Here is a 144,179-nt window from a genome sequence, read left to right on the forward strand (position 1 = left end):
TACTAACTGAGACAATTATCATCACCCAGGTGGCTCCGAAGATTTTCACCATAGTTTTTGTCCCACTGGGATTTCAGATCGAGATACTTTCTACATCTTTGATGTCATAGAATCCTTAAGGTTGGAAGGGACCTTCGAAGATCATCTCGTCCAACACTCCTCCTACACATACAGGGTCACTTAGAGCATGTTACACAGGATTGCATCCAAGCAGGTTTTGAAGATCTCCAGAGAAGGAGACTCCATAACCTCTCTTCTGGAGTGGTTGCTCTGTCACCTAAACTATTAAGAATCTTTTCCTTAAGCTTCTGTGGAACTTTTGGTGCTTTAGTTTGTGGCCATTTCCTCTAGCCATTTCCTCTAGGTGTCCACCACTGGAAAGAGGCTGGCCCCATCCTCCTCACTCTCTCTCTAGAGATATTTATATATGCTGACAAGATCCCCTCTCAGCCTTCTCTTCTTCAGGCTTAACAGGCCCAGCTCTTGCAGCCTTTCCTCATAGAACAGATGTTCCAGGCCCCTGATCATCCTTATAGCCCTGCGCTGGACTCTCTCCAGCAGCTCCACATCCCTCTTGTACTGTGGAGCCCAGAACTGGACACAATACTCCAGATGTGGCCTCACCATGGCTGAGGAGAGGGGGAGGATCACCTCCCTCCACCTGCTGGAGACACTCTTCTTAACGCACCCCAGAACCCCATTGGATTTCTTGGCCACAAGGGCACACTGTCAGCTCATGGTCAACTTGTCATCCACCCAGGTCCTTCTCTGCAGAGCTGCTCTCCAGAAGTTCAGTCCCCAGCCTGTACTGGTGTCTGGGATAATTCCTCCCAAGGTGCAGGACCTTGCACTTGGCCTTGTTGAATTTCATGAGGTTTCTCGCTGCCCCATTGCTCAGCCTCTCCAGGTCCCATTGGATGGCACCACAGCCCTCTGGGGTACCAGCTACACCTCCCAGTTTCATATCATCAGCAAACTTGCTGAGGCACCACTCTGCCTTCATTCAGGTCACTGATGAATAAACTGAACAGGACTGGACCGAGGACTGACCCCTGCGGGACACCACTAACTACATGCCTCTAACTAGACTCTGCACTGCTGATCACCACCCTCTGAGCTCTGCCATGCAGCCAGTTCTTAATCCATGTCACTGGCCACTCATCTAACCCATACTTCCGAGCTTGCCCAGACGACACTGTGAGGGGCGGTGCCAAAAGCCTTGCTGAAGTTGAGGTATATGACATCCACCGCTCTCCCCTTATCTACACAGCCGGTCATTCCATCATAGAAGGCTATCAGGTTAGTCAAGCATGATTTGCCCTTGGTGAATCCATACCGACTACCCCTGAGAACCTTCTTATCCTCCACATGTTTGGAGACAACCAGGATGAGCTGTTTCATCACTTTTCCAGGGATGAAGGCAAGGCTGACTGGCCCATAGTTGCCTGGGTCCTCCTTCTTGCCATTTTTGGTGTGACATTGGCTTTTTTTTTTTTTTTTTTTGATTTTAAAAAGCAGTTCTCATGACCCTTCTATATTTAAGTCCATTTAAGGCTCTTCAGTACAGCTGAAGTAATTAACTAGTAAAGAATTAAAAGTAATTGAAAAGTAGTGAATAAAATAAAACCTTTTTATCCTATGTTTTTAGCTTAGTTTACAACATAGCTCTTTCAAGATATATTTACTAGTTATCGCAATCAAATCTAGCATGTTACCTTCTGTTTAATCATGGTTTGATAAACCAGCTGGCCATTAAAATGAAGTGATATAATGCTGAAGTCTGCCCCAAAACTGTTTATGCCAGAAACTCCAGGCTGCATTTCCTTTACTGACCAGTTATTGCCTACTTAAGATTTGTGTTTTTATCCTTGGAGCCTCTGCTATCATCCTGCATCTGTATTCAAGGCCTCTGCCTTTGCTCTCAGGAGCCCTACTATAAGTGTCTAATGTGCAGATAGGACTATAAGCTCACACAGGGCTTCCCACATGCCAAGAAATACCAGAGAGGCCTTCAAGTAACACTAGAACTTAGTCAGACCTTCCTGGAAAGTGTATAATTTGCAATACATGTACCAATCATCAACACAGCAAGTTTGCCATATCCAGGGAGGTCATGGAAGTAGCTTGCATAGAATTATAATGGTTGGAAGAGACCCTCGAGATCAAGTCCAACCACAAACCTATCACCACCATGCCTGTTCAACACCGTGTCCCTAAATGCTTCATCTACATGTTTCTTGAACACTACTGGGGTTGGTGACCCTGCCACTCCCTGAGCAGCTTGTTCCAATACTTCATCAGTCTTTCCATGTAGAAGTTTTTCCTAACATCTAACCTGAACTTCCTCTGGCACAACTTCAGGCCATTTTCTCTTGTCCTGTCGGTAGTTATTTTGAAGATAAAACTGGCCCCTGACTCACTACAACCTCCTTTCAGGTACGGAGCGATGAGGTCTCCCCTGGGCCACCTCTTCTCCAGACTAAATAACCCCAGCTCCCTCAGATGCTCCTCGTAAGGTTTGTGCTCCAGCCCCTTCACCAGCTTCCTTGTGCTTCTTTGGACACCCATATACAGGCAGTTCAGACACATACCATGCAGTTAATTTGCATGTATGGAGCTGCCACATGCTCAGGATTGCTATATATCCCAAAACCTCAGGCTTATGGCCAAAGCCATCACAAAAGGGACATATCTGGGGAACATGACATATTTTAAGTCCAGGCATGTGTGCTGTGGATCTGAGACAGCCTCATGAATATCAAAAGCTTAGATTCAGAACACATATGATAAATTTATAAAACCAAATTCTGCTACTACTAGGACAGGTCTATGTCCAGAAAACAAATGCAGTATTGTGCAATGGAAGCAAAATACTATTTTGGAAGAAGGAAACTAGTACTAGCAATGCACTCTGTCAAGTTGCATGCCCAATGGCTGCTAGGTTCTTAGCAGTCCTGCCAGAAATTGATGTTGGTGAAGTCAAAACTGACAGAGAAGGGTTCTACCATCTATGCAACACTTCAGCAAAAGAAAAAATAATTTAAAGGAGTGGTGAACATTAGAATAAAAGCTAGTCTAAGAGATAATTTTGAACTAAACATCAGTTCTCTGAGGTCTTACTAAAAGCCATTAAATGACCAAGCGGAGGTGTTTCTAACATTTATTTCAAGATTATTTTTTACAACACTATTGAAAAGAAATGTATTTTACCACTTGAGTATCATTATCATCCTGGTAATATGCTGGTTAACTTACTTTCACACTTGCTTGCTTAATTTACTTTCACATTCTCTTGGCTGCATTTTGGCAGCTGCTGCTCCTGGAAATCCACCCTATAATTAGGCCTTGTCTCCTGCTGCTAATTAGAGACTAACATTTCACAAGGACAAAAATATTCATTTCCTGCTACTGAGTGATCTCTCAAATATCTTTTTCTACTATTCCTAACACAACCATCTATAACTTCAACTCTTCCTTCCCATTATCCCAATAAATCACGAAGAATTATTGTACATTATACAGAAATAGTCAAGTTATTAAAAGTGCAAGAACAGTTAAATCTCGATATTGATTCAAAGACTTAAAAAGGCCAGTGCTTAAAACAGGGTACTTAAAACAAAAAAGCCTATAGGTAACTTCAGAAGCTTCTAAAGTCATTTATTTTTAAATGTATAGAGAAGGAAAAAAATAGCTATATCTTTTCTATTTGTAGGTTCATCTAGATGAATATTCTCTCTAACTCTTCCAGACACAAACATGCAGAGAGAGAAGGCATTGGTGTAACTACAGAACACTCTTGATTGCTTATATACCTGGCTGTATGTTTAGGGACTTTAACATCCCATACTTAAATCTCCTTATCTGTCTTCTACAGGTATCTAGAATTATTTTTTCCAAGTGTTTATTTTAAATAACAAAAATATAAATCTGAAGCAATAAAATTCACAATAATGCAGGGCCTTTCTTCCTCACTTTATATGCCACCATCTGTGAACAGTTAAGAGTTGATATGCTTGCACCATACATGCAGTCTAAAGTGCCGATTAGAAATTTCTGGCTTAAAAGTTTTTCCATTAAAAATGTTCCTTTATCAATACAGAAAATTGAAATGGTTTTGTCCATTGATATTATTCAAGGCAGACACATACTTTCTTCTTGCCCTATTTCAGAGCTAACATAAGATGAAAGAATTTATTAACAATAATTACAAAAAAGCACACAGGTTCCTTAGGATGGGTCTAAGCTCTAAACACCTACAAATACACCAAATATGTTGAAGTGTAGTGGTAGAATCAATGGTCCTTAGGATTACCCAAGAAAGAGCAAAGCATTTAACCAACCATACTATTAAGCAGATGTTCCTGTGAGGTAACTCATTAAGAACAAAATAGAAATTAAGCTATTTGAGGATAAGAAAGAAAGGAAAAGAATTTTTAAATCTAAGAATACCACAGAAATCAGTGTTTGGAAACATCCCACAAAAGTTATGTTCTTTCATAAGCAATTGTTCTCTCCATTTTCTAGTTGAAGAAAGATGCTGCTTCTGCTCCAAGAGGTATTTCTCAATTCTGATCCAGTGCCAACTAACGGCTGACCATTCAACTACAGATGGCAATGACAGAAAAGTTCAAGTTATTTAAGCACCAAGAGGAAAGTCTCTTGCTATGCATGTCTCTTCCTTCCTGAAATAAACATGCACTCTCAGGCATAAACATTTTAAGAACAAAACTCCCCTCCTACCTTTTTCCATAACTCTGTCAAGTAGCCGCTAACAAAATTTTCATCCATCTTTGGATGTGATCAATCTTCAGTCAACCAAGAAGCTGCAGTATTCCATGTAAAGCAAAAAAAAAAAAAAAAAAAAAAAAAGTCCCTTTTCTTCATGGGTGCTCATGTTTCCTTGAAGTCTAAAGAAATATTTATGTTATTTATGAATAACTTAGACACTTTCAAACAAAAATTGAGTAATCCATCCAGCTACCACTGTCATATTTGTACTTTTGACTTCAAAGAGGATCTTTTTATTTTCACAAGTACAAAGTTAAAAAGCACATATCAATGAAGACAACTATTTTTACTTCCTAATAACACTGACATTGAATACTCTCCTTAAAGACACCTTTGTTTTGAAAAGACTTGAAACAAAGCCATTTTGAATAAAGCCTGGGTTTATTTTAGAAAAATCTTGAGTTTCCCAGCGTGTTCTAATGTAAAGGCAACATTTTTGCTGAAAAAGCTGCAGCCAAAAATTCATCAATTACACATTTATGAACTGCCTCGTATTGGGAAAAGAGAGGTATACACAGCTTCCGAAAAGACACAAGTGGCCTTCTCTCTATATCTTTGTAGAAGTGAAAGAAATGCAGCTCATCAGAAAGTGGTAAGCTTAGCTATCAATGCTGAAATTCAATATACATGGGTTTATATTTGCCTACCCAGCTTTATATGGCAGTCCTTCACATTACGTAAAGCCTTAAAAGTTCAAAGCCCAGTCCCTTCTGATACCAGTTATTCAGCATTCATTTTTAGAAAACAGGTTTTCTGTGACTAATCCTCAGGAACAGCAGCAGATGGTTTCACAGTCAATTGCTAAATATGCAAGCCTTGCAGCAATAAAAAGATTAGGTTCCCTAACAGGTTCTGGAGAACACTACCTTATAAGACGATCTTAAGTCATCAAATGACAGAACACTCCCGCTTTATCCTTTCCAGTTTAGTAGTATCACAACTAGTTAAACTACAGTCTTAACACCACAGAATAGAAGCAGACTTCCATTCTATGTTCATATTGAGAGGTTCCCTGTTGAATCACAGTCACAGGAATAGAAGCAAGGTACAGAACACTTAAAAACATTTTTGTTAGTTTTGATCAGGGTTACAATTAAGTACAGGTACCTGCTTAAGGAAACAATGTCAACCTCTTCCTCATCAAAATTCAAGTCTCTGCTCCAAGAGAGAGGAAAAAGTGTAGTTGAGGTTCCAATCCAACACTTAACTACTAAATTTCGTGCAGTTGGAAGCAATTTAAGCTTGTCCTTAACAGTTGTGGTTCTTTCAAGCAGGGTCAGGAAAGCGCTGATCCATAATTAGCCTTTTGCAAGTACAAGGTACTCTTTCACCAAATGGCCTGTTTTTTTTTTTTTTTTTTTGAAAAAGCGGAAGTATGAGCTGGGCAAGGCTTTGTAGAGTGATATTAACAGATTCTGCCCCTGCCTCCACCCCCCACCAAAGGAAGTATAGATGAAATAGAGTTCTATACAGGAGCCTTTAATAACTTTTATTTACAGGCTTAAATTATATAAACAGAGAAAAATTTGCAAATTATAAACATAAGCCAGATAAGCACATAGAGTAACACTACAAACATCCCAGTGCGGAAAGAAAACAGTGCTAACAGTAATATAAACAATCACCAAGCATCCCAACTTGCCTTTACCCTCCGATTTTACTATCCTACAATGACTGCAATCAACAGGATTCTAGGGAGGAAACAATTTACCATACTGATAAGATCACTTTTTAACATAGAGACCATTATTTCAGCTATGTCTGCATTAGGTTATTCATCTTGCTTTATAGGCAAGACTTGGCTACTTTGTACAGTACTTTTTAGTAGAGGTCTCAACACTTACAGAAATTCTTACTAACTACTCTTGTGAGGCAGGCACACTTTACAAATGCAGAAGTAACTTGTCCAGCATCTCACAGCTCTTTAGTAGCAGAGCCAGGAACTAAATCAAACTTTCACACTGGACAGTGGTCAAGTTATACTACTGAATTCAAAAAACTTCATCTTTTAAAAAATATTTATTACAATATAGCATTTGGTAATGAAACAAGAATATGATACATCTCATTTTTTCAAGTACCATTCTCCCCCACTCCTACTCCCCCACTCTTATAATTGGAAAAAGAAAAAAGGGCTAATGGTAAAAACTTTAATATGAACTGCAGAACCATATATGCAAGTGACTGAACAGAAGCATTATTTTTCATAAAGAACATTTGTGCTATTTCTCCAGTGTCAACTTACAGCAGGTACTATGACCATGCAAGTTGTATATTATTTTAAGGTGGTATTAGCAGTTCTCCAGTTTTTCAGTGGAGTGCCAATAACTCCAAGTCAATCCCATTAATTACTAAACCTTCCTGACCTTGTATGGTGATTATCTAAAAATCACTTCCCTTCTAAAGGCTCTTAAAACATTTTTGAAGTTGCAAATTCAGCACTCACATCCACTAAATGAGAGTCTTGATTAAGACAAACACAGTTTATTTCAGGCTTTAATATATTTTCCTTATCAAGTTTTATAACAAAGTGACTAACTCCTGTATTGGGACTCACAGAAGACAGCTGAGACTTTGTAAAAGCTGTTGGCAAAGTACATTTAAGATCTGAAAAAAAATAGACAAACCAGTTTCTCATGTATGCCCCATGACTCACCACTAATATATTGGCATCTAATTGTTTAGAAGCTCCACTGTTACCAGAGTTAAGTTCTGGTTCATCACAGTGGTCTGCCCAGGGGAAAACTGACTGTACTTCAGATCTTCGTAAGCTGTTGCTTGCTGCACTATGTGTCACTTGTTTGTTCTGTCCTGCTTCAACAGCTAGCTGACACAGAAATTCAAAGAAATCCCTTGCACGTTCTCTCACCTAAAGAGAAAAGTCAGAAGATTGCATTGTGAGGACTGTAAGATTTTTAGCTTTCAGGAAAAACAGCTACTTCAGTTAACATAAATATTTATCTGAAACAAGTCTCAAATAAACGGTAAACTACTTGATGGTGTGAACATAAGGTAACTTTTCTGCCTTTGAAATTCAGGGGTAAGAGTAACTGCCATTATCCTTCAGCAGATGGAAGAAAGCTTGATGGGAAATCAATTTCAGAATTAATGTTCTAGCACTAAAGAGTTTCCCCACTTGGCAGCTCATGCAGTCAAGCCAAGGGGTTCTTTTATCCTGGAAAATAACTTCCTTTGATTAGAATAAGCTTAAATTAAATAAGCAAGACCTGCATTTGCACCTATTAAGTAGCCTGGAAACTAGGACACACTAAATACCATACTTCATTCAGTGTTTCTCCTCCAGAAGGTGTAAATGAAGGACACTGTTCTCCAGCAGCCTTTGCCATGGCCTTAAGGTCATCCAAAGGCCTTCCTTCTGCAACACCATACTTCTGTAAGAGGCAAGTTAGAGATACAGTTCAGCCAGCCACATCAAATCTTCAGTTCTACTTTCAATGCAACCATCTTAAGAGATTTGTTTTCTTGGAACTTATTCATCATGTTCAGACTTAACTAACTTTCATATTTTATCCCACCACTGAGGGAAAGAGGAGAAAAGGTCTCTATATCTGTTATTTAGGTTAAAAATAGATATGTGTACGATAGGTAGAAAAATATATCATGAATAGCATCTTATTTAAAAGGGTAACATTCAAAAGTTACCTCAAGCCTCATCTTTGACTGGAGATTATTTTCCTATATCTGACACTCAACATAAAAATATTACAACTACACTGCAAGCATCTTTGTATTCCAGCATTCAAGATGATAAACTCCATTTACTTTTCACCTGTCCGTAGCAAGACTAAAGGGATTTTTCCCCCCGAAAGTAATACTTCTATCTACAGACCTCTGGAAAAAAAATACAAAACAAACAAAAAAACACCAAAAAGCCCCACAACCTCCAGAGACTGTCCACTTAAGAGTTGTTTTAAAAGGAAGAAAAAAACCTGCAAGTACTCCATCTATTAAAAATAAACAATAGCCTCTTCTTTTGTCAGAGATTGGGGCAGGGGAAATAATACTGATGTGGACAGTGTTACAAGTGTATGTGTCAGCGACAGCTTTAAAGAATGATAATGGTGTCCAGAAATAGGCAATTAACTATTTTCACTGATACACTTTTTTCCTGAGATATAAACCTTGCATGTGAGAGGTTCTAACTGAAATAGTAACAAACAATATACACAAACTATGCATCTGGAACACTCTTGAAAAAACAGAAATCACATTATAAAAGATAAATTTTATGGTCAATAATGTATTTTAGAAGATAGTTACACTTGGAGGTGTATTACCATTCTTTTAACCTTTTAAGATCTTTCCAAGATCTGTTTGTCACTGCTAAAATTTAAGAAGCCAGATTGTCTATTACTAGAAAATTTTCTACTAGTCTTTGTGCTAATGGAAAGGTATGAATAGCTTAAAAAGTCCAGATCAATTTGTGCCATGAAGACAAGCAAAGATAGGCAGAAAGAACATGTCTTTCATTTTATGTGTTTAGAAAAATAACCTTTTCATTTATTTAATATTTACCTCTACACATAAACCTTGTCTTACATGTATCCTTAGAGCATCACTGTTATACCACCATTACTAAATATAGCCTTTGCTTCAGCAATCCATACTTGAGCAAAAGTAATTCTATTACCTTATTTAAAGAGTTCAAACAATTAAAAGACATTGCTACTACAATGACACTACTAAACCAACTTTTTACTAACTCAGGAATCTATCATCTCTAACTCACACTCTCAAGTTGATCATATTAAAAACAAATTCTTATAGCACTTACTCTCTCACGAAGTCTTGCATCATGCTTGATTTCCAAGTCTTGGCAAAACCTATTTTTTCCTATAATTATGGCAGCAGTCTAAAAAGTGAATATTATACAGTTACAAACTGTTTTCCCATAGGATATCTATACCATCTTAGAACACCACAGCAATCATCAAGTTAGCCTTTATCACTTCCTTTGCTTTAAAATTTCCTTACTCATAGAGGTCATCTTGAATTCTACCTAAGACCAACTTTAGTTTTAAATCCAACAAAATTGCTTTTAGCTCTCTTCACCATAATATTTGCAGCAATAGTAAATAAATGTAAAACAAACCAATGCTTACATCCAGTCACTTCAAGAAGCACTTGCCTGCTTTGCTCGAAGGAGGTCACTTGAAAAGACATGGGTAAATTCCACATTACTGAGAAACACACCAGCAGCATCTGCTTGTCTGAAACCAGTATGAGAGAGGGGCTCATCCACTCCTTGACCTGTAAAATAGAGATTCATCAACATTAAGATATCTAAATTTTAAATGATCTACCAGCTGAGCAAGCATGATAATAGAAAAAAATCTGCTCAGCACAAAAAAAAAAATTCCTTCTCCAGCAGACACGTAATAGTGAAAATGACTGTTCCTCGGGCCTTCACTGATTTTAATCATACGAATGGAGTGGAAAAAAAAAAAAAAAAAAAAAAAGATATGTGAGCTAGAAAGTCAGAAAGATTGATGCACATGAGAAAGTTACTCATAATGCAGAGGCCTTCATTTCCTACATGTGAGCAATCATTTTAAGTCACTTAAGCTTTTTAGAATAGTCTCTGGTAGGCTAAAGGAGTCTCACAGTTTTGTAAGGGGGAAAAAGAAAAATCCACACACAAAGAAGCCTGTCTACTATTAAAAAAGAACAGAAAATTGAGATGTTGCTGATACTAAAATGTACCCAGGAAGAAACACGCACAGCAAGAGTCAAGCTCTTAAGAAATTTGAAATGTCTGTTCCTTCCCTCTGCATAATATTGACAATGCCTTAAAAAGAAGGAGACAAGAAACTTCCCTTTGTCATGCTGTTTCACAACAATTTTATAGTTGATATAAAGGGTCTGTTACAGTCTCTACTTCTTACAACACCCATGCAATTGGATATCAAGTATCTATAGCAAATCTAGTTGCAAAGTAGCCCTTCAAAACATAGTCTTCAGATGGAGTAACTAGAATTAACTCACCACAAAGCTCTAAGGCAATTCTGAGAGAAGCTGCTATATGGCAATCCAACTTTAATGGCATAAAGGCTTGGTCCTGTCACTCAGAGGATCTAAAAGAACTTAGAATCATGGTAGAGTGACAAAATAACAAATTTCTAACAAATTTCTTTGTCTACACTCATTGTATATTTTACATTTGGAGGAAGCCAAATAACATATACTTCCCATCACATCCAAGCAACAAAAATAATTTTCACAAAGAAAAATACAAAATGATTTATAATCTTAAAGTACCATGAGATATGATAACAGAAGTCTAGGTTAAGAGGAAGCCTACTATGCATCATCTGACAAACAAAAGCAGCACTACTTAAGAGGAAGCCTACTATGCATCATCTGACAAACAAAAGTAGCACTACTAGTACTTTTAAGATCATGAAGCTTTATTCGCTTTATTAGGAACACAAAGGCCGCATTGCAAAAACAGTAATTTGAAATGTCAAAACAGAGGTAGGATAATCTAGAAGCATAACTTTCTCACAGTCTGTAGCACTGCAGATGATTTAGAGCACAATCTCATTAGGTTCCTCAGTCTTCCTACAGCAGACACCAAACAGCTCAGATATTTTTAATTCTAGGTGTACTAAGTCAGCAATCACTACATAAAAGGCTGTTTTAAAGCCTTTGTCTAAAGACAGTTTACATAGAATGAGGAAGATTACTTCAAGCATTTTAAACAATCCTCACTTTTTATACTTCCTTGCTCTACTTCAGTTTTCTGCAAGGAAGAGATTACCTTTTCACAGAAACAACCTCCTTTACAGTATAATCACCGATCAACCCCCTGTAGCTTCCTGCCAACTCTGGTCACTGTATACGTACCTGGCTTGATTTTTGCCAGAGCTGCACCACTCCTCATCTGAATCCCAGAAGCCCTTTTTGGCTTCATACAAACCACTAAGACTTAACGCAGTGCTGTGTGTTATTCCAGCATCCTTAATAAGGGATGCTTCCACTGTTTTATTTGTTTACAAACAGTTCTTTTCTCCCTTTTTGGGAAAAGGAAGTATTCTAATATTCCTGACATTACCATAAGTACACAGCTATTTCTAGTTATTTTAAGAAAATTGGTTTATTAGAATCACTGTAATTCATTACAGTTATGAAGATAAGGTACTGGCTTGCAAATAATGACTCTTAAGGTATATTAAGTATTATTATTGATTATAATGTATGTCATCTGTTCATTATGGGAGTTCTCACCTTGCAGGGAAGCATCATTTTACCCTTCTAACACGCTAGTAGCATGACTGATACTAACCTTGCAGTATCTTGTCTTTGTTGTATCTTGTTTCTCCACTGAAAGAGATTACAGACAAAAACAAAACTTCACTCAACATTTTTAGTCCAAGTTCAAAAATGATTATTAGAGTAGATACAAACAAGAGATGGTAGAGTTGAAATATAAAAAATGGGCACATCACAGCCTCTTTTCAAAAAAAGGTATTTGAAGACAAGAAAAGTATTTTCAAGTGTCAAACCCAATCACACTTCCAATATTTACTAAAATAAACAAGTCCAAAACAAAAGGAAGCAACTGCTTAAATAATGAGGCAAAATTATCATTAGATCACTAATCTATATTGAAGGGGGACATAAAAAGGAGGAACTGTAGTCGTCTATGTTTTAAAAAAAGCCATACATGATGTACAAGATACAGCAGCAGACAGATTACAAATCTTGAACTAACAAAGTTTAAGATAACAAAACTATGAACTACTAGAAGAAACACAACTTTCTTTGGGAAGTAAAATACTCCATTTTGAAAACAAGAGTACTTCAGGAAAAGAGCAACTAAAACATTTTGCGGATATATCTAACGAGGAAAAATTTAACAACTAAATTTGACAAGAATAAAGTTAAGAATACAGATGTCACTGAGACTGTTGCATGAATCACAAGTCAGCTCCCTGAGTTTCTGCCATATAAAGACCAAACTTGTAACTTTCTTTTTAAAGGGAGAGCTATCAACACTGCAGGACAGAAGCCCCCAAGATGAGTACCAAATAGAAAATTGATCAGAACAAAAACCCCACCATTTTCCAAAACACACAGAAAGAAGTTTTTCAACCCTCTCCTGAACAGCATGCAGACAGCTCCTCAGGCTCTGCCCACGTCTTGAACAACTCCTTCCATGTTCCAGAGGAAAATACAGCAGACTGGATAGAATCTTTCCTATTGGGTGGAGGGAGAAACATGCACATTTCCTGAATAGCACTAGTATTGGCTAGCATACCCAGGCAGAGTCTAAGTTATCACATTTGATTGAACTCCCACCCATTTTCTATCAGATGAATTTTGGAACTTTCTTAAGTGCCTGTGGAAGTCTCATTTGAAGATTTAAAATGTAACAAATTTTCAGCCTTCTATGTTTTCTAGCTGAGCTAGAAGGCTGCAAATAGAACAGCAAGTCACCAAAGTCAAATCTTTAAGGAAAGCCAAAGTTGCTCTTAATAATAATAATAATAATAATAAAGGAATATAGAAATTGCTGTTTCAGTAGTACTAACCAAGTATTAAACTGCATTATACTAAAGGAAATATAGCTTTCATTAAAAAGGCAGTCAGTCAGTTGTTATCAATTGCAGCAAGATGAAATTGGGATTGTACATACATGGAGAAATAAACAGAGAGAACTAGTCAAGAAGACTGATGATCTTTGTCAATATCCACTGTAGCTTTAAAGAAAACAACAACAACAACAAAAGAAAAACAAAAACTAACCATATAGATTTTAAAGTCAAGGATATTGTTACTTTTAACATTTCACAGAAGAGACTAACCTTTCTAAGCAAAGGGTAGTCAGAGGGAAGGCAGAGATTACCATTCACCCAAACGTAGTGCTTTTGGCAGAGGAAAGGTCTTATGATCAATTACTTAACAGTTCATAAATAGCTCCTTCTAATTTTAGTACAACATAGTATTTCAATATTAATCTGTACTGCTATATCTAGACTTATCTTGATAGTGAACTAAAATACTCTAGAACAAAAAATCAATAACTTAATAAGGTCTATTACCAAAGGCAGCTAAAAAGGCCTTCTAGGTCCAATATTTCCATGATCAAATTGAAGACAGGCAAAAATTATCATTAAAGCATACAGTGCTGGTTTTAGACTTTAAGAGTCAAAAAAATATTTCAGCTATTGATAACTGTAAAAATAACATGGCATCTTCACTTATCACATTTTGCTTTTGGAAGAACCGTATGTCCTTAGATCATAACTAAAGAGGTGAGCATTCCAAAGTCTTAAATGGTTGAGAAGGAAGATCACCAACACAGACAAGTGTCTTTTAATTGTTGGCCATGTTTTTGACTCAGCTAGATTAGTTATTTAGATGAGAATATGCCAGAGGAGATAATATAGCATATGGAAAGCACTGCTAAGGCTACAGTGTTAAAGATTTACAGCGTAAAGGTTGCAGTGCAGGGATAAGATCACCCTTCCTCATGCATTCAGGTTTTTTTCCACTTTAAGAGTGGAGAAAAGCCTCTAAGAAAATATTCCCACGCAACTCTGGCCACTGCACACAAATCCCACTACCAGAGATAGGGCCCGCCCGACACCCATGCAGAGCGGCCAGCGCGCCTAGGCTGTTAGGTGCCCATGGCTCAGTCCACGCAGAGCAGCGCCCGAGCAGCTAACAGCAGCCGGCACGCCGGGGAGCTCTGCGCGCGACGCCGCCCTAGCGACTACCCCGCACCGCGGCCGGCCACAACCGCCGTTGACGTCACCGCCCCTGTCCCTCCCGATATGGCGAGGGGAGGGGCAACAGCTCCTCGCTGGTGCTGTAGAACGGCCTCCGCGGGGAAGAGGGACCCGAAGAAAGCGGCGCAAGGCGCCGCAGTACTCACTGCCGCACGACGGTCAATCCGAAGCACGCCATGGCGCAGCACCACCCCCCTCGAAAAGGCACACGCGCGCGAATAAGGTCCTGGCGCGCCCGCCGGCTCCTTGTGCCGGCACTGCGACGCCCCGCCCCCCGCTCCCGCTTGCCTATTGGCCTCTCTGTGCCAGGTGATGTCATCGCCTCTGCCTGTCCCAAGGGGCCCTGGCAGCTGCGCTTGAGCCAGGCTGTCTGGGGTGCTGCTTCTGCGCCTTTGGGGATGTTGGTCCTGTGTTGCTTCTCTGACGCTGCGCAGTCGGTCCAGCAATCCCCTTAAGAAGGGAGTTGGAGAGAATAACGATGTACTTACTAGCCCTACTAACGACCCTACTTACTAGCTCATCGATTTGCGCTAATTTAGTGCGTCTGGGTGAGTATAGCTTGACACCTACCTGAATGTAAAAGAGGCTTGTTAGAGGGCATCATCACCTCGACACAGACTCACTATCCCTCTTCCCCCATCCTGTGGCCGACACGCGGCATGAAAAAGAATCGGGTACAGCAACAAGTTACTAGGTGTGCTGGATAAAGGCACTCCGGTGGAATGAATCCTTGAGACATCTGTTAAGTATTCTGTCTTCTATAAGGGATTTCACAAAAGTTTCATTAGTATACATGAAAAAATGGTTATTAATATTTGTGGAAATCTAATTTCCAGAGTAAAAGTGATTTGATTCACAAAGAAAGCTCTATTTAATGCCAAATGCTTGCTTCAGCTATGAAAATACTTTCTGTAGGACTCTCCTTCATATCAAAACCTCCCTTCATCCATTCCAAAAGTTCATCACGATGAGAAGCAGATGCTCAAATGTACTTGTCTGCTTTCCTAAATGGTGTTTTTTCTCCCATTAAATATGTTTGAGTGCATGGATTCATCACCTTCATATTTGGCAGAAAGTGTGGGACAGATGCAGCTTGAAAATGTGCTTTGCAGAAGTATGTATGCTGTGCAGCTCTAAGTGACTGCATCTAGTGTGGCGTGTGCATTGCACCGATTAACCGCACCCCTCCCCCCAAAAAATGTATTTAGAATATTTACTTTTTAAAATGAAGATTTTTCTTCGTATTCTTGGGAAATAATAAAGAAGAATAGGGGTGCGACAAAAACAAAAAGAACTGAGAAAATATTATTCTGTTACTTTGTCCATTTTGCTGGCAGTGTCAAAAAACAGTGTGATCATTACCATCATTGACTATTAGAAATCACTATTAGCAAAATGATTAAACAGTTTTAATTTTTTTCCTCAGAAAGCTCATCTAGATAAGGTTTTATCGATTTTGGACAATCTGATTAACTAATCAAAATATTATTTGTTCAGATAGCTGAGCATATTTCCTTTCAGATTTCACAACAGGATGGAATAAATACCATCCAAAAATCAGTCAGTTGTGAAATTCTGGGTTGCCCAGAGATCTGTCCTAACTTGTTTTCACAGCTGAAAATTATGAATCAAAATTAAAAGATAATCAGCAGTTTAAAACACATGATAAAGTTTAAATACAGTAGTGGGTCTGTTCAATTCCCTTTTTATCATCCTTTGACAGTGTGGTACAACATTGTATTTCTATAGTGCTTCCCTTCTACAGCTTTCAGAAGTAACATTTTCAAATGTAGGAATTAATGACGCAACTAGCTTTTAAATGATCTAGTGCCAAATGACTCAGCTCTAATCTTTCTGTTGTATCACCATTAAAAACAACTGCATTTTGCTATGATGATAAGCCCCTAGCTGTTTTTTAGGCATGTTTTAAAAATATATGAAACAAATGTGAGTTAAGAATGTTAGCATTTATAATCTTATCAGTGCATCTTTTGTTATAAAGTGCTCTGCCATAGCAACAAATCTTCAGGCAAAGAAGTTTTAAGAGACTTTGACATCACGCAATTCATTTTTGTGAGTGAGAGCTTGAAAGGCCTGCCATTTCTGATTTGTAGCCTTTTCTTTGACTACCAGATTATGTTTTCTCTGTTTGCTCCTGTCTTCTCCTTCATTGTGGTGGTATGGGTAACTTTTTTCCTGATTGTTTCACCCTTCTTACTTTTCATTTCTTCTTCTTCATAATTTCACGGATCTGTCAGTCCATATTGATGAACCTATTTTTTAATTAACTCACTAAGACAAATGTTTATAGAGTATAGCTGCTAACACAAGACAAGCTCATTTAAGGATGAATAGTTTGAAGAAGTCATCCTACAGAAAAGTCTTTTGTGGAGCTGAAAATGGAAAAATTTCAAATGGCAAAATTTTATTCAAAGGAAGTTTTGAAACCTGAATAATTTCAACTAACCAGTAAAGTCATCACTGTATGTGGATTGCATATCATTAATGTCCGACAGTATTAGGAATCCAGGGAAAGTCCACATCGAGCAACAGTTAACAGTTTATATTTAGAAATATAAAATAGAAGCCATAAGATGGGCAGTGTTCTCTGCAGATGACTTGTTATTTCAGCATTTCATTCCTTCCAGGTCTTAGAAACATATCAACCCAGGATGATTTTTTTTCTTCCCTTCCTCCCCACCCTGAACTTTTCCCTACATAATATGCTTCTTGAGAATATAGTTATGTCAACTTTACATTCACTGCTTTCAGGGAAAAAGTGTTTAATTATTTTTAAGTCTTCTTTCAGACCAACATACTAGTTACAAACAGGAAGCAGAGCCAGTCTCATGTGACTGTTCATAAAAATCTCGTTCTGCAGAAACAGCAGAGACCTTTCTGTTCAAACCCCAAATTGTAAAACTTCAAATCATGGGTGTATTCACTGGTTGCTGAAGACAGTCAGATAAGCTTCAAGATAAGTGGGGAGAGAGAGAGGGAGAGAGAGAGAGAGAGAGAGAGAGAGAGAGAGAGAGAGGAGAGAGAGAGAGAGAGAGAGGGGGGGGGGGGGGAGAGGGTGGGGGGGGGAGAGAGAGAGGGGGGGGGAGGGGGGGGGGGGGGAGAGAGAGAGCGAGAGAGAGAGAATGGCTGCAATTGTAAAGTTACATTACTGCCATCTAGCGGTCCACCTGAAGCAGACAGTCTCGGGTTCCATAATCTCATTAAGTAATTTCCCTCTCAAGTTTTGTATTTCATTTAATTACATATGGAATTTCTTGCTCTGGTGTTGCTATCTATCAAACATAATCACATCCAGATTTTATGCATTTCTGCTGAAATTTTATGTGATGTTAGGTCCAGTTTTAATCCCTTAATTTGAGAAAGTAAATAATATTGCCAGGACGCTGCAGAAAGAAGCAAAGCAAATCTAAACATATTGAAAAATATGTTCATGGGAAGGCAAAGAGGTTGAAAAGGGGTAACCTGGAGAAGTTTAAGTGAAAATTCATCCCTTTAAGGATGTTTAGTAACAAACCTAGCTCATAATCCTCCAGCACATTAGGTCTCACTCATATGTTCAAGTTTTGAAAAATTTTAACCATCAGATAAGCCCATCTATTGCTCTCAAGGAATGCTGGTAAGTTCCTTGTTACATGACCAGTGTTTTTGCACTTAAAAGCAGCACTGAGTAACCTGAGTAACTGCAGCTCCCAGTGTGGCCAGCCTGCTTCTTGCCTTCACAGCTCTGCCTTAATTCTTCTTGTACTTTCTAAATGCTACATTTTGCAATAGTGCAAACAGCATCCCCACTTCCTCAAGGAAAAACTATTAGTAATACAGAGGCATCACAAAATCACTTCCACAAGAGAAGAAAGTTTTAATGAAAAATTCTGTCCTCTTCTTTCACTTGTTTTCCCTCTTTACTTCACATAGACTCTTATCCCACTAGAACAGATTGCAGCAGGACTCAGAACAGGTCCTAATACCTGTCACATCACATATAGAGTTCTTGCCCAGGCATAAATATCTCAACTTTCTTCACTTGAATGTGTAAAATTATTAAGTCTTGATTTAACATATTTGCCATCTAGCCTTCCCCGTCCAACTCCTTTTCTCACAGAAGAAAATCACAGTGCATCTAAAGCCACACTACCCTTTGGAATGAATTTGTCCCTGTTAGCTAATAGATACCAGTAATAGGATTCTCCAATTTTTCAAATTTCAAGGTACCCAGATTTCCTTCATTTGGCAGGACCAGCAGTAATGTCAGCTGCCATGCACTCTCATTCTTTCTGGTGTACAAACATTGTGGTACCTGTGCTCTTGTAGCTGCACATAGCTGAAATGCAAGTCACTTTTGAGATCCCTTTTAATATATCACTATAATATAAGAAAAATAGGAGGGTTTTTTTTTTACTGTTTTGGAGAGGTACAAAGCAAATATAGAACAGCCTGCTTTCTCCAAAGATCTGAAAGGATCCCTGGAGAGTCTTCTAAAATAAACTTACCCTTAACTGGGAAGAATGATTCAGTGTGCTGTGGAGTGCAAAGAACTGGAACATAGTCTGTTTCTTAAGTGCCAGCTGGCTGGCTTCAATTTGCAAAGCAATGCAGTTTAGAGAATAATTATTATTCTCTAAAATATGAATGCAATACTTAATGTAATGCTTGCAAGCAACTGTAGAATGGTGCAAAACTGTATCAACAATGCAGTTAACAGCATGAGCAAGACTGTATTCACCATATTCTTTCTTGGCTTGACTTTCTTCTCTGCGAAATATAGTATTAAAATGTACCTTTTTTGGTCTTATTATCTAGATTGCCATTAAGTAGTCCAGGTGCCTTTCATGTCTCCCACTCTTCCCCATGGGGCTCTGTAGTTACAATATGTTTGGGTATGCTTGTAATTTATGCAGTATAGAGATGTTCTGTACATCTTTTTATAGACAGAATATGAATGAAAGACGGTCTATGACTGCATATAGCTGGGTTTGGAGACCTAGACTCTACTGTATGTTGATTATAAGAGGATAAAACATCACTGTAATGCTGAAGGGTTAATACCATATTGAGAAAGAGGGACTCCACATCTTTAATCCTTCACAGAACTTAGCAGCTAGATCCTATTTTTTCTTGCTGAAAAAAGGGAAATGGCTTTCCAAAATAGTTTGTTCACTTTCATCTTTACAAGATATTCTGCTTTTACATCAGCTTTGCATTTATTGATGTAAATGGTAATATACAGTGCAAGGCAAGACTGAGTTGGGCTTTGTGGGAAAATCTTGGAATTCCTGCTGTCTTCAGAGACAGAGCATCTCATTCTGCTTGTACGGATTGCCTTAGATTTGCAGGGCTTTTTTGTTTCTTTAGAGCAGCAGAGAATGAAGACATAGTTTATGGAAAAGTTAAAAAAAACTCATCGCAATAGAAACATCTGAAAAGACTCCTGAAACAAGTATTCAGGATGTACTCTTTGAAACACAAAGGAAAACTCCTTGCTTTGAAAGATGAGATTAGGCAAAGCAAGTCAAAGTTGAAGTTGGTCAACTTACAGTAAGCATCCACAAACATGAAGCATGATCAAAGTAGAAGAGGAAGGTCATGTGCTAAGGTAGGTACAGTGCATGAAGGCTCATTTCATCCAAGTGACTTCACCACAAACCCTCTTCTTCCACTTACATTTAGTCCAAAGTTTATAAAAAAATCAAACAGAATTTGCAATATGCTGGTTCTTTTTTAGTATAATATAATTTTATATAACTGTGGGAAGATTTAAATAAAATTTAAATAAATTATAGAAGTGCTTACTCTATATAAGACTTTTTCCATAATTTCTATTTAATTTCCATGAAATATTTTAATTCAGCAACTTTCCTTTTTTGGGACTTTGGTCTTTTAAAATATACTTTATCATTTAAAGGTCACCGTTAGAAATTTAATTTACATTTCATTTAAATGTCAGAATTTGCCTATTCAGTAGGTCTTTCAAAAGAAAACTTGTTCTACAACTGTAACATCCAATGTATACATTTCATATGCCTGCTAACATCATCTATCTATGTAAGAGGATTTATAAGACATCTTTTGTATGATCTTTACATTGAATGAATGAAAACAACCCAGGCAAATTTAGGTCAAGGTGAGTTTATTGTCCATACAGCATACCCGCCAAAACACTTCTCTTAAAACCATCTTTAAACTAGTCAAACAACAGGTTATTAATAAAAATGACAACACTGAACAGAAAATACCTTTTATAAGCTAACCAAGCCTGTTTTCAGACTGTTTCAGAGTCTTATCCATTAAAAGTAATCTCACATACTTCCTAAATACTTCTGTTTACACTGATCATATCTACTACTTCCTAGTATCTCCTGATCTTATAAACATCCACACCTCATAAAGAGCACACTGTGAGAGAATAACAATGACCTGATATGGCATCACACTCGTTAAAGCAAAAAAACAAAACAAAACAAAAAAAGTTTGAAAACAGAAACTGTGCAACCAAGAGTGATTTCTGAGGTACAGGAGAACATGGTAAGAATCATAGTGGAAAAAATCCAGTGACCAGATGGTTTGCTAAGTTCTTATGTCCAATTATTGAAGCATAAATCAGCATTGAAACATTAAAATAGGATTAAAAATATTTCTCTTCTGAAATCATGTTGGGCATATAAATAAATGAGGTTCTCCTACTCTACAACAATGAGAAGGAGGGAGAGGAAGATCATCAAAGTACCAGAAACAGGAAGTAGAGAGAGAAATGCTTTTAGCATAAATTGTGCCACTCACCTGGCACATGCAAAAGCATAGAAATGTATTTTTCTCATTCATCTGCAAGAAATTTTATAATTTAATTTTATAATTTCTGTAATTTTGGGGAAAAAAACACATTCCATTTGCATTAATGATGTTATTTTTTAAAATGCCCCAAAAGGGTGTTATATTGGAATACCATATTTTTGTTCTGAATGCTGCTGCAGAGCTGTAGAAGTTACAGGTTTTACAGTACTTTAAATACAGTATGCTTCTAGTTTTAGTAGATCATTAGCATTTTTAAATGTCATTGCAACTGCAACACTGGTAACACTTGCTATGCCTACCATACATAGGATTACAGATGGCACTGAGACTTCCAATGCATTTTTCACATTCATTCCTCACTCCTGTAATCACAACTAGAAGAGCAGACATCTACTCCATGCTTAAAAGTGCTTCCAGTGAAATCTGTGAAACTTCAATGGACAAGGATTCCTTTGTAAGGATGAAACTAGAGCAGAAATCTTCCTGAGGAAACCTCCATGGAGAACTAAAATAATGAAGGAAGTTCATCACGTGGTATTTTTCTCCCCCAGTCCAAATTAACACAAGCGTGGCAAAATGGTACCTGTGCCAGTTCCCTGATGTCTTTTGAAAGAGGTTAAGAACTGAAAGCATAGATCACTGTGATTATTAAAGTTTCCGTAACACTTTTCATTGTATCATTAAAAGCAGGCTGTCCTTGTCATAGTTCAGCAGAGCTGACTGTATAGAATGCTTAGCCTGACAAACTTTAGCTCCTAGGCGTAGATGGTTCAGAATTACATGTTAATGACAGATCTTAAGCAGACACCAATATAAATGTCTCCACCTATATCCAAACATACTTACATACTCCTTGTAATTCCAGTGCAGCAGTTTAGTACTGTTGAGACACTGTCCGCAGTACTCCAAGCCTGAATAGAGTGATGCCCTTTAAAGGCATACTGTACTGACTTACACTTTCTGTGTAGATCAACACAAAAATCTACAATATTTTAAGTGAGTAAGCACAGAATTTAGTCCATAGTCTGTGGACTTCTCAGTCCCTACAAAATGACAATGTAAAATTTCTTGTATACAGAGACTGTCAATGAATTACCTGATCTGTCAGAAAATGCTACCCCCTATATTTATTGTATGTGGTAGACACGTTTCTACAAGGTAACTATTGTCCATCCAATAGAGATGCAATTTCTACATTTTCCATCTTCTCAATGCAAATGGTCAAGGTGAAAAATCATCACTTTGTGAAAAAACACTGCAATTTGCTCCATTCTATCAGTATTTTGGAGATCTGCAGTTTCTCAAACTCTCATGCCTTGGCAGAAGTGCCCACAATCACTGAAGCAGTTTGTGGAAAAAGCATTTCAGCTTTCAAGTTTCTTTGGGAGCATTTAATATTAACCTAGTGTGATATTGTCCTTGTTTCATAGAGAGCATTAAAGCATGTAAAAGCCCCCCGTCTCTGGGGGACAGGAAGAGGTCTGGTACCTAGCCACTGAGACAGGACTGCCAGATCTGATCTTCTACTCCGTACTGGGGATTGTAGGACTATGCCAATTATTTCTAAAGGCCTGAGACTAAGACTGTTTATGCTCACTGCACGTAATCCTGAAGATTTCTCTGGCTGCTTTCAGGCCTATGTAGCAATTGCAGAACAGGTAATGCTATAGGGAGGAACAAGGGTTGCCACATCCCTTGCAGCACTGATAGGGAAGAAGGGGCAGTCCTATCTCCACCACCATGAATTGCTCAGTGCTGACATCTGTGCTGATTAACTGAGGAGCCTATGCTATGACGCATGCGTGACTGCTACTGTTACCTTCTCTTCTGGAGTAAATGGAAATACCAGAAGAGTGTCCAACCCCTTCTTGGAAGGCCAGCTTCAGGGCAGCCAGATAATGCCAGCAGGCTACAGTTAACCTTTTGGGATCATTTAGCAAGCATTACAAGCATGACCCTAGGTAGTAAAGCCACCATTCCCATTGCCTAGCAAGCTCAGTAGTCATTTGCTAGCTGGAGGCAGCATTTTGCAACCAGGGTAGGAACACATAATCGTGTACAGGAGAGGCAGTGAAGATTCACACTGCAAGTGCTTTCAGCATTTCTCTTGGACGGGTCCTTAATGTATTTTTTTTCCACTATGAAAAGGATACCTAAGACCAAAAGGGAGCCAATGCTCCTGCTTTCTACACTTTTTCCTCAACACAACCGGAGTGACCATGCTCTGTTCACCAAACCACAGGCTCCAAGTTGCCTTTTGCATTGACCGTTCCATTGAGGCTCCCAGCAGGAAAAAAAAAAAACTGTTATGTTGTGAGGTATTGTGAAAATGGGAACCATTTTGTTTTGTCCAGTAAACCTGAGGTAAATATACTGTCTTTGTAGGATGTGATCAGGAAGAAAAAAAACAAAAAGGAATAAAATAAAAAAAAATATGAACAAGCTATTTAAAAAAAAAAACTGTACAGGGCATTTCCAGTAAATCAAAGTACTCATCATATCTCCACTTAACCATCTACTTCAGGATTTGAAATTTAAGCAGTAAAATAATATATTATAAAAATGTTTATAAAATAGCAGCACACTCAGTGAAACAATACAGCTAAGTACTGTTAATGTGAATAAGAATGAAACAAATCATAGCTTATTAGCAGCGCAAAAAAAAACCCACAAAAAAAGCAACAAAACCTTGGACTCTTGATCCACGTTCTACCCTCATCTAGCCAAATATGTCTGAGTTCATTCATAAAATATTCTTCAAAGAAGTAGCATGTTCTTTCTGGATTTTTGTCTTAAAAAACACAAACACGAACATTTCAACCAACAGCTTCACACTGTATAGTTGCAAACTGTTAAAACAATTGTGCAAAAAAAAAAAAAAAAAGTTCCGACTCCTTTGCCATCTAAACTCCTCTTCCTTACAGAGGGAGCAGAAAAATAAATTCAAGTACACTGAATACACCTTTGAAATAAAATTCTATGTCACACTCCTTGATGTTTACCATTTATGTCTTTTGCACCAGCAATTTTCTTTCATTGTCTGGAGATAAGCATGCAGGTATTAAGCACCTTCTGTGACACTGAACAAATCATCAGACTTTTATCTGGAATGTCATGACAGGAATGTCATCTGAAGCAGGTACTGCTATTTCCAGCAACACCACAACTAACAAAGTACACCAGATATTGGAAAACATTGACTTATAAAAAGCTATATGTTCTGCTTTTGTGATTTTGCTTTTTTTTCCCTCTTTTTTTTCTCTCTCTCTTTTTTTTTTTGCTTGCCAAAATTGTCATAAACCATCTCATTTAATCCCTTAGGAACAATTTTCAAAGTGCTTTTCAAATGAAATGGTTTATAATAATGCTTACTGTGGCCCAATAAAGTTAATGAAATGCTGAAAAGTGTGTGTGTGTGGCAGATAGCAAGAGGAGGGATCAAAACAAATCTCATCTTAAACACAGAGAGGATATGTTAAAGAGGAAGATGGATAGAGCATCATTTAACTGTCTTATGACAAGCTAAGGAGCTGCCAAAAGTTAACACTGATGTGGGAATTGGTGCTGTAAAATGAATATAATGCTTTTTCACAGATGATCTACTACATCTTGCAATCCAAAGGTCAGAGGTGCTCTGACTGGTGGACTGGTCAGAATTAATCCACGCATTTCCCCATTCAACACAAACGTTCGTTACTTTGGCTTAGCCCACAGTCGGGTAAGTGGGATTGCCTTTATGCCAAAGACGCTGCTGTATTTAGAATGAATCAATTCTGGAGGAAAAGTAGAAAAAGTCAAGAGGGGAGAGAGGAATAAAAAAAAGAAAAAAAACACCTGCTCTTCTAGCTGGCAAGATAAAGCATCTTCTTTCTTAGGTAGCAGCTACCACAGACAGCAAGAGTAAACAAAACTAACACACAGAGATCAAACAAACCCTCCTGACTAGTAACAGAGGTGACAGATCAGCAAATCTCTTCTGCATTCAAAATGGTTTTGATTCCTGGGATCCTTTCCCGTTTCGCCCTAAACCCTTATTCTATTGCTTTGCAATCTAGTCAAGCCGTAAAATTGCACACAAAATTCCTTTCTTAATTTTGTAAAAGGGGTGTATGCACTAGGTCATAATACACAAATGAGTATACTCTAGTTTGTTCCCACAAATGCAGGCTTACATTTGTCTAGCTACTTTGTATGCTTTTGTAAGCATTTAATATCGCTGATACATAATCAAATAACAATTACGAAATATATTGTGGGATTCCCTTCTGTAGAACATCATAGACACCAAATACATTTTTTCATTATTCAGTTCTTTTTTCTTTATCTAAACAGCTTTAAATATGCTCTATGTGGGAGCAGATTAAAAAAAACATCGCTCTAAATAGCAAAAATAAAAGGGCTGGGGGAGCAAGCATGACTTTTCTGTGCCGATGTCCTCACAGGTTGATATCTCTCACATCTGTGGGAGTGCTGGCCTGGTCCATTTCATCCACCATCTTAGAAGAATTGCTTTGCTGTTGCTGCTGCCGAACTTGCCTAAGGTTGCTTACTAGCACCGACTCAATCTGTTCTTGACAAGCTTTAAGGCAGTCCTATAGAACAGAAAACAAATTAATGTTAGTGGATTTTTTTTTCTTACTGACCTAGTAAAAGTTGGAGTAATGGAAATCTCTCTTCTGGAGTGATTCCAAAGAACGGAAGACACTCTTAAGACACATCTACTGTGCCAGAAAATGATCTAGCATTCTCAAAAGTAATCACTATTTACAAATTCCTTTGGGTTGAAAAATGCAAATTCCACATTTATTATAACCTCCAAATTTTAGTATTTTACCTCGCCTTGCTCCTTTGTGTTGTATTTCTGTGCAGAGACTCAGTGGAATCCTCAGCACCCTTGTGTACAATGCAGAACATCATATAGTAATTTTTGCCTTCTCTTAAGCAGTGTTAAGTGTTTTGGATTTGTCTTTGCTATATAAAAAAAAAAGCTGTATTTTTCTCCTAAAGTAATCAACAAGTGCTATACCAAGGTAACAGATTCAGGGACACTTCAGTTTTACTAACACGCAAATTCACCACATTCAGGTGAAGGAAGAGGTTTGAGCTCACCTAGAAAGTGTTTTATAACTATGTTACCAGTCCTGTGTTTGGCTGTTGAAGACAAGGGCAAAAGAAGGGGCTGCTTAACTGTGAAAGCACATGCAATAACAAAAGGTCCACCAAAAAACCAAACCAAACCAAAAAACTTTCCTTTGAAGAGTCTTTTCTGAAGAAACAAAAAAAGAGACATTTCTGTACTGAGTCCACAAATAAAAAACCTGTACGCAGTCTCTGGAAAAGGCAATCAAACATTTACATATTGTCAATCACACTGCTCTATAACTGCAAAAGGAGACAGAAGAAGGTGGAAAGGTACAGTTTAAACTCCCACACCTTAACTCTGAGCAGTTAAAACAGCCGCAGATAAAGAATTAGAAATAATTTATACAAGATACTATAGCAAAGACAACTAACAGAAAACAATGTAAGTCAGAAATATACCACCAGACCTTGGAGACTACTACATTTCAGATTATTCCTTAAAGGACTTTTAGAAAGACAAGCACAAAGTATAGCAACACAAATTTGGAAGCCCTATGTGTTGAATGACCTGTAACAATTATGAAGTTTAAGTACACAAGCAAATGGGACTGATTTTCTACACTTAAGCCATGTGTGGTAACAAAGAACAAGATCTTAAAATATTACAGGATGTTCCATATTCTTGGACATACACTGGAAGACCAAATAATATGGTTAATAAAAAGAGAAAGGTGAGGAAAGACTAATAAGTATCTGGTTATAGGAGAAATTTGAAAATAAAATGCAGGCCATGACATTATAAACACAACACTAATTCTGTGTGCTGGGATTGTGAGTGAATCAAAACAACACTATGTATGTAGGCAGGTGGTTATAATTTTTTTTTTCCAAAAGCAGTCCTGAGAAGTCCATCTAAAATACTGAAAAAGAAATGAATACTGTGAACTCACTGAGGTCTATGTAAGAGCTCATTAACAACGGGGTGCTCTTCCAAAGACTTCAAGCAGCACATAAATGCAGTTTTTGGTTGTACATTTTACAACATAATGTTTTAACAACAGTACCTGGTAGAAAAAAATTGAGCTGATATCACTGTTCCCAAATCCAGGCAGAGAAGCTGCAGAATAGCTGTGTAAATAGTAACTCTAGGATGTCCACCAGCAGTGAACAGTACATGGGAACTGTACTGGGAGTACAACTCAGGGAAGCTGGAATTTGACTGGCAACACCCAGCTTCTCTGTGCAATGCCAGGCTATTTTGAAATATGTATGCATGTAGGTTTAATCTGCCATCCTGGCTAGGCAAGGGAAACATGTCAAATGCAGACTATCTGTTCCTCTGATGAAAGCTGTATCCTTGATGCATACATTTTTTTTGGTGTATCATGAACACATTTTTCTTGGCTACTAGTCAGCATCTACTAGCTGTAAAGCCATATCCTCTTTGTAGAGAATCGTTCAGCTAAACCTAATAAAGATCACACCCTTTCTCTTCAGATATCTGCCAAAAAGGAACGGGGAATGATTTTTCACACTGACCCAGGGAAAATGGGTTGAATGAGATGCTGCAGTGGAGACAAAAATATTCATGGCAATATAGATGACACCAGCCAAAATCAACAGTGCTCAACTAGAGATGCCATCTAAGTCATCTGAGTATCTGCGCTACCTGTGTGCCAATAAATATAGAATTTTTTTCCTTAAAAGAACACTACAATGCATTGAAGTAATGGCCATTCCTTCAGAATGGTGTAGTGTCAATATTGCTTTATAAAAATGATTTTAAGTGTGTGTCACAGGGATCAACTTCCTCATTCTTCTTTATGGTCTGGTAGTTTAAATGATTAAAGTAGCTCAGGTACTTTCCATTCCATAGTTTTACTTTTACTTCAGCATGTGCAGAAATAAGAATGCAATTAACTTTTTTTTTTTTTTCCTCTGAAACTTTTTCACCCCTTGGTAATTTTACTAGCACAATCAGAAAGGAAAGGAAATATTTTTCTTTGTCTGATGAGGAGTAGTCTCATGGCTGTGGATGGAAATATAGATAGTGAAAATGACTGGAAAGAGAAATAAGCAGCACTATGACAGGACCAAGTTATTCAAGTAAACAGTAATTGAGGAATCAATTTTCATGCATGATGACAGCCCTGAAAAAAACACAAGCAGAAGGAAAGATGATGCATTTCATACACAATTCACCCTTTGGAGTAGAAATAAGCAGGCTTACTCCAGCAATCCTCACAATGTTTGTTTGTTTGTTTGCTTTTTTAAGGATGACCTTTAGAGGAACATTTGTGTGCATAAGAACTGATCTGAACCTTGCAACCACCCGGATTTTGCTCATCTGAAACCGGGCTCATTTTAGAGTGCAGCATGTAGGGAATATTTCCTAAGGGCAGCATTAAAAAAAAAAAAAACCAAAGGCTGCAAAACTACTCTTTCTTTAAAGAGAGTTTTATTTTTATTTACTTGATTTCTCTTAAATATAAATGTAGCGTAATCCTGGGCAAGATGTTAAGTTTATCATGGAGTTTTGTGTCAGCAACCACAGAATAACCACCAGCATTCAGAGAAGACTGATCCACTGGACACCTTTGATCAGATCAATGAGAAGTCATTTCAGAGAAGCGGCATGGTAATTTTGAATTCTATCATGAAAGAACCTATCTCTAGTTCTCCAAACACAGGCAGGTAACTTATTCTTTTAGGAATAAGACATTAGGATAACTGTAAAGGATGCCAGAGACATCTAAAGTGACCATATTCTTCATCAGTCATGCACACATTGCTTGGATCTAAGAAAGAAGAAACCAGTCATGCACTGAAGATTTAGGATTTTCACCAAATCATGTATGGGACATGTGACCTGCACTTATAAATACAAAAGGTGACTGAATACCTTTGTTGGTTCAAAACTTTCCAAAGTACTTGCTTCACTGTTAACATAAACAGGGACTCTTTCCCAAATTGGGGCCTTTATTTGCAGAACACTGTCCTTAAGCATTCTCCAAAAGAAGATCCTGAAATGCAGCTATGGGAATATCACACCCATTTACTACATTTATCATATCTCAGTGAGGTCACATCTAATGGATGCAGTTTAAAAACAGAAGTATTTTGTCTCCTAAATGTGTCCATTTTTGTTACTGTAACAAACATCAATTACAGATAAGCTTCTGTGTCTCTATTTTTTCTATCTACGAGTACAAAAAATAGTAATTTGCTCTTCCTAAAGCCATTTCATGTAGACTAATGAGGACATCTTATTTAAAAAAACACATCTATGCCATAATTTATTAACTATTACTATATTATTGTAGTAATTTAAGATAAAAGATGACTAATATTAAAGAATCTTTCTCTGTGATTTTTCAGTCTTTTCAGTACTTTCAACAGTATGTTTTTTAGACTCAGTTTCACTGTGTGATTAAACAGACAGTTCCAACAACTGTGATTAAACCAACAGTTCGTTGGTTTCCTGTTGCTCATGTGGGCATTTTTCAGAGCAACAGGAGGGAACAATGTTTTCAGAACTGGAAAAAGTTAGAGTAAAGCCAAAACACCGGTGGGGGGATCCAGGGACAGATGCCTTGCTTGCAATTACACTCCCTGCTTAATGTGACTTGCGATTTCAAGCTGATTGTCTCACAGGTATGGGAATAATTCCCCATTGTCAGATTAAAGAGTTTACTGCTATTACCCTGCTGTAATACACCACTAGCTGTTGGTCAGTCTTTAAAAATGAGAGTTCAGAGAAGCTGTAATAATTTGCCTACATTACATGCAGCATTGTGAAAGCAGAACACGCATACGGAGATATCTCAAATGGCCATTAGCAGCATCTCCTGTCGGTTTGTGCAGGTCCCACATCTGCAGCACTGTATGTTGGGGCAAGCTCCAGGCGCATAATGACAGTCCATCAGCCCCAGCAACCTGACAGCGCTATTTATGATGTGGAACTTATCACTCGGGGGCCTCACTTTACTTCCTCTGCTCGGTGGCTGGCTTCTGTGGGGCAGCACGCTCCACTGCATTTATGAATGGACTTGATGGAACTCAACGCCTCCAGTGTAACTGCATCACTCCATTGTTACTAAACACGCACAGCACTCACTGGGGAACAAAACACTGAATGAACCTGTGCCGCTGCCAACCCAGGCAAAGACAACTTAGGAAACTCTCTCATTCTTCCTTTCTTTGGAGGATATTTTGTCTGTTGTTTCCTTGCATACAAAATATGGTCTGCAGCAAATAAGGCTGGGTAAGATAGAGCAAGTCATGTTACTTGGTTTCAAAACCACTAGTCCTAAACACTACAAAGCAGAGAATAGATGGTGAATGTGTTTTAGACACAATATTCAAATGCTATCCATTCCAGACACATTAAAAAAAAAGAAAAAAGAAAAAGAAAAAAAAATTGAATGTAGTGGGTCTGATCTTTACTTCTGAGCAGAAATTTGCAAGTATCTTTATGCATGCACTTTTCAGACCCTGGAAAAAATTTCCAGCACTAACATATGTAGCACATTCACATGAAGATATTTTAAATGTTATTTATTACGGATCCAGTACTCAAAACACTCTGACTCTGTATTTTCAAGGACTCACAGCCTGCTGTTTTGACACAACTTTAAGAAAAGTTTCTACCTTAAGCTCTTATTTACTCTGAATTTTCAAAACAATTTAGAACATACCAGATCCCATCTATGAACAAACTTTTAAAAGGGTACAAAGTTTTTGTACCCATGTACATGCTGGCTCTACATGCTGGCTCTGTCAGAAAATCCTTTCCTTAATGATGATGCTGAAGAATCACTTGTTTAGTCCTGACTCTTTTCTTGACAACTGAGCTCTATGAAGATACTAATTATGTGGGCATATAACCCTCCTTATCACCCACAGTGCATGTGGCCAACCCTTCCGGCAGCTATCATCATTTTTGGTTATAAACACCTGCAACCAGCTTAATTTGGGATCTAACCTTGCAAACTTCTATCAAGGCTGATGAATACTGAATGTATTTTATCATTTTATTATGAGGTAGTAACATTTGACTCACTGAAACATTTAGGTTGGAAAGGACCTCCAGAGGTCATTTAGTTCCACCCTCTGTTCAAAGCAGGCCATCTTTAAAATGTAATTGTGTGTCTAATTCACTGACTTTAAGCTATAAAACTCCTGCACCTGGTCCAAGCTGCTTGGGAATAGGTAAGACCTCATCTACATACCACTGCAGCAGTCTCTTGAGCTCTTCAGATTTCTTAATGTACTTTGCCTCCCATGGAGAGCTGGGGCACCAGAGAACTTAAGAGCAGTCTCAGAAGCAGACTCAGGGACATGCAAACAGTGACCATGTCAGAGCATGCATGACCCACAGAACATGCATGATGATGCTTCCAGGAACAGCCAGAGAGGCAGCTGGCAGGCACATGAACAGCAAGTAGGCGCACCCTGGGTAAGCAGTTGCTCTTCTAATGACTGGAGGTGGAGAGAGAGATTTGCCCAATGCAGACCTATGGCAAAGGAGAACACTGGTCAGAAGTCCTCAGAGAGCCAGCATTAGCCATTGGGCTACTATTCATATGGTGCAGTGTAGGTAGCAGAGGCAGGGATGCTAGGGGCCTTCTCAAAGTATCTGGTCAGAATGGAGACAGGATACTCGCTGGAATGCTGTTCTGGGAAGCTATGAAAATTCCTGACTTCCTGAGTTGATTATTTTTCCATTGAAATGATCCACGATGGGATGAACAAGGAATTCAATTCACTTGCTGTGAGTAGGGTGTTTTTTTTTGTTTGTTTGTTTGTTTTTGGTAGAAAAACTCCTCGCCTGCCAGTATGTGCTTTTCTCTTCAACAAAGCACATGTTTTCATCCTCCTGCAGCAAAACAGAGCAGAACATACAACCACCCTCCTACAGCACTATAGGAGGTTTCTCTTACTGTCACTTTGGAGCACTAATTATCAGAAAAGGCAATTCAGATATACCATAAAGAGCTACTTTCACTACCTATAATGCCGTTGGGCATTCTCAGTTTCTCCAAGGCTGAAACTTGCTCCCTGGTGTTTATTTTGGTAGCTTGAAGGAGTAATGAAACTGAGCTTTATGTGGCCCAGCTGTCACCCTCTCTTCAGACTGCAATTCAACCTCTACCAAATAGTCTAGGCCAGTTATTTATCAGAAATAACTGTTACTGCTAAAATGCTATTGGTATGGTACCTTCTAATACTGTCCTTGAAGTCTAGAGCATTGCTTTCAATTCATACAAGGATAACAGACATCAGTGTTTAACCCTTGTGTTTTTGAAAGAAACACTTGTGTATTGTTTACAAAACAGTGGGGTTCTAAACTAAATGCTGTTTATTAATAGCATATTTTGGTCTGACTCTTAATGACACATCCATTAAAAGCATAACAGCATTGTGTGCCAAATGCTGCTCTCAGATAGACAAATGTAAATATAAAATAACTTCATTTCATTTCAGTCTCCAGTTTTTGCTGCCCAGATATGGCTATTTCCTAGCAAACAGCACTCTCAGGTTATTACCAAACACCAAAATTTCAGAAAACCTCATTTCAGTTTAGTTGCATCAGGATTTATCAACTGTTGCTTTGTTAGGCAATAACTTCAAAAAAAATCTACTCAGTGATTGAGTTTTAAGATTTCTCCTTGCTCCTGAGTAACTCAAAAGTATTTTCAAAGACTGGGAACATCCAGGCTGGCTAATCTAGAAAATGTCTATGCATTCCTGAACTGAGAAGTAGCAAAGCTGATTATATCCACAAATGGAGCTGGGAGGCTGACGGCAACATAAGGGCACTCTCCCAAACTCCCTGCTACCCTGCCTCTGGGAGCAGCTGGTGGGAAGGGCTCTCCCCTCTGCTACCTGCATGCTTCTGTAGCTCATAAGGAGGCAGGTGTTAAAAAGGCAAAAACCTTTTTCTTGCAGAAATGTAACTTTCTTCTCCACCATGAGATGCTACAGAAGCCCAAGAGCTCTAGAACCTTCCTTTTCCCTAACTTCCACATTGAAAACAAAATCCTTTGTACAGTGAAGATGAGTGAATTGTTTCACTAAAGAACAGTTTGCAAGCATCAGAAATTGGCAAGTGAGAAAGATCAAGTTGTTCATTAAACTTTGAAAGTCCCAGAGTAAACTATAGTACAATAGTCTTTACTCTTCATTAACACAGTCTAGGGCTAACTCTTACAAAATCTAGATACTTTTTTTTTTTTTCCAACAACACATTTTACAGATGTACAGAGGTTGGTACTACTACCTAGTATTAGGACTGCCAGATCCTTCTGTAAGATTTTGGTTTCAGCTGCTTATCTATCTGAGGTTTTAACATGTGGGATGAACTCTTCCAGTCCTGGACACTGGTATCACACAAAAGACAGAGGGAAAATATTTGTCAAAATGTTTCTGCCATTTCCAACTACCTGACTAATGAAAAATACACTATTTTGGTCAAGTGAAAAATTCTAGTTAACTTCGGGGAGGGAAGCTGGGACTTCAAATTTTGAAAGAAACAAACTTTCTGTTAAGGCCATCTCTGCCACAACAACGAAAATCCTCTAGGTTTGGCAACACGGAAAGGTACTGAAATTGTTTTACACATCTAAGTTCTCCATGAACTTAAAATTTTAGCAACTAAGTTATACAAAAGTTCCATCTGTACTGAATTTAGGGTTGAGTGACGTTCCAGCTGTCTGTGCTACTATGGGCTGAGCCCAGGAGCAAAAAAGAAAAGAGAGCATCTCTACCCGGTGCAGACAGACTGTTGGACAGGATGTGACTACTAAACATTAAGAGTTCTTTGTTATTTGAGAATGGTGATTTTTTTCCCAAAGGCATATAATCTCACTCAAATTTGAGAAGATTTTCACCTGGGTGTCAAAAAGCACATTTCTGACATTAAAAAAACAAACAAACAAAACCCTTTTTTTTTTCTGTTGTTCTAACCACCTAGAAACTACTAAGATGCTCTGGCAGGTTTTTTCAGATAAAACAAATGGAATAATAAAATCTGTGCAACAGATGGTGTGTCAAAACTGTAACATACTGCAACAAGACCTTACATGAGAAAGTGTTAAGATTCCCAAGAAAGCTTTGAGTACCTCCTCTAACAGAGAACACGCATATAAAATGTAAAGCCATGAATGCTGAAAGAAGAGAACCCAGGAAAACTTCCAAGACAGCCAAAAAGCCATATATTCCCCTTCAAATATGGTCTTGTGTAATATGCTTGTAACATGCTCTGAAAGAAAATTAACAAGGGCTCTACAAGATCAAGGAGAAATAAAATGCCACCAGAAAGGCACCTGTTGTGTTTTTTCATGTGTCCCAGAAGCACAATAGAATTTCCCAGTAAACAAATCAGGCATAGTCAGCTTCCACATCAGCTAGGATCCAGACTCAAGCAGGGATTTGCAGGTGGAACAGCAAGGTGTCACACAGAAACCAGCCAGAAATACTTGAAGAGGTGCAGCAGGAAAAACTCTGGGTTTCACCTCCCTCCTAGCAGAAGCTGTTTCACCAGCTAACAGCTGCATTTAAGGTTATCAGGAGTCTCTGAATGTCACTGAAAAGGAACCCTACGCAGAGTGAATTGAAATCATTCAAGCCAAAGGTGACTGAGGAACAGATTACCATGGCAAGGGCTATATTAGACAGAACTCTCAAAACCTCTTTGCTGGCAAAAATGGTGGGTGAGAGAGCAAACACTTTTCCCCATCACTTGTGAATTCAAGAAGAGCTCACTATCTTGCAAGACCCTACTGATGTATCTTTTGTCATCCTTGAACATTGCCAACTACTTGTTGTCACTGTAATCCAAACCTCCTGCCCCTACTGAGAGAGAACAAGGAAGCAGATCCTGGTTACTCTACCAGGAATGTCCTAGAAGAGGTGGACTACCTTGCACCGCTCCCTGGCATCTCCAAAAAGATAGCACCCAGTTACACAATCGTGGGTCAAAACTCACCAAATAGATCAAATCCATCAGCAAGGGCTACCGTGGTACTTACTTCTGACAAGTACTGAATACTGTGGAAATGCTATGAGACATTTACCTGGAGTTCACCATTCTGGAGGACATGGTCTAGTGATGGAAAAAATTAAGCACTCCATCTCAGGCACTGCAGGGACAAAGTGATGAAATCTGTTGAGATATCTGTTTTCCACGTTTGGGTTTTGGTAGTACCTAAACACCTGAGTTCGGAAAAGATATGTCCAAAGCACTGCCTAGAGATTTTTGAAAGCATTTTTTTAGCTTCACAGTAACAGAAGCAGGTGCTGACCTTGCAAAAGTTGCCCCTAAACTTTTCAATTCCTTTTCCTTCACTCGGCACACTCCAAACTCCAAAACCACAAAAAAAAAAAAAAAAAAAAAAAAAAAAAAAGCCTGGAGCTACAACTCACTGAGTCCAAAACTGCAAAAAAAAAAAAAAAAAAAAATTCCCCTGCCTCCCCCACTTCTTTAGCTGGATCCCTTCAAGGACAGAGTTTGAAACATAGGGACATGAAAAGTTTTATGGACACATGTCAGCAAAAACATGTATAAGAATAAAAAGCAGAAACAATTTAACCTGGAGATGCTGCATAATAAATGAAAACATTGCTGTGGGACATCTTTCTTTTAGACACTCCTTGAAATTAAGATTGCTGATAGCTATACATGAAGTTCTTAATGGCTGGCACTAACTCTTTACTCTGTGCGTATTCACAGACTTGGCTAAAAGACACATGTGCTAACATAATTTTAGGCTTGCCTCAAATCCTTGGCTTCCTCTGCCCAGTCTTCTGAAGACCCTCTCAAATCTGCCTACTTGATGTCTAGTACATTCCCTGGCGTTTTATAACTGTTTGGATGCAGTATGCAAAAATGTTAGGCTGCATTCAACTGGACAAACATCCAGAGATAAAGCTTCCCCCAGCCAATGACTCTCAAGTGCTTTTGCTATCCATATCAAGAAGAAAACATAACAGATCCCTTTTATTCAGTCTAAATGGGACAACTGTCCAAATGAGTTTTGTGCACTACTTGCTTCAGAACATGCATGCTGAATTTATATCTGAGATTTTTCTTCTTGTGTGATCCTACTGTGTGATGTTGATATGTATTACTTCTCAGCTTCTGACACAAAATCACGAGAGTAAAATTTTCATTCCCACTGAAAGGAATGTAGGTGAAAATTCTGCAGCTACTTGATGGACATTGTAAATGTTCAGAATTGAAATGTTTCATTTTCTATGCAAAACTAATTTCAAAAAAAAAAAAATGGGAAGCCCCAAAAATGCACTTTAAAATCAGGGTCAGCCTGAATGAAAGAAAAAGAAATAGCAAAATTCTTCGCTTTTGGTTAAACTGGACTATTTCTTTTTCATCAAAATCTATCATTTCTTTTTTTAAAAAAAAGCTGACTTTCTCTTGACAATGTTATCATAGCTCTAATAAGTGCACAGAGTATTTACTCTGCAAAGTAAAGGCAGTAAAATAATTTATATTTAACATAGGTTAAGAATGGAAACTGGAATCTATTACTTTTATATTAAAATAACATTACAGTATTTGTGGTCTGTATTACAGAAATTCTCATTCATTTTCTTGCCTTTTGATTGAATTTCAGTGTGGCAAAACATGTCAGCTTTATGAGAGATAGAAATCCTGTTCATCCATAGACCAAGAAATTTTGATTTGCAGTAACATAAGTTCTCTTCTCAATGCCTCACCAGAACAGCAGTCCAGATGTTGAGGACCACATCCAAGAGAAACAAGGCACATCACTCTGAATGCTCCCTTCAGTCATCCCAACTTCCTGTTCTGACTACCAACCAGGATTGCCAGGAGCTAGTTTTGCTGATGTCCTGCTAGATGCTGACCCCAGACCAGCATACACACTTCTCAGTCACCTTTAATGTCTAGCAGTTTCACCTGGACTATTTACAACAGGGTTTTCTGACAACCCATGAAGTTCTCAGCATAAAGTGAACTTAAAGGAGTTCTGTGTCTCACACCCTGTGCAAAAAAAGACAGCCTGGCTTACACCTGCCTCATAGTTTGCCACTGCCTAAGTATGAACTCATCACTGACTTCCTTTAAATCCAAGACTTTCAAAAGATACCTCCGCAAGGTTCGAAACAGCAGACTCTCTGAAGGTTGCGAAACCAAGACCGCTGTTCAGATTTATATACTAGTTGACCTCAAGCCACACAGGAGTGCTGACTGCCTGTTCACGTCACTATACAGCAGGATGCCAAAGGCAGCTCCTCACTCTGCAACTGGTCTCACCACCCACAGCTAAAGCAGGGCCTACCATGCAGCTAGACAGAGGTAGAGTAGGCAGGTGATCCACCTGCATCTGCTCTCCAGGAAGCCACTCAGCAAAATGTGAATCAAAACTGATTCATGAGAGGCCATGAAGTTCTGAGTATGCAAAAGTTCTGAGCATGCAAAAGCTCTGCCACTGGGTTGAACCCTGCAAAGGCACCCTTGTCATGTCAAGGAGGTTTTTCACTTCCTTGGCTTGATTGGGCTTTTGGGATCAAGCCAAGTTTGATAACGCAGATCTCCAAAGCACTCTCAGAAGTAAAAAGAAAACAGTAGGCCAGGACACTCACCACATCTGTGCTTGTGATCTTGGCCAGGAGCTCCGTTAGGCTGTCACCAGAGAGTAAACTTTCCCCATCATCAAACTGAAGGCCACAGATGGCTGCTCCCACACTTCCAGTAGCTATCATTGATGGTGGATACATGGCGAAGTTAAAATCTGCAAGAATAGATCTGGGAATTAGTCCAAGCACAAGCCAGAAAAACTGCAAAACATCAGAAGCGATCAACATAAGAACCACACCCAAGGAAAAAAAAAAAAAAAAGAAAGAAAGGCAAAAGGGTCACTTCATTTGCTGGGAGACTTCATTAGTCTCATTACTCATCATCAGTAGTCAAAGGAGATGCAATAGCCCTGCAAATTAAAATGTAAATGCAGTTTGTTCTTTTATTCTCACTGATGCATAAAGAAAACATGGATGATTTTTAATAGTTTTTCTTAGAGAAAAGGACAGAGAAGAATAGAAAGGTTTTCTATAATTTATGTCAGAAATGTGGATCTCACTCATGATAGAACTCTATGTACAATATTTTTAATCAAGACAGTTTTACAGACTTAATTAATTCAAGCTCTTAAAAATGTCTTGGAAAGAGATCTTAACTAAGAATTCATCTTTACCATTCTATGCTAAACACCTTTGCACTCAGAAACCATAACTAAATAAACAAGTTGAAATAAATATCCAAACTTCTCAGACATCTGTGGAGACTGAGAGAGAAAAAGCGATAAAATTGAATGTTGTAGCAACCTTTAGAAGGCACTAAGCACTGGTTTATCTGTCCTTTTTTTTTCTCCAGCGCTTTGTCTTGGTTCTAAGTATCTTCTTAAAATGAAATTCAAGTTTAACTGTAACTCATTACCAAACTCTTCTTTTCCAGTTCTTACCTGTAGGGATTGAACGAGAAGGAAAAGAAAGCCCAAGTAATACTTAACATGAAAAAGGCTATAAATATATTCAATCTATTTACAGAAAATGAATTATTATGAACTGCCCTTTTGCTACAGATCTCAAGCTTCCTCCTTTCAGCTAGCAAGTCCTGCACTCCTGATGGTTTTTGTTGTACATACATGGAGAGTTTAGCTCAGTCTCCCATGTGCTGTGCTTGCTGATACCAGAATAGCTGTAGAGAGGGCATGTTCCTTTCCATGATATCCCTGGGCTTGATTGGGAACAGAGAACTCATGTAAGACTGGGACCCTTGTCCTCCTTTTCATCCAGACTGACTAGCAAGTGAGGCACATGCTAGCAGTCAGATACATTCACCATCTGACTTTCACCGTCTTTCAGAGACAAAGGGATATAATTGTTGCTTTTGGCAAAACGTTCTGTTTGAAAACAGAAGTTCAAAATGGCCCTGATTTTATGCTCTTCTGCCTCTGTTCATGCTCATTGCTGCTGAATGGGGGTCTCTGGAGTTGATTCTGGTTGGCTGTTGCAGTGAGCTGACCTGCTCCTGTGGATTGGTCTGATATCATCTAGTGGAAGAAGTGTGACAGCTGGACTACTTGTTTATAAATTCCAATACCAAAAAAAAAAAAAAAAAGATTGGTTCCAGGATCCAGATTTTTTTTAAATTATTTTTAATGTAAATGTTTATATGCATTTGTTATTCCCTAGTCTTCTCCCAGTCTGTGGAATGAATAAAAAATGTTCAAAACCGTTTTTATAAAAGACTTAGTGTCTCAAAAATCTGCTCTCATCTACTCATGTACAGAGCAAATCTTGAATAATTCCACTCATTTACTTAGACTATGGAAGTACAGAATTAAAAAAGAATACAGCTCACCAGGGGTATTTCTCTTCTCAGACAAACTGCACTTATTAAGGCCTAACTCCTCAGGAGTTAGAACTCCTCTGGAGCTGGAACCAGTTCCTGCAGACCCCCAGAACATCTGAACACCCAACAGAGCTTCCTGGGGATCATCTGCCATCCTGCCACAATGCTCCAGGCACACAGGGATGGGAGCAGTTAAGGCAGCTGAAACAGTGCTTGCTGAACTATGTATGGGCCAAGGAGAAGGCACACAGTCAGACCTCCATGCGGCATGTGGAAATCTTGCATGATGGCATGAACCACATTACACTTGACCAATGTGGTCCAAAACCGGGGTACGACTCCAGCCTTCAATTTTTGAAGATATGTAAGTGTGTCCTAATTATGCAGGCAAAATATGGACAGACATGGATTTGCCGTATTTTACTCCTCCTTGTCATAAGTTTTAGGGAAGATGCGGCAGAAAAATACTGCAAACCTTCTCAAATTCTTCCAGAATTTGGAAAGTCCATACAGAAGCTAAGATGCAGTGGATGAGAGTGAAGCTATAACCCCCTTCACCCATCCTCCTTTGCCAGCAACAGGGAGAAATGGAGACATGCCAGGGAGGAGGTGGACCCAGGCGTCCAATGCCACCAAACATGCAACAGATCCACATGCAGAACTGCTCGGAGAGGCTAATGAGGGAGACCCTAAGCAAAACAAAGAGCTTGTACACCTCATGCCCAATGCTTGGCACCACCTGGGCAAAACGGGCTGAGTGAAAGGATGCTTTCCAGACTCTCAACATCCTTGCCCTTGAGCGGCTGACAAGTTATTTGAATGACGGTTGTCTTGTGGTTTATTTTATATCTCCATGTTATGAACTCTCAGAAACCATCTTCCTAGAAGTGCCCCTGCCAACCAACACTGCTGTAGGTCTGCCTCCACGTGGGGGTCACAGGAGACCATTTCTATGCCCAGTAACCTTGTTAGTTCCCTTAATGTCATTCATAATGCAAATAAGACAGCTAGCGAATGGCCAGGGGCCCAGAGTGACTAAAGCTCAGCATCCAGCTTACATTGCCACCAGCTCTGAAGTGACTTCCCTCCATGACAAGCACCATAAACTTGGCTATCAAAGCTACACATGCCCAGTCTTTGTTGTATAACAAGCAGTGATTTGTATCATTGGCTTCTATTTTTAGCATATTAATTAACTACTGCAACTGGTGAGGCCAGTGTCTCCAGTTGGAGAGAGCGGCACCACTGTCTGAAGTCATCACCTCATCATGTGCTATTGAAAATCATGGCAGTGACCCTCCTGCTGATATGAATTTAACCCGACATGTCCACAAAGGGGTGGGGGTGGTGCACCAATTTTGCATACATGGTTCTGGACATCACCCTGGACCCTATTAGTGGCGAAAGAGGTCATTCAAAGAAAAGAAGGGTTGAATAGAAAGGCTAAGGAAAAGAGCAGGCACCGGAATAAAGGCTGTGATTAACATATATCCATATTCAAGCAAAGCAATAACTGCGTGAAATGTTTGTCAAGGTACAATGACAGCATAAATCTGAGAAGATACAGAGCCCTCCTCTGAGTCTCTTACATTCCATTCAGAAATTCAAAACTAGCTATTACACAACATTATTTTGACTACAAACATCTATCTCTGTTCCCATCATGACACCAAGTCAAATTTGACCAAACTCGCTCAGTATTTACCCATGCAAAATGGCCCCTGGAGTTAATTCAAGAGCATGCCCTGGGCACCAAGTAAAAAACAAAAGAAAAGAGAGAGCTTAAACAGCTGACTATGAAACACATGCTTTTACTTCAAATTCTTGTTGGAGATGATGAACAATGACTTACAGAGGGCACCTTATAAAATCACTTGTTACCAGACATCTAAAGCAAGACAAGACTATAAACTCAGTCCTTTCAGATGTGTATGTGACTCTGGATAACTGGGAACCAATGCCTGCACTGGGGAAAAGGCTCCAACTGGAAACTTCTGCTGTGATTTATGGAACCTGAAGGCAAAGTACAAACAGGTGTCAGGGAATGAGAAGAGAGTAACCTGACAACGCATGTTCTGAAAGCACCTAAACATACTGACACACCAATAACAGGAACGGATTGTCAGAATCAGGACTTGTTTTACCTCCTATTCCTAGATATTAAATCCAGGGTGGTTGGGACAATCCATGCCTTTTTTGCAGCAAAGGTGCACTGCACGCGATCTCACACTGGCAGCTGGGACATGCACATGCATATGCTGAACACATTGCTCCAAATGTGCAGCCAGCACAGTTGCATGCTAGGTCCCAGGACCCATGTGCTGCTGCAGAGCTGTTGAGCTGACTTGTTCTCGCAGGTGGATCCAGTGGACTACACTGCCTCAGAGTCAAGAAAAGGAAAGCTTAACAGGCTGTGTCTGCGGCAGGAGGGAAGCACAGGCAGCAATCCGGAGAGGTCCTGTAAGGAGAAGCCCTAACTTACACCCAATAAAAGAAAAATGCCAGAAGGAAAAAAGAACATTGACAAATACCCAGGCTGAACGTGCTCAGTGTGCCAAAGCCAGGTGGGAATGCGTGTCTTCTTTCAATGACCCTTGTTATTGTTCTGGCTTTGGGTTTTTGTTTCTCGTTAACAGCTAATTTTCATCTCTAGAACTTGACAGAGGTTTGTTTTCAGAACTGCAGTTGCAGTATTGGAAGCTGCTGCCTTGAGGAAAGCAAAATATCTCATTAAAAAAAAAAGTAACCTGCATGAGGAGAACAGAATCATGGCAGTCATCAGTTCTGTTTATGAAATATTTAAATGCCCACAAAAAGAAAATGGCCCAAACTCAACACGCCTTAAATTTCAACCAGATAGTAATTTTACTATGAGGATTTTGAGGCACTTGAAGAGGAGCATGAGGCCATGGCGTATCAGGAAAACTACGACATAGTCATAATCACTGAAATGTGGTGGGACCACTGTTGTGACTGGAGTGCTGCAATGGATTGCTACCAGCTCTTCAGGCAAGGAAGGAAATGAGGCAGAGAAGCGCTGTATGTTAAAGAGTCCTTTGAATGCACGGAGCTCCAAGCGGGTGATGGAAAAGTTGAGCCCTAATGGGTCAGGGTCAGGATCAGGGGGCAGGCCAACAAGTCTGGTATCCTGGCAGGAGTCTGCTATAGACCACCCAAGGATGAAGAGACTGACAGGGCATCTACAAGCAGCTGGCAGAAGTCTCACAATTGGCAGCCCTTATCCTTGTGAGAGACTCCAACCTGCCAGATGTTTGCTGGAAATACAATAAGGCAGAAAGGAAAAAGTATAGGAGGTTTGTGGGGTGCATGGAAGATAACTTCCTGTCACAACTGGTAAGTGAGCCTACCAGGGGAAGAGCCCCGCTGGATCTGCTCTTTGTCAACAGAGAAGGACTGGTGGGAGATGTGGTGGTCGGAGGCCATCTTGGGCATAGTGACCATGAAATGACAGCATTTTCAATTCTTGGTGAACTCAGGAGGGGTGTCAGCAAAACAATGGACTTCTGGAGGGCAGACTTTGGATTTTAGGACATTAATTGAGAGAGTTCCTTGGGAGACAGTCCTGAAGAGCAAAGGAGTCCAGGAAGGCTGGACTTTGCTCAAGAAGGAAATCTTAAAGGCGCAGGAGCAGGCTCTCCCTGTGTGCCAAAAGATGAGCCGGAGGGGAGTAAGACCAGCCTAGATGAATAGGGAACTATCATTGAGACTCTGAGAAAAAAAAAAAAAAAAGGTTTACCACCTTTGGAAGAAGGGGCAGGCAACTTGGGAAGGCTACAAGGATGTCAGTAGGGTATGTAGGGAGGAAATTAGAAAGGCAAAACCTCGAAAGGAACTCACTGGCGACTTCTGGAAAGGCAACAAAAAATGCTTCTACAAATACATCAACAAGAATAGGAGGGCCAAGGAGAATCTCCATTCTTTACTGGATGCATTGGAGAACATTGTCATCAAGGATGAGGATAAGGCTGAGGTATTTAATACCTTATTTGCTCCAGGCTTTAACACTCCGATCAGTTACCCCCAAGGTACTGACCTGGAAGACACCTTTGATGAGCAGAAGAAACCTCCTGTAATTCATGTGGAAACAGTCAGTGATCTGTTACTCCACTTGGACACTCAAATCAATGAGGTCAGATGGGATCCACCTGAGGGTTCTGAGGGAGCTGGCGGAAGTGCTCACTAAGCCACTCTCCATCATCTATCAGCCATCCTGGTCAACAGGGGAGGCCCCAGATGACAGGAGACTTGCCTGTGTGATGCCCATCTACAAGAAGCACTGGATGGAGGATCCAGGGAACTAGAGGCCTGTCAGCTGGGAAAGTTATGCAGCCCATTATCTTGAGGACAATCATGCAACATGTGCATAACAAAAAGGGTATCAGGTCCAACCGACACGGGTTCATGAAAGGCAGGTCCTGCCTGACCAACTGGATCTCCTTCTATGAGCAAGTGACTTGCCTAGAAGATGAGGGAAAGGCTGTGGATGTGCTCTAATTAGACAAGTCTCTCATGGGATTCTCCTGGAGAAACTGGCAGCTCATGGCTTACACAGGTATACTCTTTCCTGGGTGAGAAACTGGCTGGATGGCCAGGCCCAGAGAGTGGTGGTGAATGGAGTTAAATCCGGCTGGCGACTCATCACGAGTGGTGTTCCCCAGGGCTCAGGATTGGGTCCGGTCCCCTTTCTTTAGTATCTTTATCAATAATCTGGATGAGGAGATTGAGTGCACCCTCAGCACATTTGCAGACAACACCGAACTGGGAGGAGGAGTAGATCTGCTGGAGGGTAGAAAGGCTCTACAGAGTGATCTGAACAGGCTGGATCAATGTGCCGAGAGCAACTGTATGAGGTTCAACAAAGCTAAGTGCTGGGTCCTGCACTTTGGTCACAACAACCCCATGAAGTGCTACAGGCTTGCAACAAGAATGGCTGGAGAGCTGTGTGGCAGAAAAGGATCTGGGGATGTTGGTTGACAGTGACTGAACATAAGCCAGCAATGTTCCCAGGTGACCAAGGCCAATGACATCTTGGCTTGTATCAGGAACAGTGTAGCCAGCAGGACTAAGGAAGTGATTGTTCCATTGTACTTGGCACTGGTGAAGTGCCAGTGTACTGTGTTCAGTTTTGGGACCCTCACTACATGGAAGACATTGAGGTGCTACAGCATGTCCAAAGAAGGAAAACGATGCTGGTGAAGGGGCTGGGGCACAGACCTTATGAGGGGCACCTTAGGATGCTGGGATTATTTAGTCTGGAGGAGGTTCAAGGGTGATTTTACCACTCTTTACAACTGCCTGAAAGGAGGTTGTAGCAAGGCGGGGGTTGATCTTTTCTCTAGAATAACTACCGATAGGACAAGAGAAAACAGCCTTAAGTTGCGCCAGGGAAGATTCAGGTTAGGTATTAGAAAAAATTTCTACACGGGAAGAGTAGTCAAGTATTGGAATAGGCTGTCCTGGGAAGTGGTGGAGTCAACATCCCCAGTAGTGTTCAACTGTAGATGAGGCACTTACGGACTCAGGGTTTAACAGGCATGGTGTTGAAGGGCTTACAGTTGGACTCAATGATCTTGAAAGTCTTTTCCAACCATAATGATTCTATGATTCTATGATCTACATTTTAGCAAGCAAGGCTGAAAGAAAGGTTTAAAACGATAAACGTAAGTAGTGAATTATTTCCTGCCTGTTTGGATCCAAAAGAAATTCTGGAGTTAGTGTGATACCTTTTATTTTTTCAAATTTTGTTGGCTTTGACTGTGCTGGCCACTTTGTCTCTTGCACTCATATTTCTGTAAGACACAGCAATTTTTCCCTGTGTTAGCTATTCTGCTTTAATAATTCAAGAAAAGGGTATGCCAGTCCCAAACACAACCAAAAAAAAGTTAACAAGCAAAACAGGATGCAGACATAAGTGCTTCTCATCTGTGAGAATGCAGGAGGTAGAACACCTAGTAAGAATAGGAGGTAAGAACACCTAATTCTGTTCTTAAGGTTAGAGTAAGGCAAAAAGAATTTGGCCTTTATACGAATATTTCTAAAAGCATCCTAATTGCTAGTGTTACAGAACAAACTTCCAGCAGAGGTAGAAGCAGGAAAACATATTAAACACTTTACATAAGAAAGCATTTGTTTATTACTTGTATTTATATTTGTATTTTTGTGGGTTTTTAGGGTTTGTTTTTGTATTATTTTGTTTTTATATTTTGTATTATATATATTTATATAGGTATTTTTGTATATTTGTATTTATTGTTTGTCAATGTCATTTCTACTTATTATTAGTTTTCTTTTTCTACACCTTTAGTAAGGAGGTCTACTGAAGGACAGAGATTTAGTGTTTGAATCATCAAATGATCAGAGCTGAAGCTGATGGGAAGAAAAGTAGCCTGTTTGACAGCACATGATTTATGTATTAGCTCTTCCACTTTCTTCCACCTCATCTTCTTAGGTTTGGTGAGTTGTACAACTTGGAAGGTCAAGTTCACTTGTATGAAATGATTCATAGGTCTCCTATCTGCTAACTGTGTTCTAACAGCTCCTGTGACACCCTCACATCTATCACTAGGTAGAAAGCACAGGAAAGCAGGGGGGTATTCCAGGTGGGACAATATGGTAGATACTGTGTCTTGTGTCTTGCACAATTACTCAGTGAAATTATCACATTATAGGAGCCAAATCCTACAGAAGTTGATGGCAAAACATTAACTGTGGGATGACAGGACCCTCATTTGTTTTGCTGGAGAGCTGAATATATTTATATAAGTAGCCTCCTCTAAGAAAAAGAGCGAGCCTTCTTCTGTCTGCCGGTAAAATGGTGTGGGTTATTCTTTTTCTGATAAATGCCATGCAAGAAGTATTCACGCAACCACTGCTACTTCCTAGCATGTAGTATTTTTTTTTGAGATTAGTCCACAGAGCAAAGCATCTGTGGACTTCCATCTTTTCCTCTGCAAAGAGATAGCCCCAGCTAAAACATGGAACACACTTTTATGCTTTGCAGGGATGAAGCCCAATGGCTACGACACAGGCCAGAAAAGAAAGAATTCATATAGAAGTGCCTGGCAGGAGTCCCGTGGGCCGAGCATGCCTCTTGGAGTAATAAAGCATTCCGTGTGGTTACCCTCCAGTTCACTAGGGCTACAGGCCTCACCACTCAGCCTTCATTCAGACAACACCCCACTGACTTCCAGAGGACTTCTGCCTGTGTAAGGATTTCAGGATTTTGCCAGGAATAAAAAATAAAAAATGAAAAAAAAAATGAAAAAAGAAAAGCTTACTCAGATTTCAAATGTGGATGATGAATGTCCCAATAATAGTGGGCAGAGGTTTGGCACACAGTGCAAAACTGATTGACTTCCTCCTCTTTCTTAGGCTCTTTGCAGACACAGATTTTTAAAGCCTCTGGTCTGTGATATACTCCATCATGTCTACCATGGGACATCTCATCTACCATGGGACTCAGCTGAAGCACAGAAGAGATCATACAAAAGCCTGAGGTTTGGAATCTACAGTTATCTTCTATCTCTGTAAGTGGGCAAAGCACTGCACTTCTAGGCTTTGCATGTGGGCAAAGCACTGTGCTTCCAGGCTTTGCAAGCCAGTTAAATCCAACACTGAAAAACTCCTCATTATGACTAGTCTCTCTGTTAGAGCTAGCACCCAGATACAGAGCTCCTCTTATTGAAAACCTGATCTGCACAGACTTTTCTCCCCACCAAGAAATGCTCACTTGTAGGTCCCAAGATGAAAAAGGCATGAAGTGCCAAAACAGTGGAACAAACAGCCTCCAACAAGAACACAAGGCAGAAGCTAGGTACTTATGTCTTAGGATAACCTGGAAAGAGAAGTGCATGACGAGACGAAGTCTGAGAAGTAATGAACTGTCCTCATCTCATCTGCAGTGTGGTACGTTCTGCACACTGCTTTGCAACTGGGTTTCTGGCCACTCCTTCAGGAGCAATTCCATGGTTTAGAGCATGGAAAGTACAAGCAAAACAGGCAACCTCAGTGCAAACAATACCAAATTGTGCAGTGCTGTGGAAAGGCACACAGTCAGGTTCCAGGCAGGAGGAAAAAAGGATGAAAATCATACTTAACCAATCTGAGAGCCTTTTATTATGGAATAACTGTCTGGAGAGATGAGGGAAGAGCAGTGGATGTTGTCTATCTTGACTTCAGCAAGGCTTTGGACACTCTCTCCCATAACATCCTCATAGGCAAGCTAAGCAAGTGTATGTTAGATGAGTGGACAGTGAGGTGGATTGGGAACTGGCTGAATGGCAGAGCCCAGAGAGCTGTGACAAGTGGCATGGAGTCTAATTGGAGGCCTGTAGCTGGATGGCACTGTCCCCCAGGGGTCAGTACTGGGCCCCATCCTGTTCAATTTATTCATCAGTGACCTGGAAGAAGGGACAGAGCACTCTCTCAGCAAGTTTGGTGATGATACAAAACTGGGAAGAGTGGCTGTGCTGCAATTCAGAGGGACCTGGACAGGCTGGAGAGATGGGTGGAGTGGAACCTCATGAAGTTCAACAAAGGCATGTGCAAGTTCCTACACAGAGTGGGGAATAAGTACCAGTACAGGCTGGGGGGTCACCTGCTAGAGAGCACATCTGCAGAGGACCTGGGAATCCTGGTGGACAAGAAGTTGACCATGAGCCATCAATATAGCTCATCAATCCCCAGTACAAGAGGAACATCATCTCCTTTTGCTCTGCATGCAAATGAAAATGAGAATTGAGATGAGTAATATAATGGCCCAGATAATCATACAGAACCAAACAACACGTAGGAACTCCTTTCCAGAACGATTAATGCTTCCCTCTCCATCTGCTGACAGAAAGTATGAAGGAGAATTACAAAAAGTTCTAAAGCAGACAACATGTGGTAATTTATTTTATAAAGCTTCTACTGGGAAATTAAAACTGAACAGTGAGAGCAGATGGACTTAAGCTAGAGGAAGGATGCTCAAGATACACCTGCTTCTTTATGTAACAGTAAAGAGAAGAACCTGGGAGCAGAGAAAACTTAGATGGATCAGGCTGTCAGAAAGGTCACATTGCTGTGCTCGAGACTAAGGTCATGAACAAGCCAGGAAAGGACAGTTCTGGAAACAGAAAAGAGTTGAAAACAGGCTAAAAACATGTATGGAGAGCATAAGAGAAGAGGCACCAATATGTCATTGCCAAGGGAGGTCATCTTGCCGAGAAAAGGCAAAAGAGGAAATGAAAGAGCAGGCTCACACCAAGCTGGGTGACAGTAGAGCTTTTGAGCGGGAAAAAAAGAAATGCAGTGGGTAATGAGTGCTCCACACCAAATCAGAAAAGGAAACAACTGGAGCTGGAAGGAATTCTGATGTGAAGGGGTTTCTCTCCACAGAGCACAAATGTCTTTGAAAACTCCTGCAGTGAAATTGACACACTGTAATAATAACATTTTATGTTTATAATGCAAATAAAATTGTATATGGGGGTAGTGGCTTACTAGTAAACTGGGAATGACGCAGAAAGTTCAGAATGTAGGCTTGGGTAAGATCTCTACTTTCAAAGCTGCAGTGGTTGCTAGCCCTACTCAAAAGGAAATGTCATCACAGCAGGTTTTGGAAAATAGCAGGGAAAGAAAAGAAAATCCACAATCAGGACCACGATGTCCTGTCTTTCAGGAAGGTACATGTGCAATCAACTAAGTCTTTCCATATTGCCTGCAAGACAGGAAACTCTGACTTGCATCATAAAACTGTAAAGGACTCTAGTTCATGCATTTGAGACATGTAATATGAAAAGAGGTCAGTACAGGGGGCACACATAAGATAATTACATGTTTTGGTTGAGGGTTGAAAACAGAATGCTGTTTTAGGTATCAGTAAATGGACTAGTAAATCATAGAACTGTAATCATCATGAAATTCATAGAGAAAGAATAGAGAAAAAGCTGTGAACCTCAGACAATTTAATGGTCTACAGTTCTACAGAAGTTTGATTATATGGAAACTTCAAGCATGTGAGATGGGAGACTAGAGCCTGAAAAGATAAATCCATAATGAAATCTATGTAATTCCAGAAAATGTCCACTGGGATATAACAAAATAAACAAAGCATTTTTTTTGGAGATGAAACCACCAACAGAAAGGGAGGATTAGGCTTGTTTGGAAGAACACATTCAGATACTTTGAAAGACTTAAAGTGACAGCATGAAGATTCAGAGAAATGGGCATGAGAAAGACCACTTCTCCTTAAGAAAAAGTGTGGTTTGAATAAATACTGGGTAGAGGGAGAAAACAAAGCCATTATATTGCCGACATAGCAGATCAATCCTAAAGGAAAATGATGTTATGAGAGAAATATTACCAAAAATGATCCTGTAGACTTTAAGCAGCATTTCTATTGAGTTCTATGGCGTATTATCTGAAAAGAATCGCTGGAAAACATCAATACAAAACAAAGTGAAAGCTTGAGCATCTTGGTAGCAAAAAATTTATCATTGCCCTACACAGCCCATAAAAGCATTAGCTAAAACTGATCAACAGCCTACTTTGTAAAAATAGTTACTACTTCCAAAATACCATGGAATAGTTATACTAGTAAATATTCATACCGTAGTAACACCCAAAACTTGCACTCCAATTTCCTTCCTCTATGCAAACTCAGAGGTAGAATGTAATCCCTGTTACAAGACTACACATATCAAACAGCAATGAACTCAAGCATTAAGCCATATACTACTTTACAATAAACCTGTAAACCCCTGTATGCTGTTTATCTGCCCCAGGTCTAGCGCTGAAGTAGTAGTCTAACATTTAGTGCTTTGAATGAAAATTAGCATATATGCATTTGCAAAAAGTCAATTAAATTGACTTTTAAATTAATAGTCTCACTTAGAAGCAATTATTCTAATCTAAGTATTCAAGGACTGTATTCGTTGTACTCAGCCAAATACAGGACAAATAGGGACTGCAGTGGTACTTTATCAAACACACTAGTTTCATTGCATTCTTGGAGAGGTTTGAGAAAGACAAGTTTGGGGATTGAGAACTGGCTGGATGGCAGAGTTTAAAACGCCATGATAAATGGGGCCAAGTCTAGTTGGAGACCTGTGGCCAGTGGTGTCCCCCAGGGGTCAGTACTGGGCCCAGTGCTGTTCAAGTTGTCCATCAATGATTTGCATGAGGAGACCAGAGCGCACCCAAGGCAAGTTTGCAGATGATACGAAACTGGGTGGAATGACCAACCCTCCAGTGCACTGTGCTGCCATTCAGACGAATCTAGTTCGGTTGGAGAGTTGGGCAGAGAGGAACCTCATGATGTTCAACAAGGACAAGTGCAGGGTCCTGCACCTGGGCAGGAATAACCCCAGGCACCAGTACAGATAGGGGTTGACCTACTGGAAAGCAGCTCCATAGAGAGGGATTTGGGAGTTCCAGCTGACAAGAAGCTAACCATTAGCCAACAATGTGCGCTTGTTGCCACGAAGGCCAATGGGATTGTGGCCTGCATGAGGAGGAGTGTTGCCAGCAGGTTGACAGAAGTGATCCTGTACCTTTACTTAGCTCTGATGAGGCCGCACCTGGAATATTTTGTGCAGTTCTGGGCCCCCTCAGTACAAGAAGGACGTGGAGCTTCTAGAGAGGGTCCAGCATAAGAACAACGAAGGTCATTAAGGGACTGGAACATCTATTGTATGAGGAAAAACTAAGTGAGCTGGGCCCATTTAGCTTGGAAAAAGAGAAAACTGAGCGGGGATCTTATCAATATGTACAAACATCTGAGGGGAGAATGTAAAGAAGATGGGGCCAAACTCTTCTTGGTGGTGGCCAGTGACAAGACAAGGAGTAATGGCTATAAATTAAAACACAGGAAATTTCACCTCCATAAGAGAAAGACCTTCTTTCCTGTGAGGATGATAGAGCACTGGAATAGGCTGCCCAGTGAGGCTGTGGAATATCCTTTGGAGATCTTCAAAACCTGCCTGGATGTGACCCTGTGACATACGCTCTGTGGCATGTGCCCGCCTTGAGCAGGGGTGTTGGACCAGATGATCTCTAGAGGTCCTGTCCAACCTCAAACATTCTGTGATTCTATGAAAGAATGCAAATCTTTAGAAAAAAAAACTTTTCAAATTGTCATTCCCTCTACTTCAGTAGCATGGTTGTATCGCATACATGTTCAAATGTAATCTTGTCTTTTCCTCTGACAGTATGTGTTTAACAAAGAAATTGGGCCAACTTGTGGTAATGTTATTTTGGCTGTCCCACATCTGTCCTAATAAATGATCTGCAGTCCTTTAAAAAATAAATGAATGAGCAAAATAGAAAATCATATAATCTAATCCAATTTTACTGATTTTACTACAAAAATGGAGCCTATGTCAATGGGAATATGACCGTAAGTGCATTATGAATACTGATTAGAAGAATTGGGTTTACACACAGTTTCAGGGCCTGATCCAGAACACCCCATGCAAATAGTCTCACTGGTGTGGACAGGTTCTTCACACAGCAGATAAAGATGAAAGAGATGAAGATCCTTTGAATGGCCAGTGACTAATTCACCTTTTTAATCACAGTGTAGGCAGCAGCCACCCACAAAGTACCTTGGCATACCTGTGGCACAAAGGGCGATAAAAGTTTGTGCATGCTTCCGGATCAAAAGCAACTTGTCTTTCAGTAGAGGCAACTTCCTCAGAATGTGTTCAATGAAATCGTGTGGGGTGATGGCAGCAAGATTCCACTTCAACTTTCCCAACACCACAAGCTCCCATTCCTGGGCATGGGTGGAAGAAGAGAAAAAAAAAATAAGCAAGCCTGCAAAAATAATGTTGTATTCATTTTCATGATCGTAATAATGTCTCCGCTAAAATGGTTTTACTCATTTTTTCAGTATGCCCCTACCGCTTTGAAGTTGTTGACTTTACTCTCTTATTCCTTTAAAAATAACTAAATAAAAATGTCAAGTTATACAGAAAATAATGAGACCTGGCAGCCAAGATTTTGCTTTTTCAGTATTCAGTGCTTGATGCCCACCCAGAAAGTTTAGCCTGCAACTACATACTGCCAAGGTCGCTGTGGTCCTTCCTAGAAACCTCTTTTAAATGGCTATAATCCTTACTTTTTAGCCATTTAAAGTCCCAGAAATAACTACGCACAAAAAAATAACTTGGATATATATTCTTTCTTCAAAACAAGGGAAGTTAGCTTCTCTCAAAAGCTATTTTTTAAAAAAAAGCATCTGCAGATAAATCTATTGCAGACTAATCTACTCCAAAGCATGCTGTGCAGAAAGAAAAAGCACACAACACTGCCAAGTAGTATCCTGTGTAAATCTGTCAATAAATTATGTAGAATCTGATCCCATACTCAAAGCTTCCAGTGAAATCAAAGGAAAACTTGAGTGCCTAAGAGTACCCATTCCCTGAAATGTGACTACATGTAAAAATGATATCTAAAGAACAGATCTGATCAAGGGATTCAGACAGGCCTGTATCTGTATACTTCAGAATTTAGAACAAGTTTTGAATACCTTACAGTGCCCCAGAGAATGAGCAAAGCTCCGGCTTTGTTTCTGTTTCATGCACCAACTATTAGCTATTAACTAAATTCCATTTCCTGATTCTTGAATCCTGATGATGTGTTAGCCTGATGGAGCTCAGCATGACAGGAAGCCCCAGCTAAGTCTGTAGAGCTGGGAAGTCGAAAAAAAGCATCCTTTAATTTTGCAGCTGAAGAGACATCAACCAGTGTTGCTGAAAACCACAAACATGAACCCCACAATGCCATTTCTACAGTCGTTTCTCTGAATAGTTGCCCACTGTAACATCAAGCTCCTTTCCTGCATATATGCCTCTGGATTGTAACAGAGCCCTCCATAGCTTGAAAATCTCACAATCGTGTATGTAACCAGCCCCAGAAAATAGATGTCTATTGAGAGAGAAAAGAAAGAGAGAGGGGAAGAGAGAGGGGAAGAGAGAGGGGAAGAGAGAGGGGGAGGAAGAAAGGAGGAAGAGAAAGAAGAGAGAGAGAAGAAAGAAAAAGTTTTAACATAAGGAGAGTTACATTACCTAAGGAATAATCTTTTCAACATTATTAATATGACAGGCAACAGTACAAAAAAAAAATGCTTAATCCAGAAAGATGGATACAGAGATGCACTTAAATATGTTTAATTTCACATGACACAGGCACATCTTTACAAGTCTTCTTGCACTGGGGCTAGTGTTTCCTGTAGCGGTTGGTCCCGTCAGTGGGACACCTAATGTCTGTGACAGCCATGACAGAGTTTGCAGTATAAAGTTCTTTATTCTGCAGCAGCTCAAGCTTCCAACCTCTCCCAATGGGGAATTCCCACTGTCTTTGCTGAGTGATTCATACGAGAAATTCTCATGGGATTCAGCTCACTACGCATATTCACTAGAATCTGTGAGAACAGACTGAATGTACAAGTCATCAAAGGCTTAATATTTGCAAGACGTGCTACACACTGACATGTTTTGCAAATATTATTGCCTCAAGTGATCTCTTCTGCTTTTACTATGTCAGATCTGATCTCAAACTGCTCAGTGAGGCAAGGTGTTTTATTTGCAGCAATGCCTGCCATTCTGAATTTTCATTCTGCCACCTGCCTGGCTGATAACTTACTGGGAACCATATTCACAAAAACTCCCAAAGCAAAGCCACAATTTCACTGTGGCTAAAGCAGCTCTCAGACCAGGCACCTACTGGTCGTGCAGTATGTGGGCCCTGACCCTGCTCAGACTGCATGCTCTGAGCAAACATTTCGAGGAGCCCCCGCGGTCAGGCTGCACAGGGCCTGGCCTTCTCCCGGGCTGCTGGCAGAAGTGTAGCAACCGGACGTTGAGTGGCTCTGGCAGCGTTTCAAGGGGTGAAGTCACGCCTGGGCGCGCGTGGCTGCCGCCAGGTGGCGCAGCTGCGCCGCGCCGCCCCACGCCCACAGGGCTACCCCGAACCATGAACACATGCATACGCACGCACGCACGCACGCACCCACACACACACTCCACACACTCCCCCACCCCCACCCACCCACTGATACCTTTGCAGCTCCTGGCGTGGGGAGGGGGAAAGGAAGGGAAGGATAAAAGAAAAAGGCCCATCAGATCCCTTCCAGGTGCACTTCCATAATTTCTGTGCCAAGGAACTGCATGGGAGAAGAGACTGTACACTGCTCGAGAGGGAATTTTGGGAAAGCCAGAACCAATCCCTCCTACCCACAAACCAAGGAATCAAACGCCTGAAGTTTTCGATTTACCCTTAGTCTGGCACATGGATGCTTTAATGTTTTTCATGATTCGGAGGGTTTTTTTAAAAAAAAAAATAAAAGCTTAATTTTATGGGGGAGACACAATACTGATGGGTTTGTTGTGTGAGGAAGAGAGAGAGAAGGAAAAGGTTGTCAGTGAGGGAGCTGATGAACAGAGGTTTGGGGGTGTCAGAGGTGTGAAAGGGGGCTGCTTACCAGCAGCTCTTGGGGTTTGATGGAATTGTCCGTATATATGCAAAGTTTCTCTGCTGTAAGGGGGATTGTCTCTTTCAGCTTGGAGGCCAGGAACATGCACACTGCCCCGAGCAGTTGCAGATGGCACTTTCGGGTGGGCACCACAGCTAAGAATCTGTCCAAGTAATTCATAGCCAGAGGAAAAACTTCTTCTTCACACTTCTGCTCTTCGCAGACCTGCAAGTAAGAAGCATGGTAATGGGGGGAGGTAAGAGAATGAGACACAGGAAAAAATAAAATGATCCCCCAAAATAATGGGATCTGAGACACAGCTCCTACTATGTTTTGTTTCCCGGGGAGCTAATTTTAGGGGGAGGGGGAAATCTCTGGAGGGGATGGCTGTCAATCAGCTTGCGCATTCCTTTAGTTCATTCAGTAAGAAATGAATTCAAGACACTGTGGAAGAGCCGAAAAGCCCCAATCCGTCAGTGAGTTGCTTTTTTTTTTCCAATCTTTCTTTAGCTCATCATATTTTCAAAAATTCGATAAAAATATCTAAATTGCCACAAGAATCTCAGTTTTGGTCCCAGCGGCATCCCAGGACAATCTCCCATCATTTCCAACAATTGCAAAAATTCCCCCGGGGGGTTGACCTCCAGCCCCAGGCCTGCGATCTGTCGAGAGGGGGAGGAGACAGATGGAAGACACAGCGAGGGCGAGTTGGGGTGGGCAGAGCTCGAGAAGCCTGAATCTCTTTAGCGAGAAAAAAAAAAGATCAAAAATTAACCAAAAACCGAGGCCGGCAAGAAGTACAAATAGCACATGAAAACCAAACGGAGGGCCTGATCTCAGCCACAGAGGGTTGGTCTGGAAAAAGCAACTCCCCCTCCCCCCCGATGAGATCCGACGGGGCAAATGATGATGGTGGGGCCAAGGCAAGGCAGCTAAGTATGCAAGGAAATGGTCCCGCGGCCATCCTGAGTAAGTTTGGCGAGGGTGTCGGCTCCCCGTCGGGCTGCCCGGCAGCCACTGACCAGGCTAGGGAACGCAGGCTGCAGGGATATTTACGGGCCTCTTCTTCGGGAAGTGGAGGGGAGACGGCTCAACGCCTCCCAGCACAGTTGCATGCAGCACAACATGGCGAAAAAAAAAAAAAAAGGCACGTCCGGATCACTGCATACGTGGGCACCGAAATACTTGCGGGCAAAATGTAGGTGACACTGATCACTTCCTTTCTCTTGCCCTGCCCCGCAGGCCATTCATCTTCCCACGAAAAGCCTCAATCTCTGGCGCTGCAGCCGCCGAAAACCGGAGGCGGCATTTCTTTGCATTTTTAACTACAAATGCCTCTTCCACCTCTCCCCCCCACCCCCCACCCTCGCTTCCTCCCTGCCTGCACCCGTTTTACAAGAGCACTACCCCCCTCCCCCCCCGGGCCATTCCCACCACGAGCTGCGAGATCTGCCCCTTCCCCCACAGCGCCCAGGCGGGCGCCAGCAAACCCAGCAGCGACAGGAAAACGAAAGCAAAAAAAAAGGTTGGGGGGGGAAGAAATCTCATCCACCCATCGCGATCGAGTTGCGAGTAGAAAGGACAGCAGGGAGCGGCTGTGCCGCCCGAGAAGTGCAGCCCGTGGGGCTCCGGGGAGCCCCGTCCCAAAACATCGCGGGGAGAAATTAAAGGAAATGGGCGCCCCGAAGACAAACCTCTAGCATCCAAGTGGCCACCATCCTCCTCATGAAGGGTTGAATGTCCTTTTGCACGCATTTGAAGTAGGAGCATTGGGGCAGATACCTCTCCTCTATGGTTAGTAAGTTGTGCAAAACGCGATCGTCGTAGAGCAAGTTGGGATCGGGCAGTGCTCTCCTCATGCGGTCCACCTCGCAGCACAGCAGCTCCATGTTTCCAAAGAGATCTCCCTCTTTCTCTGATAGAAAAGTTTTTTTTGTTTTGTTTTGTTTTGTTTTTTTTTGGGGGGGGGGGGTAGGAGAGAAGGGCAAAGGAGGAGGGGTGGGAAGGAGGAAGACGGCAGGGCTTTCCAGCTCGCTCCTGCCTCTCCTGAAACTCCTATCTCCGTGTCTTGATTTCTAGCCCAAAGTTGAATCAAAGTGACGCAACTCGCCAGAGAAGGCAGTTCTCTCTCGTTATTATGGAGAACAGCAGCTGGTCAGACGTAGTATCAAATGCTTTTTTTTCTCTCTCTATATATAAGCTAACAAGGAACCAGGAGGCCCTTGTATTGGACACAACATCTACAAATGAGTTGCTCTTTTTCTTACAGCGACCAAACTTCAGTGACAAGCAGCCTGAATCTATAGCCATCTATCCCCTATTCTTATTCCAAGAAAGAGTTCTCCCCATACCCGCCGACATTATGTCGGCTGGGGATGCAATGTCTGCCTCGGCAAGGTGCCAGAGGCACTCCCCCTTCCTTCCCCTCTCCTTCCTCCATCACCCCCTTAATCTGCAGACGAGGGGAAAGCGCTCATTACAGACTAAAAGCAAACCTGAAGATCCCACAACTTCAATATTGGAGTTGTGTTCTGCAGTGCCTTCAGGCCGAAATCTAGTAATCGCCAACGCTGCTTCCACCAGTATATACGCACCCTGCTAACAGGCGAGCTGATTTAGCACTGCATGGTCACAGGGATATAACTTTCTAGGAAACACAGTGGGGGAAGGGAAGGTGAGAGATTGAATCGGGGAGGGAAAGGGCCCTGCCCTGCACTCCGTGATGGTCGTGTGCGCGCTGCCCTGCTGTGCGGTCGCTCTGGGGAGGGTGCCGGCCCCAGCACAGCAAGGCACTGGCTGTGCGTGCCTCCGTCGCTCCGGCGGCCGGCCATATCCCCACTGCCTTTCGCGCAGGGCCTGAGGAGTACTTCCGTTGCCTACCTGTCGGCCGGCACAAAGCCTCCTGGAAAGTGTCAACTTTGCGCGGTCTCTGCCGCAGCCCACTAAGAGGCAGAGAGGCTCCTGTGGAGGATGGAGCTGCCCACTGTCGGGCACAGTAGTACTCGGGGCACAACCAGGACGCTGCTCGGCGGTACCTACGAGAGCTTCACCCCAGCGTCAGATCACGCCCCCCTCCCTCTAGCCCTGGCGCCTCCGTGGGGACAGAGGGGCCCTCAATACCGCCTTAAGCGCGCGAGCGCCGGGTTTAGGGCGCCACCTCCTTCTCGTGATTTGCATAGCCAATAGCTCCGGGGCTCCTGCCGCTGCGCGCTGGTGGGTTACCGGGCAGATTGTATTTTAAGGAGGCCAAGTACACGGCGTCGGAAGCGGACGGTGACGGTGACGCTCAGCCCTTTACCTGGAGGTACTGGCTCTGCTGGCCCCGGGCGGTGGGCTGTCGCCTTCAGCAAACGGGCACCCGCACCCTCTCACTTCCCAGCACTTTATCCAAGGGAAGGGAGTGGATGGGACCGGCTTCGCCATGCTTTGCATCTCCGTGGAGTGCAGGCAGGAGGACTCCGTGCAAAAAGCGTCTAGGATGACCCCGCACCTAGCGAGGTCGTTTTAGCCCGTCGGAGTCAAAAGCTACTTCGTCATCAGAAACTTACCAAGAACTGCCCCGGGACTGAACAGCCTCAGGGCACTGCTAACAGCATTTCCCGATCTCATACATATTTCCTTCTCTCTCCCCCTCCCCCCCCCCCCGCCTTCATCCCGTTCCCCTTCTGGAAGGGAGCTGCTGCGGAGCACCGGGCACCGTTGGTGGGATGCCCCACACCATGTGCGGCCCTCATGCCCCCAGGCCAGGAGCTTGTCGGAAACGAGACCGCGGCTGGAGGCACTGGGAGATCTGCCTGGTAAGGGTCGCTCTTATGACGGTGAGGAAAGGGAGAGAGGAGGAGCATCCCCCGCCGCCATCGAGGGCGGCGAGCCCCGGTTGTGTGGCGTGCTCCGCGATGAGAGTGGAGCTCTTTGGCTTCCAGCGTTTATGTCTCCATCCTTGCAACTTTTGTGGGCAGGGAACGTGTTGTGTTGGTGCACGTTTTCCTTCTCCAAAGTTTAATTCAGAAGCGCTCCCGTCTGATTTTGTATCTTTGTAGCGATTGTGATTTACAGGGTTCTCGCAATGGACAGCCATTGGCTGCCTTAGCTGTCCAGCATCGACTTTCCAAAGCGGGTGATGTCAGGGGCAGGGCACGGCCGCCGCCAATGGGAAGGTGCCGTGGGGCAGCCATGCAGGGGCAGAAGCGATGGAACGGAGTCCAGGGGACTGCGGCGGTACGGAGGGGAGGGATCCTATTAAAAAGAGATAATCTCCTAAAGGCAGGAATGGAAATACGCCAGTTGTGTACGTGGACATGCTTTCGATCTGCAGAGACGCCATGAGAAAACCCTTCCCCAGTGCGACGGCTCAGTGTCCAATCTCTTCACCAGCTCCAGGCGGCGTGTGACTCGGACGCCCTGCTGATGAAGCCGCCCTCCTGGCCGCCTCTTCGCGTTGTCCCTGTCCCTGCGTGCGCATACAGACAGCAGATGTTTTAACAGCCTCCATGTAGAGATTACCGAGTGCCAGAAGGAAAAAAAGAAAAAAAAGAAAAAAAAAAGAAGAAAAAAAAAACTTCCCTCACTTTCTTTCCGTCAGCAGCTTCGGCTGTTTAAAAGCACAAATGATTAAATCAAACACCATCAGTAGATGTTTGCTTGTTTGTTTTTCCCTTTAATCCTGTCGGTACCAGGACGCCCGCTCCTGGAGAGGTGGTGCACGCCGCCCCGCGTGGGACGTTCCCGGCAGAGCTGCACGCCATGCACCTCGGAACCGTGGCGCCTCGCAGTGACTGTTTTCCTGGGAAAACAGCACAGTGATTTCCCCACACTCCCGCAGCGATGCGCGGCCCGGCTGCGGGGCTGCCCTGCTCCCAGCCCCGCCGCGGTTGCCCAAGAGGCAATCACTTCTTTGCCGGAGTTACTGGAGCCCACCTTCTTCAGTTTGCCAGGATGCCTCGTGCCTCTGCGCTTATTACACGCAGTTATTACGAAATCTGTCAGATGCAGTGACATTTTACTGGTATTAGACAGCTCTGCAAAACATACCCCTTCTTCCCCCCCCCCCCCGCCCCCCTTTTTTTTTTCCTTTTCCGCCCTTCAGAATATGACCAAACAGTCCTGAAGACGCTTTAGGGGAGTCTTGGATCATACTTTGCATTTGAACCTCAGACGAGTAGACAATGTTGTACATGAATAAAACACTAAAATATCTAAAACACATTTTGTTTGTTTGCTTGTTTGCCTTTTTTTTTAATGAAATAAGTGTTTTCCTGGAGTGCTTGAAGCTTGAGGACGGGAGTGTGAAATCTGAGAATCTGAAGGTGAAACTGACTGAAAGACAGAAAAGAAACAGATGAACATGTTTCCATTATTCAAGCTGCGGAAAGTCTTGAAAAGTAAGCAAAGACCATGTGTAACACATTGTATATTATATTTAAAGGAAAATGATTCCAGCTTCAATCAATGGAAGAAATCTATCTTTTTATTTTGTTTTTAATATCTCTTATGTTCCATGTTGTGCATTCAACAGGAACAGCATGATGAAAAAATATCCTTCTTTCCACTGTTTCTCCTAATTAAAATGTGGGAAATGATTTGGATAACCAGGAACTGCTTCATATATTTTCAAGGAATTTCATCCTGCCCATGTGCTTTCAAGTAGTTATTTTTAATTGTACTGGCAATTTTCAACTCTAAATACCTGTGTTGTGGGAACTTTATTATTGGTAGCCACCTTAAATAACATAATGGCTGAGCAGGTGACATATAGCTTCTGATAAAACTTTACTTGCCTTGGTGAGAGGATGTAAGCACAACAGTTACAACATTAACTAAAGAATTCTGGGTGATCACTTAACTTTTTTTTTGGTGAAATATTCTTTTCTGTTACAGGCTAAGTTTTTTTTGTTGTTGTTATTCTTTTTCCTAGTTTTGTACCTTTTAACTTCTTCAGAGAAGTAACTTGCAGCTATTGTTTGCGCAATGCCCAATGCAAGATGTGTACAACTTCACTCAAAAATGTCTGATATTGGAAGGCAGTCAAAAAAGAACTATGAAAATGACCAAGCACCTGGAAGTCATGTCTTGTGCTAGAAGAATTTGCAAGTTCATAACAGCCCTGGGACATTTCAGAGGTTGACATGAACATGATCATAGAGAAATGCAGAGAGATTCAGAATGGCAGTGGTGCATAAAACAAACAACTTTTCAGGTGCAGGTTTATTAATCCCTCTATTTCATTTAGGGATTCATCTTTTGATTAGATGGTGTTAACATCTAAAAATGGTATTCCACTGCAAACTGAGTTGCAAAGTTGAAGCAAAAGTTCCTGCGTTCTCTGTATTACACACACACAAAAGAAATAGAGACAGTCCCTGTAATATCTTCTGGCCTTAAAAACAGAATTATGGTTGTTCTCACTACACAGGGAACACAGAAATTTCCGTCTTCCCTAACTCTCATGGGGCCACAGCCTTATCTTGCCTGTGTGGCATGTACTTCCCAGGGAGTGCTGCAGGCTTGATCCTCTCTTTGGTGAGCTCAGTGGTAAGGCTGTCATTTGTTTACATGGAGCAGGGGCCTCCTACACATGCAGAAATGATCTCAGAGAGCACTTGACATTTGCTTGGGATTGCACCCATGGTATGCACCACCTTACATACACTTTGTCATTCTTTTTTTGAGAAATAATGTGAGGAAAAGTTGGATCTTAGGGCTGATATTTGAAAGGTCGAGAACAAGTTCTGAGAAATTACAGCTATGGACAACTAATATATCAATAATAATAGTAATAATAATATTAATAATAATATGGCAGAATCTCACAGTGAAATAATACCTTTTTTCCCTTGTTGTTCTGTTTATGAATCAGCATGCATTTTTTTGCTTAAAATTTACTTTGCTATTAGCAACCTCTTGCATCTCCTTGTGTAATTTCTGTACCCTCTGCGGTGTTTGTAGGAGATTTTATTTCCAAAATGGCTTCAACATCAAATGTGCATCCATCTTTCTTTCTCTCTTTCTTTCTTTCTTTCTTTCTTTCTTTCTTTCTTTCTTTCTTTCTTTCTTTCTTTCTTTCTTTCTTTCTTTCTTTCTTTCTTTCTTTCTTTCTTTCTTTCTTTCTTTCTTTCTTTCTTTCTTTCTTTCTTTTCTTTCTTTTCTTTCTTTCTTTTTCTTTTCTTTCTTTCTTTCTCTCTCTCTCTCTCTCTTTCTCTTTCTCTCTTTCCCTCTTTCTCTCTCTCTTTCTCTTTCTCTCTTTCTTTCTCCCTCTCTTCCTCTCTTTCTCTTTCTTTCTCTTTTTCTCTTTCTCTTTCTCTGTTCCTCTCTCTCTTTCTCTCTTTCTTTCTCTTTCTCTTTCTCTTTCTCTTTCTCTTTCTCTTTCTCTTTCTCTTTCTCTTTCTCTTTCTCTCTTTCTCTCTTTCTTTCCCCAGAGATTAAAAAGATTCAATGAGTTTGATACTCATTAGTATCAAACACCTGCTGGAAACTATCTGCTAAAAAGACAACATAGCTAGGCACAAACAGTCCCGGGAAGAGTGGTGGGGGAGGGAGGGGCAGGGAGGTGTGTTGTTGGACCTCTACTAATAAATAAAGAAGGACTGTTTGGAGATGTGAAAGTTGGGGGTAGGCTTGACTGTAGTGATCACGAGATGGTGGAGTTCAGGATCCATCGAGAAAGCAGCAGACTGGTAAATAGGATCACAAGTCTGGGCTCTAGGAGAGCAAACTTTGGTCTCCTCATGGACCTACTTGGAGGAATACCATGGGTTAGGACCCTAGAAGGAAGGTCGGGGGTACAAAATAGCTTATAAGTTTTCAAGCATCACTTCCTTCAGGCTCAACACTGGTGCATCAAAACAGAAGAAGGAAGCATACAGAATGTGGAAAAGACGGCAGACTCCTTGGGAAGAACATATGAATTTTCTCAGGGTATGCAGCGATGCAACAAGGAAGGCTAGGACAGATTTGGAATTAAATCTGCTAAAGGATGTCAAGGACAACAAGAAAAGCTTCTTCAAATAAAGTAGTAATAAAAGGAATGCTAGGGAATATGTGGTTCTGCTGCTGAATGGGGTGGGTGCCCAGGTTACGAAAGATACAGGAATGGTAAAGTTGTTGAATGCCTTCTTTGCTTCAGCCTTTACTAAGGCCAGCCTTCTGGAATGGCCAGACCATGGAGACCAGAGAGGAAGTCTGGAGAAAGGATGACTTGCCCTTAGTTGAGGAAGATCAGGTTAGAGAACATTTAGGCAAATATGACACCCACATGTCCATGGGCCCTGATAGGATATACCCAAGAATGTTGTGGGATCTGGCAGATATTATTGTGAAGCCACTCTTCATCCTCTCTGAGGGGTCATCAAGACCAGGAGAGGTGCCTGAGGACTGGGAGAAAGCTAATGTCACAGAAGTAGGACCCAGTCAGCAACAGGCCAATGAGACTTAACAACATCCCTGAAAGGTGATGGAGCGTCTCATCCTGGATCATCTCGAAACATGTGGAGAGCAAGAAGGTGACCAGGAGTAGTCAGCAGGGATTCACCAAGGGGAAAGCATACTTAATGAATCTGAGAGCTTTCTATGAAGGAATGACTGGCTGGGTAGATGAGGGAAGAGCAGTGGATGTTGTCTACCTTGACTTCAGCAAGGCTTTGGACACTCTCTCCTATAACATCCTCATAAGCAAGCTCAGAAGTGTAGGTTAGATGAGTGGACAGTGAAGTGGATTGGGAACTGGCTGAATGGCAGAGCCCAGAGGGTTATGATCAGTGGTGTGGAGTCTAATTGGAGGCCTGTAGCTGGCACTGTCTCCCAGGGGTCAGTATTGAGCCCCATCCTGTTCAATTTATTCATCAGTGACCTGGAAGAAGGGACAGAGCGCCTTCTTAGCAAGTCTGGTGATGAAGCAAAACTGAGAGGAGTGGCTGATACACCAGACGACTGTGCTGCAATCCAGAGGGACCTGGACAGGCTGGAGAGATGGGTGGAGTGGAACCTCATGAAGTTCAACAAAGGCAAGTGCAAGTTCCTACACAGAGTGGGGAATAATCCCATGTATCAGTACAGATGATGGGTTGTCCTGTTGGAGAGCACATCTGCAGAGAAGGACCTGGGAATCCTGGTGGGCAAGAAGTTGACCATGAGCCAGTAACATGCCCCTGTGACCAAGGAAAGGCAATGGCATCCTGGTGTGCATTTGGAAGAATATTACCAGCAGCTTGAGGGAGGTGATCTTCCCCCTCTATTCAGCCCTAGATGTGAGGCCACATCTGGAGTACTGTGTCCTGTGGGACTTCTGAAGGCCAGTGATCATGCTGTGAGCAAGCCAGAAAGGGCAGATGGGCGTCAGACCCAGATGAATGGGCAGATAGGTGCCACACCTAGCTGAAAAGGATGAGAAGACTGTTGACTAAAAGATAAGGAATTCGGTGGACAATCAGACAAGGAGTCAAAGAGTTGAGACAAACAGGTAGAGGGGGGCGGTTGTTAAATGTAAGGACACGTGGACACTGCTAGTTAGCCTGTCACACTGCATAGTTAGATGCGTAGACGTGGGGTCTAACCAATCATTGTAAAGAAGCGCTCGTGTGTACGGGGAAGCCTTGCATATAAGCGCGCTTGGAACCCTGAATAAATTGGCACTGCTTGATCACATTGATCGTGCCCATGGTGTCTGAGACCCCCGCGTCGACAGTGTCCAGTTCTGGTCTCCTCAGTACAGGAAGGACATGGAACTATTGGAAAGAGTCTAATGTAGAGTTAGTTACAAAGATGAGGGAGACTGCAGTATCAGTCCTATGAGGAAATGCTGAGAACAAGGCCTGTTTAACCGAAAGAAGAGAAGGCTGAGAGATGTACAAATACCTTAGAGATAGTGTCAAAAGCCAGACTCTTCTCAGTGGTGGCCAGTGATAGGACAAGAGGTAACACTCACTAACTGAAGCACAGTTAATTCCTTCTAAACATAAGGAAAAATTTCTTTACTGTGAGAGTGGCAGAGTACTGGAACAAGTTGCTCAGAGAGGTTTTGTAGTCTCCTTGTCTGGAGATATTAAAAATACACCTGGATGCAATCCTGTGCAGCATTCTGTAGGTTACTCTACTTATGCAGAGCGTTGGACTAGAGGATCTCCAAAGGTCTTCTCCAGCCTTAATCATTCTGTGATTCTATGCATCCGTGCATCATGTTCCTCAGAAGATCTGCTTCCTGGTGAAGGAAATTCTGTTTTTCAGATGGGAAGCTGAAGCACTAGGATTTAACACCCTGCAGAAATTTCACAGCACATCCTGAAATTGTGTGATCTTTCCCTTTTTAGAGTGGTATTTGAACAGAAACATCTCCTATATTGGAGTGCATGGACTAGGTAGCATTTTTAGAGAATCTATGCCCTATATAGAATCTCAGTCTCATTTTATATACTATTTCTACCCTTATGTTTTAGGACTATCTTTTGCTTTGTCCTAATCTCACAATCTGCACCCTAGGAAAGAAGGGAGCGGTGCCTTGTCAGTGAATGGGCGGATCATTAAAGACTGCTGGCAACTGAATTGCTTCTTTATCCAAGGAGAGAAAAGAAATTGCTTCATCTTAGAGATAGTTAGAGGTATCCAGCTTCTGTGAAGCAGGCTGGGATTGAAGGAAAAGCCTTGCCTTAGAAGCAGGGCCAGGAAGCCATACAATAAGAAAGCTTGCGAGAAAAGAAAAAAAGCAACAGTGGAACATATTTCTGTAAAAGAAGAATCCTTCACAGCGAGAAATCACCTCTGCATGAGAGCAGTGGAAAGATTTCAGTTTCATGTGCAAATGTGCTCTAGGGGTCCCTGCTTGAGCAGGGCAGGGTTGACCAGATGATCTCTAGAGGTCCCTTTCAACCTCAACCATTCTGTGGTTCTGTGTGAAATGTCTTGTGCAGGAGTGTAAGGTATTACTGAAAGAATCTGGGCAGGAAATGAGGTAAGTCTAACAATGCCAAAGAACTAGGAGAAGAGAAATATATTTATGCTCTTCTAATGCTTCATTATCTCAATTTGCACTTCTTGTGTGTCAAGTACACAGAGACTAGTTTTACAAATATTATGCAGTCTGTTATGTATTTTAACTGTGGTCTATCCCTGAGGTGCTAAACTGTAAAATGGAAGGCCAGAAAAAGTGTAATAAATGGAGAAATACAGGCTGAAACTCCTGGAAATGTGGACAAGCACATCTGAGACCCTGGTTCTGCCCATGGAGTCCCAGGAAGAAGCACTGAAAGGAAGATCTGTGCTCTGAGACATGCTTGTAAATATTGTTCAAAGCAGTGCCTGGAGTAGATAAGTAGCACCTGAATTCAACATGCAGCACTGCAACACAACATGTATCCTGCAACACTGTGACGTGGACACAGCAGTATTACAAATATTCAGAATAGAAACTATTCAGAGTTTGGAAAGGATTTAGCAGGTTTTGTGTGCTGTGGTTCCTTTTTCACACCTTCCTTTTCCCCCTCCGTCCTTCCTCCCCTCTTTCCTTTTCCCCCTCCTTCCTTCCCCCCTCTTCCCTTCCTTCCCCCTTTCTTTTCCCCGTTTTTCCCCCTTCCTTTCCCCCCTTTTCCTCCTTCCTTTCCCCCCTTCCTTTTCCCCCTCCTTCCTTTTCCCCTCTCCTTCCTTTTCCCCAACTTCCTTTCCTCCTGTTAAAGTTAGAGATAGGTTTAAATCTACCGAAGCTCATGTAAGACTGTTCAAAGACCCAGTTCATGGCTCAGACTTTCCAAACCCTTCTCATCATCTGAACATGAGTCCAGGAGAGCATCAGATATGTGGAGAAAGTTATAAGAAGAAGTAAGTTTGGTTTTCTTCTAGACTGAATCACAATATTTTCTGATAACTTTCTAATGCTTAATGTAATTGTAGCTTCCTGCTTGCTTGCTTGCTTTCTTGGTTTCGTTCTTGATTTCTCATAATATTCTTGTCATGCAGCTGTTGCTTAATGTTTTTTGTCTGCTTTGGGTGAATTTTCCTATGTCCAAATTCATGGCGTTTGCGTCTTTCTGTCACTGAACAGCTGCTGGCTTATTTATTTATTTATTTATTTATTTTCCCTCCTGCATTCACACACAAGCTGCTCGTGAACAAAAGATTTTTGTTAAGATTGCTGATAAATGAACAAGGTCTTTTGGACTATGCAATGTTGTAACATTGTAGATAATAAAACTCCAGGTACTTGTGCACTTAAAGTGAATGAAGACATAATTCAATGTGTTTTATCTGTGAGCTTCCAAGCTTTCCCCTACAGTCTTCCCCTACCTTGCTTTAATGAAATGATCTTTCCTTTTATAGAAAGGGAAATATTATCTCATAGCCCAGTGTTTACATTTCTGTATGCCATTTAGCTTGATTTTTTCCATTATAATGGTATCCTCTGTTTCTAGTGGTCAGTGCTCCTTAAGCAAAGGAGTAGGGGTTCCTGGGTTCTTCCAGCACTGATGTGCAAATCACACAACTATTTCCTCTGCCTACAAGAAAAGCTTATAAATTACTCTAGATACATTCATCTTAGGCATGGTAGGAGGTTTGATTCAGCAAAATTTGCCAGCTGTTTGCCAGGCAAATGGTCCTGGACAGGCACACTGACTGCTGCTGTCTCCTCAGCAATGGGCACATACGTGGGAAGGTATCATGTAAACCTGTCCTGTTCTTGCATTTCTCATGTTTCTTTGCAGTCACTGGGCTTTGGGTTTTGCCTGTGGACCCTAGGGACATGAGCTTTATACTTGGTTTATTTGGTTTTCTTCAGTTTCCTTATCTTCCTTTTATTTTTTTTTCTCCAAGAACGAAAATTCTGAATTTTTGCACACATACAAAAAGGGCACAGAAATGACAGACCAATTCAATGACTGGCTAGCTCACACAGCACAGTGTCCTCTCTTGTACCAGTGAGCACAGGAAGCAGAGCCCACACTCCTGGAGGGGGCACCAGCTGGAGTCTTCTGGTAAGCCCACCTCCACCAAAGTGCCTGGAGAGTTTTCTGTGGAGGGAAAAGGAAGGCCAGGGTGGGATGGGGTTGGCACAGAGCTGAGCTTTTGTGCCCTCTGCCAAGGAGCTTCACTAGTATGGACATTTGTATGTGTTGTGGGGAGCACCATGAGCTCTGAGTAGGGGGGGAATATGTAGACAGATGGGCAATGGAGGGTATCAGGGTTATGCCCAGCACTGCTCAGCCTCCCCTGAGAGAACCCTGTGTCACAGCTGCTTGATCACTGTCATTCCAGACTCAGGGGTGGGCACGGTGACATGGGGGAGGGTACCAACCCAGACCTGGGGCTAAAAGAGAAAAGGAAGGCAAAAAAAAAAAAGAGATGAGCATAGTTGGAGGCTAGATGCTGAACTAGGCAAATCCTTATTCTGAATTGATGCGGATGTTCTTGTGTCCCATTGTTTTCTTGCTTTGCCTTGTGTTGCCTTTTTTATGTGCAAAAGTGCAAGGTTTTGGGGGGAAAAGACCAAGATGTGTGTTAATGCAGCTCAGACAGTGCAGATCACATGTAGAGACTGGTGTCTGGGTGCTAACAAGGAGTCCTAGGTTCAGGCCCACCCAAACATTAAGACAGCCTGGTCATTTTAGACCCGTGCTCCACTTCCCCAGTAAGAGGAGAGCTGTGAGGAGAAATAATTGTCTTCTGTGACATTCATGTGCTATACAAAATACTTCGGATAGATAGAAGTTATGAGACAGAATGAAGATATTACATAATTTTGATAGCTTAAGATAGTAAAGCCAACCCTGGGCACATGTCAGCTTTGCAAGGCATATTGCTCTGTTGGTGTGGGTCTTATGTATATGATGGGCTTGTGGAGAGGTGTCATCCTGAGAAACATGTACCTTGCAGTTGAGTGAAGATGTGCAAAAGTCTGTCTGAATTAGCTCTCACTGAATTTCTGCTTCCCCAGTTTCACCCCATCTACGACAAGATGAGACATAACTGAGAGGGAGGAATGTGAAGGGGTAGGTGAAACACACAGCTGGTCCTTTGTCAGTACTTCCCAACAAATATGTACTTTCTCCTCTGCTGGTCCTCACACAGGTAAAGTGTTCCTCATAAAACAGACAGAGTGCCTCTTCACTCTACCTCAGTTTACTATATAGCCTCTCTCTGCACCAGCCTCTACAAAAACTTGGCAGGGGTAATGTTTTTGGTGTCCTGTGACTTCTGCTCAGCATGCTGAATAATACCATCTAATTGCTTCCTTCGGCTCTTTGCCCTTCAGCTCAGACCCGCCTGCTGTCTCATTGCAATGCTGTGTGTGTGCCCTGTACCTGTTATAATAGGAGCCTGGGCTGTGGTTGCCAGCCCTGTTTGGGACAGTACTGCCCACCCAGAGCAGACAAAGTGATTCTAATGGTAGAATCTCAAACAGGGGAGGTGTTGCTGCTAGGCCTATTTATACTGCAAATACTCGTCATGGTGATACTGAGAGCACAAAAAGATGTTTCTTTGAATCCTTTTCTATTTCCACTAAGTACTGGCCTCATGGAGGAGGCTACTGTGCTGAAACCATGGACATAACAATGCGAGGGATTTTAGCTAAAGAGAGAACAGAAACACAGATGCAAAGTCAAAGGAACAAGAGGAAGCTGAGTGGCAGGAGTAGGAGTGAGGAGTTAAAAGCAAAACATCTCTGTAAATACTGTGAAATGTGGACGCTTACAGAGAAAAGCACAGCTTAAGCTCTGCACAGGCATACTGTGCCAACAAGAGCTAATCTACAACAGTGGACACTGATGGAAAATGACAGCTGCAGTTTAAGTCAGAGAAGAATTCAGAGCCATTTTCTGTCACGTTTTGACAGGTTGCAGTATGGTACTGGTCCAGAGATACTTCGTCATATGACATGAGGGAGAATTAAGAAATCTGGCAGTAATGTGAGCAAATAAAGAAGCTGAGATGAAAGAACAGTCTCAGAGACATTCTGAACATCATAAAATACTTTTATCTAGAAACTTAAAAGGAAGCAAATGTGTTGGAGGCTCGGAGTAATTTTTATGAGTTAATAATTTACACTGAGTAATTATGACTATGTATAAAGCCTTATTAATGGGCAGAGTACTTTGTGAACAGGCAAGAAATTAAATACTTGCTCTAAAAAGAAACCCAGTATTGGAAGGAATAACATAGATGACCAAAATCAGCCATCTGCAAATCACCTGAACAAAGATGCTGAATTCAGAAAGGTTCATCACCCATCTATTCTCAATTAACGTATTATAGCACTTTGTAACAAAAACCTTCTGAAAAAGACCAAAGCAAAGCCACAGGACAACTATGTCATGGAAGAGATGAAAGACTTTGACAGTATCCTTAGCTCCAACTTAGTCTTGTCACTAACATATTTCAAACGCTCTGCCTATCAGCAGACTGCTTAATGGTCAGATGAAAGTTATCATGACCAGCAGCCAGAAATATGAGGAGGAGCACTACCTGGAGACCTGCATCTTCCTTCAAACTGTGGTTGACCTCTAATGCTGCAGGGAAAGGAAAAACAACTAAAAGCATGAGTGGAGAAAATAAGGGAGGGATCAGTTTCTCCCTTCTATACCTCTTGCTCCCCAGACATACCTGAAGTATGGAATTCACCAGCTGGTGCAAACAAAGAGCAATTCAGTGTAGTTTTTAAATCCAGTGGAGATGCTAACACCTATGGACTTGAATCTCAGCCGTTATCCCCTCCCTCCTGGAATTGTCCTATTTGGTTATATATCTCCTTTTCATAAATTTCTAGATCTTCATCTTCATCGGAGTGAAATAAAGGGAAGAAGACTGGAAGAGCTGATTGAATTTAACCTAGCTTAGTGCAAGGCACTGAATAAAAAAAAAAGATGTTCTCACATGTCCTTAAAAGTCTCTGGGAGTCCAAGCTCCATGCCAAGTTATACAGCTTCTAAGTTTTTGTTTTTTTTTTCTTTTAATAAAGTTTTGCCCTCAACTGCTTCAGTAGTTCATGACAGTGATTTTTAGGTTGAAGGCCACAACCTTAAGTGAGGTATGAATGAGGTTGCAAGCGATATAGCAAGATAATTTTATTGGGCATATCTAGGGACACATGAAGATACCCTGTACGAGCAGGCCTATAAGCAGAGGGAAGCTGGGAGACACTGGCAGACTGGAAGCTGCTTTCGTTAAGTGCAGGCGTATGGAGGAGCATGGTCTCTGTGATGGTGAGCCAAAGACCGTTTTTTTAGAGTTAAAACACAACCATAGAGTTTCTGACACCGGAGCAGCCCCTGCACGCCTGGCAGCATGCAGAGCCCAGCAACCCAACCAGCCAATCAGGCAGGTGATCACACGCCGCCCATGCGCAAGGCCGTCCAATGAGCGGCCTGGGCACGCACTGGCCGCGTGGCTGCAGCTCCCACCTCTCCTGCTCAGCTCCCATCTGGCGAGGAGACACTGCCCGTCACCGGCCCGAGGTTGACTGCAACATATACCCTTTTTTTTTTTTTTTTTTTTTTTTTGCCATTATGGTTCTAGTGAGGATGAAGAAAGGGAGGAGGAGGCCGCCACTAGTGCCAGTCGGATCCATCTCGCAGGAATCCACTGCAGGCTTTGATCTGTGGAGACAAAAGCATACCCTTACTCCCATGTTATCAGTGGTACTGCTTTTCTCAGCAGCCCATCCCTGGGTCCGCCACCTCCTACTAGGTTGGGTTGGTTCTTTTCTGCCAAAATGCTGCAGCATTGGTGGGACCTCATCTGCTTTCCTTATCTTCGTGGTAACATATTTGCACTTCCACCAACCAACTCCCTCATGGAAGCAGTAGGGACTACTGAGAAACTCCTTTGTAAATTGGTCATCAGTCAGTTTGGAGATACGGGTTGTTCGCACAATCAATAGTTGGTAGTTTCCAACAGCTACCGGTTTATGGCTGGAAGATTTCTTTTCTTTTGTTGAATGCATTTCTTCGTCCTTAGTTCTTCTAAAAGGCATCTTCGACAATTCTTGCTGTTTCTCCAGCTCTTCCAGGTTATGGGGTTTAAGTGGCAATCATGGTAGTGGCTGGCAAAATATGCCATTCACAGGGGAAGCCCTGAACCTATATTTAGGATGGCTGCATAACAGAGGTGACAGTATAATCCCTTCATATTCGCAGGTTGTGATTTCAGCTACAGAGAGGATCTCGTGCTTAGCTTTGGATGGCAGGTATACATCACTGTGCTTGATCCGGGTAGGTTTTGTCTGAAGCTACAAGGTGTGCCATTTCTCATTTCTACAGGATAGTATGGAGTCATTTGCTCTTCTGTATTTTTTGTAGGTATCTCTTTTGGATTTTCCTTTTCTTTTTGATATGGTTCTGACGGTGGGTTATCATCATTTTCCCAAGATAGTATTCTTGGATGTTTATTTTCTGACCAGTTTCTTTCTCTTCTTAAAATGGCGTTCCAATTTCTCTCTCTTCTTAAAAACCCATTCCAACAATTCTCCTGGAGTAGGACTGTTGCAGTCCTTCTCTTCTCCCTCACTGCCACTGGACACGAGCGCAAGGATATCCGCAGCAGTCATGACAGTGTGGTTGCACAGAGCACCACCCGTGGGCAGGCTGGGCTTGGTGCCGGGTCGCCCTGCAGGGGCACTGCGGCTCAGCCTGCCTGCCGCCCACAGCAGGATCCCGCTGAGCAGCGTGGCCACCCACGGCCCCGCCCGAGGGTTGCACGGAATGGAGCAAGCCAAGGCGGCTGTGGAGGCGTCGCCACTGGCCCCCGCCGCCACTGGTCCCCACCGCCAGCCACGTCTCCCCTATCCCGCAATATCACCATGTTGGCGGGCCATACACTGCATGATTATTTAGATGCGGTTCTTGCTCAGGCACCCATATCAAGCTCTGTTTCAAATCAGCCACCTCTCCCACATTCTTCTGCTCCTGGGTCGTGGAATTCCCCATCATTCTCAACTGCTTACCTTTGCCGTGCAGGAGGCACTTGTGTGCGCGCAGCTTCCCTTCAGCCTCTGTTCAGTCGAGCTACATCCCGGTGCGACAAGCGCACCTGTCGCCTATCTCTGTCCCTGTTTGGGCGCCATTTGCTGCAACTTGTGAAGGAACAGTCCTTCTGTTCCTTCATTTGGTATGAATCTGTAGTTCCCAGCCTCTTTCCTTTCAAGAGGCTTTTAGTGCATGCACAAAGGATGCTTCCTTTCAGCATGAACTCCAGAGTTCAGCTGGGCGGTGCAACCGGAGAGACAGCTAGTCTTTGAGCCCCACGTTTGCGGGCGTATTGAGAAGCATGGTCTCTGTGGTGGTGAGCCGAAGGCCTTTATTTGGGGTTAAACACAACTTATCCAGTTTCCAATCCCGGAAGACCCCTGCCCTGCCTGGCAGCACGCAGAGCCCAGCAACCCAACCAGCCAATCAGCAAAGAGATCACGTGCCGCCCACACGAGGCCATCCAATGAGCTGCCTGGTCACGTGCTGGCCGCGTGGCTACAGCTCCCACCTCTTCTGCTTGGCTCCCCCATCTGCCGAGGAGTCACTGGCCCCAGACTGACAACACTTAAGGAGCTCTCTGCTTCCATCTATTGGTGATAAAGGGAAGCAATAACAGGTGATAGAGCTTAATTTGCATAAGCTTTCTAAGCAGAAGTCTTATGCTGACAATTCAGGTCACTGTACTATGGAAACGACTGGAAGTTGGTAGGGCATGGTGAGAAAAGGTTGTCTAAGAAATTATCTAAAGACTTCTAGCTTGTTTTCTATTCTGAATTTCAAGATTTTCTTTGTGCAATGGTGCCATGCACACTGGATTTTAGCCCAAGAGCTATGGTAGGGACTTTGGGATAGCAGATGGTACCAGGAAGCCTCCTGAAAGGAGCAGGAAGGGCAGCAGCAGCAGACTGGGGTGTATGCGTAGGTGGTTGCTTTAAGCTGTCCTGGCTTCACTGAGGTTGCATTGCGTTATCTCAGGTTGGACTAATGCAAGACAGGCCTCATCTGTGTGGCCCGTGTTAGTATGTGCACGGTCCATGGAAACGAGCACTCTGGGCCTCTGCTCTGCACTGTCACCAAAAATACACAGGCAGGGATGTAGTGCAGCAGGGAGAGAAGGAAAGGAAGGAAAAATGAGATAAAGGCATGATTGCTCCCTGCTCACTTACTCTGGCAGATGGGAATACCACCAGGGAAGTCTGTTTTTACTTATTCAGCTTGGCAAGTTGCTGTTGTGTCTTCCTGAGCTAGTAGCCTGTCCCTTTTTGCATAATGTTTTACTTTATGCAGAACTGGGTCTTGCAAAACCTTATTGCAAGACACCTGCATGGAATATTTCAAACTCTGACATTTGTTTGTGTGTGTGGTGGGGGGATGCTGAACAGAGGCCATATGTGTTTTTTAGCTTAGGGATTCCTAAACTTTATTTCCGCTGGGCAAAAGGGCTGCAGAGGAATACTTCATACTGCAATGTAATGTTTATTTTTTTACACTGCGCTTACAGTGTGGATAATAGCCATGAGTGAGAATTTTCAGTGCTGACTTGGGAACGTTGGCACGTCATGTCCTTTAACCTCCCAGGAAGCTTTAAACAGCTTGACTTGATTGTAGTTTTTCTGAAATATTACTAAACAGTTAAGCTCATATGATCTTCATCTGTACCTTTGTGCTGAGCTGGGGAGTCGGGCAGTGTAGGTTCTGGTTGTTGTTTTGGTGAGAAATAAAGAAGCAATTTATGTGTTCCTAAGGGCACTTTATTTCATATGCAGCCAATATCTTAACCTCTTGCGATCTTTGGAAATCCCCTAGCAGAATTGTAGAAAACCGAAATGAGATGCATAAGTATAGACAGATGACGTGCAGAGGACAACATAACATTTACTTCAACTCGGACACCAAGAAGCCGAAGAGATACTCTAGCTACTATGCTATTATTTATTTATTTATTGATAAGGAGCTAATGTAGATCATTGTGAAGAAGGCTCCCCCTAAATATTAGGAATGTCATAAAGTTTATGAGCTTAAGAATAATAGTATATTTTATGCTTTTTGGAGTTTGAACACTTTCTTTCAAGCCTTTTTTTTTTTTTTTTTCTTTGAAGATGATGATAATCAGTGTCTCCAGTACCAGGGGCCATAAGAAAAAGACTTGATTAAAAAAAACCTAAAAAACTGTGTGGAGGAAGTTCTATACTATATTCTCTTTGTTTCATGTAAGGTTGACGCAACACAAATATTTTGAACAAAATGACAAATCTAGAGTTTTCAGGGCCTGGCAGAGTTGGAGGTGAAGTTTCTTCTGAGATGGGAAGGCAAAGGCTTGAACTAGTTCTAGGGTCTGGAGAATGATAGGAATAATATACACATTGTGTACTACTGGTGAGAATCAATGGTTAGGATTTCTGATACAAGGCATGCAAATGGTCAGTGAAACCATTTGAGTATTTACTATGACAGAGTGGGGTTTAGTTTTTTTGAAAATTCATTTAAAGGATAAACTGAGAAAAAGGTCTTTTTGTGAGTAAGGTATTTTGATTTTTCACTTTGAAATAACTCTTCCAAGGAGACTTTATTATGATCTTGTATAATTTCACTGTCAAATAAAAGCTGAGCAAAAAACAAAACCTCGATTGATTGGAAGCAATTTTTCATTGTTGGTGAGATTTTTGTTTGTGGAGATATAAAGAACTTTTAACCTTTCTGCTTGAAGCTGAGCTGAAGTTTGGAGTCTTAAGATCTTTTGATAGAATGGGATCCACACCTGCTGGATATGCCTATGAAAAAAAAAAAAAAACAGGGGGTCTATAGACTAAATGGATATCAGGCAGACTGGCAATGCATCATGGGGAAAAAGGTGGAAAACTAAATTTGGCAGGGTGCTGAGCAGTTTGGTCTTAATTCAGCAAAACTTTCAGCAATATAATTTCATTCTCAATATCTCAATGACTATCTGCATACCTGAAAATGAAGCTTATGCTCAGGGATTTTGCTGAATTGAGTCCTGAATGCTTGGATCCCTTGGGATCAGGTTCATTTTTAACTTTTCTATTCTGTACTTTTGTTCTCCCTGTATCACTAGTCTAGCTCAGATCTCCAACAGATTCCTCTCCCACCCCACTCATTTTCCAGCAGAAACTGCTTAATGCCTTTTACTTTATTAAAATTCTTTGCTTGTGCTTACACTGTCCTAATTTACTGCAAATTTAACTTATGCCTTTATCATTCACTCATGCTCAATCACATCCTGAATGCATTTTAATAATGCTGATAGTAGTAGTGATTGTTTTAACACCTCAGGAAAGAAAAACAAGTAAACAAACCAACAAACCCATTCCTTGTTATTTGTTTCTTTACCCTTTGTTTCCAATCTTCCAGCGATTTTTCAGTCCACATGCTAATACTACTTTTTCAAGACAATTCGGACTGATTTTTTCACTTATGATTTTGTGGGGCACAATAGTCTACTAAAGTCCAAACACACTGAATTTCTTGTGCTACCTTCACCTACTGTGTAATCCATCCAAAAATCCAATTAATATGGGGGGCAGAGGGAGGGGTTAAGTCTTTGAAACTTCTTCCTGCCTGTTTTTCATTATTCTGTGCCCTGAAGGTGTTTAATCATGTATCCCTCTCCTCACTTCCTCCTGAAGTTTTTCCCATACTGAGAGTTGCAGGACCATTCTGCATCTTGTTGGATTGTAAGCCTTTCCAGGAAGGAATGTCACCTGGAAGGATGTCTTACTGTATGTGCTGCCAGATGAAAAACTTCCATGTCGAGTAACCTATGATTCTGAGTGTTTTCCCATTGTGTTCTCCTAGGCCTGTGTTTCACAAGACTCTTCCAGAAAAGTTGGTTTCCAACAGAGCAGTCAAAATGAAAGCAAAGAAAATTGCTAATCACTTTGGAATTCACTGGAATGACCCAGCCATTAGTTGTGGGTAGGCTAACTATGCCATTTAAATTATTGCACCTAAAAATATCTTGTAAAAACCCTGTCTGTTTCATCTAGGACTACAAATAGGTTTTTTGGTGTGAGAATTTGACCAGAAATATAAATGGTTGAAAGCAAAGGATCTGCTGAATTTGCAAAATGCACCTGCCTGCAAGTAAATCAGAAAAAGAAGGTTGCATGGAAAGAGAGAATAAACATTAACAAATATATACATCATCAAAATGCATTTCAAGGCAGTGCAATAGTGGGAGTTTTAAAGTTGCATTTGGAAAAAAACCCTAACATTTTAAAGTGCTTTGTACACTGTGGTTAGAGGGGTGTTATATATCCTATAGCAGAGATAGGAATAGAAAACAAAACTAGATCATTTTACATCAGGCCTTTTTTTTTTAAATGAATTTCCTCCATGTGTGTTGATGCTTTAACAAAACTACTGCGTTTAATGACAGTTCAGTGAACACAAAATATTTACTTTCTTCCAGTGGAAAAAATAAATCTTGCTGATGTTTTCAAAATGATCCAGTTCTTCCTGACAGGCAGAAGAACTGTATTTCAGGTCAATCTGAATTCAGATGTTTTGATGTGTTGAAATGACCCCAGATACTTTGGCCTAATGAGGTCCACATGACTTGTGCTTCCCTTGCATTGCTTCCCGTAAAAGAGGGTTTGGGTGTCTGTTCCCATGGCTGGGCTCCCACATCAACCTGGCTCTCCCATAATTCCACACCATCCTGCAATCAAGCAACCCCATGCGTCATGAGGACATGGGAGGAGTCATCTGCAGTAATGAACATAGTTTCTACCTCTTTCACTACTTCTTCCCAGGATGCATCACTCAAAAATGCAGCTGAATGTTTAGCTAGCTCCAAATGAAAGACATAATTAAACAAATCAGACCGAAACATACTAATCAAGAGAAACCCTTTGTTTTGATCTAGATTGAAAATATTAATTTTATTTTTGCAATTTCTAAATAATATTTTTACTATTACATTTGATAAGTCTCTGCTAATGTAGGAGTGCAATAGGTACTACAATATTTTTGTGATGTTGGAAATTCCTAGTTTTCCTCGGGTCAAATTCTAATTGATTTTATTTTCCAGCATTCACATCTTTGCATACCTGCTGTCTCTTAGCACCAAAAATTAGTTCCATTTCCCTCCAGAGTCACTTGTAAAGCATGTAGAAACCTTTGATGAATGTTAGCGTATTTTCTCTAAGTATAGAGTGTTGCTTAAAACCTTAAACTGTGAGTTACATCTAAGTCATTACATTATGGTTACACTGCTGAAAAGTCAGCATCAGGGAAACAAGTTCAAGCCAAACACAAAGTTTTCATCCTGCCTTCTGATAATGGATTATCGTGCAGGACCAGATTTACTGGCAAATGGAAGCAATGTGATTTTAGTCTGGGGTGTATCCCATAGCTTTTTATTTTTTTCTCTTAAAAAAAAAATCTAATCTGATACACCATTTAATTACTGTGTAAACATGATACAAAGTGAGTATCTTATAGTATTAAGTTGGCCTTTCTTACAAAGTTCCACTGGTTATCATTCTGCCTAATGTATCCTTGGTCAAATAATATTTATATGACACTTTCTGTGAAAAATATGATGTAGTTATAGCAACACTGTAAATACAGCTATACTTTTTCCTCCCCTTCTAGGGGTGTGTATTTTATTTTCTTATTTTTTATTTTTTTTTAATATGGATGCTGACAGATGGCTACAGAAAATAGATTTGTAAAATTTATATTTTTGTTTACTTTTGGTAAATTTTGATATCTAAGTAGCACGATCAGATTAGAGACTAACCTACGGTACCTGTACATTTTCCAAATGACCTAATTCCACCTGGGTTAATACATTTCAAACATTCTTTTAGGTTAGTTGTCGCCTTGATACTGTCTGATTGATACTACAGTAGTAAATGAAAATATGCTGGGCTGTGAATTTGTGTTCAGACATAAAGGATTTCAAAAAAGAAAATGCATTCCTGAATTCCCTCATCAAATGAAGGGAAGTTTTGCTCTTTCCAAGCGTGAGATGTAGACTTTGATGAAATAGGAGGAATAGCCCAAATGTTGTGAGGTGCCATTGGAGGACTGTCATCACTTTGGTGTATGAAAAAAACCCACAGATGCCAAAAATAACTTAAGGAATTTTCGGCATAACTTTTCCCCATTCTTTGCCAGCAGTATGGTAAGTACATTTGTGTGCTGTGCATACAGATTCCTAGTGGGACAGGCAGACTAACTCCAAGAAGTCTATGGAAATACTGTATGCTAGGCATTCATTTCTGTCTGTGGATGAATTTCACCACTCCTTTGGGAAATCCTAGGAGTCCACAGCTGGAAAACAGCTGAAAATCATCATTCCCTACTATGAAAAGGCCGAACTGGTGCACCTGAGGGTATGATTTGCTTTGAGCTGGTCAGACTGTCACTCACCAGGGTAGTCCTGTTCCCACTTGAATGACCCTCTGCCTCTTCTGTGCCCATTCTGGGGCTTCCCCGATCAGGCAGGGAGACAGTTTGGGACCTATCCCAAAAGGAAGCTGCTCAGCTGTCTCAGACGAGTTATTTTCCCACCAGTTTAGTTTTCTCCACCATCCCCCGTCCATCCCTCCACATGCAAGGTCTAGGTTCAATGTGAGGTCAACAGAGATCCAGCACTTGTAATAATGCTGATCTGGAGGATGGTGGGAGGATAGCCTCATTTTGGTAATAACTGGCCCTTATATTGGCTTAGACATAATATGAAAAATGCTACACCCACAAGAGAATGCAAAACCACTGTAAGGCTCTCTGTACCTTGCAGCAGGAGTGAATCCTGCTGCAATTATAGAAATCCTGCTGCTGTATTTATAGAAAAGAAAATCTGTGAAACTGTGTTGCAGCTTGGAGCGGGTCAGGAATGCCAGACAGCAACTTCATAGAAGCTGGAACTGACTTCGTTTATTAGCTTACATGCAGTACATTTACATGATTCTAACAGTTAGTGATGTAATTACACAGGCTCCTAGTTGGTAGACAATGATCTAACTAAGACCCTTACAGCCCCCCTTACTTGTTTAGCTCATCCTTTTAGTTCAACAGCTCTTTTATTCCCTCTGACCTTGGTCTACTTCCTTATCTCCTAGTTAGCAGTCCCTTTGTTCTTTCACTGAAACCTGAAGGCTGGAATTGAGCAGGCCTGCTGGGCAGCCATGTCCGCGCCTCTCTAACCATTCCTCTACAACTCCCCCTTTTTCTTTAGATTAGGTGAACCCGGGAAGCAAGCCAGCCTTGAGGTGTCAGATTCGGATTGCGTGAAAAAGCAGTTAACAAACGCGACATTAAAGCGCGCAAACAGGTACAAGCAATCATTAAGCCAATTACAAGCAACAGTCCCCATAGTAACAACATTAACAGCGATTTCTTCAACGATTTTATCCATCCCCCAATTCCTAACCAGTCTGTTAGTCCGTCTAGACCGAAAAATCCCACATCCTTTGTTACTTTCTCCGTGTGCTTGATCAAGTCATGCAGTTGTCGATGTACGGCCGCTGAGTGATCTTGCAGGTCCATGCAGCACATGCCGTCAAAGTCCTGACACCCATGTCCGTGAGCAAGAAGCAAGAAATCAATAGCGGCACGGTTTTGTAGTACAGCGTGCTGTACCTGGACACTGCTACAACCTCCCAAGTGCTCCAGAGAACAACGCTATCCTCACATTCTGAGCTAAGAGAGTTCGCTGCTCTTTTTGATCACCTTAACAGGGTCTTGCTGTTCCCTGGAGGGCTGTGTGGCCAAATCATACCAAGGCGACCAAATGTGCAAGGCCCACCCATAGGCTGGGACGGAATGCCAGCCCATGCTCAGTTCCCACGTATCAGAAACCACCCAGTGGGAAGCTTCCTAGGCCGGATAGTTCCCATATTGTGAGTAACATTTCTGTTACACCATTCCTTTTCCCCTCTTGCCTCCTCAAGGGTTTTTACATACTCATCTTTGAGACCTTCCAGTTCAACCTCGTATCTACTGTTCTCATTTTCCATTTTCTTCAGTCTGTTTCTCTCCCCTTCTAGTTGAGCCTGGAGACGAGCATTTTCTTGCCTTAAAAGACTATTCTGGGATTCAGTAGAAGACATCTGAACTTTAGTAGAAAGAAGTTCTTCTGTTGCAGCCCGTTCTCTTTCGGCAGCTGCTGCCAAAAGGGCTTGAGATTCACCAAGTCAGTTGGAAAGATTCTTTTCCAATTTTTCCCACAAGGAGGTTTGCGCTCCCAACATGGCTTGTAAATTTTCTATCTGCCAAAGCAGTGGCCGTGTAGCAGATGTAACACTTTGGCTCAGTTCTTGGTTCCGACTCTCCTCTTCTTGCAGTCTCTGTTGTAGTTCACTGTTTTCCTGCCGTAAGTAGTCCTCTCTTCTTGCTACCTGTTGTTCTGCACGTTGCAGCGCTAGCCGCAGCTCTGCCACCTGAATCGCCAAAGCTTCTTGTTGCTGCTGTGCCTCATCCTGGGCCTTCTCCAAAGCTAAAGCAAGTTTTTCCTTTGCCTTCATTTCCCGACTTAGGGCTGCCTCTTGTGCCTCACTGTCCTTTGTGGCATTAGCTTTATGAAGATCTGCAAGTTCCTTGTAAGCACTGTCAAGTGCTGCCTGGACACTTCTGTTCCTTTCTTCAAGATCTTCCACCTCTGCCTGGAGCTTATTAAGATCCTTTTCTTGTCACTCTACAACACTGTTCAGTTGTTTAAAGGAATACCTAACACCAGTGCATCAAATTGGTCTGCTGTCCCACAAAACCAACAATTCTTAATTTGGGTATAATTAACAATATGCCTAAGAAGCATAACATATCCATTAGTGTTAAAAGTAGCATCAGCTTCTATAATAGCATTAAAAGTAACATTACCTCCTAACAGCCACAATATACAGCTAATAATAACAGTAACACTTCTTCCTCTCATGTTGTTCTTCTGCAGGCTCACACTTTCCACAGCTAGAGTACTGGGTGCTTGCCTGCTACATCTGATGTATGCAAGTTTGCTTCCAGTCAAGGTTTCACCCATTTTGCTGGCACCCATCTGATTCCAGCATCTGTAACGATACAAGCATACCCTTTTCCCCAGGTTCTCAAGTCCAAAGGTCCCGTCCCTTTTCCCGTGTCCCAGTCTCTCAGCATCATCTTACACGGACCCGACTTTACTTCTGTCAGGGCTCCCTTTAGCCCAGCCCTGTGTTTGACCATCAGAGGGACTAGGCTGTCCTGGGGTAATCTCAAAATTTTAAAACGTATTCTGCTCTTGCCAATTTTTCTGCAGGCATAATTCCCAATTCTCCTCTTTTTTTTTCTTTTCTTTTTCTTTTTCTTTCTCTTTTCTCTTTTCTTTTTTCTTTTTCTCTTTTCTTTTTTCTTTTTCTTTTTCTTTTTCTTTTTCTTTTTCTTTTTCTTTTTCTTTTTCTTTTTCTTTTTCTTTTTCTTTTTCTTTTTCTTTTTCTTTTTCTTTTTCTTTTTCTTTTTCTTTTTCTTTTTCTTTTTCTTTTTCTTTTTTTTCTTTTCTTTTTTTCTTTTCTTTTTTTTTCTTTTTTTTTTTTTATAGCTGTCATTTCAGCGTTTGGTTCATACGTTCCACTATGTCATGGTCCTCAGGATGCAATAGTATGGTGAAAAAACAATCTTTCAAATCGATTATTAAGATGTCCCAGTCATTTTGAAAGGTTCTCGATTTCCATTTCTATTTATGTTTGCATAGCTTCAATTTGGTTTCCTCCCCAGAAATTGCTTGGGATTTCTATATATTAAGGAGGCCCCCACTCCAGTAGCATTGAGGCTTTTACAATTTGTAAGGACTGTTGCAGGTCCTTCCGTGCCAGTTGCACTGGAGCTTGGCCGTCGCTTCATTCTTGTTTCCCATGCTGAAGTACTTCCCTAGTCTCTTTCCAAGGATACAAGTCAGAGTACGGCTCCCAGTCCTCCACTGGTTGGGGGTGGACACCATAGTCTGAGTTATTCCTGGCTTTCCCGCTTTCAAATTCTGCACTTTCCTGTTGTGCTTATTCAGCCCTCTCTGCTGATATATATATTACACAATAAAGATCTAAAGACCACACACACAAACAGCACAAACACAGTTTCTATCCAGTGGCACGACCTCACGTAGCTGTGCACTCCACTAGTGAGTTCCACTGTCTCAATTGCCTAATCCCATCCTCGTTGCCAATTAGGTTGCGAATGGGTTTGGGATTCGGCAATAATCACACAGAACAAAGTGGCTACAGCTATTCAGGTGAAAGCATGTTAAAGAAGCAAAGTATGCCTAATTACTCGTGAGGTAATACTTGTTGGCAGGACACTGAGACTGAACATTCTCTCGAGGTGGCAGATTAGAGGGTTGCTGGCAGACTCCTAACTCATCGGGTGTCCCCGCAGAGACAACGTGGGTCTTACCCCTCCTCTTTCTCTCTGCACTGTCTGTTTAAGCCCGGTTCATCCTGCCACGTAGGGCCAGTACGTGCCAGCAGGCAGACCAGGGAGTGGACAAACTCCGCCTTCAGTCACATAACCTTCCCTCCTGGGTGAGGAGGTGCACACCCCAGTAAGTGGTCCCAGCCGTCAGTCCAAGGGTCCTGCCTTTCTCATCTCCCTCCCTCTTGGATATTTTACCTTCAAATTAATTTAGAGGATGTTTGCAGTTAAGTTGGCTACAAGCCCGGTCGAGCAGCCCCCTTCAACTGCTTTCGGAGGAGGTCGGCTCTGAGCCTGGCTGAGCAGCCGCCTCCATGCTCCTTATCACTCAGCCTGGGCAGGCAAACATCTTCTTTCTCAAGGTCTTGGATTCTATTTCGCACAACAATTTTATGACTCTACAGATCATACAAATTTCCACCTTTCAACCATACCTCGTGTTGGCATCAATATACAAAGGATACAACACATAATAGAGATGAACATAGCAAACAGAAATAATAGCCCTAATAACGGTTTCTGTCCTCAGTTAAAGAATTACAATTCTTCAACCCCCACTTTAAAAGACAGATCAAACCCCTCTGCACCTCCCTCCTGGCTGTTGTCAAGCCCTCAGCAACATAAGTCTCCTTGATCTCATTCGCCTTTTCTTCCCTGGCCCCTCTTCTCTTTTTTTTCAAGGTGATCTAACAAGTCCTGGACCCAGCCGGGCCGTTCCTAGGCGCGACGGGGCGGTCTGGGAGTGGGGGCACAGATGGTGCAGGTGCCACCGGCACAGATGAGGACGTGGGCCGGGGGGGTTGGCGATGGATCTCCAGACACCAGCAGTTTTTGGTGGCGTGGCAGTCCCGGTCCTGAAGTGCTCGCAAAGGCTTTTACAGGTACACTGCTCGCAGCTTTGGGAGGCTCACGATCCGGCGGTGGCCCTGTGATGTCCTTTGGGCGATGGTGGGGCTCAGAACCCCCTCGCTTCAGCTTGGGTCTTTGCAAGTGTCCCTTGTCTCTAGCCCATTTATACAGCTCATACAGCTTCTTCATGCTCACTGCTGCCTCCCTCTTTGCTAATAAGTCCAGCAGCAATTGTACAGCAGCTTCTTGCTCCATTTTGTACGTACACCGGGGTCTCTGCTTCTAGCCATTCCCTGACGCCATCTTTCCGTCCCGGGCCCCAGCTTCTTGCCCCCCAACGCCGTCTTTTCCGTGTGCGCAATCACGGCCGGCTTACCCGCTCCGGTCCCCGTCTTGGTCGGATCACTCGGCTGCACCCGTACGTCGTCCTCTGGAGTCCCGCACCATTTTGCCAAGTCCCTGTACCGGTCCCTGTTCGGAATCTTGTCCCTGTTCGGGCGCCACTTGTTGCAGCTTGGAGCGGGTCAGGAATGCCAGACAGCAACTTCATAGAAGCTGGAACTGACTTCGTTTATTAGCTTACATGCAGTACATTTACATGATTCTAACAGTTAGTGATGTAATTACACAGGCTCCTAGTTGGTAGACAATGATCTAAGACCCTTACAGCCCCCCTTACTTGTTTAGCTCATCCTTTTAGTTCAACAGCTCTTTTATTCCCTCTGACCTTGGTCTACTTCCTTATCTCCTAGTTAGCAGTCCCTTTGTTCTTTCACTGAAACCTGAAGGCTGGAATTGAGCAGGCCTGCTGGGCAGCCATGTGCACGGCTCTCTAACCATTCCTCAACAAAACTGCAGTCCATTTAAAGCGTGACCGATCTTTTCAAGTTCAGTGGGAGCAGGATCCTTTCCTCCCTTCCTCCCTTCCTCCCTTCCTCTCCCTTCCTCCCTCTTCCTCCCCCTTCCTCTCCCTTCCTCCCCCCTCCTTTCCCTTCCTCCCCCCTGCTTTCCCTTCCTCCCCCCTCCTTTCCCCTCCTTTCCCTCCCTCCCTCCCTCCCTCCCTCCCTTCCTTCCTTCCTTCCTTCCTTCCTTCCTTCCTTCCTTCCTTCCTTCCTTCCTTCCTTCCTTCCTTCCTTCCTTCCTTCCTTCCTTCCTTCCTTCCTTCCTTCCTTCCTTCCTTCCTTCCTTCCTTCCTTCCTTCCTTCCTTCCTTCCTTCCTTCCTTCCTTCCTTCCTTCCCTTCCTCTCCCTTCCTTCCCCTTCCTTCCCCTTCCTTCCCCTTCCTTCCCCTTCCTTTTCCTTCCTCCCTCCTTCCCTCCCTACCTCCACCTCTCTTTTCCTCCCTCTCTCCTCTGGAGGAATCTGAAACCTTTGCCCTGAGGAGGATTCTGAACTCATATGAACTTTCACACTGACATAAATCCACTAAGATCAGACTTGCAATGGTGTAGGAATCCTGTAATTTCCTATAAATCAGTGTAACATGTAAAACAAGGCAGAATTTGACCTTTGGTACACATATGGAGATTTGGGGTATATTCTGGTGTCATTCACAAGCATAAACTGCTTTTGTTAATGAAGGGACATATGAATTGTAGTAATATAATTAAGTGGAGAGTTCAGTTCATTGCATTCGTAAACTGAGTTGCACAAATCTGCTTTAATTACTTTTTAATAAAAACAAAAGATTCTATGACATTTGGGGTTCATGTAGAAACCGATTAATTCTTTCCAGGAAGAATTATGCAAAAAAAAAAAAACCAATGAAAATACTATTTTCTAGTTTTTGTAAAATGGGACAGTGTGGTTCTAGCCTCATTTGGGGCAGTCCTGTTATGCATGGTAACAATTAAAGGAAAAAAGAGTCCATTCTTCTGTGTCATCTTGCACAGTGCATCTGTGCTGGGCAATATTTCTCTTAGAAAATAGTCATCGTTGCTTAAAGTCCTAGTTCTGCAACACAGTTCTGGTATGGCCTGAGACAAATTCCTTAATTTCTCTGAGTATGATTCTTATTTATGCTCACTTTAGTAAACTGTCCTGAAAGCTGAGACAACTCTTATTTACCATGATGCTATCAGTGATGTGAAGTGGCCTTGGAACAGAAGGAAATTACCCTACAGGTAAAATGGGTTTTACGATATTTTCTTCTCCCTACTCCTCTCACTGAGACCATTCTGAAGATGAGGTTTTGGAAAAGAGGCAGTTGGAAACAGTGCGAATGTGTTGCATCTACTGCTGTGAGACTTATGCCTCAGATGAGGTCTCTAAGCACTAGTGTAATACAACAGCACCGGAGCAGTGACATGGGAAAAAAACACAGGGAGGGCCTCAGATCGCTGAAAAGCCAAATCCTTTTGATAGACAGCTTCTAATGTGGTTAAGGGTTTTCTCTGGCTCTAAGGTGAGACATTTCTGCCAGTTTTCCTGAGGCACAGTCATTCAGAATTTTTTAAAAAATCTTCTATATATGGCCCGTGAAACGAGAACCTTAAATAACACCAGTCTGGTCTCAGTCAAACAAATGGCAAATAAATCTTTCACATACCTTTTGTGGTAGGGAGGGGTGGATTTCATAAGCATGAGCTTAAAAAAGGGGGGTAGCAAAACCCACTGTGCAACTCCTCTGCAGCTTCCTGGGGAATGAAGGTGGTGAAGCCATCCTTCACACTATTAGTGGTGACTTGTAGGCTGAAAATGTAGGGGAGATAGCATTATAGATGACTTTTTTGCAGCAAGTAAGAGGCCCTCCACCTGGGCCTCTACCAGGCTGCATACTTGCAAGATCTTTCTGTACTACCTCCTAATTCAGTTCATACACAATGGCAGGTCATAATTTATTGGTACATGTCAATTAGCCCTTTCATTTATAGAAACTCCTGAAACATTTGGCTGATTTATGTTTGCTTTTGAGTTTTTAGCTGAAGCAATATGAAAGAAAAATGGCCATTTGTACATCGCAGAATATGTGGGTTACAGTAGGTAAATGAAAACATCATAAGCAGGGAGCCCAGAACAGATGCTCAACTTTCTGATGTGTTTGTTTATAATTCCATTTACATTAACTACATTTCCCTTTCAATGTGTATAGACTAGTTTAATTTTCTATCACATTGTGGTTCCTGAAGCAACAAACTACAACCACAATAGCATTAAAAATAAAATAAATCAAAGCCTGGCCATGTTTTACATCCAGGAAAATATTTACAGGGCCAGGTTCTATGCCACTGGAGCTCCACCCAGCTGAGAATATAGATGTAGACCACTGCATTTTCCAAACACTGCAGGATAATATATACTAGCTGTCAGTATTCTGTGTGGATAATCTAAGAGAGTTTCCATGGCTCTTTGTGTGCAGTAGAAGTTATTAAAAACTCAACATTTGCTATGCGGACTGTAGCGCTTTTATGACTAAGGCTCCTAGGCTTAGCAAGGTCAGGCAGATCTTTTTTTTAATGAAAAGCCATTTCATTAAATACACAGCCACAAAGCTGTGTGTAACTGCAGTTTCTACAGGTCACCTGGACCTGTAGAACAAGAAGAAGAAGAAATACAGTTTTCTGTCATGGTAATTACTTTTAGTAACACCTAGACATTTTTTTTGGTAAGCAAGGCCCTTAACTGAGTCATGGACAATGATTATTCTATTCTTGGTTAGGTACAGACCTTGTGACTTTGGGGCAAACCTCAATTGCCTGTAAAGGGAGCATTATGATATTAAAATCTCTAAAGAAAATCATAGAATCGTTAAAGTTGGAAGGGACCTTTGAACATCGTCTAGTCCAACCCCTTGCACATGCAGGATCAACCTAGAGCATGTTACAGAGGGTTGCGTCCAAGTGGGTTTTGAAGATCTCCAGAGAAGAAGATCCCCGAAAAATCTATGGGCAATCTGTTCCAGTGCTCTGTCACCCTCACTGTCAAGAAAATTTTCCTTAAGTTCCTGTGGAACTTTTGGTGCTTCAGTTTGTGGCTGTTTCCTCTAGTCCCGTCGGCGGTCAGCACTGAAGAGGCCAGCCTCATCCTCCTCACTTCCTCCTCTAAGGTGTTTATAGACACTGACAGGTCCCCTCTCAGCTGCCTTTTCTTCAGGCTGAATAGGCCCAGCTATCTCAACCTTTCCTCATAGGGCAGATATTTCAGGCCCCTGATCATCCTCGTAGCCCTGCGGTGGACTCTCTCCAGTAGTCCCTCGTACTGGGGAGCGTAGAAATGGACGCAGTTCTGTGGAAGTTCTAGGAAGCCTAGGTGAGCTTCTGACTCATCTAAGAGGAAGAACCAGTCTCCTCCATGTGGGAGAAGGTTAAATAAACCTGGTGAGAGACCCAAGGGAGGATGAAGTTTTAAACAAATGTGTGGTGTTCAGGTATTACAGAGATTCAGATATTACAGAGGTTAGAAATATCAAGGTCTCCAAATCTGTATGGTAGTCTCATCAATTATGGCTTTAAGAGGAAGGACACAGAGGAACAAGTCAGATGTGTTGACCGTGAAAGATACTACACCAACCTGTCAGTGATGGTCTGAGCTGTCAAATCTGAGAAAATATATTGTATGAATCTCTTACTCCAAGTGCTCTCTACTGCTACCCTTTTTTAACAGTAGGAACAAGGAGAAGTGAAAGGATGGTAAATGTGCAAAGATCTTATGGGCCAGCCCATGTTTGTTAACTCATTTTTACTTTAAAATGTAAGTAAGTTTTAAATTTTTCAGGTTGCCTCCAAGTCCATCAGAGGAGCTTACGCACTAGTTCAAGATACAGGCTGAAAGACACTGTTATAGTAGCTATAGGTCTGAATCAGAAATTTTGAGTAAATTCTGAAATTGAGAAATAAACAGTGCAGTAGGCATTATCTCTGTATAGAAGACCTGAACTGACTCAGACTGCAGGAAATTCTGATCATTCTATTATTGCCTCCAAATGCTGAGCTCACTTCCAACAGTAATATATGTAAACAATAACTTCATCTAGAAAGAATCGAGGTATAAAATAAGTTTCATTGTAGTTGATTTAGTTCTCAGTTTGTGCTTATTCTTTTCCCAGTCTAGACTTTCTCTTTTTGTGGAAGCTTTCCAGTGGACAGCATTATGTACATTTCTGGGGATCTGCTTCACTGTGCTTTTTTACTTATTTCATGCTTTTGAAGACATCCTACTCCTTTCCTGACTTGCACTGACTGTCACCAACAGGTTTGCATCACAGGTTTGGCAAATTTTCCCTTAGGAGGTTTTTCATCTTGCCTCACATAGTTCTGCTTTTTCAGGAATATCTTTTAAAAGGGGCTACTTTTCAGTCGTGATGTACTGAATTACAACTAGATTTCTTCAGAAATGATTTATCTTCTAACTGTTAGAATGTGGAATTCCAGAAAGGATATAGAAAGGAAAAATATTGCAAATGTTGAAAAATGAAAATATTTAAAATTAGTATATGAATACCTCGAGACGTGTTTCAGAGAGAAGACTAGGAACTTGAAGAAAGCCTGAAGTCAGCCAATGGGAATCTTTCTCACCATATAAGTATGACATCCAAAGCAAGCAATGAACTGGTCAGTTGCTATCTATATGATCCTGAGAAAGGGAGGGGTCAGCTAATTTTGTTTCCTTTTGACTTGTAGTCCTATCATCTAACCCTCCCATATGTGGTTTTTGTATTCCGCTTAACCTGTACATTACTTAGGAGGAAAATTTTCTCTTTGTTGAGCAGAGATAGAAAACTAGCTGCAATTACTAATAGTGAGAATAATGGTTCTATAATCCTGTTAAAAATAAGTAACAATGGTAAACATGACAGCTGCCAGTGTTTGTTTTGCAGATTTTGAGGTTTTTTCTTCTCTCAATACTCTTAGTACTCTTACAGAGAGACTTTGAAACTAGAGTCTGTGTGAAATTCATTACCTTTTTGTTTTTAAATTCACTGTTTATATTCACTCTCTATATATTTATATACATACATATATTTATGTGTATATGTATATGTGTATATGTATGTATTTATAGTATATGTTGTGTATATGTATATATATATATATATTATGTATCTATACATACATATATTTATGTATATACTCACTGTGTATATGTATATAATTCACTGTATATATATTATATGTGTTGTATGTATGTATGCACATATACATATCTATTAAAAGGATACTAACTCTAAAAAAGGCTGGAGTCCCAGACATTAAGTTTATCTACATAGACCTCCTATTCTAAGTGATACAAAAGTCTCGGAAATGATTATGCAAAACATCTCAGGAGTTATTTAGACCTGTGACAGAATTCAGTCTATCACTTTTAAACTGATAAAGGGAAAACAAACCCCGAACAGTTTTCATTTTTCTCTCTTCTGTCATGAATTAAGAACACGCTTCATTTTTTTTTTTTCTGTTTTATCTTATCAACCACTGTCTTCATTTATATCTTTAGTGAATCTGGGGCGATGTCTCTTTTTTCTTTTTAATATCTCTTCCTCAGTTACCTATTTCCAAACTACCATTTCTGAGTACAACCCATTCCTATACCTAAGGCAGCAGTGCTGGAGGAAGAAGAATGACCTGCTAAAGGGTTGCATGTGGAATGAGGCAGAGACAAGGATGAAATGCAGCATCTCTGTTACCTGAATAGCCATAAACGTATTTCAGGTGAGGAATTGATTAGGGCCAAACTGGGTGAGTTCCACTGACTGCTCTGTTCCAGGCCAATGCATAACTCTCCTGTCACAGAAATACTGGGGTTTTGGAGGAAAGCCAAGTGTTTCTGATCAAGCTTATTGTCTCAACCTCAATACAATCATGGCTGTAGCTTATGTAAATATGGAGAAAACAACTGCAGTCCTGGGCAGGACATGTGAGGCAGTCTTAGTTGAGCTGGGTAGGTGGATAAGAATGAAGGAATGGTACTCCAGAGCTAACAATTGTGCCAAGGAAGATAGAGTGTTGTATGGATGTGACGGCATGAAGAGTAATTTCCTTGGTTTTTGTAGATTTGTGCTGGAGATGTTTTTTTTCTGCCACTATTTGACTCCACAAACTGTTTGGCAATAGATTAAAAAATTATTTTGTAGTCTGTAGAGAAGTGGCAAAGATGGTAACACAAGATCATGATCTGAGGATGGCTGACTTATAAGGGTGTGAGAATGCAAGGGTTTCAGTGCTATGCTTCACATCCAGCAAAGAGCACTTGCAAATGCTGAGCGTGTATCTGTCTGCACTGGAGACAATGATAGCGTTCACATGCTTCAAGCTTAGCAAATACTTATACACTGTTTTGTGATGTACAGAATTCATTTTCTAGGACCAGCCTTAAAACAGGAAGGGATGCAGCTTCTCTATTAAATCTCAATAGGACCAACAGAAGAAGCCAACCTAAGACAAAACACGTTCCCAGGATGAAGCCTACCTATTTAAAATTTCTGAACCACGTTTTTAAAGCCTAGTAAATGTGCACTCACTAATGCAAAATTCCAAGCTGGCTAAGTGGATTTCAGTGGATTTTCCTCTATAAAAGCATTTCACTTTTAACAATAGCTGTCACTTCCAATATAATACAGAAATAGTTTAGTAATATAGTCCTTAAAACACCAGTATGATAAATATTTATATTACTTATTTTAAGTTAAAAGCTTGGTTATGAATTGTTTTCATTCCAGCAGTGTAAACATCCTTCAAGAGCATGTACGCAATGTTGAGATTGAAGTCACCCACCCTATTTGCCTGGTCTCATTTTATCAGTACAAAAATATTCTTTACTGGATACTGATAAAAGTAGGTCACCTCTTTTACTGTATAGATGTAGAATACAGAAGTAAAAAACTATGTTAGTAGTGGAAAAATATGTGGTCAATAATAAAAAAAGAACTTCAGTTCTTCATTTGTTACATGTTATTCTAGTTTAGAGCAATATATTCAAATTTCTATTTAAAACACAGACCTTTTTCAGAAGGGGCATTGTCCTGGCAATAAATGCATATTGTTTACAGTTTGGTTATTTTTAAAAGATTATTATTTTATAAAGTAAAAACTGCTGTATAAAATGAGAAACAAAAACTACTTAAGCTATGTTAAGTGAGCTTCTATGTAGCTTCTATGCTGATTAGACAAGCAGTAGTAGATAAATAAGTACATATAATTCTTGAACTGGAATCTCAACCACATTCATACAGTGAAAATGAAAAGTTTGAATGATAGCATCAAAGTCTGTAGTTGCCGTAGAAATTCAGGCAGTGCCTCTGACTATGGAGACTATAAATTATAGAAGTCTGTCAAGTTACAGCTCTATCTTTGTGCTCAGCATGATTGTGATGTTCTCACACATATGCATTTATGTGAGAAGGAGAAAATATGTAACAGTGGTGTCTGGCACCACAGTCTTATTGTAGGCCTGGAGGTGCCTTGTTACTAAAGTATGTTGAAGACATGCAGCGACTATGTGGATTTGTTCTGTACAAGTGATATTTGATCATGTCAGCAAGGTTTCTGTTTATTAAAGATTAGAAAAAGCTTTGAGAAAGCTTACAAAGGCCATAAAGCTTTTAAAGGACCTATTGCTTGGAAAACTGAATTTTCTTAATTACTAGACATCAAAAATACAAACTTCAGAAATAACAAATCACTACAACTGGCATATGTAAGAAAGATATAACAAAATGCTAAGTTAGATTTTCTATGCAGAATAAAGAGGTGTTTTTAAAAACCTGCTGTCAATGGATATTCTGGGAATAGAAGAAAATGATACACTCATTGCTGGGCAACCATGAATTCCCTGTCTTCCATAGTAGGAATCTCTAATTTCTGTCTTCATTTCTCAGCGTATCAAGTCTTCAGTGTGTTACCGATCTTATTATGACTGTTACTCATTCTGCAGTTCTGGCTGCTGTAGATAGGTTAAGACATGTTGGTATCTTATTTTTAAAGAGAATGGAAAAATATTTCCCTAGTAATTTTTCTTTTTAAATATGGCATAGTGAAGCAACACAGAGATTAAGCAGAATTCTTGAGGAGGACAGATTAAACAGCAAAAGGACTGGGAAATTAGGCAAAGATACATGAAAGATGAAATTTGTCATATACTGCTCTGATTATCTGTAGAACATGCTGTTGAAAAAATTATTAATATCATTTACTTGAACTGTTTAAGAAAATGAGAGAATTCTACAAGATATCAAAGCCCAAGCCTTCATCTACAGTCAAGAGAGCCTAAGCTACTCGGGAAAAAAAAGTCACAAAGTGACTTTAGATTCTTTGTGTTCTTACTGTACAGAACCAGTCTTCTCCCCTATAATACGTTATTATTGCACTTATCTTCTGTCCCAGTGATCCCAGAAAGCAATTCTAAGAGCCAGGGCTGTTGTACATGAATGTCTTGGTTATGCCTCTTTTTTATTCTGCCCTGCTTCCGAGAGGAGGAATTAAACAAACTCTGCTCCATCTAACCCTCAAGACTCTCCTAAGTCTGGATGAAAGGCATCATTCATGTAGTATGCTGTATAGTCATTGTGCAGTTCTAGTAAATAATAGCAACAATGATTACACAGAGCTCTTTTCGTATACTACTTAATCTTCAAAGAACACAGCCAATTTCTCTGATGCAGAACGAGTTCCCAGACCTATACAGTTACATATTTCAATTGTGTTGCACCCATTGTTCCTCATATCCTCTTTCTCTGCAGATGTAGAAGGAGATCTATCATCTGCAGTGACACTGAATTCTGCAGTGAACCGTGATGGAGTTGAACAATTTAGAAAGCCTGTTGGCACACATCTTGAAAGAACACAACCGGTCTAAGTAGAAGCTCAAAGATACTTAGAATACTTCACTTGGGTAAAGGCTGGTTTTCTTTGCTCAGAATATTAGTTAATTTTCTTTAAAAAAAAAGCACAAACAAAAATGGTGTTAATAGAGCTCAATCTGATATTTGAAAGGAAAACAGTATGTTCCTGAAATAACAGTCCTCCAAAATAATTGGGAGATTTACTGGAATTGGTGTGCCAAAATCTAGCTCTGCCTCTCTATCTTTACAACTGGGATACTAGAGGTGGTTGCGTAAAGGGAGGCCTGGAGAGGAGTTAGAGATGGATTGTACCAAGCTGGATCTAGCTGCAGTCTTCCATTGTCTAAAGAGGATTACAGAAAAGACAGTGTGAGAGTCTTCTCAGAGGTGCACAGAGAAAGGACAAGAGGCTATGGGCATAGGCCACAACGGGAAAAAAAAAAACAGATTTTCTATGAGGAAAAACTTCTTCCGCATGAGAGTGGTGAAGCACAGGAAAAGCTGCCCAGGGAGACTGTGAGTCAGACACCTGCCTTTGGATACAGTCCAAGCTTGACTGGACAAGGTTCTGAGAGATCTCCCATGGCTTTGGAGTTAGTCCGTCTGTGAGCAAAGTGCTGGACTAGAGACCTACAGAGGTCTTTTCCACCTGAATTATTTCATGATTTAAAGTTCAGGAAGATTGTTCTAGCTGGAAGCACAGGAATGGTTTTCCATCCTGTCTAATGACATGCGCTGCTCTGGAATTGCCCAAACAAGGTATTGCTTACAAGGTGCGGCCTAAAGGTATTGCATTACCTGCGTGTATCTCAAAATATTGTAGGAAAAACACCTTTTCCCCCAGTTTATTCCTCTCTTAAAGAATGTGAAATCTTAACTGAAGAAAGCAAAGTAAATAAGAGCTTATTTTTTGTATACTTCCCTGTCATTCCTTCCATTTCCCTTGTCCATTATCTCTTGGAAACTTTCCTCAAAATTTCTTAAATCCAAAAGAACATTCTTCACTGGGATAATATAATTCCTGTGAAAGTTCAGGCTGATTGTTTTCCATGTGGAGGGGGATTCAAAACTGGATTTATAATGGAAGACTTGTTTCAAACAGCTATGAAAGTACTCAGCATTTGTGATCACTGGCTTTGTAAAGGATTCTTCTGCTAGTGCAGGTTTATTCAAGCCCACCTAAACACATGTACATATTTATTTTCCAAGTAAATTAAACTACAAAAATGAGCCCCAAATCCACATTTAAACTGCTTACAAGCAACCCTTCCATGAAAAATTCTTTTTTTTTTTTTTGTCTAAGATCAAGAAAAAACCTGGGAGAATTTACTTTCCTTAGGCTCATTTCCAAGAAAATCTTTCAAAAATTAAGGGTAATTTTGTAGCAAAAGCACATGACTAGAACTTGGGTTTTCTTCTCAAATGTTGCACAGACTTCTTGTGTGCCCTTGAGTAAATCAGATTTACAGAGTAAATCAGTACATCTCTAAAATGGATGTAGTGCTCTTTTCTCTATTCATGGATTCTTCTCAGAAAAAATTAACTAGACTGAAATCACTGAATATTTATGAAGACTTGCTGAAGGCACCTTGCTATAGCAGGCAGAATTGAGCTTTGCTACCTTATCAGTGAGGGGTGGCTGTCTCTACTCAGGGCAAGGCAGGACCAGAGAAAAGGGCTGATGCTGGGGGAGAAAGTGTGAATGCCACGTGCCATGCTGCAGCAGCACAGCCAGGTGTGGGCAGCCCATGCACATGCCCATGCCATCTGGAACTGACTGCTCTCTTGGGCCCCAGCTGTATACTTTGCATATGGTAGGAGTCATCTTCAGGTCTCATTGAAGCTTTCTACACCACTGCAGTTAGTTTTGGAGCTCTTTCCAGTTTCTTAATGTCCTCCATTTTAAGGATCCCCCTACAGTAATGCCACATTCACTGACAACAGCTCTCCTGTTCTTCCTTACTTTTTTTCCAGTTACATCGCTGTTACTAATTGCTTCACTACTGGTCATGTAGCTAACCAAAATCATGACAATAAAATCTTTGCAATGCCTTGCTGTATCTCGATTGCATTTGTTTGTATACGCATTCCAAATCATGTGCCTATAGCATGAGGCATTCATCATTGCGTTTTAAGATCAGACCTGCAAAATCTACCTTAAGCTCATTCCTTACTCCAGGTAAATCCTAGTGAGCCAACCTGGGTACTGTACTAGTTTGATGGCTTTTTTTTTTTGTTTTCCTAGGGAGCAGGGTCAAACGTTTAGAGCAACATTTAGAGCTTTGCTTTTGACGGTCAGCAATTGCCAAGCCAGTAATCTGTTTTTGTCTGATAAAATAGACTAATAAAAGGGGCTGTGTTGCTAAATCTGTCTAAAGGAGAGAGATGGCTTTTAGTCTTATTCCACATCTTATGATTATATCAGTCTGTCTTAAACAAGCAAGTATATTTACATAAAATAGTGGAATGAGTTTTACAATTTTCTTTCCCCCTGTTTATTATAAGTGACTGTCTAGCAAAGTTCATTTCCTCTCCTGTCTGAGCTCTGCTCTGAAATATATTATCCTACTTAAAAAGCCAATAGAATGGTGCTTTGCTTTTCTTCCACCCTCCCAGAGAAAGGAGCACACAGGGGATACTTGCATTAGGTGAACAGGGCACCACAGAGGTGGAATTCCTCATGAATGAGCTCATACCCTCTCTCCATGTGATAAGAGGAATGCTGTTTGCATCAAAAAGCAGGCTGCATAAACATATACGTGCTGAATGGGAGAGGATTTAGCCTGACTAAAAACTGCTATTTCCAAACAGTGACCTGGCTGACCAGGAAATGTCTGCCAACTCCCAGAGCAAACAAATGGCAGTGACTTTGTGAGTGGCTACGTCTACTCACTCTACATGAAACCCAACTCTGTGATGGGGAGGAAGGGAGCGAGATGACAGATCCCTGTTTGCATTCTTCAGAGTGAGCAGCTGCAATTGTCTTACTACAGGCATGAAGTATGTCAACATGAAATTATGACAAATCCAGCTGTGATGTGCAAGCAGAGGAAAACAATGAGGAGCAAGCAGAGCAGAGGGAGTTTAGGAAGCATGAACTTCTCCTACAACTCCAGGGGCCTGTACTATCCCTATGGAAAAGGCCTTGGAAAATATAGTAGGACTGAAGACTACATATATACCTGGACATGACTCAAGAAGAGGATACTATTCTGGGGGGGTTGGTTTACTCCCTCCCTTCACCCTGTTTTTTTTTTTTTTTTTTTTGAAAAACTCCATAGGAACATTTTGAAAAGCAATGCTCAGGTAGATGGACCTTTTCTAATAAATGGGACACAGCTGAGCTGTCCATGGAGCTAGATGAGCATCCAGCATCCATTTGTACGTTGTGCCAGGATCTGAACCTGGAAATTGTAAGGAAACTTCTTCTGATCTCCATGATGACACACACGTGGTCCTGAACAACAAAGAAAAAAGAAAAAGGAAAAGGATATCCTACTCTTCTCCATTCTGCCCTTTTTTTTCTCATTAAAAAATGTAACAATTTGATAGTGAAGGGACAACTAGCAGGAGACAGGCCTCAGCTTCCACTTACCTCCTCCTTTCTATCCAATAGATGTCCTTGAAATGGGATGCAAATAATATTTCCTTTATTAAAAACTGAGCCTTCTTCAACTCACACTGTTTCACAACACTTGATAGAACACACATTTTCTAGTGTCTTTTTTTAACAATGTCCAACAATAACAAAATCCTTTTGAATTCAGAAGTGGGGCATACTCAGTGTTAGTGTAACAGGAGCAACCCCTCTGATCATAATAGGAACCACTCTCCCTTTCACCAGAGCCAGGTTTGCTAACCCATGGGCATCTGACACCTTGCATGGTTGCTACTAAGGAAGACTGATAAACTTCTTACAGAGTTATGAGTTTACTTGATTTATCACTGACTTCCTCTACAGGTAGGTTACAAGAGAAAATAATAAAGAAAAAAATAAAGAAATGGGCATGTGGTTTTTACCAAGTGGCTACCTTTATTTTCCTCTACTTAGGCACTGTTCCCTCTTTATTTCCTGTAGCTGGCTGATATATCAGTGTGAGCTGCCATTCACACCTGGCTATAGTTGAAAGGAATGAGATGGTCTTGTTCTGGAGGATGGAGTGGGCATGGAAATATTTTTTTTTTGCAGTTTCAGTGCATGTTTGTATAGAAAAGTCCTCAATATATAACAGATAGGAAAACAGGAAAAACTGCAGAAATAAGTATTGGCATATTTCAAGGAAACTAGAGCAAAAATCCCTAAACTCTTTTGGGGAGGGAATTTCCCCAATAAGCCTTCAAAATCTGTATGTTTTTTAAATTAAATTCCATGTGAGTATTCTGCAGGATTGATTCCAGCCTTCTCTCTCCCAGACTCTGAGTCTTACATTTTAATGAATTGAAAGAACTTTGCTCTGTGCTCACTTCCATTGTATTTGCCCTCAGTGGCACTTCTGTAACTGTGCTGGAATTACTCTGATTACACTGTGGTCCTGAGACAATGTGACATCCCTAGTATCAGAGGGCCATCTGAGTGAAAGAGCTGCCTTTCACCTAATTTGCTCTTTAATACCTCAGATAACATGACAAACATATCCTGCAAGAGCGTATCCTTCCTGTTGCATTTATTTGAGAACGCACATTGCCCCTGATCTAACACTGTACACTCAATTTTACTATTCCATCCCTCCCACTCACAGCTATCTCATTTTGGAGATGCTGAAGCCTATGTGCTGCCACAATGACTAGAAAGGGAACTCCTTCTTGACCCATTTTACCCGCTGATGGAGAAGGAGGCTGAGATGACAGGCATTACAAAGCACGCAAGACCAGTGGCACAGTGGCAGCCAATGGTCTGGCTGGAGCTGGGAGAGGTTGATGGGCCCTGGCTCCTGGCAGCCTGCTGGCAGGTTTAGAATTGGGAGCCCCCAGAGCTGGTGTGAGGTGCTTCTGGCAGCTCCATGTAACCTCACCATGCATGTTAAACCATCACATGGCACCAAGTGTCTTCCAGGAAAAGGATCTCAGCTTTTGGTGAGAACTTGAGCTGGAGATGTCAGAACCTGTTTCTCACAGGTTCTCTCATTGTAGAGGAAATCCCCTACAATCTACTTTATCAATAGCAGTTGGTTATTGTTCATACTGAGTGCTTTCCTTTGTGCAACTTCTTTTCTACTCCAATGAGATACCTTTATTGCATTTCTTTTCGTTCTCCCTTACTCATGGCCTCAGGTAACATCTGGATAACACTGGCCACAGATTACATTTGCCACATCTGGAGTACTGTGTCCAGTTCTGGCCTTCCAAGTACATGGAAGAGAGACACAGAACTACTGAATACAGTCCAGCATGGGGCTATGAAGGTGATTAGGGAACTGAAGCACCTCTCCTATGAGGAAAGGCTGAGAGAACTGACCCTGTTTAGCCTGGAGAAGAGAAAATTAAAATGGGCTTTTACAATTGCATGCAAATATCTCAGAGGAGGTTGTCAAGAGAATGAAGCCAGACTCTTTCCAGTGGTGGCCAGCAATAGGACAAGAAGAAAGGAAGGCAAACTGAAACACAAGAAGTCCACCTGTGATTCTGTGGTAACAAGGGTTTATTTATTTATATTTTTATTTCTGGGGGGAGGGGCTGGAGAGAGGGGTGGAATCTAATGCAAATGTAGACATGCTCTTGCTAGTACCATCCTACACTTGAAGGCTACACAGTTCCATGTTGTATTCTGATTATGTTGCCTTAACATGTATCATAAGCTACATTAGTTCTAAGTTTATTCTACAAATCTCACCTCCAAGTCCTGTGAGTTTTATTCTGATGATTAATCTGGTGTTTTAACATAAAAATGCACAAGACTAAGGGCAAAGATTGCCCCACCACACTGCTGCATGCCCTAAATCTGTAACTTTGTTCTTCCATGTGCTTTAGTTCCTGTCTTGGGAATCTTGGATCAAGGGCAAGTTAGGTGCTTTTGCCGTGAATTCATGCTGCACACATGTGGTAAATCTGGTACTCGAAGGAGTGTGCATGCAGGGAACAACCTCAGTGCCTATGTACTGTAGCCCAACGAATGACAGAGGGTTTCCCCTGACCATGGAAGTCCCCCTGGGCACAGAAAGACACACAGCGGCAGTATGGTCACAGAGATCAGAGGCCATGCTGAACCTAAGACTCAAACCCAACCCCTAAAGTATAGACTTGATGCTTTCCAGTTAGACAATGTGGGATATCATGCCGTCTTGACATCTGGGAATTGAATCACAGATACACTAAATGACTTGGTTACACACAGGAAATCTACAGAGGTCCCAGGAGCTGCACCCTTGTTTCACAAGTCTCTGCTTAGTACTCTACCACAAGACTGATGTTCTTCTCACAACAGCTTTCCCAGGGTCTCACAATCCATTCTGCTAACATTTACTGTCATGAAATGAATTTAAAATTGATTATTTTTATTTTGAAAGATTGGTGCCAGCAGAGGGGAAGCCCTGCAGTTATGTAGGGGAAGTGAAGAAATGAGAATGCTTAAACAGAATTAGCAGATGTGTTTTAGATGCATACTTTCAGTTTTGCTTAATAATACTAAACCCCTTGCTTCATTCTCAAATTGCAAGCAATGAGTACAAGAATGCCTTTTACTTTTAGTTTGACTCACAATTAATTTTAATCTGAGTGTAATTTATGAGGCACTTACCCATTTTATTCCACAGCTTTGTAAACAAGTTCTTAATTTCTAGTTATGCCCGCTTGCCCTGTTATTCCTTTTCAAGTAAAGGCATGCAATATTATTGTCGTAATGCATGTGTATTTCTAGTGATCTATTTCTGAAGTTCCTGGAATAGAGGAAGTCACACAACAATCTTGAAACTGCAAAGGTGCATGGTGCATCATAATACATTTAGCACATGCAAATGAAAGCAGAGAAATGTACAAAGGTTTCTTTGAAGAATTGTTGTATTTAAACCAGCAGTGGATAATTTAGAAAGAGGATCTACCGTACCTTCGCAATTGGTAAATTTAGTGGAAGGAAGGTGGCGATGACAATGATTAGTCTGCTTCCTGCTAATCCCAGCTTTAGTATGTTATTAGAAACCTACAGTGGACATGAAAAGTCATCAGCAAGCTATTGAAAAATCCTGAAAGACATTTTATATAAGACTTTGGATTATTTCAGAGTTTACAAATCCTTTCCTGTACTGTGCTTTCACTAAACAACTCCCCACTGTTTGAATGAGTCACATGAGTCAGGGTTCTTGTGAGTTGCATGGTGCACCATAGGTTGTCCCATCAGCCATATGACACTGAGCCCAAGAAAGATGGAGTGAGTTGCCAATACTGCTTGTTGATCCGAAGACACCTCTGAGAAAACCAGGTTTCCTATTCATGAATCTAAGCCCAGTATCAGAGAGAAAGGTCCTCACCTTTTAAGTGCCACTCCTTTTGTGTTGAGTAAAAGGTGAAAGACTGATATTTAACTTCACTATTACCTGTATGTCTTTGGAGAATTTCCTAATGCTCTTGTGCACTAGTTTCCTCATCTGTGAAATGGGATAAGAACGAATACTCTTCTCTGTGAGACATACAGTGCCCTGTTGGTGAACCCCTATCTCAGTCTTCCTTCTCAGACTTCTCTCGCAGCCTATACCTTCTTTCTTTATTTAGCCCTGGGCTCTTTCTTGAGACTTAGTCCCCCCCCTGCCAAAAAAAAAGACAAATCCCTTCTCCCCACAAACTGATTACCACAGATGTCCCCACTAAAACCAGAGGTCTTGCATGAGTAAAACTTGATCTTAGTTGTGTGACAAAGTGATAAACCACTGAAAAGCAAGGTCTGGTCTATTAGCAGTGCTTACAATTGTCCTGTGGCTGACTGCGAGTTTTCGATTGCAGGGCAAATAGGCATCCTATCTCAGGTTGCCCCCAGAAGCTCACAACACCTTTATGCATGTCTCCACCTGGTGAGCTCTGTTATGTTTACCTAGGTCACTCTCTCAAGCCAACGAGTTGTCATAGCAATGTAATGGGACAGTCTCAGGCTGTATGGGAGGATGAAAAGGAAATTTAACTGAAGTATACTTCAACTGCAGCTTCAAGCTCCATTCCTGATCTGGACTAGTTTTTAATTCTTTCACGTTTCAGAACTCTGAATCATCACTGATGACATAATTTGCATAATTTGATCAGTTTCCTGATTTTATTTTCTCTGTGACCACATGATTATTTGCTCTGCATTGCTTGCTTCTGTTTACTTCTGAAGGAAGCTGCTATCACTTGTCTTTTTCTGTCCTGGGATGTTTGTGCTTTGCTTCTTCATTCACTCAGTACAGAAGGCATTTTGTTTTACATGCTGAGGTGGGTCCAGTAGAAAAGCTTATCAGTTTTCTGACAAGTTTCTCTCTGACAAGAGAAGAACTGAGACTTCCTACTCTTATTCCTTCTTTGTTTTACCCCAGCAGTCTGTGGCATTGCTGCTAAAAAGACCAATATGGATAAAAAAGAGAATGTGAGAGGAATATGCTTCAGTGAAAGGAAAGTAAAACTGCTTCTCATTTTCTGAATAAGTGTCAAAAATAGCGTGTTTCCTCCTCCCCCCCTCCCCCTCTCCTTCCAAATGACCCTTTTACGGACAAGAGAGATTCACAATCACTGTTTGTAGTTCAAAAACCTGGGCCTTTGAGAGAAAGTATTTCTTTTCTTTCTTTTCTTTTCTCTTGCTCAACAGAACTATGTGATAGTGGAGGTAACTCCACTGAGTTTTGCATGGCCTCTTACTAATCATCAACCTGTTGAGAAACATGGAGGATAAACCAATGCCTTTTCATCAGTTATGAGAAATTGAGACTGATTAAATCACAGGTCTTGCCCTGTCAGTAAAAATGTAAAAATTTCAAACATGAAAAAAAAAGAAGCTATTTCCATATTGGGTTATACATTTTTTTCTCAACTGTAATTGCTTTAGCAGTACAAGAATGCAACACAAGGTTTAGATTAGTACATTTTTGTACTGTGTATATAATAACAAAAACACCAGATCAGCCAACCCAACCCCTGAGCCTAGATCTTTTGGTAGCTTTTCTAGTAAAGTTCCCTCTGTACCCCTTAGAGACCAAGTCCCTCAAGTCCTTCAAGCATAGACCAAGACATGTCTCTTGTACCATTTGCACTTGTATGCCTTGAGCTCCATTGCAGTATCCTCTACCTGAAATCTGTTCTATTAATGTTTCACTTGGTGTGTGCGTAGGCAGTCCCAATTGCCCATGCCCTGGTGCAGCTCTGCTTCACTTGGTCATGGCAGTTTTCCTTATCGGTGGGATTCTGCATTAGCAACCTGATCCCGCCTATCTTGCCAGACAGTGCAAAGGGCTGTTTCACCAGCTGCAGAGAAAAGCTAAAGACAGGAGAGAGAAATCTTTTTTTCACAGAGCTGTAGAACGCCAGACCTTGACATAGGTAAGAGGCTACTCAGTAGGTGCAAGGAGAGCAGATTTGGGAATGGGAGGAGGGATTGAAGGCAGGCTGGACTGAAGAAGCTTCAGCTAGGTCAAAAGCATTCTGCATATGTCAGCCTGGAGGCTGCCAGCATTGCTCCTCCAGCATGCAACCTTTCTCCATCATTAGTCCCATTGATTTTACTCTCTCTGTTCACAGACAGCTCGATCAGAACATGGTGCTGTAGCCCAAGGGAAGGAGTGACATGTGACCGTGTTAACTGCTAGAACAGACCTGGCTCCTTCCCGCTATGGGAGGAGAGAAAGCTGGGACAGGTCTGTAGCTGGCACAACATATGCTCCATGCTGCCAAGACCTTGGGAACTTAAATGAGGACTGTTCCAAATTTTCCCTTCTTCACACTTGGGAGAAGTGAAGTGTATGCTCTGTAGAGGCACAGAACATGTGATGACTTCATGCATTGGCATGCTGGCCATGATCTGGTCCAGAGTGAAGTGCCCTTCTGCATGAAAAATGGACAGAGCCTGTCTTACAGTGGCCAAGAAGAATTTATATGGACCAGAGCATGAGATCAGCACAATCCACTCCATGAAAGGTGCAGCAACATTGTGTCCAGTGGGTTTACTGCTGAATATGAGAGCCATTTACAAGAAGGGGAAAAAAAAAAAAAAAGGAAAAAGAAAAAAGAAAAGCATGTGTTTATTCTCAGCGCAGAAGGGATGTGTGTGCCATTGAGTGCCTCCTGGAAAGCAAAGAACTGGTTTGTCACAATGTGTCATTTGCTGGAGATTTCAGATTCACTATTATATGATGGCTGACACCTTGGAGACCTGGCCTTGGCTGCCAATGTAATTGCCATGGCTGGTTGCTTTAGATTTAGCTTGAGCTGCTCCCAGGCAAAACTGCTGAATTGTTCTGCAGGATCTCTGTGTGTGTGCAAATCCTGTGTATCACTTCTTGACCTGCTGCTGTGCTTTGGCTGTCCCACAATTTACAATAACCGGTACTGTCCTTTTAACTCAAAGTAACAAGTGAAAACTCTTTCTTTTTCCACTAATTGTTCTACTGGTTTTACAGTTACCAAGATGTAAAGCAGCTAACCATTCTTGTTATTTCTTTCTTCTTTTTGAGCTGCCAGTTAATAATCAATTATTATCCTTGTCATTCATGCTGCAGCACAGCAGCTGGTCACAAGAAGCCTCTGTTTCATTGGGCTGGAGCCAATCAAGTCTCTCCAGCTGTCCCTTGTTTGAATAATAATGCACAGTAGTTGCTGCTTTAGAAGTTCCTTACCAGACTGTTTTTGTTTTTCTTAAAAAAAAAAAAAAAATCTCCCAATTCCACTCTCACAGCACATCTATCTGCTAAAGATTAAGCCAAACTTCTTAATCCTAATTTTTTATGAGGAAATAGAGACAATACTTGGTGTTAGCAGAGCAGATTTTTTTTTGTCCTATTCTCCATTTTGTGAGATGATTGCATTGATATAAAGACTGCTGACAGATCAAAAGTTTTTCTGGTTAAATAATATGAAAGGCAGTGACATCAGCATCTATAAAGGTCCTGTTAGGATTTGTAGAACAGAGGTTCTGGGCCTCCCAAGGGAAACCTAGCAGGAAGATCTGTCAGCCAGCATAGCAAATAAAGAAAACAGGAGAGGGCACACAGAGTATTGAAGGAGGAGGTGACGCACAAAATCGTAGCACTCTGATTGAATTGCATTAGAGGCAAAGGCTTTCAGTCTTGCTGTTCTTGTTACAGAGAGATGCACAGTTCAGCACTGCATATTGAGCCATCAGTTAGGCTTTCAGATGACTCAAATTCAGAGAGAAAAACAACAGCACCACCACTTTCTGATTGTGTTTTTCTCCCAGGCCATTGCCGAAATACTGTTTGGCTAAAGGTTGCTGACATAATAAATCCTGCAAAAATATCCATTCAAGATTTGAAATACTGGGGCAAGTGGCCCACTTTGGAGGAACGATGCTGTCATTCTGTAGCATATATTCCTCTCTGTATAACTCAATCACAAAGAAGAAACAGATTTCACAACCCTTCTACTGTTGTGGATATTTTCATTTGCTTCAGTGAAACAAGTCACAGGAATAAAAGTTTGGGAATCATCTTTTCCAGTTACTTTCTTTTTTTTTTTTCTTCTTTCTGATGTGTCTAAGCAGCAGATTTCATAGGAGTGCTAAGGGAAAAATCAAAGTGTGGTCTAATCCCACTAATTACATCCTTTCACAAGAATTTACCCCCATGTCATTTAGGATCTTGGATAGTGTTAATTATATGATGGCCACAAGCGGCATTATCTAAAAGTTGCTAGATTTTATTGTTGCTGCAGCTCACAGCAATAAATTAATCTCTGCTTAATGGAGCATTTAACATAGCATTGCAAGAGCACGGCACACATCATACAGTGCATGCTGGATGTGCTGCGGTGTTGTCAATAGCTTTCCTGAAAAGGACATGCTTACCAGCTCGGTAGTTGCAGAGAAGTCCAAAGAAAAAAAAAGCAAGATTTATCTTCTAAGCAAAGATTTTAACAGAATAGAGTCCTACTTGATGTGGCTGTAGCTGCTTAATGTTTTCCACCCAGGGTCTCTGCTTTGATTTGTCAGCTCTTCCTCCAAAGTACATGAATAGTGGTGGTGACCCCCTCATTTTATGAGGAGGTCTCAATTTATGAAGAGGTCCTGAATGGTTGAGTGTAGGACAGAAATCTGCAGAACTCTCCTGGGGATGCTTGGCAAAAAGCTGAATTCCACCTCAATGAGTGATTTTTTTCATAGGAATATTTGGGAATCTGTTGTCTTTGAAATGCTGTAGGCACAGAGTTCATACAGATTTGTATTAACTGTAGATTTAGAGGGTTTTCCAAGATTCCTGGCCTCCTGACATATTCTTTGTGGCTGTCTTATTAGAATTAGAATTAGTCCACGAGAAGCAGAATGTGGTGAGAAAAGAGGGAGGGCTGTGTGGTTCTAACTTTGCTCATTGTCTTAGAAGAAGAGCTCATTGGACACCTTAACATCCATCATCAGGGATATGTATGATAACTTTGCACCACTGATTTCTCTCCTCTCACTTCTCGGCCCCAAAGTCTTGTGAAACAGAATAGCTGTAAAAAATATAAAAATATTTTTGGAATTATCCAGTGTTTGGGAATCAGAAGAAAACATTTATTTCTGATTTTTATTTCTTTACACTTCAAAAAAAAAAAGTTTATCCATGTTGAAAAATGGTTTGATCTTATTAAAACACTCCTTTTTTTCCCCTTATTCTCTATGGGTTTTAGCATTGTAACATTGACGAATTACAATTTAAATTTTAATGAAATGACACTGTGTGAGATAAAAATACCTTGTTGGAAAATTTTTGCTTTACTTAGAGACTACACCTTTGTTTCTGGATTTGGTACAGATGTCTTGCAGGTCTGTCAGAAAACTCTCTTGAGAGAACTGAGAAAAAAATTGATGCTGTGGCACTCAAAGTATAAGACCTCGGGAGTTTGATAATGAAGTGGGATCTGCAAAAATCTAGGTAGCCTTTTGTATATGTGTTGATATGTCAGAAATCTCAGTAGATGACTAGCAGTTCTCAGAGGTTGACTGCATTTTTATGGATCTCCTCATAGCATTTACATACTTGAAAATCTGAACGTCCTGTTGTGGTGCTCTGTTACGAGTTGCCTGCAATGACTCCTCTTCCATCTTTCTAATTGCATCCTCTGTTAGAAGTGTTACTGAAGAGAGACAGGCCACATTTTACAGTGCATTTGGAAAGTACTTCCCACAGAGCAACTCTCATCTCACTTTTGATCTGGCACTGTCAGTTGATCAGTCAGTGATCACATATTTAAAGGTGGAATTATAATGTATTAGAGTGGCTGCCTAACCACATATATTATATTTACGAGGGACTTTAGTCTGGGAATCTTTTGACATTTGAGAACTTCCCTCTGTGAGTGTGACATCCTCTCCTAAAAAAAATAAATTATCACTGAGTTATGTCATGGAAGTTACAGACCAGGAGTATGTAAGAATGTAAGTATGTAGAATGTTGAGAGCACCTTTTAGAAAGTTAATTGCTTAATTATACTAATTCCACCAAACTGCTCCTGCCAGGAATTGTGTATTTTTGAAAAGAGAAACAAATGTTTCAGAATATTATCAAGAGAATTGATAAATAATAATAACAGCAACAACAGTGATCATGTGGACACATACACAGCTGTCCACAACTTATTCTGTTTGATGGCATGGTAATTCCTACAGACTTAAATTTTGCCTGTACCAAAGCAGGCCAAGCACCTACGAGCCAATCCTACCCTCAGAACTGGTCGCAGTCAAGGAGGTGTTGAGCACCAAAGAAAGTAATTAATACTCCAAGAACCACTTGTTTGTGTTTAGCTGACAGAGAATGTGGTCAGCGTGTTACTGTTTACCCCAATGGCATGAACTCATCTCCATGGAAAATAATTTGTTTCCAGTAAAGAAGTAAAATATACTCTGTTTTTGTACAGAGCTTATGCATGGGACAGCAGCACTGAAGCCCTTTTTGAGATGACAAAGGAGTTTTAAATCTACCTGTTGTGATTCAGCTTGCCACCAACAGCACTCCCTTCCAAGACACTGCCTGTCTTGGAAGAGTCCAGGAAGACTTCTTGCATGCAGTTGGCACAAAGCAGAGTGATTCTGCAGCTACTTTTTGTTTTACCACAGACAAATGGAAAATTTACTGTCTTTAAACCAGGGACAGTGAAGCAGAAGGACAAGAGACTTCCTCGTTGCCACTCTTGCTCTGCCTGCAGCAAGGCTTTACTTCATGAGGGGAGCTGTTGCCATCCAAACTGCTGTCTCATTACCCCTTTTTCATACCAAAGTAACTCGATCAGCTTCAGAGAAGTAGTGATGAGAGAATGGAAAGTCAGGCTATGAATGAAAATAACTAAACCGCCAGTTAGAAGAATTTGATTTATCTGACTTCCCCCTATCAATAGTAATACTCGATCACAAAGTTCGCTCCACATTTCCCCCACTGGTTTATCTCACAACCGTTCCTGTCCTTCTAACACTGCCATAATCTCTTCCTCTTTTGAATCAGCTGCCACAAATGCATTTTAAGCTTCTTTGGTACTGAAACTCAGCTGGGCCACAATAATTATTTTCCTATCAGTGAAGCAATTCAGATCCTGCTCCACTGAGCAGTCATATAAGATTCCCCAGAAGGATCCATAGTAAGTAGCATCGCACTAGTTTGGGACTTCTCTTCTGCATCAGAATGTGAGGATCTTAAAGAAAATCTCCAGAAAGCTGATATTGCTATTATTGGCACTTAATTCAACACCTGAGCAAGCTGAATGGGAGGTGACTCATTGAGGGACCATCCCTTTGAGACTTCTGCCTACAGGAAGGGCAAAACATTCTTTGCAAGAGTTCCATTGCATTGCACTGTATTTAGCATTCTCCTGCTGTTGTGTGCATGTGCACATACACATTTGAGTAACAGTTACTTTAGCTGATGAGTTGCAGTGAATTTCATCTTTCTAAATAGCATAAAATTTCATAGATAAATGTGATAAGTATTATACAAATGTAACATAATATTGATCTAAATATGAATGAAAATATGAGTGCTTACCTCCCTGGTTATCTCTCCATCTCAAGCTACTGGCTTACATGAAGTTGCAACATGTAAATGAGAAACCTTCCATGAGCCAAGGAAAGACAGACTCCCTCACTCTCTGAAATCCACACCAGGTTTCAGTTCAGTTTACCTCTAAGTGGGCAGATGAGACTAGACACCTGAGGTTTTGTTGACTGAAGGCATCAGTGGGAATGACAGTCATTTTGCTTGTCATTTCTACCTGAGGTAGAGGTGTGGGCTCTCTTTGAAGTCAGTGGAGGGAAACATAGGCTCCCAGATGGTTTTAGTGCTGTGATCTCTCGCTCATGTCACTTTTCTGAGAGAGGAAAGTATCTCTAGAGGGCATTCAATTCATCTGAACATACATGTTCATAGTGGGACATTAAAATGGATCTAGTGTCACAACCTGTAACACGAGATCACAAGTCCTATGTTCACAGGACTCCAAGAGTTCTATCATCTTATCTTGTCAGTTCATATAAGTTAAAAGTTGTTTGGAGGTTAACTTTGTACTCACAAGGTTTATGCCAGATGAGGTATTGTGTGTTGTTTCTGTCTAGTTTTATGTGAGATCATGCAGGTATAATAAACCCAGGCCCAAACTAATCTTCAGATCAGACAAATGGTAAAAAGCTTCTTAAAGTAGTAACTTTCCAGATCACTCTAGGTATAACAATACTGAAATTGATGCTATCTTTTAAAATTATTTTTGAATCTAGATAGGATGTATTCTGACTCTACAGTTCTTTGGGTGACCCTTATTTTGCTGGTATCAGGAAGTCACCATAGGCAATAGTGCCTCAAGAGAGAAAATAATTTTGTGAGAAAATCCTGGAAACAGACTTTCACACTCAAAGTTTTCTTCTGTTTAGTGAGATTCATATAGCAGTACCTTCTGTTTTCTTCAACTAATACCCACATATTTTCTTTTTCTAAATAACAATTTCCAGTAATTTTTCCCTCCCTCCCTTCCCCTGGAATCAGAGGCTTGTGGTTAATAGCTTCCTAAATACACAAGCTGCTTCATAACACCTTGCAAATTAAAGAGAACATCTCACTGAAATAAGAAGTTAAGTCTAATAAAAATGCAAATTAAACTATAGAATAGGGCAACATCTGGATGTGAAATACTGGAAGGAATTCTCCTTATCTTCATTGGCCTTTGTACTTTGGAAATCAGAGTGCTAAAGTATGATCATGCGAAAAGTGCTACTGGCTTATCTTGTCATAATAAGCTAGTCCTTTCAATACAGTGTGGTTGCTCATTGACTTTATAGCTACAGCTTTCTATTCAGTTTGATTAGCCATTTGGAATTTCCAAGTAGCTGTACAGTTTCAAAACTGCTTTCCAAATGATAATTATGCAGACCTATCTTTAGATGCTTAAGTACCTGCTTTAGACACAGAAGTGCAGATAGAAGCACAATCTTAAAAATGTAGTCCACAGTGGAACACTATCCTTCAGGCCTCAGACATGAGCACTAACTTAGGAATATTACACTATGCGTTTGTGTATCTCTCAATGGCTTCATTATTGCCAAAGAAACAACTGTCAAGGAGTTTATACTCTTCAATACAATAATGTCTCCACAACAGTTAGCATGAGTTAATGTCAGTCATCAAACTGATGTTGGTGGTTTAGTGAGATATGAAGCATAATGTCTGCAATTTTCAGCCTTGCCTTGTGTTGTTGGCACCTAGGTTTTACCTATGCTTACCATTTTGGTTTGATTTATCAGTTTAATGGATTTCAATGTACTTTGGGTTTACCAGATCGTCCTACAGAAACTGTAAGCCATACAAACCTAGAAGGAGCAGAGGAAGGCACATGAGACACTGATTTGATTAAAACTTTAGAACATTTTATAACTCTCAAAAGAAAAAAAGGAGACTCAGTTTTCAGAGAATACCTGACTTCAGTTTATGCTGATTTAGCTATCGTTTAGATTTTCCTCCAGACTAGAGCGAATTTTCACCAAGGCTTTCCTCAGCATCAGCAATTTACAGGTGATCCAGGGACATCTAATTTCTTAAATGCTATTTTTCATAGTTAAGTTGTAGTTATGTCCCTGGAGACAAGTGATCCTCCATGAAGTTATAGATAAACCTCTTCTATTTCTCTGTTAATTTTTTTCTTCTCATCTTCGCCTATTTTTTTTCTGACTTTCTCAACATGTGTCATAATTTAACTTGAAAGCAAAATTGAACCTCTTCTTTTTGTGTTTCTTACTTTACAAATTATTTGGAGATTGCATAGCTTTCTTGACATTCCCATTTTAAAGATAACTGTAATACTTCATAGTTCTTCTGTATATATAACATACTTACAGAGAAGAAATATGGTACATATGGGAGACAGGGTATGTTCTGTCTCCTCTACACAGCAAACTTTGAGCTCTTTAAACAGTTTTGCCACCTCTGCCCTGCTGAGATATTGTGGAGAAGTAGCATCATCTCTCTATGTATCTATTTGAACTGTAAGCTCTTTGGGGAAGGGACTGGTCTGTGCCATGTGTAGTGAGCCTACAGTCTTGCTTGGAAAGTGTTATGGGAACCAGTAAGTCAGATGGTTGTGCAGGTGCTCTTGACCCAATCGATGCTTTGAGTGAAACACTCTTTTTTTTTTTTTTTTCCCCCCTCCAGAGCAGAAGCCCTTTTCAGCTGTTTTTCCTTGTCAATCACACTGTTCTCATCTGCAGGGCTTTGGGGCTGCAGATTATTGCATAGTCAAGAAGACTTTGTCTCATGTACTGTGGTTTTCAACGCGGATTTGAGGGATTCCATGTAACGGTCTTGCAGATGGTGAATCATGTGAGAATAAATCAGATTTTTCTTTCCTGACAAAATGGATGTGTGCATTTCTCTCTCCAAATATGTTTTGATATTCTGGCCTTAATAGCATTTATTTCTAATAAAGACTTGAAGTAGATTTTTGTCAAAAAAAAAATCAAAACAAAAATCAAGGAAGCATTTGTTAAACCCCTGTAACTGTATTCTCTGATAGAATCATTGCTTCCCTTGGAAGACATCTATATTGATTCAGAAGATGTGTGCAAGTATTATCCCTCCAAACTCCAACTGACACTCAAATGATAGCTATAAGTGGATGATTTTTACTCTGTTTGATTGTCTCATATCCTGTGTTGGTAGAATATCATAATGGTGGAAGATGTGATCAAAGCATCAACACATGAGCAGAGCTATTTCTGCACTCATGGAAACCTGTTGGAATTCCCACTGCAGTGGCAGATTTATATTTCCTTACTGGTAAAGTCTGTACATTGCAGAGATTCTCACATTTAAGTCTGAAGTTGCTCTGGGGTGTTTTTCCTATAGCATCTCCTAATTCAGACACAGTAGAACCAGATGTTTCCTTTTATGTTGTTACTGATCACAGGGAAAAAAAAAAAAAAAAAAAAAAAAGCTAATGTAAAAAAAACCTTGACAAGTGACAACTTGAGTGCTGAATTTTGTAATGCTGAGTCTGTGTATGTCATATTAAACTAGTTCCATAACAGGATACTGTGGTGTATGTCTAATATCCCTTTCCTACCACACCCAAGAACAATTTCTGTGCTGATCATATCTACTTCAACAAGAAGCAGGCACAAGTTTCATCCATTCTATTATCATAGACAGACAAAAAGTATCAAAAAAGCTGAGCCACTGTATAGCAAGACCCTCCAACTTAATTGTGCCGTTACAATGACAGCAACGATCATCCTGTTTGTTAGCAATATCCAAAATTAGCAGATTTGCACAGACTTAATGCTTGCTAGCTACTGATCCTATAACATAAAAAGAGTCTGGATAAAAATTGTATCTTAATCTAGTCATACCAGTCATACAGTAATTCATGCCATCCTTGATTGGGAGCATTTACTCTCCATGACTAAAAATGCTGCAGTTCAATCTGCAATAATTGCACAATTCAATTCTGCAATAATCAATTTGCAATCTCAGTCTCCATTTTGGGATCTAATTATCTGCAAAGTTTAAATGGAGTTTATTAGTATTGCCTCTTGATCTGTGGGATGCCACAGTTTAGGTAGCTTGGAGAACACCACTTAAGACAACCCATAGATTGCACTTTTTCTAACAACGGACTGCTATTTATTATTGGCAGAAACAGAGCATAGGCTTTAGAATTTGAGTAAAAAGACCTCTGGCAATGAGGAAATGAGCCTAGACATTTTTCATGAATGGGGGGGGAGCTGCTTTACTCTGACTGCCTTGTCTTCTTTTCTTCCTATTCACATCACTTGAGTCCCCACCTTCCTGCCTTTAAAGTCATCTCCTTCCATGGCAGCAAGACAAGTATCTGTTTGATGTCAGCACCCTTTTATTTGATTTAAAGCATCTTTTTTTCAAGGCAGTAAATTGAAAATGACTACTGCATCAAGAACTAGCCAATTTCCAGCACTCCCTGCAGAACTGGTCTGCTTTCACATTTCAGAGATATCATTAAGCCAATTTCCAGCACTCCCTGCAGAACTGGTCTGCTTTCACATTTCAGAGATATCATTAATTTTCTAACGAATAGTGAGATCAGAGAGCCTGCATGCTGTAATATGTGCAGGAAAATGCTTATGTAAATTAGTATGGCTGTAGTAGCTTCCCAGGGGAACTTTAAAGCTTATCATATCATTAAATCTGATAACAAATCATTTTTAAAGTAATGGAAGAAAAAATAAAGCTCTATTCACCATCTATTTGTAGTAATAAGTTTATAGTAGGAAAGAGAAAGGGAGGCTACTTGATCATATATGAGAAAATGCGACAAGAAATTTCTTTGGCTTTGCAAGCTGCATCCTGTATTGAAGGGGGGAAAAAAAGCAACCCATATATTTACATAGTTTAACCTTGTGAAGTACCTTGAAGTACATTGTCAATTTTCCAGGATCACTGCAGCACTTCCAAAACTCTTCTAGTACATAGCTGTCACTAAACTTGATAGGATTCCTGGGTGTTAACTTGCAGAAAAACACAGAAATAGTGTGTTTTTGGCTGCTGACAAATACCCTGCTGAAGAAAAACACTCCTGGAGTTTTTAAGGAGCTGTTGGAGAACAGGTGCACATCTTTCAGGGAATATGGGTGGGAACTGAGTGCTTAGCAGCTCTTTTTATCTTTTGCAATATCCTTCTTTATATCTCTTTTCTATAATGTGCAATTATAAGTCTCCCCACTAACACAGTGAAGTTGCCCATTCCCTCCCCTTCTCCAGTCCTAAAACTCTAGCTGAGCTTAGAAGGTAAGGCATGTTCTTATTACTGTATCTATGTTGAGTAACTAACCATGACTGGTTTGTTAAATAACAATATTTTGTACTTTGAGGCTTTTCTGCCCTAGAATCTTGCAGCATTTTGCAAAAATGGATTGCTGCTTTTTAGGAATGCAAATATGGATTTACCAGGAGGTATTTTTATGTATTAGCACAAACTGAAGTGATACATTCTTCAGGTTCATATCATGGAAGACTGCAGTCACTTTCACCACCCATTTGCAACAAGCCCCAAATGAGTACTGCTTAGTGGAAGGGAAGCACAAGGTAATGCAGGTCTATGCTGAGAGGAAGAGATTCTTCTTTTTATTCTAGATCATTTACTCTCCCATGTTAAATATTAGTGATATTTTTTTCCACTTTTGTCAGAAAGTAGGGAAGAATGAATCTTTTCTTCAGGATGATGAATTGGAACCGATTCAGAAAAAAAAAAAAGAAGAAAAAAAAGCCTTTTCTTTTGCTGTTTAAAGACCTACAGACTCCTTGTGAGTGAATAGGGAAATACTACTGTTACTTACATGTTATTTTATTTCCCAGTTTTCTTTGTTGGGGTAGTTACAAGCTTCAATAATGTTTCCTTTTTTTTATATTTTGGTGCAGTTGCAAAAATCTGTAAAATCTCATGCACTCAGATGAATTGCCTGTCACACAGCATGTTGCAGAATGGTTACACTTATATGACAGAACAGCAAAAAATTGGGTTTTTGGATGGTAAGGGGAAATAATTCTGAATTACTAAGATGTGTGGGTTCTGTGGTAATGTGTTTGAATTGAACACAAGAAATATACAATGCATGGAGAAAATCGGGCTAGTTTTCTTAATATTTGGATTTAAATTACATATGAATTTACTATGAAAAACAACATACTATCTTTAAGAATTAAGGTAATCTTTCCTTTAGGAGAGGATTTATCAGCAGGGTCAGAGATGACTACTGTCAGGATTAGGTTTTGGGACAGGATTTGATTAAAATACCCCGAAATATTGACTGACTGATCTAAGTTGTGCCTTTACTTTGGGAAGTTTTCAATGGAGCTTGGAGCTGTGGATAGGAGTTCTTAAAACAGTGAAAACAGTAAGTTTGCATTGCAAACTGCTTTAAACTGTAGTATGATATGACAATATTATTTAGACTTTTTTCTTAGATTTAAGTATTTAATCCAACAATTCTGTTAACTGAAGGACCAGAATCTGCTCTTGAACTCATGTTGAGCAGTACTTTGCAAACAGACCCATTACAGGTCTCCATGTGGAGAAGGGCATTGCTCATTGTGTTAGAAAAATACTGTTAAAAATGAGGCTTTCAATTTGATTAAAAAGTGCCACACAATCATATTTCATGGGTTTGCAAGACTAATAAGTTATACAGCATTTAAAGCTCTTCTGTGCAATTTTGTGAGTTAATGCTTGTTTTCATTAGTGAAACTAAATAATGGTTATGCGATGGTATTTTTTTCTGACACTCAGTGTTTCAAAGAATGTCTAATTCCAGATCACATTATATGCCCAAAACATAGGCATGAGTTTTAACCAAATGTCTGAACAGTTAAAAAATTTTACATCCTTAACATTCCACTTAAATAGCATTACAAACCAGCTGAAGTTCATAAAAAGGGTAGCTTTAGTTACTGGGAGATGACAAGAAAGTAGGGGCATTTAATTTCTGTATGTGTTTCCACACTGAACAAATTATATCAGCTTCAGCAGATTGCATGTGAATCAAGCAAATGCTAACATTACTCATTCACAACTGTAGACAGTCAAGTGCTCTCACATGAGCAGGAGTATGTCTGAGAAATTTTAACAAGGACATGCCACAAAAATAACCACCTAATCTTATGTGGTGCTACTTTCAAGGTAAAGGGAATTTTTTGTCTGCATGACTTTGCTGATAGGGTATCAGAGAAGGGCTCCTGGGGTGAGCAATGATAAGTGAGGGGAGTCATATGTATCAATGTTCCTGCCAGATAGCTGTCATCAGGGGTCAAGTTCTCAGGCTCCAGGGAGGACCCTCCAGTGCCCAATGGTTCGTCAAGCCAGACACTTTCACAGCACAGCAACAACATTGTACACAGTGTGACAAGCAGATACACAATGTCATATGTGTTGCAAGAGGCTGTGTAAGGAAGTTGCTATTTTTGGCTCCATTGAAATGGAGGGGGAAAACCGCGCTGCTTCTTAAGAGTCTCCCTGCAGTCTCATTGAAGGAAATAGCCTGAACTAGATTTGTGAGTGGAAATGGTTTTGCCGAGATCTGCCAAGAACACATGCTTGTCCTGATAAAATGCCACTTTTGGGGCTGAGGCTGGGTGTGTTTCCAACTAGGATTAAAGACCACCTGAAATCCTAGCTGGGTGATTTTTTTTTTTTTTTTTTTTTTTTTCTGGCAGATAGGAATTTTGCTGAAGAATGCACTTTTGAACTGATTGATTGAACTGATTGCATTTTTGTTTTGAATTGTTATTTTTCACAAATTTGGATTATATAACTACGAACTCAAAAATATTCCAATATCCCAATATATATCAATAGAACAAAATGAAATGCCCTCAGATTATACCAGGGGAAGTTGAAGTCAGATATTAGGAAAAAATTGTACATGGAATGAGTAGTGAAGCATTGGAACAGGCTGCCCAAGGAAGTGGTAGAGTCACTGTCCCTGGCAGTGTTCAAGAAAGGTGTAGATGACTTAAGGACATGGTTTAGTAGGCATGATGGCGATGGGTTTACAGTTGGACTTGATGATCTTAAAGGTGCTTTCCATGATAATGATTCTATGATTCTGTATTTGCTGAAAAGCTGGAGACAAAATAGAAGGACACACACTGACAAAACTGAAGGAAGCAAACATGTCCAACTTCTCATGTGATTGCATTTAGGGTGTGAAGGAGACAAGTTCAATTCTATCCTTTTCTTGAGAGGATTTACTCCTAAATCATTTTTCTTAGAAATTTTATAACTATTTTTTGGTGGAGGGTATGGGAATGCTCGTGATTGCTTCTGTGGAGAAATAAGTAATTATTTACCACACACTGGGGGTTAGGGACAGAAAAGGGGATATGTAGAAGTAATTGTCTACCTGCTCACTAGGACAGCAAGGTGAAGCATCTGAGCCACAAGCTCTAATATCCTTTACGTTGTTGGGCTTTTTTGTTGTTGTTGTTTGTTTCTTTGTTTTCAGAGAGACTCTCACCATCCACAGCGACTAAGAGGCACTCTCACACTTCTACTCTCTGTGAAAGTCCTGTGGTGATGAGGTACTCAAAGAGGTACTGAGCCAACCGATGAGTTTGAGTTTCCTAAGGTACAGGGAAGGATCTAACCCTCAGGCTCTTCAAAAATTGCCCAGCAGCTTACCTAATATTGGAAAAAGGGGAACACAAGTACCTTCTCCCTTTAGTCCATACTTTATGCTGTCATTTAGTCTATTTTTATTGCTTTTAAACAGGGAGAAACTTGTTTCAAACCTCATGTATTCTTATTCTATGAAAGTTGACATGTTTTGTTTAAGAGTGTAGAAAAATAAACTAACAAAATCATTATCTGTACTAAAATCAATCCTACTCCTTCTCTTGACTAGGAGGGATGAAGGAATTTAAAGTCATAATTAGTTGAGAATTTACACAGTGCCCTCAGCTTGAACATATCTGTGGAGATGCTCTGTACAATTTGAGGACATGGCTGACTCCAGAGAAGGGGCTTTGCCATGGGAAAGTATAATTTTTACACTTCTCAGGGAGAAAAGTGGGAGATCACAAATACTGCAGTGGGATTCTCCTGGGTCCATTTTCATGGGGAGGAATAACCCCAGACACCAGTACTAGCTGGGGACCAACCTTCTGGAGAGCAACTCTGCAGAGAGGGACCTGGGCGTCAGGAGGGTTGGACAAGATGGTCTCTAGACGTCCCTTCCAACATTAATGATTCTATGATTCTATGATGCTTCCATGAAAATAGGTGCTATACAGCTCTAGTTATTATATGGCATGTATGTGCTCTAAACCCTGCCTTGTCCACCACTAGTGCCCTTAGGTCCTGCTGCAATGAAGACAAGGCTTTAGAATGCATTTGCAGCCCTAGAAGCCGTTCCCGAACTTTTGTCAGAACAGATGCATTTCCATGAACACATCTGGTTTAGAGGTATTGGCACATTTTGATTTTTTCAAAGTCCTAAAGAATGTTAGTTTTTTTACATATTTAGTTTAGTGCAAAAAATGAAGATGGGAAGAGTTTAAAAAATGTATTTGATGCTTCAGAGATGTCAATACCAAAAGTATGGACACAACACAGTTCCTGCTATATCTCATTCTGATGTGCTGCATAATGAAACATCATCAAGGAAACATTTTTTTTTAGCAGCTGGGAAGATCTTTATTTTTGAACTTTTCTGTCTGCAATTATCTGTGGCTTTTCACACTTCAGTGTTATGCATGGGATTGTGCAGATGTGGCATGTTAAAACACTTTTGCGAAGCACATTTTCATACAAATCACATGAAGTGATTGAGACTGGAGGAATTCAGAAACATCCTAATAAAATGTTTGTCTTCTCTATTGCCAAAAAGAAAAAAAAAAAAAAAAAAGGAAAAAAAAGAAAGTTATTTTATTGTGGAAGGGATGAAGTTCTTTGGTCCGAACATAAAAAAGGATAAATAAAAGTAACATAAGAAGCATCTGGAATACTAATCTGTAGCAGAGACCACCTGGGCTTGTTTTGGTTTCTGGGTGTGTTCTCCCAGGTACATATCCAGTGATTTTACAGGAATTTCTGTTGACTTAGGCTATAACAAACAAGATCAGAAATAGCACCTGGATGATAACCCTATAGCATGTCTCTGTCTTTAGCTTGGCTTTGGCCTATTATGTTTGTTTGGTGTTGAATGCTAGAAGACAGTGTGTTTCCTGAGTTTTCATGCTTTTGTCTTTTTTAATAGGACCTTTTCCTTAAACTCGATTAAAAAAAAAAAACCACACACACACACACAAAAATCTTCTCTTTGACTACTTCCCATTTGCTGAATATCTTGAGAAGCCATTCCATAAAGGAAGGACCCTTGCGGTGTCCTGTCTCACTGCTGGCCTGTGATCCCTGGGAGGAGCTGGCTGGAGACCCTCATCAGCTCAGCATGTCCAGAAAGCAGCTGACGCAGAAGTGGAGAAAAACCGCTGATGCTGCCTCCCTGACGTTTTCTCTGGGACTGAGTGATGTCTGCTTTCTTTTTCATCTCCTAGTGCCCTTCTCCTTTCCCTGGACTTTATCCACCCTGGCCCTGGAGCTATCTCTTCGACAGCTTAGTTAAGAAATGTTGTCTCAACTGTGCTGACTCTGTTTATGCTCTTGGCCTGGGGAAAATGTGAGGTAAACCAGCTTACATTAAACCCCCCAAAAGTTAACATAAACATATACTCATCTACCTTAGCTCAGCTGGCATGCTTTAATTGTGGCAGTTGTGGTAAACAGTGCTTTCTAGTCCAGTTATGGAAAGATTAAAAAAATAGGCATAAAAACCCCACATATGCACTCACATGCACTCCTCCACACAACTCCAATGAACATCACCAATTACACTGTGTCTTTCACACAAAGGTTAACATTTCCAAAGCATGCAAATGAGTTACGAGAACAAATTAATTTACAAATAGACTTTGTGACTTCTAGGCGTTCAAAAAAGAGAAATGCTTAACATGGAAAACAATGGAATACAAACTTCTGACCCACTCCAGTGGCTTTGAAAGTACTACACTCATTTATCTTCCTCTTTGACGGAATAAGAAAGAATGGTAAACATGTTGAGAAGAGAAACAGAGAAACAATTTCCATTGAAGGCTATGTTTTACAATGAAGGTTACAGATTAAGATAGTGTAAGACATAGATAGCTTTTAACAGAGGGACTAGTGATGCACTCGATTAAGTGGTATTTTTTAGATCTTTTTCAGCTAGTCAAGACTTCAGGAAGTCAAGAATGAACTTGCTTGAAAATTAAGAGAAACATAGCACAGGAGATGCACAAATTCTTGAGCTCAGTCCCTGCTGGTCCTTTCCCCAGGTAGTACTCTTTGTTAAGGGAATCTTGTTGGAAGATTCAAAAGCACTCAACTCCTCAGAGATGAAAACAGCACAAGTAGGCTACGTTAATCAGTGGGATAATCTGAAGTACTATTTGCAAATACAATAATGGAAATGATTTCCATGAGTTGCTCCTTCTTTATTCCTCTGTTTTCTGCCCAACATGGATGTGGGACTTCTGAAATAGGTATCTCAGCTAGTTAAGCCTGTTTTACAATATTAAACTCCAAGGAGAAGAGGGGTAAACTAAGTTTGTTTTCCACACTGCCCCTTTATCTTGATGTGAAATATATTCCCTGGGAAAGCAAAACATTTAAGCAGTAGATCCCATGGACACACAGATAAACACATGCACATACATGCACATACACCTTTTTTTTTTTTTTTTTTTTTTTCCTGTTAAGCTAATGCAGTGATCAGTGAGAGACAGACCACTGCTCTGTCTGCTTCAGGAGAGCTAGAAGTCTGTCAAGCAGGGAAAAGTTCACCAATAAGTCACTTTGGATGTAATACTTACTATTTCAGACGTTGTGAAGTAATCTGAGTTGCACAAACCTCATACTGCGAGTAAAGTGGTGTTTCAATTACAGTTAAAAACACCTCCATGAGTGGGATAATTATAACAAGAGAAGACCATTTAATTACATAGGCCAAAGCATAGTAAAATTAAATTTTCTCATTGCAATTACAGAGAAATGGTGAGCCTCACCTATATTTCTGGAAAGGTAATGGAGCAGCTCATCTCCTGGATGTCATCTCTAAGCATGTGGAGGACAGGAAGGTGACCAGGAGTAGTCAATAAGGATTCACCAATGGGAAATCATGTTTTATCAATCTGACAGTCTTCTTATGATGAAATGACTAGCTGTGTAGATGAGGGAAGAGTAATGAATGTTGTCTACCTTGACTTCAGCAAAGATTTGGACACTCTCCCATAACATTCTCATAAGCAAATGCTGCAAGTGGATAGTGAGGTGGATTGAGAAATGGCTGAATGGCAGCGCTTAAGGGTTCTGATCGGTGGAGTCTACTTGGAAGTCTGTAGCTGGAGGTGTCCGTCAGGGGTCAGTACTAGGTCCATTGTTGTTCATCTTACACATCAGTGATCTGAATGAAGGGAACGGAGTGCCTCCTTAGCAAGGTAGGCGATGATACACAAATGGGAGAAGTGGGTGGTACAGCAGAGGGCTGTGCAGCCATTTTGAGAGACCTAGACATGCTGAGGATGGGCAGAGAACAACCTCACAAAGTTCAATGAGAGCATTTTCCTGTATAGAAGGAGGAATAACCACATCAGCAGTACAGGCTGGGGATTGACCTGCTGGAGAGCAGCAGTGCACAGAAGGACCTGAGAGTCCTGGTGTTCTACAGACTGACCATGAGTCAACAGTGTGCTCTTGTGGCCAAGAAGGTCTTAAGTACATTAAGAGGAGTGTTGCCAGCCAACTGAGGGAGGTGATTCTCTTTATAGAATCATAGAATCATAGAATTGTTAAGGTTGGAAGGGACCTCTAGAGATCATCTTGTCCAACTCTCCTGCACACACAGGGTCACCTAGGGCATGTGGCACTGACTTCGTCTATTAGCTTACATGCAGTAAATTTATATGATTCTAACAGTTAGTGATGTAATTACAAAGGCTCCTAATTGGTAGACAATGATCTAACTAAGACCCTTACAGCCCCCCTTACTTGTTTAGCTCATCCTTTTAGTTCAACAGCTCTTTTATTCCCTCTGACCTTGGTCTACTTCCTTATCTCCTAGTTAGCAGTCCCTTTGTTCTTTCCCTGAAACCTGAAGGCTGGAATTGAGCAGGCCTGCTGGGCAGCCATGTCCGCGCCTCTCTAACCATTCCTCTACAACTCCCCCTTTTTCTTTAGATTAGGTGAACCCGGGAAGCAAGCCAGCCTTGAGGTGTCAGATTCGGATTGCGTGAAAAAGCAGTTAACAAACGTGACATTAAAGCGCGCAAACAGGTACAAGCAATCATTAAGCCAATTACAAGCAACAGTCCCCATAGTAACAACATTAACAGTGATTTGTTCAACGATTTTATCCCTCCCCCGATTCCAAACAAGTCAGTTAACCCATCGAGTCTGAAAAACCGAACATCTTTTGTTACTTTCTCTGTATGTTTGATCAAGTCATGGAGTTGTCGATCTATGGCCGCTGAGTGATCTTGCAGGTCCATGCAGCACATTCCGTCGAAGTCCTGACACCCATGTCCATGAGCAAGAAGCAGGAAATCAATAGTGGCACAGTTTTGCAGTACAGCGTGTTGTACCTGGGTTAAATCATCTGAGAAGTCACTAAGCACAGTACTGGTTGCATTCGCTTGTTTCAAGGCCTAGCAGGCAGGGAGTTCAATATTTCAGTGTGCCCACGTGGCTGATACCCCGGGGATGAAGAAGGACACTGCTACAACCTCCCAAGTGCTCCAGAGAACAACGCTATCCTCACATTCTGAGCTAAGAGAGTTCGCTGCTCTTTTTGATCACCTTAACAGGGTCTTGCTTTTCCCTGGAGGGCCGTGTGGCCAAATCATACCAAGGTGACCAAATGTGCAAGGCCCACCCATAGCCTGGGACGGAATGCCAGCCCAAACTCGGTTCTCACATATCAAAAACCACCCGGTGGGAAGCTTCCTAGGCCGGATAGTTCCTGTATTGTGGGTAACATTTCCGTTACACCATTCCTTTTCCCCTCTTGCCTCCTCAAGGGTTTTTACATACTCATCTTTGAGACCTTCCAGTTCAACCTCGTATCTACTGTTCTCATTTTCCATTTTCTTCAGTCTGTTTCTCTCCCCTTCTAGTTGAGCCTGGAGACGAGCATTTTCTTGCCTTAAAAGACTATTCTGGGATTCAGTAGAAGACATCTGAACTTTAGTAGAAAGAAGTTCTTCTGTTGCAGCCCGTTCTCTTTCGGCAGCTGCTGCCAAAAGGGCTTGAGATTCACCAAGTCAGTTGGAAAGATTCTTTTCCAATTTTTCCCACAAGGAGGTTTGCGCTCCCAGCATGGCTTGTAAATTTTCTATCTGCCAAAGCAGTGGCCGTGTAGCAGATGTAACACTTTGGCTCAGTTCTTGGTTCCGACTCTCCTCTTCTTGCAGTCTCTGTTGTAGTTCACTGTTTTCCTGCCGTAAGTAGTCCTCTCTTCTTGCTACCTGTTGTTCTGCACGTTGCAGCACTAGCCACAGCTCTGCCACCTGAATCGCCAAAGCTTCTTGTTGCTGCTGTGCCTCATCCTGGGCCTTCTCCAAAGCTAAAGCAAGTTTTTCCTTTGCCTTCATTTCCCGACTTAGGGCTGCCTCTTGTGCCTCACTGTCCTTTGTGGCATTAGCTTTATGAAGATCTGCAAGTTCCTTGTAAGCACTGTCAAGTGCTGCCTGGACACTTCTGTTCCTTTCTTCAAGATCTTCCACCTCTGCCTGGAGCTTATTAAGATCCTTTTCTTGTCACTCTACAACACTGTTCAGTTGTTTAAAGGAATACCTAACACCAGTGCATCAAATTGGTCTGCTGTCCCACAAAACCAACAACTCTTAATTTGGGTATAATTAACAATATGCCTAAGAAGCATAACATATCCATTAGTGTTAAAAGTAGCATCAGCTTCTATAATAGCATTAAAAGTAACATTACCTCCTAACAGCCACAATATACAGCTAATAATAACAGTAACACTTCTTCCTCTCATGTTGTTCTTCTGCAGGCTCACACTTTCCACAGCTAGAGTACTGGGTGCTTGCCTGCTACATCTGATGTATGCAAGTTTGCTTCCAGTCAAGGTTTCACCCATTTTGCTGGCACCCATCTGGTTCCAGCATCTGTAACGATACAAGCATACCCTTTTCCCCAGGTTCTCAAGTCCAAAGGTCCCGTCCATTTTCCCGTGTTCCAGTCGCTCAGCATCGCCTTACACGGACCCGACTTTACTTCTGTCAGGGCTCCCTTTAGCCCAGCCCTGTGTTTGACCATCAGAGGGACTAGGCTGTCCTGGGGTAATCTCAAAATTTTAAAACGTATTCTGCTCTTGCCAATTTTTCTGCAGGCATAATTCCCAATTCTCCTCATTTTTTTTTTTTTTTTTTTTTTTTTAGAAGTTGGCGTTTCAGGGTTTGGTTCATACGTTCCACTATGTCATGGTCCTCAGGATGCAATAGTATTGTGAAAAAACAATCTTTCAAATTGATTATTAAGATGTCCCAATCATTTTGAAAGGTTCTTGATTTCCATTTCTATTTATGTTTGCATAGCTTCAATTTGGTTTCCTCCCCAGAAATTGCTTGAGATTTCTATATATTAAGGAGGCCCCCACTCCAGTAGCATTGAGGCTTTTACAATTTGTAAGGACTGTTGCAGGTCCTTCCGTGCCAGTTGCACTGGAGCTTGGCCGTCGCTTCATTCTTGTTTCCCATGCTGAAGTACTTCCCTAGTCTCTTTCCAAGGATACAAGTCAGAGTACGGCTCCCAGTCCTCCACTGGTTGGGGGTGGACACCATAGTCTGAGTTATTCCTGGCTTTCCCGCTTTCAAATTCTGCGCTTTCCTGTTGTGCTTATTCAGCCCTCTCTGCTGATATATATATTACACAATAAAGATCTAAAGACCACACACACAAACAGCACAAACACAGTTTCTATCCAGTGGCACGACCTCACGTAGCTGTGCACTCCACTAGTGAGTTCCACTGTCTCAATTGCCTAATCCCATCCTCGTTGCCAATTAGGTTGCGAATGGGTTTGGGATTCGGCAATAATCACACAGAACAAAGTGGCTACAGCTATTCAGGTGAAAGCATGTTAAAGAAGCAAAGTATGCCTAATTACTCGTGAGGTAATACTTGTTGGCAGGACACTGAGACTGAACATTCTCTCGAGGTGGCAGATTAGAGGGTTGCTGGCAGACTCCTAACTCATCGGGTGTCCCCGCAGAGACAACGTGGGTCTCAGTGTTAGGAGTCTCACTCCCCCCCGCTTTCTCTCTGCACTGTCTTGTTTATGCCCGGTTCATCCTGCCACGTAGGGCCAGTACGTGCCAGCAGGCAGACCGGGGGGCGGACAAACTCTGCCTTCAGGCACACAACCTTCCCTCCTGGCTGCGCAGGTGCACATGCCAGTAAATTGTCCCAGTCGCCAGTCTGAAGGTCCTGCCTTTCTCATCTTCCTCCCTCTCAGGTGTTTTGACCTTCAAATTAATTTAGAGGATGTTTGCAGTTAAGTTGGCTACAAGCCCGGTCGAGCAGCCCCCTTCAACTGCTTTCGGAGGAGGTCGGCTCTGAGCCTGGCTGAGCAGCCGCCTCCATGCTCCTTATCACTCAGCCTGGGCAGGCAAACATCTTCTTTCTCAAGGTCTTGGATTCTATTTCGCACAACAATTTTATGACTCTACAGATCATACAAATTTCCACCTTCCAACCATACCTCGTGTCGGCATCAATATACAAAAGATACAACACATAATAGAGATGAACATAGCAAATAATAGCCCTAATAACTGTTTCTGTCCTCAGTTAAAGAATTACAATTCTTCAATCCCCACTTTAAAAGACAGATCAAAACCCCCTGTACCTCCCTCCTGGCTGTTGTCAAGCCCTCAGCAACATAAGTCTCCTTGGTCTCGTTTGCCTTTTCTTCCCCGGCCCCCCTTCCCCTTTTTCAAGGTGATCTAACAAGTCCTGGACCCAGCCGGGCCGTTCTTCAGGCGCGACGGGGCGGTCCGAGAGTGGGGGCACAGACAGTGCAGGCGCCACAGGCACAGAGGCAGGCACAGGCGGGGGGGTTGGCAATGGATCTCCAGACACCAGCGGTTTTTGGTAGCGTGGCGGTCCCGGTCCTGAAGTGCTCGCAAAGGCTTTTACAGGTACACTGCTTGCAGCTTTGGGAGTCTCACGATCCGGCGGTGGCCCTGTGATGTCCTTTGGGCGATGGTGGGGCTCAGAACCCCCTCGCTTCAGCTTGGGTCTTTGCAAGTGTCCCTTGTCTCTAGCCCATTTATACAGCTCATACAGCTTCTTCATGCTCACTGCTGCCTCCCTCTTTGCTAATAAGTCCAGCAGCAATTGTACAGCAGCTTCTTGCTCCATTTTGTACGTACACCGGGGTCTCTGCTTCTAGCCCTTCCCTGACGTCGTCTTTCCGTCCCGGGCCCCAGCTTCTTGCCCCCCAACACCGTTTTTCCGTGTGCGCAATCACGGCCGGCTTACCCACTCCGGTCCCCGTCTTGATCGGATCACTCGGCTGCACCCGTACGTCGTCCTCCGGAATCCCGCACCGTTGTGCCAAGTCCCTGTACCGGTCCCTGTTCAGGCGCCACTTGTTGCAGCTTGGAGCGGGTCAGGAATGCCAGACAACAACAACTTCATAGAAGCTGGAACTGACTTCATTTATTAGCTTACATGTAGTACATTTATGTGATTCTAACAGTTAGTGATGTAATTACACAGGCTACTAATTGGTAGACAATGATCTAACTAAGACCCTTACAGCCCCCCTTACTTGTTTAGCTCATCCTTTTAGTTCAACAGCTCTTTTATTTCCTCTGACCTTGGTCTACTTCCTTATCTCCTAGTTAGCAGTCCCTTTGTTCTTTCACTGAAACCTGAAGGCTGGAATTGAGCAGGCCTGCTGGGCAGCCATGTCCGCGGCTCTCTAACCATTCCTTTACATTTCACTACTCATTTATCTAGTCTTTCCAGGTCCCATTGGATGGCAGCGCAGCCCTCTGGGCATTGGATGCTCCTCCCAGTTTGGTGTCATCAGCAAACTTGCTGAGGCAGCAGTCCGTCCCTTCATCCAGGTCATTGATGAATAAATTGAACAGGACTGACCCCTGGGGGACACTGCTAACTACAGGCCTCCAACTGGACTCTGTGCCACTGATCACAACCCTCTGAACTCTGCCATCCAGCCAGTTGTTAATCCACCTACCATCCACTCATCTAACCCACACTTCCGGAGCTTGTCCAAGAGGATACTGTGAAGGATGGTGTCAAAAACCTTGCTGAATAACCCTGCTGGTTTATCATAATCTCATTTCTTTTAAGTATCCCATCATTTTATTTTCTCCTCAGTAATGTAATCAGCTAAAATAAAATATGGAAAGTACTTAGTTAAAGAAAATATGCTTCCAAATCAAATCATGTTATTTCCTACCAATTTTTAAAGGCATTGTCACTTTTTAGTATTTTTTTCTCAGTTGTTTTTCATCCCTTCTGCTCATAACATGGTAAAACTCCTAGCTCATACCTGAAATGCAGATCAGACCAAACCATACCAATGCATTAGCCCACTTCCGAGCTCAGAACATTTCTATTTCTTTGAACTGTTCCTAGAAGTAGTACTCAGCATATGTAAATCAGCATGTGTTTTCTGTAACCAAATGGTCTACAATTATAGCAGCTGTGGATATCATCTCAGTGTATTTTAGCTGATTTTCTGTCTATCCAAGACTATCCAAATTCCAGCAAACTTGAAAAACTTTTCAGTTTTCAATTTCATCAGAAATGTTGTGTTAGGTATCCTGTGTTAGACAAACACAGAATGGACTGCAGTCCAGATATATCTCCCACACCCTCTCATTTGTTGATTTTTGTGATTTCGTCAGACTACTTGCCATCTGAAGTCTATGGCATCATTATGTGCTGCCTGTCTGCTGAGGTTTACTATTGCCAACACCAGACATTTCATACATGTTCTCAAATTCCAGGAGTTCTCTTTCCCTCCAGTTACCAACAGTTTATACTCATAGCATATTCCTTCCCTTATGAAGACCGCGAGCTTATTGTCTGATGCATTTTAAAAAGGAATTCACTGTCACTCATTTTAATTCAACATTAACTTTCTTCCTCCCTGTCCTCATTTGCTAATGATTTAGTTCCTTTCTAGCAGTTAGTCATGTGTGAATGCCTGAACTAACGTGAAGGTCTTCTTTACCTGGTGGTAGCTGGGATTCTTTGGCAAGGAACATTAATGGAAAATAATGTGAACACTACTTGTATTAGTATTATCATAGATAATGCTTTTACTACAGCAATGCCAAGGAATTGCAGCCAGGTCAGGCTCCCCTCTATACAACTAGTGCCTGACTAGTAGCACTCATCAACGAGAGAAATAAATGGCTGGGGAGGTGGTTAAAGGTAGGTAACAGAAATATCAAGATAGTTCAATATTTTGAGTGTGTGGATGTTTTTTAACATCTTCTGCATTCCCCTGAGTTTATCAGAATTGACTTGTTGTGATAAAACTTTTTTTTTTCCTTTAAATATCTCTGAGTTAGAATGAGTCAAATAAGACATCTATTGAATCAGAAATATCACTACTTCAAAAGACTTTGTAATGCCAGTCTGAATCATGGATTTTCTTACTTATCAGAAATAGCTACTTGCCCAGAAGTTTCTAAATGAGGTTTTCAATTTATTTTCCCAGTTATCTAGCTGAAGTGTTCTTGAAAATCTTGTGGGTATTTTGCTATGCCTCTAGGTGCCTATGTATCTTGAACAACTCATTCCTGAGACTTGTTTCTCTGGCTGGTCTTCAGAGCAGCTCTAACTCGGAGGCTAACTGAGATAAACATGGGCAGCACAGGAACTGCTTTGTGTTAGCTTCTTGTGATCACAGTGTCTTAAAATGAGCTAGATGGGCAATCTGAGGGAGCATCAGAAATGTCATTTGTAGAGAGTATGACTTGAATCCTGTCATTTCTCAGTGTCTCTGGCTTCTTGAAATGACATTTGAGCATAGCTGCTATTTCATGAATAGTTCTGTGAGTTGCATGACAGTATCATATACCTGTGGCAGAATTGCAGTGAACATGGAGATGTAGTCTGGTAGGTTGATCACCACTCCACCTGCAGATACCTTTCATCAGAGAGGTTCTTCAGCTGAGTCATGAGCTTACCTGTGGCCTAGATCCTGGCACCCAAGTTTGAGCCCATCACCCATCTGAGCCCATCACCACCAGCAGGTGTGGAACCTGACAAATCCCACCAGATGCAAAGCTATAAAAATAGTGACATTCAAACTCCCTGCTCATTGATGAGAGCAATGGAAGATGTCAATGTTTATACATGACATCCTGCAAGCTGTAATAGTGATGAATAAAAGCATTGTTGCATTTTTAAAAGAAGGCTTCATAAATATTTACTCTTGGTAGCAGAGTGCAAAAATGATTTATATGACTAGGCTGTGATTTCCACTATGTTTGAGATATCCGTTATAGAGCTACTGCTTCCATTCAACATCTGCTTTCGTTTAGCAAACCTCAGATTGTCGGGAATAGCTCTTTCCTTAACTCTCTTGTAAGGTAATGATTCATTTTCACAGAAGCGTTTCAGCATCCTCCCGGATGGAATGCCTGGAAATTCCATGCATACCACATATGCTCAACTGTTATCTTTCTACTGCTATGGAACTAGGTTGGTAAGTCAACAAGATCCTCATATGGTTTTAACTGGTATAATAATTAGCAGAAACATACTAATTTGCAACACATGAGTGTCTATCTGATATCTAGGTGATCATAGGGCCACTTATTCAATGCAGTGAATTCTTTTAATGCAAATTCTTACCTCATAAATGTTAAAAATATAAAGTCAGCAGAGAATTAAGAGAAGAAGAAAAGGAACAGGGACAATAAGTATATAAGAAAGGTAAAATGAGATATTTCAGACACCTGTATAGACCTTCTGGTGCCACAGAAGGGAAATAGATCATTTAGCTATACTTTATGTAGGTATCAGGGCATAGGAAGAACAGGAGTTTAGTATCATTCTTGGGCTAATCATACTGATTGACTTCCTGTTCTTTTGTTTTCCCACCTGCTTATTGGAAGTAAGTTGCACTGACCTTGTTTGCAGAACTTTTTGAGAGTTCTAGATGAGAAGTGCTGGATAAAAAAAAAAAAAAAAAAGGAAGGAGAGATGTTATTTACTAAAACTTGTGATTTCTAAGAGAGAGTTTTGTGGGTTTGCTGTGATCAAACTTATTTTATTATTGACATGTTAGAGTTAAGGAATAAGTGAGATTCAGAGGCCTGTTATAGGGGCAGTTTGGATGGTAAAATGGCTCATCTGTCCTTAAAATGTATGATACTATAAGTTGACAATAGAAGGTTGTCTTTTATTCTTTTGTTTTCCGGTAAAAGGATGTCTTTGAGCTACTGTGAAATCATAAATATTATAGGAAAGTACAAAGTATTTCAAAGTTTCTAATATTTCTTCTGTATGTATGTGTGACTATGGGACATCTCTCAGACATTCTGAGTTTGTAGGTGCCAGGATATGAAGAGGAGTTGGATTTCATCGGCCACAAACAAACCAAGTACTTGCCTGTGAATGCAGAAGTATATGCACACACACTTCTTGTGTTGGCTAAGAATTCTTTTAGGGAATTAATAAAAATTTTTAAAGTCCCTAATAATCAGGGTTTTATAAAACTTACTAATGCCCATCATTGCTTTTAAGTATCTACAAACCCAAAATAATTGGCTTAAATGTTCAGAGCCAACACAGATTCATAGAATTCTTATGGTTGGAAGGGACCTCTAGAGATCATCTAGTCCAACCCTTCTGCACATGCAGGGTCACCTAGAGCGTTCCATTATAAACCAGAGAAATTGTTTCACTGACTGGCTGTTATGCACAAGTATCACAAGGTACTGGAAGGATGGGTTTCCCTTTCCATATCCTTTTGTCTATCTTTCCTGTGCGATGCCTTGTACATACTTGGGAGGCAGATCTGATTGTTGGGCCTCTTTTATTTTCTATCAAGTTCCTTTGCAGTATAAGGATGATAATGGTTGTGTAAAATGTATTGTATGTCAGAAGAATAGATTTTCTATAAGTTAATTATGTTTCTGAAAGAATTGAGAGTTGGGCCCTACTGGAGCAGGGGGGTTGGACTACATGATCTCTAGAGGTCCCTGCCAACCATTCTATGATTCTGTGTGACTCTGTGATTCTGTGACTCTTATTATTTATTTATTTATTTATTTATTTATTTTACTTTTTAGAATTTAAATCCTTTCATAAGTAAAAGAATTTTGAAAATGAGACTTTGAATTCTAATTATTAAAAATGTCTCTCTGTGTGTATTTCCTGAGAAATATTCTCTTGCTTCCAAACTTCTTCCTTAATTATCAGAATATGAAGCAAAGCTCTTTCTTTTCCTAGTTTTGAACACAATTCTGAAACTTTCCAGCATCAGTAAACTTCCAGCCTTATTTTTATGAGCCCTAACTTTGAAGACTTTCTTAGGGAAGTTGCATTATCTAGTTAAGAAAACAAGTATTTTATATCATTCTTTGGGTAATGTATGAGAAGTAATCTGCAATTCAAAATGGACAGACTATACTTGCTGATCTGGTGGCAGGAAGTCTAAATTCTGGCTCGACAAAGCCTTCTGCATGTACCTAAGGTACTGCCTATACCTTACAGGCATAGGAAACTACTGCTTTCCTAACTGCAGGGTCATAGCAGCTATGGTGGAGAAAAGCATCTGAAAAGAAAATGCTAATAGTGTTTTTTGTTGTTTTTTTGATTGTTTGTTCATTTGTTTTAAGTATACTGTGTGAAGTTCTGATAAAAAATCAAAAAAGATACACATCAAATACAAAATATAACCAGGACTATTGCTTCTCGAGAATTTCTTTCTACAATATATAGCAATGAAGCAGACTATGCAACCTAATGTGTAAGTTACCTGACTCTTAAAATTACAGATAATGCTTAAATTATTATGTTCATCACAAAGGCACAAAGAACCTCATGTGTTTAATGACATTTATGCTGTGCTGCATAACAAAACTACAATTAGTGAGCAAGGCCATTTTACAGAGGTCATGCAGATGTGCGAACCAGTGATTTTAGGACAGAGGAGACACAAATACCTCATCAAATATTTCCAGAAGAAAAAATGGAACAGATTCTGTGAACATCTCTGCATGAGTATTCATTGAAATCTATATATGAATTTGCTTCAGCCATACTACTATTCCACTCATTTCATCTTATTTATTCCAGCCAGCAAATGAAGGCAGATACGTTGGATTTCCACACAGGAACTTTTATGTTCATGGGCTGCCCATTTGGGAAAAAGAAGCAAGTGCCATAATCTCAGCTGGCTTACAACTAAGAAATTTACTTTCTCTAGCCAGTGTAGAGAAAACTGTTTAAAATCATGTAATAGAAAGTAAAATATTCAAAAATCTCCTTAGAGTTAAATATTTTGGTACTGTATAAAGAACATGGCCATTTGCTGAGAGGTACTCCATAACCAGAAACATACAAGTAAGTGTCAAGTAAATAGCTTTTCAAAAATTATTTATCCACAGACCTACCTCAACAACATTTTGTCTATGTGAAAAAGGTAAGTTTTAATAGATTTTTTTTCTGTTAATTCTCCTGCTTTTTGAAAGAATATCTTTCATGAAGGAGGCCATGAATCAAACTGTGTTTAATCTAAACTATAAAGCTTTGTTTGCAAGAATAATTTTTTTTCTGAAAAAAAATTGTAGAAAAATATTTTATGTAGTATAATATCAAATAAATCTGTTTTTCAACTAAAGGCTTAGCTATTAGCTATTTCATCCCTATTTGAAACGAAACAAAACAAAACAAAACAAAAACTTAATCATGTCTTCTACTGAAGTTTTATCTGTCTCCTAGCCTATCCCATCCCAAGGTCTTTTATTCATGAAGGGAGTTTAACCTGCTCTCCTTGTACATGCAGAGCTCCTTGAATTTGGAGGGTTTTGGCAGACTGAGAAGGCAAAACTAAGCAAAAGCTATAAAAATTGAGAGTTTCTGGGAGTCTTGAATCACATCTGACTGGACACTGAGTAGTCAGGGCATGGAGTTGTGGTGGCCCTATTTGTGAAACAGACCATATACACAGCGTGGAACAACATATCCCATTGGGGAGTGGGTTGAAGTGAAAAGTGTTATAATTGAATTCTTGCAGGAATACTTTTTGCTACCTCAGTGGGACCTGTTTGCACACAGACACTGTGGAACAAGTTGCCAGATGCTTATTAACTCAGCATGGAAAAAAAGAGGGAAAAAGAATGGAAAAGTCACTGAAGAGAAAAATGCTACTTAAAAAGGTAGAATACTTTTCACTTTTCACTTAAGTTGGGTGAACTGGGGATAAGCAAACCTGTCTAGCAAGTTTTAAAGGATATTTTCCCTCTCCAACTGGTTTATGTATGTTAGAAAACAATGATTAAAAAAATAGAGTCAAGGGCTTAACCCTTGATTGTGCATCCATGTCAGTCCAATCAAGCAGAAAACCTCACAGTGTAGCATGTGGTGGGACCAGCAGAGTCCCCTCTGGACATCTCTCCTAGCTGAAGGTGCACCCCACTGTGGGTTATGTGGCACAGAAGGTAGGAGAGCACTGAGAATGAATAGAGTAATTGACTGGTGGTTGAGGCCATCCAACCACTCTCTGAGTTCTTTGTCAGGGCCAAACAAGCTCCACATCATTACACTGGCATTCCCTTGCCTAGTCTCATTATTAGGTACATTAATTGTGGGTACTAAATTCATGAGGAAAAAAAAAAAAGGCGGGGGTGGAATTGGCACACACACAAAAAGGCTTTTCCAGCTCAGGCTAACAACTTGTGCCTATTAACTAAAGATGATCATTATAAAATTCCACCACAGACTTAAAGCTTCAGCAAAAGCTTGTTTCATGTATGCAATTGATACATGAACAGATCATCAGACTTAGAGAGAGATACTCTCTAGTGCTAGGATGGACACTGGACAAAGAGCCTGCAGGTAAGTACTTCATTATCTTAAAAAACAAATTCTTTCATTTCTTTAATAATAATGGTGTAAAAGACTATGCCAATCTGAAATAAATAATATTTGCATGAGAATGTAATCTTAAAAAAGGAAGGACAACCATATCAGATTGAGCTAAAGTGAATTTGTGGCATTTTTTTTTAATGTTATTGCTATCTTTTATATAGGTCAAACGAGTGAAAATATCCTTGAGGAGAGGAACTTCATGAAGAAAGTTCTTCCTAAACGCCAATAAACTGACTTTATGAACATCCATGAAATCTTTCCTGAAATATATCTTTATCAGCAACTGCAACAAAACCAGAGGTAACAAGTGAATCTTAGAATCACAGAATCATTACGGGTTGGAAAAGACCTTAGAAATTGCCGAGTCCAACCATAAGCCTTTCAGCACCATACCTGCTAACCATGTCCCTAAGCGCCTCAGCTACATGTTTCTTGAACACTGCCGTGCCAGGGATGGTGACTCCACCACTTCCCAGAGCAATGCTTCTACTGCTTGACTACTCTTTCCATGTAGATTTTTTTCCTAATGTCTAACCTGAACCTCCCCGGGAGAAACTTGAGGCAGTCTCCTCTTGTCCTATTTGTAGTTATTCTGGAGAAGAGATTGACACCCGCCTCACTACTACCTCCTTTCAGGTAGTTGTAGAGAGCAATAAGGTTGCCTTGGACTAAACAATCCCTGCATTCTCAGGTGCTCCTCATAAAGTCTGTGCCCCATCCCCTTCACCTGCTTGACACACTCCAGCACCTAAATGTCTTTCTTGTATTAACAGGCCCAAAAATGAACACGATATTAGAGGTGCGGCCTCATCAGTGTCAAGCACAGGGGGATGTTCCCTTCCCTACTCCTGTTGGCTAAACTATTCCTGACCTGAAACAAGCCAGGATGCCATTGGCCATGGCCCCCTGGGCACACTGCAGGCTCACGTTCAGCTGGCTGTTGACTAACACCCCCAGATCCTTTTCTGCCATGCAGCTCTCCAGACACGCTGCCCCAAGCCTGTAGCATTGCATGGGGTTGTTGTGATCGAAGGGCAGGACTTGGCACTTCATCCTGTTGACTCACAGCTGTTCACTCACACTGAGCTCATCTCAGTGCATTGATCCAGCCTGTCCAGATCCCTCTGTAGAGCCTTCCTACCTTCAAGCAGATCCACTCTTCCTCCCAGCTTGGTGTCATTTGCAAATTTGAAGAGGGTGCACTCAGTCCCCTCATCCAGGGGTTTATCCTGTACATGTTGTGTGATTGCCCTCAGGATGATCTGCTTCATAACTTTCCTTGATAGCGAGGTCAGGCTGGCAGCCCTGTAGCTTCCCGGATCCTGCATCCAATCTTTTTTGCAGATGCATGTCACATTGGCAAGTCTCCAGTCATCTGGGACCTCCCTGGTCGACTAGGACTGCTAGATAGATGATGGAGAGTGGCTTGGTGAGCACTTCTACCAGCTCCCTCAGAACACTTGAGTGCATCCCATCTGGCCCCATACACTTGTGGACATCACAGTGGAATAGCAGGTCACTGACTGTTTCCTCATGAACTATGGGGAGTTTTTTCTGCTGTCCATAAGTGTCTTCCAGCTCAGGGGGGCCAAGTACCTTGAGGATAATGATCTGGGTGTTAAAGATTGAAGCAAAGAAGGCATTAAATACCTCAGCCTTATGCTGATCCTTGGTGACAATATTCCCCGCCCCAAGGAGATTACCCCCAGGGAGATTCTCCTTGGCTCTCCTCTTCTTGTTATTGTATTTGTGGAAGCATTTTTTGATGTCTTTTACAGCAGTGGCCAGATTGAGTTCCACCCGAGCTTTCGCCTTTCCAATTTCCTGCCTACTCTAGTGACGTCAAGGTCACCTTTGGGGGGTGCCTTGACTACTTAGGAATCCATGCAACATTTTCAAAAGGATGGGAACATAGAGACACCAGCTACTCTGGTAATTTCCTCATTTTTTGACCTTCAGTGGTCCTTGCAATCTTGGTAAGCTTTGCTTTTCCATTTCTCTCTGGAGTATGTTGGTTGTTTTTTTGTGGGGCTTCCTGTTGATGTCTTACAGACTGCCAGAGACCCATTCAGGGTTAACAAACCTTGCTCAGCTTAAAACAGAAACTGTTACTGGATCAGCCGCTCAATTCATAGGCTTCTGGTCTTCCTCGGAACATTTTTTTTTCTTTCTTCTTATTTCTTAATGCTGAAATGTTTTAAAAGATGTATTATAATCTGCCTAGATCATGGTGATGAAAAATCCAATCCCTCAGTCATGTAAACATGAGCAGGACACACCTCTGGAGGGTACATTCCATGGAACAACGCACTATTGATAGAAAATTCAAATACAAAAGCCTTTTCCTCTCCTAGTGCAATATGCAATAATTCTTCTCAGAAGCAGGTCCCTAAAAACAGTGAGTTTAAGCCAGTTAAAATGAGAGGGAAGTAAACCAGATTCAGTCATTCTCTGTCATGAGTCCTTGCTGTTGGTGGGTGCTGTGGGCTGGCAACCTATAACAAAAGGATTAGTAGCAACAAGAGTGAGCTCCAGAGGGAAGCTGATCTGGGACTTGAAGATGATGGCAAAGCACACAGGGCAGAAGGTCACTATCATGAGTGCAGTCTACAGAATCTGACTGTGAAGGGCAGTGCAATTGTGATCATGGTGAACACGGTCAGCCAACATTTCAGAGATTGCTGGGCAAATCTGAGATGATGAGGTAGGTCTGAAGTTGAGTCAAGATATCAATCTATGAGGTACATGGCCAGGAGCAGGGATAGCTGTGATGTAGCTCAGGCAAGGACTAGGCTTGCATTTAAATGTAGCTCCTGAGGGAACCGGAAAGGCTCCCAGTGAAGCTTCTTGCAACTTTTTCCCGCACAACTTTTTCCCAGAAGTCTGATTTGAAGTTATACACCTGCACCATGCAAGACTTTGGCCTTGGAAATGGACAACCGAACCAATCCATGGGGGCTGCACTCAGGGTCCTAGAAATGAGCTGGGTGGGAGAAAGAGTTTCACCTCTTCTCCTGTTTCCTTGTATGAAAAATGATGGTTGTAAGTATATATATAATTATTATAATATGTATACTGCTATAGACACTGGTCTACATTGCTGCAACTCTGGCAGTGCCTTGCTGAAAGCTTATCTTTTCAGGCTGAGGCTGTAAGGTAGAAGATATCATTCCTGTAGATATCACTGATTTAGCAACCTTCAGCCTCTTGTGCTGGCATCCTCTCCTGGTGTTGCATTAATTCACCCAGGCAACCAAGATGAATCTCCCTTATGGAGATTCCAAATGGGAGAAATGCCATATGGGAGCCTCAGGTTGTGCTTGTGTATGGTTTTGTGAAGAGCAAAAGTGAACTCTGTGATCTATTTTCCATTTGCTTGCCCTGATCCAGTATGGAGATAGAACATGATGTGACCTGAATAGATGCAAATTTAGGCAATGTGTTATTCGAGCAATATGCTTGGATAGGACTAATTTAAATGTGCTAGTAGCTATACTCTAATCCCACTTCTCTTCAGCTCTCGTGAATGTTGTCCAAGGTGGGTGTGTGTGTGAGGGAGCACAATCTTAGCAGGTTTATCTCTCAAAGTTTCCACCTGAGAGCAGGTTTCCTACAGTGTGTTTTTAACTGGCAGGCTGAAATGAAAAGATCACTCCTACAGTACTCCTAATCGAACAGATGGCAAGGGGAGAGCAGATCTTAGTGTAGGATGAACACCTTAGTGGGCCAGAGTTTTTAAGTATCTTTTCTATTCCCTCTGTCAGAGAAGTGCTTATGAAATAGCAAACCAGCTCTCTTATTGTCAGGCAGCAATGTTGCCCCCAGGTTACAGAAAGTGTGTGGAGTTTCCAAACCAAGCTACTTTAATATTTTTTATTTTGTAAACACAAACTAGAAAATGACAAAACTATTTTTAAATGAATTATTGCAAAAATATTTTCTTTAGCTACCTCAGTCTTTTTCATGGCCTGACCTCATAAGAGGCCATTCATACATGCATTCTGCCTCTTGGAATGTGTTTCAACAAACATGAATTAAACTCTATATTCAGTAACAGAAGATTAACAGAGGTAGAAGAAATAATTTAATTGAGGCATTTTCATTCTCTTGATTTACCAATTATGACCATTCATTTGTGCTGGATTTGAGCTTCTGCTGTGAAATACAACTTCATTGGTGTGTAACATCGTAAAATATTTTTGGATGGTGTCAGGTTTTGCTTACATGTCAACAGAAATGTTTGTCCATTTCAGCACTGAGTCACTGGGTATGATTAATGCAACACTGTATTTTGCACCATCAGGCCTTAAATTTCCAAAGGAGAGATTTTTTTTTTTTTTAAAAAGAGGTAATATTCCATTGGACTTTTGCATGACATGTTATTGTGTGCGAAAAATCAGAAAAAAAATGCATTATTGAAACGAAACATTCTTAATGCTTAGATTTAACTTCATTATTTCTGAGTGTATTGAAATAGAAGAATGTTTCAAAATGTTTCATTTCGACTACTATTTAGAAAACAATATGTTTTGAAATTTCAGAAATTTTTGTGGAACCATCTCTACATTTTTTCTCATCAACTTCTTTAAAATTGATCTGTATTGGTGTAATGATCCATAACTTAAATATCAACTAAAGTATTTCATTGAAAATATTTGAATATCAGAGTTAATTTTTCTGTTCCGTGATGAAGAATAAGTTTTGGTTTCTATATCAAATCAAAAATGTACATTACAGCCACTTTAGAGAACTATTCTTTAGTTTTTATTTAGGATTTACTCTGCAACAAAATTAAATCGTTTTCAGAATAACTTTACAGTATTGATTGCTATAAAGATGAAGCATGAGCCAGATGCAGAATCCAAAGTGCTTTATTAAAAAAGGTGAGTGAAAAATAACAGTATTTATATTTAAAACACAGATGTCTAGCTGTTAGGTAGATCCAAATCAAACTTACCTCATGAATGCACATTGATCTGGATTTGAGTAGATAAACAATGGCAATAATTGGTGTTACCAGTGTACCTGTTATAATTGCATTTTTCTTCCTGCCCCATGATTTCTCTTTATTTTATTTTTGATCCATATATTTTCTCCTGGGAAAAAATCTCTCAACTTATTGTTAGCTTCCTGGTCCAAAAATAAAATGTACAGTGTGTAACAAATTTGGTCTGACAGAATTTTCTCAGCTGTAAAAATGGTTTTTTTAAATTGGCATATAGATAAATAGAGATTTGATCCTGCTTTTATCTAAAAAAAAAACCAACAAAAACAAAGGCCTTTGCTTTTAATAGACATAGGAACAGATTTTCCTTTCTAATGCAAAATATGAAAAATAGAGTATATAGCACAATTTGAAAGCTTAGTCAAAACACAGAAAAGTAAACAGAAATCTTGCCGCTTCTGACGAAGAAGGTCCATAAAATTTTCTGTTTCTATACTGCTTTAGTTCATAATTCATCAATTCAAATTGCTTTAAATTTTACATGAAACCTTAAATGACAAATTGTCAAATAAATATCTACTAAGCAAACCAAAACTGTTATGAATTTAAGTTTATCTTGTGTTTTCAGGTTAGAGTGATAGCTTAGACTGGGAACTTTTCAACATATAATTGTGTTGTATTTTTCTTTGTTACTTGTAAAAAAAATGGAATAAAACACAGACACTAGCCTTTAAATCTAGAAACTGGGATAGGAAAGCACACATATCTTTGGAAACTGAGCATTTGATTTTGAAGGCCAACATTAGGCACTCTGATATAAGTGAAAAATAAGGGGGAAATTAAAACTCTCCAGGTCTCTAGAAACCTCATTTCTCCAGAAGCTTGGTGTAGTAGTGTCTTTTGGTCTACTCAGATGAATTAGTTCCTGTTACCAATTATTACAGAAATGTCTGTGAGATTTAGGTGCCTCAAACAAGACACTTTTATCTGCCATCTTGAGGCATTTACTTAAATGAAAGTTCCTTGACAGAGTTGTTCTGGGGCATCTTTGAGATAAAGAGGACTATAGCCAAAACTGCTAGGAGACTTAGGACTCCAGCAATAGTTTTTGGTCAGGAGCACCTACGATGGACATTCTCAGCCCCACAGATCATGTTTTCTCTGCCTCCTTCCAAAGTGCTGGGCTGATGTGTGCTTTTCCTATCCCCTGACTTTCTGCAAGAATTCCAACTACCTGGCCTGTTTTTTGTGTCTAGCTTTTAATGACGGATGTGGGAGCCAGAGACTCTGTATTTTACTGGGGCTTTTGGGCCCACTCTAATGCAAATGCTGTCTCGAAAAGAAGTTGGACATTGTCAGGCAGGTGGCTTTTTCTGCTTTCAAGAAATTCCAGTCTCTCTGGAATCCAGCATATCATCCTAACTCCAAAATTAAATAAGAAAATTTTGTGCTGAGTTTTGAGATCCACAGGCCCCTTGAATACTGGATCCTATGTCATATGCAAATTATGCTTGGACCTATTAACAGAAATACAAGTGAGCATATTTCTATAAACATCATTGAGCATCATATCCTTGAACAAATACTGTATCTAATATATTTGTTAGGATGGGTTGGGTTACTTTACTTGCTGACAGCGGAAAGTGCACTAATGAGAACTCCTTAGTCTGAAAAGATCACATTAAAATTATTATATGTATCAAATGAAACAGTTATAAAGCATTTAAGGTATGGCCTTGTTTTAAATGTTATTAATTAAAATATTACATATTTATAATGACACTAGTATCACTTCCAAATTTAAGTGCCTATATGTTTTGGGACTGGCTCAGTCATCTTCTAAAGATGTAGATAAACTTCATCTACAATTTAAATTCAACTACAAATTCAAATAAATACTTCTAAAGAGTAGATAAGCCACTGTGCCAATAAGATAGTCAAAGTGACCACTGATGAGCCTCATGCAATTGGAAGAGTCTATGCAAGTGAGAAATTAGACTGATTGTACAGGAATCTATGTATAATAAGGACTTCAAACAGCATTTATTGAGAACACCTCTGGAAATTGCTGTACATATGACATACTCACTCCAGATCATTTTACAGTGCTTTAGGTTGCAGAACATCATGCCTTAAATGTCTCACTGCATTTACTTTCTATGTTCTTCATGCTATAGCAAAGCAAACATACATATAAAAGAAAGAAAGAAGTCTTTGCAAATACTTGTGGGAACAGTGGGAATTTGTATTCAAATGAGTAGCCACAAGAAATTCTTCATAAACAGCCTAGAAGTTAAAATTCATTTTTATAAATCCTTTGTTAAACAGTAAAAATATTATCAAACACTGAAATCATTACAGACAACATGCACCCCCATAGCTGAAGATCAAATACTGAGTTTTGTCATGTGGACAGTTCCAGCACAGTCAGAACACACTGTAAAGCAGCTGAGGACCAGAGGCTATTCCTCTTCCTTTGCAAATAGTTCTGTTGACAGCAGACAAGCGAAACTGCATTGAGACTCATCTGAGAAACAAATGTGAAGAATTTGCCTTTATTTCAGTTGTACCATCATATACTTCACATGTACAGGAGCAGATTATTTATTTTCATTACTGCAGGATCCAAGTATCTCAAACATTCAAATATTGCTCCTTCCCTTAGTTTCCTGTAACCGGGAAGTATCTACTAATCCAATTTTACAGATCAATCACTTGAGTACAGCCATGATAGTTCATAATTTTAAGCACATGCAAGTGTGTGAAGAAGCAGAGGGACATCTAGTGGGATTTCCACTCTGTTCACTTTCAGGCCACCAGAAATCTTCCCAGACTGTTCGTCTAACATGACTTACCACATTAGGGAAAGTTATCACAACTTTTAAGAGTTCCCTGCAAGTGTGAAGTGAAATGCTGTATCACATTTCAAGCAAGTTTTTGTGGGGGAAGCTTAAAAGAGTGTGCTTTTTCTTAGAGTTCAGCTGATATCCAGTAACTTGCTTGTCTATGGTAACTTCTGCGCCTTCCTGGAGTGACTTGTCTAAGCTCATGCTTGAGGTCTATATCAGAGCAGTATGTCGAGCAGTATGTGATCTCCAGATCAGCACCCAAGTCCCTGAACCACCTTAATCTGCTGAGGTTGTAGAGTCTGATATCTGATTTGGGAATTGTTTGTGAACCTTGTATTTGTGATCTTCTGAAGATTTGGAGCTTGGTATGGGAAGGGATAAGAGTTGCTATGACTAACTGTTTTTCTCCAGGAAATCTCACTTTGACAGACTTTCAGCTGTAGTTAGTTTGCAGGCATTTTTAAAGGTTATCTTCATAGAAAGGACTGGAAATATGCTTTGGAAAAAAAAAACTGTTTAGTAACTTATTTCTTGACATGACTCATTACAATATATTATGTTGCCCTTCTCAGCTTTGTCTGCTGATATCAATAGACTATGGCAACTCATACCAGCCAAGGGTCTGGGGCTTAACTACTGTGTGCTGTTCTTTTTCTGTAGATACTCTCAACTTCATCTTGGTGAAAGAAGAACTCTGCTGGCCCATATATGAATTCTTTCTAATCCCCTACTCTAGGTGACTTTAGGTGATTTATCATGGAAAAATGATCAAGACTTTGCTAGGGACACAAAACTACACTAGAAGGTAACTTCTTTTTAGACTTACACCTTTTACAAAGATCTTATACCCTAACTGTATGTTTTGCAAAGATTTTTTTGGTAAAATTGGGGTATGTCGACCTCACAAAACCCCTTCATTAGAAACACTACTTAGGCATTTTCACCTCAGAGATTATTTGTTATCACAGGTCCCAGCAGGGCTGGTATTTACTTTTACATCTCTCATACAGTAGTTTTCGGCTTTGGCATTATTTGGCTTATTTTTCCCAGAGCAGGTGTGAATTTCCTAGGATAGGGAAGGTAGGGGAAATGATTCAATACACTTTTTATAACACAGACCTTAAGACATTCCCTGACCCCTATTAGTCAGGTACACATAGATACCCACTTCAAAATGGATGAGAGAATAGATAGAGGAGGAACCTAACTGCTACTGGCTAACATATATAACTTTATAACCTAACAGGATATACAAACAGGTGCTGTGCAGACAGCATAAGTGTGTGAGTCACCAGAAAATTGTTGATGATGGTGTTTGTATTTGCAAGATAGGCTTTGATATATGAGCTCCTCACTTCCAAACACACCATGTAGCCATGAGCCAAGCACAATATGGAGTATGAGAAGTCTACTGCATGGCTCTGATACAGATTGAAATACCTTCTCCCTCCTCAATGAGTGAATTTCTTTCTCTGGCTAATATTTCAGTTTAAAGAAAATTAACGCATTAAGCATTGAACTATTAGCTGTGGACAGTTCAGGAACCAGAGACAGATAATATAAGCTATAAGCTTGCAGTATAATGAAGAATGGCTCTGAATATCTGAAGTGTTTACGGACACAATGATTTATTTATATGGCATTGGTGCCTAGGGCCCTGGGGATGAATAAGACCTGTGTTACTCCAGACTCCATAAGAAAAAGGTGAGCCCTTCATCTGCCATTCATACTCTTGCTGCACATAGTATATGACTTCTTCTGTTTTCACAGGGTTTTCAGCTGATGAAGGCTGACGAAGGCAGTTGCTG

The 144,179-nt window shown here is 40.9% G+C and overlaps 2 protein-coding genes and 1 pseudogene across 2 annotated transcripts; all 3 read right to left on the minus strand.

Annotated features, from left to right (window-relative positions):
* Nucleotides 1–6,927: 6,927 nt before the first annotated feature.
* Nucleotides 6,928–14,731, minus strand: TIGAR (TP53 induced glycolysis regulatory phosphatase). The gene is made up of 6 exons (XM_010222551.2): nucleotides 14,690–14,731; nucleotides 12,095–12,132; nucleotides 9,938–10,059; nucleotides 9,584–9,661; nucleotides 8,070–8,180; nucleotides 6,928–7,657 (listed from the first exon to the last, which is right to left on the minus strand). Exons 1-6 carry the CDS (start codon nucleotides 14,719–14,721, stop codon nucleotides 7,199–7,201), a joined length of 840 nt encoding a protein of 279 aa, XP_010220853.2. The 5' UTR covers nucleotides 14,722–14,731; the 3' UTR covers nucleotides 6,928–7,198.
* Nucleotides 14,732–25,190: 10,459 nt separating this feature from the next.
* CCND2 (cyclin D2) lies at nucleotides 25,191–57,247 on the minus strand. Its single transcript, XM_010222552.2, has 5 exons — nucleotides 56,998–57,247; nucleotides 55,313–55,528; nucleotides 52,444–52,603; nucleotides 38,058–38,206; nucleotides 25,191–25,942 (listed from the first exon to the last, which is right to left on the minus strand). The coding sequence occupies exons 1-5, from the start codon at nucleotides 57,190–57,192 to the stop codon at nucleotides 25,787–25,789; spliced, it is 876 nt and encodes a 291-aa protein (XP_010220854.1). The 5' UTR covers nucleotides 57,193–57,247; the 3' UTR covers nucleotides 25,191–25,786.
* Nucleotides 57,248–68,507: 11,260 nt separating this feature from the next.
* LOC104575219 (endoplasmic reticulum lectin 1 pseudogene) lies at nucleotides 68,508–80,775 on the minus strand (annotated as a pseudogene).
* Between the last annotated feature and the right edge of the window lie 63,404 nt (nucleotides 80,776–144,179).

This window comes from Tinamus guttatus, unplaced genomic scaffold (assembly GCF_059628265.1).
Source record: "Tinamus guttatus ecotype Peru unplaced genomic scaffold, ASM5962826v1 Tinamus_guttatus_pri_ptg000182l, whole genome shotgun sequence".
NCBI lineage: Eukaryota > Metazoa > Chordata > Aves > Tinamiformes > Tinamidae > Tinamus > Tinamus guttatus.

Bases quoted from the DNA above. Each gene is read 5' to 3' on its own strand.
- TIGAR (XM_010222551.2), bottom strand. From the start codon at position 14,721: ATGGCGTGCTTCGGATTGACCGTCGTGCGGCA. The intron at 10,060-12,094 runs GTTAGTATCAGT...TCTATTTTACAG, and splicing joins CAAAGACAAGATACTGCAAG to GTCAAGGAGTGGATGAGCCC. The intron at 7,658-8,069 runs GTATGGTATTTA...TTTTCTCTTTAG, and splicing joins GAGGAGAAACACTGAATGAA to GTGAGAGAACGTGCAAGGGA.
- CCND2 (XM_010222552.2), bottom strand. From the start codon at position 57,192: ATGGAGCTGCTGTGCTGCGAGGTGGACCGCATGAGGAGAGCACTGCCC. The intron at 55,529-56,997 runs GTTTGTCTTCGG...TCTTACTTGCAG, and splicing joins TGGCCACTTGGATGCTAGAG to GTCTGCGAAGAGCAGAAGTG. The intron at 38,207-52,443 runs GTATGCCAAGGT...CTATTCTTGCAG, and splicing joins TATCGCCCTTTGTGCCACAG to ATTTTAACTTCGCCATGTAT.